The sequence below is a fragment of the Dama dama genome, chromosome 5, assembly GCF_033118175.1.
Source record: "Dama dama isolate Ldn47 chromosome 5, ASM3311817v1, whole genome shotgun sequence".
NCBI lineage: Eukaryota > Metazoa > Chordata > Mammalia > Artiodactyla > Cervidae > Dama > Dama dama.
The window spans coordinates 57,458,478-57,602,656 of record NC_083685.1 but is presented as its reverse complement, the minus strand read 5'-3'; the positions used below and the strand labels follow the sequence as shown (position 1 = coordinate 57,602,656).

Below are 144,179 nucleotides of genomic sequence, written 5' to 3'. Positions count from 1 at the left end.
AACTTAAATGCCTTTCGAATTTCGAGAATTTTGATGGTTATGTTACCACAATTCCTTTTTAGAATAGTAGTTCTTTATTTTGATGGCAGATTATGATCAGCTAGGGGGCTAGATTCTCAGAGGTGGGAATAAGGTATTAGTAATTTTGAAATTGACCCTTCCCCACCCTCTCCACCATCCACCTGTGTCCCAGCCCAGTGATCCTAATGTGCAAAGTTTAGAAAACCTGACCGATGTTTTCAGGTGCTTAAATATGCTCCAGTTTATAGAAAGCTCCATAAAATGGAAAACCAAATTTCCAAAATAATTACCATAATCTAATTTGATGTCTTTAAATACATTAACTGAAGAGTAATATATGTGATATGTCTGACATGGCCACATCATTCTCCAAGCAGCTTATTTTTCACTACATTTCTCTGGAAATTTCAAGCTTTTTTCCCCCTTTTATTCAGGAGAAAAACTGCTAAAGATGATGGTATGAAAGCAAGTAAAACCCTTCCCTAAGCTGAGAGGAAAAGCAATTCAATGTAATATTGTTAAAATTGTATTTGGTGATGGGCTTTGATTTTAAAGGAGAAGGAAAGAAATTCATAAAAAGCAGATTATATTAAAAGTATGAGCAGTTGCCTTATAGCATAATTCAATATTTATCAAATTCTTTGTGTTTTTCTGCTAAACTTGGAACGAACAGCTTTGATCTTATGACTAATATTCAGCTGTCTACGATAAATATTCTTAGTCCCATTTATGCCAAATTCAAATGTGCTTACTTTGGTTCTTTTCAGTTTCACAAAAAGGAGACAAGACTGAACTGCTGAATGCTTCCTTTTTGATCTTACGTACTATTTCAGCTTGTTGGGATAAATGAGAAACGTCTGCACTCCATTGACTGTGTTAGCCTGTCTTCCTACTGATAAGTGCAGGCAACTACACTGACAAAAGGATCAAAAGTTGTGGGTTCAATTGCTCCTTCCTTCCTTAGTCTATTCGACAGTTCTTGGGAATATCAGCCAATTTTGTTGAAAATGGTTTATTATAAACCTTGAAATAACCATTTCCTGCCTCACATCCCAAATCATTATTTTCCTCACTAGGGATAGTTGATGAGGTATCTTTCAAATATCTCATGATTATTGATTAATGCAAATTGCTGATCAGAAAGAGAACTTACCCTAAAGCCAGTGGTCTCAGGGAGAAAGCCTGGGGCCACCCTGATGGGCAGCTACTAGGCCTTGTAGACTGGATGTATGATCGCTCTTGTAAACACTCAGGTTAAACATACTTCTACAGATTGACCAGAATGCCAATGTATTGATCAGTTATAAAAATGTAACATAGACTTGTCAACAATTCTCTCTACAGACCAATTTCCATTTGAGTCCAAATTTCAATCACAAGAGGAAGATGATATTAATGGCTGGTGTCACTGATCTATACAACTTGATATAGCAGCTCCATTTGGGGGGGTTTATCTTCAACATTGCTATTTTCTAGTTTTGACTGATATATGCCTTTTTTAAAAATGTATGATTTAACATGCAGTCAGGTTACAGCCAGGTGTTGTCAGGCAAGGGCATATTTCTTATCCCCATGGTGATCTTGCATTATTGATGAAATGAGGCTTTATAAGCTTTTTTGTTTAAGATTTCATATGGACCATTTTTAAAGTCTTTATAGAATCTGTTACAATATTTCTGTCTTATGTTTTGGTTTTTTTCCTGCAAGGCATATGGGACCTTAGCTCTCTGACCAGGCATCGAACTCACACCCCCCGCATTAGAAAGCAAAGTCCCAATCACTGGGCCACCAGTGAAGTTCCATATTTTTTTAAAACAGATTACTCCAGAGTTCAGTTATATTTTTCTCCTTTCATATTCTGAGGAGCAACTCAACTTTAAGTTGCATGAGAACAGAAATCTTGTCTGTCCCATCCACAACTCTACACCAGAGCCCAAAACAGTGCCTAGAACATAGCAAACACTAAAAGCAACAATGACAATAATAATACTTGAAAGAACAAAGGATGTTGTCTCTTAGGTGTTCCTATACTACACAAATGTTATTAGAAAAAAGAATGTACATATATATAGTACCCATGGATTATTCTGCTTTTTGAGGATCTCAAAGAATAATTCACACAGCACTTGCCCTCGACCCGTCAATTTAAATTAGATCTCCCCTCCCCCACCTGCCACTTTATGATTCTCTCTTTCGTCCTTCTTTTCTTTCAGCGCTTACCATAATCAGTAGTTTGCAATTTATATGTTTTTATTTAAGGTCTGAATCATAAGCTCCAGAAGCAAGGGACTGTGTCTGTTTCATATATTGTTTGTATTTATAAACCACCTTTATGCTGTGGGCTTCATGATATTTAATAAAAGTCACCTTGAATTTTGTGAGCCAGATCTATCTTGCTCCTAGGAGGAATCACTAATGACTTGAGGACTTTGGCTATCAGGCTAGTTAGAGGATGAGCTATTTTGGAGGGCAGACAGCCATCCCAACACCCTGAAATCCCACCCCAGGGGGAATTCTTGGTCACAGGCATCATATGTGATGATCATTGTGGATCATCTGTGTTCCCAGGCTAGCTACAGAAGGAAAGAGCAAGGGAACACTTGAGTTCTTGCTCATTTTGCAGGTTTGAATGTTAAGATCAATTTATCGTTTGGATAGGAATCTAGTTGTGTACTTAATAATCACTATGTTCCGAAAATGTTTATCTCAACCAGTGTACCAGTTAATGGTTCACTTCTGCCCTATTAGATTTTATATATTTAAATGCTATTTACATCTAATTCTACATTTTTAATTGTGTGTTATGATAGGCAAGTCACAGAAAGAAATCACATGCTTAGAGGTAGTTAAGTAAAACATAGAGGTAGTGATGAAAATGGTAATATAAATAGAACCACAGTAGCATAAATGTAAACAGTGAACAGGAGTCCAATGCAAACAGCAAATGTGAGGCCATATATGTTAGAACAAGTGAATCTTGATGAATATGTGAAAATTGGATTTTATCAGACCAGCAATCAATTTGCCTCTGGTTTCTATTGCATTGTCTGTTACAAAACTTTGTTAAAGAATGGCAAGAAGCCACAGGGGCTTTTGCATTGCTTTCAAAGTATCGTGACCTTTCTGATAAACCAATTGAGTTTTTCCTGAACAAGCACAAAATAATGCTTTCTAATATGAAATTGATAAATTTTTGTCATTTAAAGGTGGAGAAGAGACCAAAGCTAAAGAAGCATTCATCAAAGTTGTACACCAAACAAAACAAAACATACGAACAAACCAAAAATATAGAAGCTACATACTGCTGAAAAGTTTACAAATCCAACTATAAGGCTAATGATAATTACCATGCTCAGGAAGAAACTTTAATTAGCCACTGGGAATTTCATAATCCAAGTGGACTGTTGTACATCATATAATATTAATGCCATTCAGCATAGAAGGGCCATGTCTGTCATGAGCGCTTTCTGGCAGACACTTGGCTTACATTTGGAAAGAATCAAAGATGTGCAGAGTATCAATCAGTGCTTGGCAGAAATGTGCAGAAATAAATGAAAGGGAAGTGCTCAGTGACCTACTGGTTAGTTCATTGCTCCACCCCCACACTAGAGATTTTTCATGTAGTTGGCAATTATTTTGTGAGCCATGATGTAAGCTGGAAAGATACTGACAAGGTTGGTTATGAATTCAAGGAGGAAGTGTTTACTTGTTTGGATAAAATGATTGTGTTCTTATCCCTTGCTTCATCTCCAGAACGTAGTTGATGAAAGTAGTTAATATATTTAAACTGTGGTCACTGAGTGTTTATCTTTTAAGCATGCTTTGTGAAGAAATTGGCAGTAAGTACAAGCCTTCTCTTCCACACAGAAGTAAACTGTTTACTGAGATGAAAGTGTTTAAACAAGCTCTTAAAATCAGGGATGAGATAAAAGCATTTCTCCATGACACTAGTAATGCCATTTTTTAAAAGTAGCTTTTTCAAGTAGCATATTTCAATGATATATTCTATTTTTTAACAGCCTTAGTCTATCACATCAGAGTATACATTTTTATCATATAAAATATTGTGACCTTCAGGATTTCTTAAAAGGATCAAATTATGGTATAAATATCTTAAGTTTGATTTTAACATGTGATTTTTTTCATTCACTGGAGAAATTTAAGACATTAAGGAATGTGCTTGTATTGCCCCTGAAAATAAGATAAATAAAAGAAACTAATGCAAATGCCGTCCTGAAATCTGGAGAAACACTTTCCAGAGCCAAACGAAATCAAAGTGGAGACCTACTCCATTTACTGTCATCTTGCCATTCCCTTCTCCAGAACACTGAATTTGTGACAGAGAACATTCTGGATATTATGTGTGGGAATTTTTTTAATCCTAAATTTTTTCTTATCCTAAAAATTAAAAAAAATTTTTTATCCTAACAACTGACTTACTGCTGAGAAAGAAACCAGGATATATACTTTCTGGGTATATGTTTGAGACAGATTTAGGAGTATCAGAGGTCATGAAAAATTTTACTAATTCTGATGACCAGTAATTATGGTTAGGATTTTCTATTTCAGTCAAAATAGAGTAAGAAAAAAATCTGGAGAGTTCCCTGGTGGGCTAGTGGTTAGGATTCTGAGCTTTCATTGCCATGGCCCAGGTTCAGTCCCTGGTGGGGGAACTGAGCCCGTACAATCCTCCTGGTGTGGCCAAAAAACAAAAAAGAATCTGACTGGATGTGTGCCTCTAGCGCTCCCTCTTTTAGTGGGTCAAAGAAATCTTGGTGAAAGATTATGAACAGTATTGCTCCTTTCACTGATATAAAATAATAATTATTATCATTCATAGAAAACTATTTTATTTCAGACGAACCTTGCAGATATTATGCAAAGTGAAATAAGGGCAGACACAGAAGGACAAATATTAATGATTCTATTTATACGAAGTATAAGAATAATTTGTAGAGACTGAAAGTAAACTAAAAGTTACCAGGGGTGTGGGGGTGGGAGGAGGGAAGTGGGGCATTAGTGTCTTATGGGTACAGATACAGGTACGGGTATCTGTTAGGGGTGATCAAAAATTTCTAGAAATGGATGGTGATGATAACTACATAACAATGTGAATATACCTAATGCCACTGAACTGTTACACTCAAAAATGGTTAAAATGGTAAATATTATGTTATATCTATTTTACCACAGTGAAAAATGATATTTTATTGCCATTTTAGAACTGTGACAAAAATTAATTTTAACATATATCTCACGTGGTTATTCTTATGTAAGCCAAACACCCAACAAGCACCTGAGTACACTGGAAGCCAGCTCTGGAAATTCTCATCACGTCCTGTTGAAACATCAGTTTCTACAGAACAAAGGAAATGAGAACAGATTGGCAAAAGCCAAGAGGAGGTCTTGAAGAATGATGGCCAGAGGTGAAAGTCAGAGCCCCTTGCGGTTGGCTGTGGAGAGTCCACTCTCCTCTAGAGTCTGGAAAGAAATTAAATGTTTGGTGTGTTTCTCACCAAGGAGAATACTGTTCAGTGTCAGCCAACAGAACACACTGGTGGCTCTTTGTTTGGCAGTTGTATTTATTTTGCACTTCATAATTTTTTTAATTTCTATTTTACTTTTGGTTGCACCTCGTAGCATATGGGCTGGACTGCCAGGGAAGTCCCTTACTTGCACTTTAACTCATTTAGGCATGTTCAACTGAAAACCTTTGGCTACGGAATTTCTTCTTTAGGCAATTGCAATAATTGAAACAAGAGGCCTTTGGGGCTTAAAACAAAGAGGAGCATCTCCTTGGCTTTAACTGGAAGACAGGCTCCTCAAGTAAGCCATGGAATGCTAATAAGGGTTTTATGAGGAAAGCTATCTTTGGTCCAATAAGTAGTAGTTGCTGCAGGTTTCTCCACTGCAGAACTTTCCAGAGTGTTTTTTGAATCAATAAAAGAGTGTGCGTGCAAGCTAAGTCGCTTTATTTGTGTCCGACTCTGTGCAACCCCATGGACTATAGCCCGCCAGGCTGCTCTGTCCATGGGATTCTCCAGGCAAGAATAATACTGGAGTGGGTTGCCATGCCATCCTTCAGAGGATCTTCCAGGCGCGGGGATCGAACCTGCATCTCCTGCATCGCAGGAGGATTCTTTACAGCTGAGCCACTGGGGAAGCCCCAATAAAAGTTAGCCCTTTCTTTTAATTTAAAACAATTTTAATACAAGTTTTAAAGGTTACTTTTCACTTACACTTATTGCAAAGTATTAGCTCTATTCTCCACATTGTGGAGAATAGAACTTGTCTTACACCCAATAGTGTAAGTTAGTCCTTTCTTAAATCTTGCTGATACTGTAGTAGGTCTTAAAGTTGACCTCCTTTGTACTTTTTACAGAGTGTTTTGTGGCATGTGTGTTCTGGGGAGCACATCCTGGGGAAGATTGGCCCTAAGGAAATGTGATGCTGTGATAAGAAATATTTATTCGGCTTTCCCCTCCATTTCTGACACAGAACACTTAAAACTCTTCATATTTTCTAACTGATAAGAATGATAAAGGTAGCTTTTTTAAAACTGAAATACAGTTGATTGACAATATTATGTTAGTTTCAGGTGGATAGCATAATGATTCAATATTTTTGCAAATTATATTCCATTATAGGTTATAAGACAATGGGTATAATTCCCTGTGCTATACAGTGTATACTTATCTATTTTGTATATAGTAGTTTGTTCCTTTTCAGTTCAGTTCAGTTCACTAAGCATGATATTCTGTGGGTCCATCCACATTGCTTCAAATAGCAGTATATCATTCTTTCAAGCTCACCCCTTGACTTCTGGGGAGGGGAGAGGGACTGGAAATTGAATCAATTGTCAATGGCCAATGATTTAATCAACCGTGCCTATGTGATGGGGCTTCCCTGGTGGCTCAGATGGTAAAAAATCTGCCTGCAATGTGGGAGACCCAGGTTCGATCCCTGGGTCAGGAAGATCCCCTGGAGAAGGAAATGGCTACCCATTCCAGTATTCTTGCCTGGAGAATCCCACGGACAGAGAAGCCTGGCAGGCTATGGTCCATGGGGTTGCAAAGAGTCAGACACGACTGGGCAATTAAGCACACACACATGCCTATGTAAAGAGGCCTCAAAGTGATGTTGTTCAGAGAGCTTCCTTGGTGAATATGCAGAGATTTGGGGATAGTGGTGCTCTCAGAGGGCATAGAAGCTGTGTTCTTTCCCTGTATCTTGCCCTGTGCATCTCTTCCCTCTGGTACTTCCTGAGTTACACCTGTTTATAATGAACTGGTAATGTGGCAAGTAATATGTTTCTCTGAGTGCTGTGACTTACTTAAGCAAATTAATTGAATCCAAAGAAGGAGTCACTGGAATCTCCACATAGCTGGTCAATAAGAGGCCCAGGGCACAAATCGACTTGCAGTTGTGTGTGGTATGTATGCGTCTGTGATGTGTTTGTGTATGTGTGTGTGCGTATGTTGGGGTGAGAGCGAGTCTTGAGGAACTGAGCCCTTAACCTGTGGGGTTCTTGGTAGGTAAGTGTCAGAAATGAGTTAAATTGCAATACACCCAGCTGGTGTCAGAGAAATTCTTGGTGATGAGGGCAAAACCCACATGTTGGAATTTGTCTCAGAATTAAGAAAATAATTTATACTGTTATTTCTTTGCTTCTCACTCATGTCTTATATGATCACTGCAGGTTATCTATCAGTGGCTCAGTTGCTCTCAAATGATCTTAACACTTTTTGTGATATAATATGTTTAAAGTAATATTCATTGTTTCTTTCTTATTAGGAAAAGCAATGCAATCTTACTGAAGAAAAATTGCAAAACACAGATCAGTAAAAAGAGTAAATAAAACACCTATCTACGAGTAATCAGACTTTATTTTCTTGGGCTCCAGAATCACTGCAGATGGTGACTGTAGTCATGAAATTAAAAGACGCTTCTTCTTGGAAGAAAAGCTATGACCAACCTAGACAGCATATTAAAAAGCAGAGACATTACTTTGCCAACAAAGGTCTATTTAGTCAATGTTATGGTTTTTCCAGTAGTCGTGTATGGATGTGAGAGTTGGACCATAAAGAAAGCTGAGCATCGAAGAATTAATGCTTTTGAACTGTGCTGTTGGAGAAGACTCTTCAGAGTCCCTTGGACTTCAGGGAGATCAAACTAGTTAGTCCCAAAGGAAATCAGTCCTGGGTGTTCATTGGAAGGACTGATGTTGAAACTGAAACTCCAATACTTTGGCCACCTGATGTGAAGACCTGACTCATTGGAAAAGACCCTGATGCTAGGAAAGATTGAAGGCAGGAGGAGAAAGGGATGACAGAGGATGAGATGGTTGGATGGCACCACCGACTCGATGGACATGAGTCTGAGTAAGCTCTGAGAGTTGGTGATGGACAGGGAAGCCTGGCATGCTGCAGTCCATGGGGCCACAAAGAGTTAGACATGACTGAGTGACTGAACTGAGGGGCAATCATTGTTAACAACTGTTAGTTATCAATTCAGCTCTCTTTTTATTACAAATATATACACATTTATTTACTACAAACAGACCATCCAGTACACAGTTTTAAGAATCTGATTTTTAAATTAACAGTCTACCACAAACTTGTCCCCATTGCAACAAATATTCATCCACAGTATAATTTTTGTTGTTCAGTCGCTAAGTCATGTCTGACTCTTTGAGACCCCAGGAACTGCAGCATGCCAGGCTTCCCTGTCATTCACTATCTTCCTGGAGTTTGCTCAAACTCATATCCATTGAGTCAGTGATGCCATCCAATCATCTCATCCTCTGACACCCTTTCTCTTGCCCTCAATCTTTCCCAGCATCAGGGTCTTTTCCAATTAGTCAGTTCTTCGCATCAGGTGGCCAAAGTATTGGAGCTTCAGCATCAGCATCAGTCCTTCCAATGAATAATCAGGGTACATTTCCTTTAGGAATGACTGGTATAATTTTTAGTGGCTAAAAAATTCCATATTTATAAATATATATGCATAGTAATAAAATGCATTTCTGAACTATTGGCACAGACTTTGTAGTTTTAGGAAATATGTAAATGCCTTCATTTATTTTATCTCTTCTGTCTTGCACTTTAATGCAGTTATAAAGAAAGGATTTAGTCTATGTGGCCTAATCCCCCCACAGCTGCATTTTGGCTATTTGGATATAACCACAGCTGATCAAGGTTATGTGTGTTACTATTTTTGCCTATACTATAGTTCTCAGATGAATCGTGGAAAGGGACCTTAGTTTCTAGAGACACCTGTTAGTAGTTCACATGTATTTATTTATGCATTAATAGTCATCTCATTGTGTGACCAGACTATAAATGGTAGTTAGCAACTGAAACACAAAGTTCTTTATGGAAAATGGGAAAAATCCAAAACTTTTTCCAGGAAAGGAATTCGGCTTTTGAACTGAGATCTGTGGAGGGACACCAGCATTTTTCCAAAGGTGATGCTACCTAAGTATTTCCACATGCCACCCAAAGCCTATTTGTAATTATGTGTGTATTTCAAAGGCCCTCTGAGATCAAAAGGGATTGAGGACTGCATTCCCCTGGCGAACCTCGGTTTCCCAGGAAGGAAAGAATGTGTCGGAGAAATGAGCCATTTCTCTCTTGACTGTTTTCAGTGATCCCAGTGAGGCTCCTCCCCTTGTGAGCTATGCTTCCTTTTTCCTCACTGACTCAACACTACCCAAAGAAATCATGGCAGACTCATGCTTCCTGTGAGTTCAGCTGAGTTCCCACGCTGTCCTTGGTGAGAAGGACTGCTTCAGTGGTGAAAGAACAAGTTCCCCGCAATCTGAAGCCCAAAGTAGAAATTAAAATTGTGAACAGGATATTTTGACATTAAATTAAATAAAAAATGGAAGAGTATGTCCTTATATTTAAAAAATATGGGCAATTGATTCACTTGGATTATATTACTATTTCTAAATCATAAGCATCTCTAATCACATACCAGAATAAGTACAAACTGATAAACAAAATATTAAAGATCACTCACTTCAAGAAACAGAGCTAGTCTAATTCTAAAATCTATTTTAGTTTTTTTATTACATATAACTTTCCCAAATCATGCAGCCATTTCTAAATATATTTCTATGAAATTAGAAAATAGATCTTGTATTTCCCCCAAAGAGGGCTTTTGTTACCAATAAATGAACTACACACACACACACACACACACACATGCATGCACTCTTCATCCAGTTTCCAATAATATTTTCAGAGCAGGTGTTAACATTGTTGCATGCAAACATCTGAGAAATTTTACAATTAAAAACAAAGTCAGGATTCATACAAAAAGTCCCAAAGAAATAATTAATGCTCCAAAAAGTAATTGTTGATTGAAACCCTGTTCTTCAGTCAATGCATCTCCCAGAAACAAACAAAAAATATGTATTTGTCAACAGAAATATATTTCTATTTTCACTTAAAATGACCCATCTTACTCACATGTTTTCCCCTTTCTCTACACACACACACACACACACACACACACACACACATACCTATCACCTATTCATGCACACACAATTAGACAACAAGTACCCCAAAATATTTCTTGAACAAATGATCTTTTCTTAGGAAATTCTACATGACCTGAGTAGAATTATTTCTTAAATCAAAACACTTAAGAGAGACAAGATGTTTAATGAAAATATACAAATTTTGACAGACATTTAGGTCTGGAAATGACCTAACAGATCATTTTATCCAACTCCTTCACTGTATAGCTGAGAGTCCTGCCCAGGGAAGACAAGTTGAGCTGCCCTAGGCTATACAGCCATCTGCTGGCAAAGCTGACACTGAGAGACTTCAGGCCTCCCAGGTCTCCCCACACCCTGTGCCAAACACGTCACACTTCTACTCTATCATCTCTCATGCTATATGTTTGGTGAAATCTATATATGCAATAGTGATAATATATATATGTTTACAAAATATAAAATGGCATTTACTGAAAATGATGCTACTCACGAGTCATTTCCTTAAAGAAACCGTCACTTACCTCTCAGACTTGGCCAGCAAGCCTGCATTCAGTCATTAGACTATTGTGCCACTCCTTCAAAGCACTCACCACAGATGTAATTTTACATTTGCTTGTGTGATCTCAAGACTGTAAACTCTATGAGAGCAGAAAATATATCTACTTTTGCTCACCTTTATATCCTAACCATCCAGCCCCAAATAGATCTTATTATATTATATTGCACAGAATTAATGCTTAATTATTTATCAAATGAATGGCGAACATTTCTGCTAATGATTGAACAAATTAATGCTGAGTTAACATATACACATGCAATTATATATCTGTATTTCTCTATCTCTTTATATATATATATGCATATATATATTCTTATTATATATAATAGGAGTGGGCTCATGCATTATGAGGTTCAAGAAATCCCTTGACCTGTTATCTGCAAGATGGAGAACCAGGAAAGTTGGTAGTATAATTGGTCCCAATCTGAAGATCTGAGAACCAGGAGCACCAGTGTCCAAAAGCAGGAGATGGTGGATTTCTCAGCTCAAACAAAAAAGAATATATACCCTTGTTCTGCCTTTTTAATGTATTCAGGCCCTCAACAGGTTGGATGGCGCCCCTCTCTGCTTCCATTGTCACATCTCCTTCTCTAATTCTGACTCTCTAGCCTCCCTCTTTCCCTCATAAGAACTTTCATGATTACATTGGGACCATCAAATAATCTCTCCATTTCAAGATATTTAACTTAGTCACATCTGCCAAGTCCCTTTTGCCTTGTAAGATAACATATTCACAGGTTCTAGGGTATGCCTAGCAAAATTTGTGGAATTATTTTAATAACAATGAGACCTGTTGTGAGTTTAGCATGACAAAGCTAAAAGCTTCCAGTGGTGAAAGATAACAGGTTATCTAAAAACAGATTGATAATCTGTTGCTACGGGTTTCTCACAGCAATCCTAGAAAGGAAAGAAAAATTCTTATCAGTGCTTTCAAAGATTTTAGGGGGGAGTCATTGTCAACCTGGAATTCTGTACCCAAACTGTCCATCAACAGGGAGAGCAAAATGTGAAACATTTTCTCAAAATTTACCTTCATTTTTTTTTATTTCAAAGGAAATAACTTTTTGTTGAACTCCAACAAAATGAGGAAGTAAACCAATAGACAGGATGATATGAATCCAGGAAACATAAGTTCAACTTGGGAGAGCAGTGAAGGTAAGTCCTGAGAAAGTGGCTGTCTGTTGGGGCTAGAGAATGATGTATGTGGATTGGAGGTGGGGGGAACAGCTCCAGAGAATGGGGGATTCAGTGGACTAAACAGTATGATAAAACACTGGTAAATCTTGAAATTGTGATAAAAGAACAGCAGGGTTCAAAGAGAAAAGAAGAAGCAGTTAGAGATGATAGAAGATTGATAGATGAAAGAATAGATAGATTACAAAGGGATTGACTTACTGGATTGAGGGGTTGGCTACACAATTCTCACATCCATAGGCCAGACTGTCAGGAAGAAAATATCATGGCAGGCTTGAAACCACGGGCACAGGCTGAAGCTGTTGTGCACAGGTCCAGAGAGATGTCTTCTTTTTCTCTGAGAGAAACTTCACCCCATCCACTTTAATCCCCCTTACTTAGAACCAACTGCCTGGGGCCTTTAATTACCAAAATCTCTTCACAGCAACACCTTGATTAGAGTTTGAATATCAGAACTCCAGACAAGACAAGCTGACATATCAAAAACCTCATCCCACGTAGGCAAAAGAAAAGAGAAGAAAAGGAATCAGAAACTACAAGGAAAAAATTCCCATCATCAGAAGGTTATAGTCCACTACTGTGTAGCACAGGGAACTATATTCAATTTTCTGTATTAACTTATATGGGAAAACAATCTGAAGAAGAAGAGAGATATGTGTATGGATAACTGTTTTGCTTTGCTATACACCTGAAATTAACATATCATTGTAAACCAACTATACTCCAATACAAATTTTTAAAAACATAAAATTTTGATAATCAAAAAAAAGTACATCTAAGTAAAAAGCAAACTAAAATTAAATGTTATTTTAGTTACATGATAGAACACAGAGGAGGAGAATCCATTTGAACTTAACCATAGACACATTTTCCGTTGAGTGGCATAGTTGTGATGTTGGAGCCATTGAGGAGGCTGGGCAATTTTACGACTAAGCTCGGGACTTGGCTCTAGGTGGATGCTATTTACCTAGTAATGATAGTAAACACTGTTTACTGGCCTGGAACATGTAGAATCAACCTGTGGGCAAATCACAGGACGCTTGACTTTGTTTAAGGAACACAGCATAAATGCTTCAACCTTGACATTGTACAAACAGAGGTTCAGGTTACAAGGCCGGGAGGAGAAGTTGACGGCAAAGTGAAAGAGACAAGAATTGTGAAACTGCTACACTGGGAGTGTAATGGGGAAGAACAAATCTGACTCCATATTGGATCCCTTTCTTTGACTTTAACCTTTGCATGCTATTGCTTTTTCTACAAGTTAATCACCAAAAACAGGGCTTCCCAGGTGGCTCAGTGGGCCTGCCAATGCAGGAGACGTGGGTTTGATCTCTGGGTTGGGAAGAGGCCCTAGAGAAGGAAATGGCAACCCACTCCAGTATTCTTGCCTGAGAAATCCCCTGGACAGAAGGAGCCTGGAGGGCTACAGTCCATGGGGTCGCAAAGAGTGGGACATGACTTAGCGACTAAGCATGCATGCAGTCCCTAAAGGGATGTTGCCTATAGCTTAGACAACATTAAGACACGACTTAGTGACTAAACAACATCACCTTGTCTAATTTACCTCCTCACTTCCCTCTCTTTGCTCTAGAAAAGATACTAGCATCCAAACCTGGGCAAGATGATGCTTTGGACACTAGTCCACCATCTGCTCTGTCTGCTGGATTTCTGAATAATGTCATTATTCTTGCCTCCAACAACTTGTCTCTCAATTTATTGGCTTGTAGTGCAGAGAGAGCACAAACTTGGAATCCATGATAGCAGGAGGCAGGAAGGGGATGTGGGAGCCATACAGATTAGCTAAATCTTCTATCACAGGAGGGAATCAATACACAAGGTCCAGAATTGATAAATCAAGACCTGGACATCAGTTCAGTTCAGTTCAGTTGCTCAGTCATGTCCGACTCTTTGCGACCGCATGAATCGCAGCACGCCAGGCCTCCCTGTCCATCACCAACTCCCGGAGTTCACTCAAACTCATGTGCATTGAGTCGGTGATGCCATCCAGCCATCTCATTCTCTGTCATCCCCTTCTCCTCCTGCCCCCAATCCCTCCCAGCATCAGGGTCTTTTCCAATGAGTCAACTCTTCGCATGAGGTGGCCAAAGTATTGGAGTTTCAGCCTCAGCATCAGTCCTTCCAATGAACACCCAGGACTGATCTCCTTTAGGATGGACTGGTTGGATCTCCTTGCAGTCCAAGGGACTCTCAAGAGTCTTCTCCAACACCACAGTTCAAAAGCATCAATTCTTTGGTGCTCAGCTTTCTTTATAGTCCAACTCTCACATCCATACATGACCACTGGAAAAACCATAGCCTTGACCAGATGGACCTTTGTTGGCAAAGTAATATCTCTGCTTTTTAATATGCTATCCAGGTTGGTCATAACTTTCCTTCCAAGGAGTAAGCGTCTTTTAATTTCATGGCTGCAATCACCATCTGCAGTGATTTTGGAGCCCCCCAAAAATAAACTCTAACACTGTTTCCACTGTTTCCCCATCTATTTGCTATGAAGTGATGGGACCAGATGCCATGATCTTAGTTTTCTGAATGTTGAGCTTTAAGCCAACTTTTTCACTCTCCTCTTTCACTTTCCTCAAGAGGCTTTTCAGTTCCTCTTCACTTTCTGCCATAAGGGTGGTGTCATCTGCATATCTGAGGTGATTGATATTTCTCCTGGCAATATTGATTCCAGCTTGTGCTTCTTCCAGCCCAGCATTTCTCATGATGTACTCTGCATATAAGTTAAATAAGCAGGGTGACAATATACAGCCTTGACATACTCCTTTTCCTATTTGGAACCAGTCTGTTGTTCCATGTCCAGTTTTAACTGTTGCTTCCTGACCTGCATACAGGTTTCTCAAGAGGCAGGTCAGGTGGTCTGGTATTTCCATCTCCTTCAGAATTTTCCACAGTTTATTGTGATCCACACAGTCAAAGGCTTTGGCATAGTCAATAAAGCAGAAATAGATGTTTTTCTGGAACTCTCTTGCTTTTTCGATGATCCAGCAGATGTTGGTCCCTCTGCCTTTTCTAAAACCAGCTTGAACATCTGGAAGTTTACTGTTCATGTATTGCTGAAGCCTGGCTTGGAGAATTTTGAGCATTACTTTACTAGTGTGTGAGATGAGTGCAATTGTGCAGTAGTTTGAGCATTCTTTGGCATTGCCTTTCTTTGGGATTGGAATGAAAACTGACCTTTTCTAGTCCTGTGGCCACTGCTGAGTTTTCCAAATTTGCTGGCATATTGAGTGCAGCACTTTCACAGCATCATCTTTCAGGATTTGAAATAGCTCCACTGGAATTCCATCATCTCCACTAGCTTTGTTCGTAGTGATTCTTTCTAAGGCCCACTTGACTTCACATTCCAGGATGTCTGGCTCTAGGTGAGTGATCACACCATCGTGATTATCTGGGTCATGAAGATCTTTCTTGTACAGTTCTTCTGTGTATTCTTGCCACCTCTTCTTAATATCTTCTGCTTCTGTTAGGTCCCTACCATTTCTGTCCTTTATTGAGCCCATCTTTGCATGAAATGTTCCCTTGGTATCTCTAATTTTCTTGAAGAGATCTCTAGTCTTTCCCATTCTGTTGTTTTCCTCTATTTCTTTGCATTGATCACTGAGGAAGGCTTTCTTATCTCTCCTTGCTATTCTTTGGAACTGTGCATTCAGATGGGAATATCTTTCCTTTTCTCCTTTGCTTTTCACTTCTCTTCTTTTCACAGCTATTTGTAAGGCCTCCTCAGACAGCCATTTTGCTTTTTTGCATTTCTTTATCATGGGGATGGTTTTGATCCCTATTTCCTGTACAATGTCACGAACCTCCATCCATAGTCCATCAGGCCCTCTGTCTATCAGATCGAGTCCCTTCAATCTGTTTCTCACTTCCACTGTATAATCATAAGGGATTTGATTTTGGTCATACCTGAATGGTCTAGTGGTTTTCGCTACTTTCTTCAATTTAAGTCTGAATTTGGCAATAAGGGGTTCTGGAAGCTTATTCCTCAGACCCTGGAGATGGCCACCAGCAGGGACCAACAGAGGGCACAGTGGCTGCATCTGGGCAGGACGGGGAAGACAGAGGTGAGCAGAGCCCAGACAGCTGCTCTGCAGTAATGAGTCCTTTTGTGCTCTTTGACGGGTAATCAACCATGTGCACATTATCTTTATGAAGAACTTAAATAATTGTATTTGTAAACAAAATCTCAAACCAAAGCAAATGGTCACATGAGGTTTGTAAGAGGTGAAAGGTAGGCACAAGAGAGAACTGTGGTGGTCACAGTATTTACAAGGGGAATCCAGGGTTTCCACCTAGTCTTCTGTTGCCTGTGTCCTCAATGAAGGCCCTGAAGATTCACCTTTGGGGGGTCAACGTTCAGTATGGTGGTGCACACAACCGGGCTGGAGACGGGGGAAGAACAGCAGAGAAGAAGTATAAAGTCGTAATAACTAAACGTGTGTGCGTGCTCAGCTGGCTGCTCTCTGCGACCCCATGGACTGTCGCCCACCAGGCTCCTCTGTCCATGGTATTCCTCCGGCAAGAATACTGGAGTGGGTTGCCATTTCCTTCCTCAGAGGATCTTCCCGACACAGGGATTGAACCCAAGTCTCCTGAATCTCCTGCACTGGTAGGTGGATTCTTTACCACTGAGACACCTGGGAAGTCCAATACCATAAGGAGCAAAGTCGCTTCAGTTGTGTCTCTTTGCAACCCCATGGACATCCTGTCAAGCTCCTCTGTCCATGGGATTCTCCAGGCAAGAACACTGGAGTGGGTTGCCATGCCCTCCTCCAGAGGATCTTCCCAACCCAGGGATAGAACCCAGGTCTCTTACGTTTTCTGCATTGGCAGGCAGGTTCTTTATCATTAACACCACCTGGCATCTGACCCCTAATCACTATCAGAGGGCATTTCTCCAATTGCCAGGCCTGATCAGGTCATCTGCCTGTTGGCTACTCACACTTACGGTCAGCTCAAACAACTACTTGACTACTGTGGGATGGAACCTGGGGAGGGGAGACCATTTTGCCAGTGACCCAAATTCTATCATAGCATTACCCCACACTGCAGTTGATTAAGGCTCTCCTTGGAACCATCCCAAGGAACCATCTCCTTGGAACCATCTCTTTGCAATTTCCTGGCAGCCCTGTTCCAAGGCTAGACGAAATCTTGACTTTTACCAGAAGCCACTCTCAGTAAACATTTGCTAGGTGGATGCTCGCATACATGAATGAATGAGAAAGAAGCTTGCACGTGGGGTTTGCAAACAAGCAGGGCAGCACGTGGGCACCTGAGGGTGTCTCTGTGAGGGTGGGGGTGTCTGGTGAGCACGCGAGGCAGGTATTGCGGGGCACAGGGAGTGGAGGGCAGACTACAGTCTTCTCCTTCTCCTCTTTTTGCTTCAGCTCTGGACTCTGCTCCTGTTTGTCTGCTGCCTTGGGCAGCTTTGCCCCTGGTCTAGGCTTCTGGGGGCCCCTCCTGCTCTACTCCGTTCTGTTCTGCATTTGCAATGTACCCCCAGCTGTTCCTCCTACAGAAGTGATGCTAATGCTTCATTTCTCCATGTTTACATAAGGTTCTTATCATTTCCTTTCCGGCCTTTCTTCTTCCACGCCATCTAGTCATTTTTCGGGATCTCAGAGAGAGGACAGGTGTTTCAGAATGATAGTGACATACCTCACAGAGCTCTCCTGCAACCAGGAGCTTTCTCTCCCCTCCCCTCTCTCCCACTCCTAATTGATTTGAGCCCTCTAAGTGAGACTTTTTCAGCAATAATTCCAAGATCTCAGAAGAATCACCACAGGCGCAGGCAGTTATGCAACCTGGGAAGAAATGCCTGTTCTTTAGCGTTATTTAAGAGCCAAGGGAATGGGGGTTGGGGAAGGATGGAGTGGGAGGTTGGGGTTAGCAGATATAAGTTATTATCTATATCTTGGATAAACAATAAGGTCCTTCTGTATAGCACAGGGAACTATATTCAATATTCTACAATAAATCATAATGGAAAAGAAATTTTAAAAAGAATGTATAATATATATGTATGTATAAATTCCCAGGCAGCTCAGTGGGTAAAGAATTGGCCTGCAATGGAGGAGACACAGGAGATGTGGGTTCGAGCCCTGGGATGTGGGTTGGGAAGAGGAAGGCATAGCAACCCACTCCAGTATTCTTGCCTTGAGAATCCCATGGACAGAGGAGCCTGGTGGGCTACAGTCCCAAAGAATCAGACAGGACTGAAGCAACGGAGCACGCACACACATCTGCACAACTGAATCACTTTGCTGGACAGCAGAAATTAAACAACACTGTAAATTAACTGTACTCCAACTTTTAAGAAAGCGAAGAAAATAGGCATGTGAAAATAGACTGTTTTGTTGCTTTTGACAGCAATTGCACCAAGCTAGTAATTCTAAAGAGGGTCCCATTCCACAAGGAACGGAAACACAGAACCTCTTTTTACCGTCCCCAGTCAAAGAGCAGTGATGTTCCTCTTTCTAAAAGCATAAAAATGGAGTCAAAATAAGAATTTTCCAGGGAACTTCCGATGGTCATTTCCAACAGAGAAAACAAAGTAATAAAATTCATAGTCCCTTTAAAAGAGTTATATAACTTGGTTCATGTACAAATAAAGCAAGTCATTTCAATTTTAGAAACCAAGAGCCTATGCAACTGCAATTTTAAAGCTCAAACACAGCTCAGTAACTTTATTACAAAATTTGCATTCTGACCTGTAAGACAAATTTAAGTGAAATTTCACAGTGTCTCCAAAACGCATGCAGGAAAAAAAAATGGAGTATTCAATAGCACTTAATTGTAGTACAGTTATGTAGTCTTGGTGTAAAACAGAGACCAATGTAATAGACATTTACCCCCAGTTTTAAAGTGGTACCTCTTCATATTATATTTAATTTAGGACAAGTGGGATCTTGACATCAGTTTAAGAATTTAAGTTCAAGAAACCTTGCTAGGAAAACTGTCAGAGCATCAGCCCTCTGATAGGATGGCAACACGGTTAAGGGGTGAGAAGATCCCTGGAGACTGGGTTCTAGATGTAGCTAAGACATCAAGGTGCTGCCGGGCCTTGGGCAAGCCACCCAGCTGCTTGGTCCTCAGTTTATTTCATAAAGGGACAGAGGTTGATAATAGGCTGTATCTTAACCCTTTACTGGTCACGTATGGTTTTGAGAATGTCATGAAATCTGCAAGTCCACCTGAGCTTCCTTGGTGGCTCAGTAGTAAGGAATTTGCCTGCCAATGAGGCAGATGTGAGTTTGACTCCTGGGTCGGGAAGAAGGAGAAGGAAATGGCAACCTACTCCAGTATTCTTGCCTGGGAAATCCTATGGACAGAAGAGCCTGTCAGGCTACAGTCCATGGGGTCACAAAGAGTCAGACATGACTCTTTCTCTCCTCACACACACACACACACACACACACACACACACACACACAACCATTTTCCAGGAGTTACCTAACCTCATGTTCATCCATTATGATGTTGTTTTCTGCCGGGAGCTGGCACACGAGATCCCACCCATGACAAGGTCATGAGGGAGAAAACCTGACAGGCAAGGCAGATCAGGTTTTCAGGGGTTTCGAAAAAGCCAGCTCATGAGATGCCACCCATGACGAGGTCACGAGAAGAAAGCCTGACAGGCAAGGCAGATCAGGTTTTCAGGGATTTCGAAAAGCTGCCCCCGGCGCTCACCTTAAAGATGATATCTGTCTTTCTGATGCCTGCCTCAATAGACTACTCCTTAATTTCTGTGACACAGGCAGAAGGCCTTCCCCGATCTCTTCCCAAGTAAGAATCAATTTAGAACTTTAATCAATAAGTTTCCCAGGTGGTGGTATTTTATGAGATTATCCAGGGTGAAAGGAATGTTTTAATTTAAACTCCTTTGCTGGTAGTTTGTTAGCCAAATGCATTTATGCCATTGGTACTAATATGCATGATTGCTTATAATATCCTAATCATAAAATAGCATAAAGAACCTGATTATATAAAAGCCCTAATAGACATAGAGCCTTTTTGGGGGGTGAAGAAGTCCTATTAGAAAACATAAGAAAAATTATTCTAAAGGTGGTTATTGGGTTAACATTTGCTTGCTGTGTTTTTACTCTTAATGTGCTAAGGTTGTGTTATGGAAACTATTGTTAATATAGTTAAAGATCTAGAAAAATAAGAGCTTAGCCCTAGTGTGGTAACAATGAGATGGTTGCTAATTGTCAGCTAGGAGTGCTAGGCAGAAGCTGCCTCACCAAAGTCGCAGAGTCAGTATGGGATAAACTTCTTAGATAAACTCAACTGACAACTTCTGCAGAAGGATTAATTTTTATGTTAACAAGGTTATACTTCTACTCCGTACTGTTGCCTTATGAGACTGCTACCTTTCAGTTAAGGTCACCATAGAAACAGAAAATAGGTTTACATTCACCTGACTTGCATAAAATGTTAATAGGCCCCAAGGCCAGAAGATAATGTACAAGACCCTCATAAACAAAGAAGTATGCAGAAAACACCCTGGTTTCGTGAAGGACAAGCTGACGTAATGTTAAACTATCTTCCCCTTAGAAATGTACTAACTCAGGGTATAAAAGCTATGGTAAAAAATAAAGGATTGCCAGACTCTGCCAGACTCTGCCAGACCCTGCAAACACCCCCGTCTGGTCATTCTTTCTCTCTCTCTCTCTCTCCCTCGCAGACTTGGCCCCATCCAGGCTGGTCTCACGTGTCTTCTCTTTCTCGCTGACGCCATTCATCCTGAGGGTACCCCCTGGATCCTACCGAGGCTGGACCCCGGCAGTTTTCCACCCCAGTTTGAACAGGATCTCACATATATGAGCTTTTATGTCCTCCACACGTGCCCACAAATATAATTTAACTAAGAAACACTGGGCTGTCCAGGTGGTGCTAGTGGTAAAGAACCCACTTGCCAATGCAGGAAGACATAAGAGACACAGGTTCAATCCCTGTGTCAGGAAGATCGCCTGGAGAAGGGCATGGCAACCCACTCCAGTAATCTTGCCTGGAGAATCCCATGGACAGAGGAGCCTGGGGCGGGGCGGGGCGGTGGTGGCTACAGTCCACGGGGTTGCAAAGAGTTGGACACAACTGAAGCAATTGATCACAAGAAACACCACACCTAATTGGAAAACAAAAGCTTGCAAAATACTGTGAACATCACTTTCAGTTAGCACTGATGTGCAGTCTTGAAATAGTGAGTCTGGGTACCACCTCTGTCACAATATGGGTTCAAGTGTCTTAACATTTTATTTCATAATGCAAAAATTTATAGTTTTAGACATGATCAAATGATGAATGCTCTTTATATTTCACAGTGGTTCTCAAACCTGAGACCTGATGCCTCCTTAAAAAATATACTTTGTAGTGGTCCTCCAGCTCAGTTCAGTTCAGCTGCTCAGTCGTGTCCGACTTTTTGCAACCCCGTGAACCTGCCCTAAAATGAAGTTCCCAGATAATATGGCTCCTTTTTCACCTTAACTTTTTTTTTGAATTTAAAAACATATTGAGAAGACAAATCTATCCAGTCCTCCAAGGAAACAAAAGTGATAGTAAAACTGAAATTCCAGCCCCAAGTTTGTGGTTGGTCCATAGATTAATGGACCTCATCTGCAATTTTTCTCCTGAGAAGAGTAAGGCCCCTCCTACGGGTCCCATGTCAGTTACTGTTTATTTTGTTATAAGGTTGTTATGACCACCATACTCCACACACTGGCAAACGAATTGTGCCTTACATCTAAGGGCCCTCATCTCGTCCCTCAAAGGGTGAACCTAGTTATTCCAAAAGTTTTACTCTTAAGCCTAGACTGGTATCATCAACCAATCTAATTTGTGCTAAAGGAATAATTTTAAAGGCAATTTATAATAAAGCATTTTGTATTTCAACATGTAAATGCTCAGGCACAGCTCTATTGGAAGATAAGAAGTAAATGAATGTTTGCCCATCTAAGTAGGATCAGTGTGCACGTGAAGGAAATTTGCTACAGTGACTCAGACACAGCCAGTGGCTTCCCCCGGAGACGGGTGATTTCTGAAATGGTTAACATCTTTTGATTAAGTTTAGAGCCAAACAAAGCACATCCTTTCTACTTTGTGTTTAATGTATAATAGTGAGTCAGGGACTTCCTTCATGGTGTGATGGATAAGAATCCGTCTGCCAATGCAGGGGACATGGGGTTCAATTCCTGGTTCCAGAAGATTCCACATGCCTCAGAGCAACTTCTGAAGTTGTACCACAACTTCTGAGCCTGAGGGCTGCAGCCACTGAAAGCCACATGCCTAGAGCCTGTGCTCCGCAACAAGAGAGACCACCACAGTGAGAAGCTCATGCACCGCAACGAAAATTAGCCTCTGCTAGCCACAACTAGAGAAAGTCCACAAGCAGCGACAAAGACCCATTACAACCAAAAATAAATAAATAAATAAAAATCATATTTAGTCCACATCCAGGCTTGGATACAGATCAGCAGGCAGAATAAAGAGAGTCCCACAATTATGGGACATCTGGTATACTTTAGGGATTCCCTGGTGGCTCAGAGGGTTATGAGTCTGCCTGCAATGTGGGAGACCTGAGTTCAATCCCTGGGACAGGAAGACCCCCTGGGGCAGAAAATGGCAACCCACTCCAGTCTTCTTGCCTGGAAAATCCCGTCCATGGGATTACTTTACCCTGCTCATTAAAGTCAGGAGCTGCCCGCCTCCTAATCAGTATGACAATCAAAAATGCTCCTATTCAATTCCAGTCACTCCCCAGAGACAAGAACCACTGAGGCAAGTGGGAGGAGTTTGAATTTGATTCTTTGTGCCCAGAGGGAGCTCACTGGAAGCACGAGGAAGAGAAAAAAACTATTAGCATTTTTAAAAGCTTGTTCTGGACACCATGTGGGGAATCGACTGTAGCAGGGGTGAGAAGGGAGGCGGGGAGACCAGTCAGGAAGGGATGGCTGTATTCTAGGCAAGAGATGATAGTGCCCGAGCCGAGGATGGAAGGAACAAAGGTGGCAAGAAATGGATAGCTTGAGGATGTGTTTTGAGAGGAGAGGTAACAGTATCTACTCATTGAGCTGCTGTGGAATGATAAAAAGGTTTTGGCTTTAGACAGCAGGAAATTAGTGATGCTATTTACAAAGGAGAAGAAGACTTAGGTGGTGGTGAAGTGGTCTGAGAATTGTGAGTTCGGTTTTGACCATGTTGTTTACGGGGACACCCGTGTGGAGATGTCAGGTGAACAGGTAGGTGTGTGGGTTCCGAGAGATGCCCTGGCTGGAGCCGAGTCTGCGGTACAGAAAGGACAACCAAAGCCGTGGGCTTGGAGAGTGAAGGAAGCCTCCCTGGAGGAAGGGGTGCTGGAGGAAGGCAGGGCGGCCAGGACAGAGCCTTGGGGTCCTCCAACACCGCTAAACGAGGCACTCTACTAATTATTCCATTAGCAGAAACACTGACGTTTTCCATTAATTTAAATGGGAATATTTAATGATTGCTGACTCCACTTTGGGCTCATGAACAAAAATTTTGGAAGCTAATTATACTCATTTATCAAAGCACGAGGATGTATTTTATCACGCATTTCAAATTATTTTCCAATGAGTAAAGCCTGATTATCAAAACAATCTTATGATAGAAAAATAGTCATTAATGCTTGGATTAAGGGCAGGCTATATAAGAGAGAACTTGGGCTTGTGTCCTTATGAAAAACTACAGTTGAAGTACATTAATCAATATTTACAGGTCACCTGCAGAATAGGTCCTGAGATTTTTCATTTTAAAAATCACCTGTATCTTTCCTAATGGAATTTGATAGACTGCCTTTTCTAAATTTTAACAATCTTTCTTTCTTGTAGCTTTATTGAGATGTGTATACAACTTCCATTGATTAGCAGTAAAACATTCGCCTGCCAGTGCAGGAGACACGAGTTCAATCTCTAGGTCGGGAAGATCTCCTGGAGGAGGAAATGGCAACCCATTCCAGTATTCTTACCTGGAGAATCCCATGGACAGAGAAGCCTGATGGACTATAGTCCATGGGGCTGCAAAGAGTCAGATATGACTGAGTATGCACGCACGCATATACAACTTCCTTACCCCATACCATACAATTTTAATAGTTTCGAATTTGAAGGCAGTTATGGTGAATTGTCAAATAAACATGTAAGTTAAAAGGTGCTGTATGCACAGGGAGCCTAGCCCTGTATGCTGGGATGACCTAGATGGGTGGGCTGGGAGGCGGGTGGTTGGAAGGGGGCCTGAGGGGAAAGGGATCTATGTGTACATATAGTACATACAGCTGATTCACTTTGTGGTACAGCAAAAACTAACACCATTTCGTAATGCAATTATACCTCAATTAAAAAAGATTACCCCTCTGGTTTAAGTAAACATAATCATGGCAACTACTGTTTATTGGGCTTCAACTCAGGTGACAGGCATGGCAAGCAGCATTTTACAGAATTGTTCCTGATCTTTACAACATTTCTGAGGAGTGTTTTCCACTTTACAGAGAAAATATGGCCTCTGAGGATCTGGAGAACTTTATAGAGGCCACCGTGAGGGGAGCTCAGAGGCAGGATGGGGACGCAATCTCTGACTCAAAGCCTTTCCCTCTCCCTTACTTCATCCCACTCCCAGTCTCCTAAAAGCCAGAAGCTAGATCCTGGAATATATGTAGAAACCATCCACCCATTTTAAAGATAGATCAATGTCACAACCCATTAGGATTGGCTTCTCAATGGCTCAAATTTTAAAGTGTTTTATTGTCCTACGGCTTTTAACTTCAGAAACATTTCTTAATGGTGTTACCTTTAATGCCTTATACTTAAGTAGAATTACGTATCCTATAAAGGTTAAATTGGTTTATCTTGTCACCTTCCTCTCCAAAGGACCTATGCTCATTGAAGTTTCTAAATATATTTAGGCAAGTGGCAGGGTGGAGTAGGAAAATTGGTAGGGCCCTGAGTTAATGGGTTTTATGAGATACAAATGAGCTATTAATATCTGATGACTGGTAAGGGGAGAATCTGCTGTGTACTTAGGCAGACACCCAGGGCAGAGTGGCCGCCAATTTACCCAGTTAGGAATCATATCTTCCAGAAGTAGGGAACAGCGGGTGTCCATGTCCTGACCGGTGGAGACAGAATTACACCACCAAAATAAAGCCTTGCCTACAAAGGGATAAACAAGAATGTGGAATGTGGCACTGTGCAGAAGAACAATGGCTGAGGTTGTGGCAAAGGGGTACCCTGCGTGAGAATTCCCAGTGGGGTGTTCTTTCAGCAGAGGAAGTAGAATCTGGGGGAGAGGGAGCACAGAAGAGCGGCTTGAACACTTTGGGGTTAGCAGCACCCTAAGACTGGTGGTGCAACTTACAGGTCTGAGATCCGCTGTGGTAAACATCCATGTCAAATAGCCCAGGAGGGAGCTAGGATTAAAGAAAGGATTGTAGAACTGGAAATCACCAGGGTAAGAGATGTCCTAACAAAGAGCTAGTCTCTAAATTAGGGGTAATGTAGGAAGCAATATAAATGAAAATCAATATTTTCATTTCATTTCACCAGTGACTTCCCTGGCGGGTCAGTGATTAAGACTCCAGGCTTCCACCACAAGGGGCGCAGGTTTGATCCCTGGTCAGGGAAATAAGACCCCACATGCCATGAAGGATAGCCAAAGGAAAAAAAGAAAAATCAGTATTTATAAGCACCTTGAAGGCAAAATTCTTTAGTAAATAGGATAAAACTTGCAGTATAGTCACCTTGAGATTCTTTAGTCAAGAATCCATAGATGGATGTCACTTATATGTGGAATCTAAAAAATATAACAAACGAGTGAATAAAACAAAAAAGAAGCAGATTCACAGATATGAAGAACAAACTAGCTATTACCAGTGAGGAGAGAGAAGCAGGGGCAGCACAGGGGTGGAGGAAAAGGGGGTTGTTACGGGATTATATGAAATCATAGGGCTTTCTCCATGGCTCAGTGGTAAAGAATCTGCCCACAGTGCAGGAGATGCCGGTTTGATCCCTGGGTTGGGAAGATCCCCTGGAGGAGGAAATGGCAACCCACTCCAGTATCTTGCCTGGGAAATACCATGGACAGAGGAACCTGGCAGGATACAGTCCATGGCGTCACAAAGAATCGGCCACGACTGAGCGACTAAGCACATATGAAATCATGGGTGTGAAACTTTGGAAAGTTGTAAAGCATTATAGAATTCAAAGAATCATTCAATTAAAAGAGGGAAAAATGCAGAAAAACAAAATAAAAAAGAATCCACAGATGGGACTCTTGTTGGAAGCATCAGAAGAAAAGGACAGGATTTGTTTCATTAACATTAGTTATGGCACACACTGGGCACTGCGTTTTTTTCCTTCATTTTTTTCTTTGCCAGAACTCACTGCATATTTATTTCTGTGTGCTTAGTCGCTCAGTTGTGTCCAACTCTTTGTGACTCCATGGACTGTAGCTCGCCAGGCTCCTTTCTCTATGGGGATTCTCCAGGCAAGAGTACTGGAGTGAGTTGCCATTTCCTTTCTAGAATGTTCTTTACTAGAACATTGTTTTCTAGAAAGTTGCCATTTCTTTACTAGAATGTTTATTATTTTGTGGGGATTTGAAAAATTCTGAGTTTTAAATCATCTCCCATCTCCCAGAGATACTTAGAACCCTACCACCCCCTTTATTGAGAGGCCTGCATTTAGGATGCTGGCTTGGTGAGCATCCCCAGGGCCACCAAGCCACTACCAGATGTTCATAGTGTGCCTGTGAATCAGAGTGCATCACACAACCTACAAGAACATGGAAGCCATCTTCCTCTTTTACAGATAATGAGACTAAAGCTTGGACGTTCATTCATCTGCCTGAAACACAGCTCAAGAGTGACGGAGCTGGCATTGAAAACTGGCCCCTAAAACTCAGGTGCCCTGATTCAATGGCCACATCCACATGGGATGGAAATAAGGTGGAAGTGACTCCACCTGACCCAAGATCAAGGGAAAGAAGAACGTTTTCTCTCTCAGGTTTTCAAAGGGGATCTGGTCCTAAAGGGTAACAGCAGCTCAGTTTCAATTTTTTTTTCCTTCTTTTTTCTTTTTAACACTTACTCTATGTTAAGGGCTAAAAAGACGTGTGTTACTCTGATTAACTGGTTTGCTGACCGAGGTGGAGAATTTATACATTGTCAGCTTTTCATAAAGTCAGTCCCAAGCTTTTAAATATAATACGGCCCTGCCTCTTAAATACCATGCTAGATTTCAGCTGGCATGGATTATGGCCTTTCAGTTGCCAGCACTGGGCTTCAGATCTGCTGAAAGGTTTCCAGTTTCAGCGCTTGGAAACTGCAGGCCCGAGGAGTCCTAGAGGCATCCTCTTTGGGGACCACTGCCTTGAAACCTCTTAAGAATGATAAAAATATAACTTATATAATCACCGGACTCAATATAAATAAGCTTTTCAGTAAACTGCCTACAGTTTTTACAATCCCAATTCTCCCAGAAAAAAAAAAAGTATATGTATTGAAGAATCAACTAATATTGAGGCTAACAGCTCATCTTTTAGGTTGGGTGAAACAGTAATGAAACCTAAATCTAGTACAATAATTTGCAAGGGATTGGGCAAATTGATCTTCTTTAATAAATTTTGCTAGTGTTAGAAAACACTGCAGATCAAATGCAGGCAATACATGAAACATATTCTTTTAAGAAATACCTATGGTTGTAAGTGATTCAGCTGATATTGTACCAGTCCAGAATTTACTTGAAGGTTCCACACCCATGCTCCCTAGAAATGGCAGTGGGCAAGCAGCTTTTCTACCTTCAGTTCAGTTCAGTCACTCAGTCATGTCTAACTCTTTGCGACCCCTTGGACTGTAGCACATCAGGCCTCCCTGTCCATTGCCAACTCAAACTCATGTCCATTGAGTCAGTGATGCCATCCAACCATCTCATCCTCGGTCATCCTTTCTACCATAGTCCTCCTTCAGCTGTTGGAAATGTGGGAAGGTGACCACGCTCATTTTCCCTAATCCCGCCCCCAATTCCAGAGCCTTTATGGAACCATGAAGATCGGATCTACTTCCAGTTCACATCCCCTGCCTTAGCCTTGCCACTGATGCGCTCCCTGGGGCTCAACTTACTGCTGATTGAATCCTCTCTTCAGAGCATCTGTTTCAACCTTTCCACGCCTCCTCAGTCCAGCCTTCGGGGCCGACCTCAGTGGGGGCAGACATCATCTTGCAGGCACCTAATAGCTCTCTGTTCTAACACGGCCTTCCTCACTTCCTCCTGTCCCCACTCACCATATTCACTTCTCCTTCTTTGTCTCCTACTCACCACTCAGCTTTTCTAGAATCAGAACTCTGTGCTTCCACTTTTTCAGTCCAGACTCTCTAACTCTTCTCTATTGGCTTTATGAACCCTCCCCACCAAAACTTCTAAGGTCACCAGGGACTTTCTGAGAAACAACGGTAAACCTTAAGTTCTCACCCTTTCTCTATCTGTTCTCTTCGTGTTGTTCATTAAACCCCCCTTGTTGGCAGTCACTGTTTGGCTTCAGTGATTCTTTCGTACTGTTAGTTCCTTTCTCATCCTCGTGTGTAGGTATGTGTTCAATCACTCAGTCGTGTCTGACTCTTTGGGACTCTGTGGACTGCAGTCTGCCAGGCTCTTCTGTCCATGGGATTTTCCAGGCAAGAATTCTGGAGTCGGTAGCCACTTGCTCCTCCAGGGGATCTTCCCAACCCAGGGATGGAACCAGTGTCTCTCACGTCTCCTGCATTCTTTACCACCGAACCACCAGAGAAGCCCTTCGGGTGTGTGCTTCACTGTAAATTCTCTCCTGGACCTTGGGCGGTTGAACCGCTTGTAGGTTGAGATCTCTAAGAGCTAAAATCCTAGGGGCAAAACATCTCACTTTTTCAGTGTAAAGTAAACAAGATCTTTAACGACTGGCCCCCTTTCTGCTTTCTTTTCTTCACCATTGCAAATTGCCCTACAGTCCAGCTACACTGCATCTTCTGCCCCAGACGTGACTAGTTCTCCTCCATCTGCCCCTTCTGCCAGTATACATCCTCCCCCACGCCCATCCCTGGCCAGTATCATCCCTAGTGAGCATCCTGCGACTGAGCCCAGAGGCACCAAGTCCTGGGTTGGGAAGATCCCCTGGAGGAGCAAATGGCTACCCGCTCCAGAATTCCTGTCCTTCACCATCTCTCAGAGCTTGCTCAAACTCATGTCCACTGAGTCGGTGATGCCATCCAACCATCTCCTTCTCTGTTGGCCCCTTCTCCTCCTGCCTTCAATCTTTCCCAGCATCAGGGTCTTTTCCAATGAATCAGTTCTTTGCATCAGGTGACCAAAGTATTGAAGCTTCAGCTTCAGCATCAGTCCTTCCAGTGAATATTCAGGACTGATTACCTTTGGGATTGACTGGTTTGATCTCCTTGTGTCCAAGGGATTCTCAAGAGTCTTCTCCAAAACTACAGTTCAAAAGCATCAATTCTTCGGCACTCAGCCTTCTTTATGGTCCAACTCTCACATCCATTCATGACTACTAGAAAAAAACCATAGCTTTGACTAGACAGACCCCTGTCGGCAAAGCAATGTCTCTGCTTTTTAATATGCTGTCTAGGTTGGTCATAGCTTTTCTTCCAAGGAGTAAGCCTCTGTAGTGATGACCAGTGATGACCAGTGATGCAGTCACCATGGCTGCAGTGATTTTGGAGCCCAAGAAATAAAGTCTCTCAATGTTTCCATTGTTTCCCCATCTATTTGCCATGAAGTGATGGGACTGAATGCCATGATCTCAGTTTTTTGAATCTTGAGTTTTAAGCCAGCTTTTTCACTCTCCTCTTTCATCAAGAGGCTCTTTAGTTCCTCTTCACTTTCTGCCATAAGGGTGGTGTCATCTGCATATCTGAGGTTATTGATATTTCTCCCGGCAATCTTGATTCCAGCTTGTGCTTCATCCAGTCCAGCATTGCATATGATGTACTCTACATTGAAATTAAATAAGCATGGTGACAATATACAGCCTTGACGTACTCCTTTCCCAATCTGGAGCCAGTCCAAAATTGAGGGCGGGGCTAAGGATATATTCACTTGTAACACCCAGTACAATGGCTGGTGTCAGTAACTGCTTAATAAATGCCAATTATCATCTCTGAAAGAAGACCAACCTTCAGACCTGAGTTTCTCATCACCTGCTGCATATCTCTCTGCCAAGTTATCATAATCGCCTAGGTCAAGGATAAACTTAATTTACTTATCAAGGGTTAGTACAGGTGACTTTCACTTTCTTCTTTTTGTTGGACTTTTAAAATCTTAAGTAAGTAAGAATTTAAAGTCACCTGTACTAACCCTTGCTTCCCTGATAGCTCAGCTGGTAAAGAATCTGCCTGCAATGCAGAAGACCTAGGTTTGATCCCTGGGTTGGGAAGATCCCCTGGAGAAGGGAAAGGCTACTCACTCCAGTATTTTTAGCCTGGAGTCCATGGGGTTGCAAAGAGTTGGACATGACTGAGCAACTTTCACTTTCAAAATTATTTATAAAAATTGTCTGGCTTTAAACAGTCAATTGCTTAAATCACATTCGTCTGCAGGTAACAAAAATCAAAGTACATGAAGCAGAAGAGGGGATTCTTCACAGGTTCTGGCGTGTCCCCAGAGAGCCAAGAACAGGACTGTGGCAGCACTTGGGACATCCTAGGCCTGGAAACCCAGATTCCCTGAGAACTCTGTCTCTCTCATTTTTCATCTCCAGCCCAGATAGTACAAGAGATGGCAGCAGGCAACTCCTCTAAGATTTACCGTAGCTTCAGCCAGGCACTTTCCTACTTCCAGTCCCTGAACAGGCCCCTCCCTGGACCATGTGATAGTAGCCAGAAGGAATATCACGTTATACTATACGGAAAACCCCACAATAAGCCTGTGGGTTGGAGGCGGGTCTTTAGAAATTGGTGGACAGATGCTGGTGTGTTTCAAATACCAAGTAGCTATCATACAGACTTTGACTGTTCTCTTGCTTCAGTTTCAAAATGCTTCCAGCTTTCCGGGTTCAACCTTAAACACAACTTTTTCTGTAAAACCTTCATTGATCTCCACTTAGCCAAGTCTGAACTCTTTTTTAAAAATTTTCTTTGTGCTTCTCTGTGCTTTTCATTTTGCCTTATTTTATAGTAAGTTTACATGTCTGCAAAATGACAAGAGTAAGAATATAATAAAACTAACTCTAGATATTAAAATCAGATCAAAATGAAACTAATTCTAGAATTTTAAAATCAGTCCTATGCTACCTAGCTAGGACTGATGAAGCTGAAGTTCCAATACTTTGATCACTTGATGCAAAGAATCAATTCATTGGAAAAGATCCTGACGTTGGAAAAGATTGAGGGCAGGAGGAGAAGGGGGTGAGAGAGGATAAGATGATTGTATGGCATCATCGACATCATGAGTTTGAGCAAACTCCAGGAGATAGTGAAGGATAGGGAAGCCTGGCATGCTGCATTGCATGGGGGCACAGAGTCAGACACAACTTAGCAATCGAACAACAACGATACCTAGCTAGGTGACTTTGGACAAATTATTTCACATCTAAACTAGTTTCTTCATTTAACAAAAAAAGAGTCAAAGACACAGTAACTCACATGTTCTTGCGAGGATGGAAGACATTGTGTGGGAACTCTAGGCACAGAGCCTGGCTCAGTAGATACTCATGAACTGCTAGTTTTTTCTCTTCCCATTTCCCATGCTGGGCTCAAAAGTCCTTAAATTCAGAATTTTCCATTGTGCTTATTAAATGCCTTAATGGTAAGTAGGTCTTCATCAAATGTTTGGTGAAGACAATCCTTTCAGATTGTCTTCTGAGCCAGATTTAACCAGTAGTACTAATACTCATGAGAGGTTGACTAAATCGCCACAATAACTCGTGAGATAGACTTTATTGTCTCTATTTTTACAGCTGAGAAAACAAGTGCAGCGAAGTTCGGAATTCGCTGGAAGTCCAGTCTGTGAAGTAGTGGGGTGAGGCGGTGGCTCCAGGGTCTTCCACCTCTAATCAGCCCAGCTAGTGGTTTCTTAGGGGCGGAAAACATGGCTACCATGAAACACTTCACATTAGTTACTTTTTGTTTGAACTAGTTTACATTTTTCCTAGTAAACCAAACAAATGGTTGCTTGGCTTTTTTATTCCTTTAATGAAAAACTTCCAGGAGACTTAAAAGCCTCCTGTGGCTGATGACATAGGGTTTCGCAGCTGGCACTAGTGGTAAAGATACATGGGTTCGATCCCTGGGTCAGGAGGACCCCTTGGAGGAAGAAATAGCAACCCACTCCAGGATTCTTGCCTGGAGAATCCCAGGGACAAAGAGAAGCCTGGTGGGCTACAGTCCCTAGGGTCACAAAGAATTGGACACTACTGAAATGACTTAGCACACACATGGCTGATGAAAATGGTCCCAGGATTTTTCCAAAACTACCAATAATTGCAGTTAAGCATGAAGGGCTGCTAGAGGCTCCATACTGCCAACTCCTAGGGCCCTGGAACATCTGGGAGTTTCACCTGGTAGATTTCCAAGCTGGCTGACTGCGTAGCAACACCACTTGCACAACTGTCCCAATAGGCAGCCCCAGAACATGGGAAAAGTGAAAAATAGCTGTCCACCAAGAACAAGGTGAGAAATCCTGACCTGAGCTCTTTATTCTTAGGTAACTTCCAGTTATACTTCATTGCTGAAGCCTGATAACTTTGTTAATTTTTCATTTTTTAATTATGTACTTGGCTTTGTTAGGTCTTAGTTGGATCATGCAGGATCTTTCCTTGCAGCATATAGAATCTCTAGTTGTGGTTTGCAGGCTTAGCTGCTCCACGGCATATAGGATCTTAGCTCCCCAACCAAGGAAGATCTTAACTCCCCAAAAAAGGATTGGACCCATGTCCCCTGCATTGCAGGGTGGATTCTTAGCCACTGGACCACCAGGGAAGTTTGTATTAATCTCTTTATTATAGCTCACTCATCACCATGGGCTTCCCAAGTGGCGCTAGTGCTAAAGAGCCGGCCTGCCAGTGCAGAAGATGTAAGAGATGCAGGTTGGATCCCTGGGTTGGGAAGATACCCTGAAGGAGGGCATGGCAACTCACTCCCATACTGTTGTCTGGAGAATCCACAGACAGAGGAGCCTGGCGGGTCGCAAAGAGTCAGACATTGCTGAAGGGACTTAGCACAAATGCATAGCAATCACCATCAAGTATCCAGATCACCTGTGCCAGGAATGACTTAGTAGGTGAGGGGGAAAACACAGTGCGGAGAAGATCCAAGCAGACACTGACCACGTACTTGCATGGCAGCTGTGTTTCCAAGGTATATTCACACGTATTTTTCTTCCAAAAGATCCTCTCCTCACCTTTGTGGCGAGGACATAACAACATTATCTCCATTTTACATATGAAGGTACAGAGGTTCACAGCAGTGAAACCAACCAGCAATGCACGTATGAATGTGTTATGACGGAGGTCTTCCATTTGACTCCCTACACTTATACCATGATGTGTTTGGAGACAAGATGAAGCGGAAATTTCTGCTTGGTCATAGTTTGGAGAATAAATGAGGCTGATAAATACCCCGGGGAAAGAGGTACAAAAATGTACAGGAGAAACAGTGGGATCTGTTTGGCCAGGGAAGAATCTGAGTCTCCCTAAATTTGTGTCCTTCATGGGCCAACTCAGTGTTGGGGCTGAGAGAGAGAATGGGATCAGCCAGTCCCCAGGAGAGGGCAGAGGCAATCATTCTGTCCTGTTGCAATTCTAGTTTTCCTTCCTCCCCCTGTGTCACACACATCCTTTCACAGTCACCCTTGCATCCTCATCCGAAATTCAGTAATTGGGACTTCTGGTTGACTGAGAGGTATCCACCAATAACAGCTGCTGCTGAAATTCCTCACATAAAAAAATCGTGTGCATTGAGATTCGGAATTCCAAGTTGAGCAAGTCTGTTTTTTCCTCACATTTAAAGTTCCTTTATATCCTTTCTTTTCTGATTTAAAGTGACTCTGCTCTTTTGGGGCTTCCAAAGTGGTGCAATGATTCTGCCTGCCAACGCAGGAGACCCGGGAGACTAGGGTTCCATCCCTGGGCTGGGAAGATACCCTGGAGGAGGAAATGGCAACCCACTCCAGTATTCTTGCCTGGAGAATTCCATGGACAGAGGAGCTCCTCTGTGGCCCATGGGGTCGCAAAGAGTCAGACATGATTTAGTGACTGAACAGACATGCACTGCTCTTTTCATGACTAAGTCTCCCTGCCTCTGCAATTTAGTTTTTTAGTCATTTAGTTATGTTTGGCAAAGAATATTTGAGAAAAATCTCTCAAGAGAGTAGTGAATTTTATGAACCCTAAAATCTTATGTGTGAAAAAAAGGAAGCAACAAATTTTTAATCAAAGTAAGCAATAATGACAGGTTTATTTAAAATTTCCAGTAGAGAAAACCCACTAGTTTTGGAATAAAAGTACTCAATGTATGAGAGCGTAAGTGAATATAAAAGATTAGCAGAAGAAAAACAAAACCAAACATAGTACAAAAAAATTTTTTTTTAAGTTTGAAATTGGTTTAAACAGGGATGTTCTTTAAATCCTCCAAATATTTAACAGAGTTACTAGGTTTGGCAAATAATTCACTTGAAAATTAAAGCCTATTTCTGTATTGTAAACTCCATAAAAGCTCCTTATTAAATTCAAGCAACTCCATTCAACTGGTATTGAAATACATAGGCAGTCAATTTCAGAATAGAAGGAATTATTCATTTGCTCTCACAGTTACATGAATTAACCAGCTGCATAACTTTTTTTTTTTTTTTTTTGGGAGAGGATAAGATAGAAGATGCAAAAAAAAAAAAAAAAAAAACCAGGATAAAATCTCTAAAAAATTGAAACACAGCAAAATTCAGACATTAGTTTGTTTCTTTAAAGCAACAAACTGAATTTTTACAGTATATTCTACATCTGTCGTTTCCCTCTCCCCCCGCCCCCTTCAATATTCCTAAACCCACTAGTCTAATCAATTCTTAACTTTCAAATATTCTGTACATATATATTTAGCAAAGAGCGTATGTCTAACATTATTCTGACAGCATTATGGTCAGCATACAATTTTAGAAAGATTACTATGTATATCACCAAGATTAACCTTTACTTAAAAAACAAACAAAAACCTTTACTAAACGAATAGTTTTAAAATATTATGAAAACCCACGAAGAGAAGACTCCACGCAGGCTCTAAACCTGATAAAAACACACGTCAGAAAGACTATTAATGCTTAACTTCTGCCAAACGATGACCTTAAAGTGCCAAACACAAAAGACTCTTAGGATCGTTTTTCCAATAGGTGATTTGTCCCTGGCTTGGCCTTCTCTCCTTTAACTATACACAAAGTCCTGCTAAAAAGTATGCGTTTTAGTTGATTTTACAATCCAATGTTACAATGTAAACTAAACAGGTTCTTGATATCAACAGTGTGTTACCCCGGTTTTTCAATTTCTGAATCCAACAGTTGGTCACAGAGGTCAAGTATTGTCAAGGCTCCTTTGTCAGTTCAGATGGTTGTCTGACTCATCCATCCTTCAAGTACATGCAAGGCTCAATAGTTTTCCAGAGGCAGAAGCCTGAGGCGTTTAAGACACAGATGAAATAGGGTTATGAGGTGAGCCCATCTGGGTAAGAACTTTATCCAGCCACTGGAGGGGGCCGTGCAGATGGATCTCGATCCAGCAGGGGGTGCTAGTAACATCCTGGCGGTGGTATTCTGCTCCCCAGCCCTAGAAACAACAGCAGAAGTCATTGAACTTGCTTGACTCAGTGGTTCAACGTTACGGAGCAAAAACAGCTCACACAACCAGACGCTCCGATTAAAGATATGGTTCTCTTCACAACACAGATGTGGACACGTGATTCGGCAGACAATGTCACAGCTCCCCAAAGGCCATATGTGGATTCCAGATTAAGGAGTAACGTCTTAGGGGACTTCCCTGGTGGTCCAGTGGTTAACACTCCACATTTCCACTGCAGGGGACTCGGGCTGGATGGATCCCTGGTTGGGGAACTTATGATCCCGCATGTTATGCAGGATGGCCAAAAAAAATATTAAAAAAAAAAAAAAAAGTACGAGGCTCAGGGAATGAAAGTTTTAAACTACATTTAGTGTTAATTGCTCAGTTGTGTCCAACTCTTTGTGACCCCAAGGACTTCAGCCCGCCAGGCTCTTCTGTCCAAGGAATTCTCCAGGTAAGAATACTGGAGTGGGTTGCCATTCCCTTCTCCAGGGAATCTTTCCAACCCAGGGATTGAACCCATGTCTCCTGCACTGCAGACAGATTCTCTACCATCTGAGCCACCACAGAAGCCCAAACTACATTATAAAGCTGTTGTAATAGCCACTTTGTAACTTTCATTTTCATTGCCCGTTATGTTATTGATACTATGATGACAGGTATTGTTAAATTCTTATCAAGAAAATAAGAAAAAAAAGGTATGTAAGACAAACTGACATTCTGTTTCTCCCTATTCAGCCTCTGACAGTTCCCTTGCAAAGAGAGAGCTCCTGACCTTTTGATCTCTAAGCAAATCTGGCAGAAGCACAGAAGTATCCAAAAATCTATTAGTAACACCTAACCAGTGACTCGGATCATTTGTACAAGAGGGTAGCTTGCCAGAGACCTTCAGGATTACATGAAAGTTGACAGAAGAAAAGTCTCTATGAAAAAGAGAAAAATAATTTTGCTATTGCAAACATCAAATCCTTACAGGTGTGGTGGACGATGGCAAATGAGATACTGATAAACCCTTGTTTCCTGAGAGATGTCAGAGAAGGCTGGGTTCTCTTTATCTATCTCAGGAATTTTAAGAAATGGATTTGAATATCAGAACTTTCAGAAGAAACTTGAAATATATGAACCACATAGGTATAAACATCCATGCATCTGTACATATATCAACATACTGCTAATTTTAATTAAAAGGTTTGTTTAAGTGCATGTTTCCTGAACTAGACAGTAAGTTCTTTGAAGGCAGAGACCGGATCTCACTTACTTTTTATCTCAAACATCTAGTGCAGTGATTGGCACAAAGCAGAAGCTTTAGAGATGCTTGTTGAGCTGAAATGACTTAGAATTGTCAGATATGGGGAGTTTACTGTGCAAATAACTTATAAAATACATGTTTAAAGTCCAAAATTGATCATCTTCACACAATAGTACAAAATCAGCTATTAATATTATTGAAATGTTTTATATCCTTTCTCTAAGATGCTGAGGGAAAAGTATGTTGTGCTTATGCTAATAAAGAACAAGGCTATACAGTGATCACATTTTTTGTTGCTAATGTAGTAAGTAGCTGCCCTTTATCATGTCAGCAAGAGGTTAAAATGTTTAACTCTCCAAATCTAGCTCCTCAGCCTTGTACTTTATAGCTTGTATAACTCTTCATTCCAGTCCTTATCAATTTATATTATAATTAAACACAGACTGACGCCATCAGCATCTTGGAGCTAGAGACTTTAGGTGTTTTATCATCTTTGTATTGCTATTTCGGAATGGTGCTAAAAAATGTTTGCAGAATGAATGAAATGCTAATCTATTTTTAATGCATATCTTTGATTATAAACACTTTTTATTAGTGTAAAGGTGGTTTTCACTTGTGTAAAAGTAAATAATTAAAAATCTGTAAAAGTAAAATCATTAAAATTGATTGGGTAATCAATAAGAAATAAGTTTGAGAAGAAAGCCAACTGGAGCATTATAGTCATAAATTCTCCTAGAGTGGTCCTTTGATAATAATAATGGACTCATCAAGGGACTCTAGTTATGACTGAAATTACCTAACTACAGCCACCCATTTTAAAGATAATGAACAGGAGGATCAGGAAGGAATCTCTGGGCCTTAATCACACGACAGAATCAGAACATGGATCTTCATGTTTTATTTATTATATTTCCTCCCTATCAATAAAAACAATAAACACAAACAATGCTGGCAAGTCACTGTCCTAATTTTAAAATTCACTTTAGTCAAAATGCTAAGTCAAAAATGAGGGACTTCCCTGGTGGTCCCTGATGCTGGGAAAGATTGAGGGCAGGAGGAGAAGGGGATGACAGAGGATGAGATGGTTGGATGGCATCACCAACTCAATGGACATGAGTTTGAGCAAACTCCGGGAGACAGAGGACAGGGAAGCCTGGCAAGATACAGTCCAAGGGGTTGAAAAGAGTTGGACACAACTTAGTGATTGAAGAACTATAACTGGTGGTCCAGTGGTTAAGACTTCGCCTTCCAATGCAGGGGCTATGGGTTCAATCCCTGGTCAGGAAGATAAGATTCCACATGCCTCGTGACCCAAAAAACCAAATGATAAAACAGAAGCAATACTGTAACAAATTCAATAAAGATGTTAAAAATGGTTCAATTAAAAAAAAAGAATAAAGTTTAAAAAAAATTAAACCGTGCACATTAATAATGGATGAGAAAGCTCTTGGTAGTCTCATAGGTATACAGTATATAGGAAAACCTTCTTCAATACTTGAAAGGTACCAGACTTGGCTATAAGAAACTGCTGAATTATGTTTCAAGAAAACAAACACTAAGAGAACACAGTGAAACTCTCCTAACATGACTCAGAGAAGTAGAGAAAAAACGATTTTCAGAGAAAGTTATCTTTGATGTAAAGGATGATTAACAAAGTAAAGTTCTGAAATTATCCTCTGTAATAAATTCATCACAGAACAGGTCTAACAACAAGTTCAGTGAGCTTCTGAGGCGAGGACATGAAAGGTGATTGCCTCGCCCAAATATATAATTAGTTTTGCTACTCAGGGTAACAGAGGAGGAAAATCTATGTTTGAGAATTCAGAGACAAGTCAGCCACAGTAAGTTGTTGTTGGTGGTGGTTTAGTCGCCAAGTCGTGTCTGACTCTCTTCTGACTCCACCGACTGAAGCCCGCCAGGTTCCTCCGTCTGTGCGATTTTCCAAGCAAGAACACTGGGGTGGGTTGCCATTTCCTCCTCCAGGGGATCTTCCTGACCCAGGGATTGAACCTGTGTCTCCTGAGTTGCCGGTGGATTCTTTACCACTGAGCTACCTACTGACTTATAAATTTAATCAGATATTTGAACTTTTTTAATACTTTGATGACATCTTAAAATTTTTAGTTCTCAGAGGCAGAAGAAGAGGCAGCAAAGAGGTCAATTCTAGTGAACAATGTCTGTAACCTTCACCCTCCTCAAACCTAACAGCACCATCTTAGCGCTGAGGCAAGGGCTTTATTAAACTCTTAAATTATAACAAAATCACAAGCTTTGCTGGAACCACTAAAAAAAATCCTCAACCAATCAAACATAAATCCCAGTGTGATGAACTTTTGCTTTGAAAAAAAACTTTGACTCTACAAAAAAAATCACTTGCTTATTGTTAAAACAAAAGCACCAAGTGTTTATCATCATAAAAATACTAACAAATATAGAATTAAAAAAAAGAGGGGTGTGTTTATAGGATTGATCTCATAAGACAACCATGCATTTAGAGTATATATGTTATATATATAAAACATATTCTAATAATATTTCAATAGATAAAATAGCGCTACTCAAATAAGGAAGTTTTTAAAAACCTGCTATTAACATTTAACACAAACACTCCTACATTCCAATGATATTTTCCCAATAGTTGACATCTTATTAAAGGTTAAAATGGCTAGATGATAAGTTGGTGTCTACAGACATGTATCAAAGGATACAGATTTACATATAATGCAGAAGTGCATTAAACCCTGACCAGAGGAACAAAACCACTTACCTTCACAAAGCTCATGCGAATAGTACACATTTTTGTGAGCTCATAGACCGTCTCAAAGCCGTGGTTCACAGACTGTGCCAGTAGCTGAGCAAACTCTTGATTATTAAAAATTTTCAAACTACACCCACTTGGGATCTTGCAAACAGTAGTGGGGTGAAATCCGTGATGGTAGTTGCAGTTCCGACTTTGCACAAAAATACTACTGTCACTGAGGCATTCGGCATATACCTCACCTCCAACATAATAAAGATGAACTCCTGCAGGAAGACAAGCATACGGGGTGGTTATTATTGCTTTTCACAGCTGACAAGCATCGCTGTAGCTTCAGAATGTAAATTTACACGGTTATTAGATAAACATTCTCTAAGTCTTGCACAATTGATAAAATCTTAGTTAACAATATCAGTTAATACAAAGTCCATATGTCAACATGCATGTCTAGACAATTTCTAGAAAATATTTAATAACACAGCAAAGTGTATTAACCTGTTAACAGAGGGTAGCAATTTCATTTTGAAAAGCATTTAATGCCCTATTTGGCCATGGATTGAGAGCACAGTCTCACTTAAAAAACAGAGCATAATAAAGCTGGACTTGATTATGGGATCCTACACATATTCATCACATAAGCTCTCTTGTATTTATTTTGCAGCTAAGCCGTTCAAAAAATTTCAGGGTAAGGAAAGGGAGGATCAAGAGGAGTAAAAGAACCAGAAAACCACAGGTGGAGGAAGTATTGCTGAGAGCTGAAAGAAGGAAAGGTCCAGGGAAAAAAGCCCAGAAAAAATCTTTCAGGGTAGAATATGATCTCGCTGAATTATCATCTGCTCCAAACTTCTTCCGGTGAGATCTTGAGTTACAGGAGTGTAGGAAATTGATCTTATTCAATCTTTAAAAAAAAAAAATGAAAGGGGGGAAAAAAAAAAAAACCACTCTGACAAAGCCCCCTATCATTACAGGCCACCAAGCAGAGTCACATCCCACGTGTTTCAAGAGCGGACCTTGCAGGTAACTCTGGCAAGGCTTAGTCAGTGCCAAAGCCATTGTCTCATCCAAAATACCGTGTGCTGTGTTTGTAAGTGTACACAATGGCTAAGATTCCTGTAACAATTACATCGCTGCTGGAGCAGAAGCCCATTTTTCTGTCTGATGTAGAGAAAACAATTTGAGGGGGTGTGTGTTTGTTTTTTTACTTTTTTCCTGATTATAAAAATGAGGAATTTTCATTTTAGAAAATTTAGAAAGTAAAGCAAAGTATAAAGAAGCAGAAAACATGATCACTCCTTTAGTGGCCCAGAGGTAATAACTATGAATACACATCATTTTGGGTCTTGGGTATCACCAAACTTTCTTTGCAAAACATTTCACACATTTCCATGACTGAATGAATACAACAATTTATTTAAAGGATTCTCCCGTTACTGGACCATTCTGTCAATGCTAATTTTCTGTTTTGATAACAATGCCATGATCAATGTCGCCGCATAATTCTTGGTAATATCCTTAAGAGAGACTCCTGGAAGTTAAGTCATTGGATCGAAGGCTTTTGATTCACTTTGCCAGAGTGCTCGTGTCAATTTACATGTCTCCAGCAGCAGATGTGTACCTTTCACATTTCACCCATGCAAGTACTGAGTTTAAAACACAACAAAATTCCCTTAATTTATAGCTGGAAAACAACATTGTTTTAATTTGCACGTGAGTCTGGATATGTGCTCCTCTGCTTACTCACCACCTGTGTTTCTCTTGTGGATTTACTGTTCATATTTCTTACCTATTTATCCACTGGAGTTCCAGTATTTTAATATTTTTTATGAGCTGCACATATAGGAAAGATATAAATAATTTATTTCCTATTTGTTTCCCTGCCAGTCCTTTGTCTTTTAATTTTGTTCATGCTGTTGTTTTTCTTTAACCCACAGAAGTCTGAAATCTCTAAACAGACAAATCTCTTGTAAACTTTTCTGTTGCTTTTTATGCTTAGAAAATCTCTGCCTCTCTGATCAGTATGTTTTCTTCAAACTTTTCAATAGCTTGAATTAAAATAATTCAACTCACTAACCCACCTGCATATGTGGAATGAGGTCAGGATTCTTACTCTTAGTCTCCCTGCAAAGCTAACTTTGTTATTACAGGACCGTTGAAACAGTCTACCAATTTGCTATGTTTTACCTAACACACATTAAACTTTTATATATAGTACAGTCTGAATTTATTTTATTCAGTTGCTTTGTCTACTAATTTAACTGTAGCTTCATAATCTTTTATTAACCCTCACCTCAAGATTCTTTTCTTTACTCCTCCATTGAAAAGTTTAGCTATTTTCACTAAATTATACCCAGGGATCCAACCCAAGTCTCTCAAATTGCAGGCAGATTCTTTACCATCTGAGTCACCAGGGAAGCCCCTTTAATACACACTCCCAGAAAATATGCATAATATACATCTTCCAACTTTCAGAAAACATCACACTGTGATTCTGACATGGATTGTTTTAAACCACGAATTAAATTAGGAAGAATTAGAATATCCTTATAATGCTCTCACAATATTAAGTCTTCTCTTTAAGGAACACTGACTGCCATTTATTTATTCAAATTTTCTTTCTCTCTCAGTTAAATTTGGTTTTCTTTATATAATTCTCATATATCGCTGGTTCAGGTTATTTATGCATTCTGTTGCTACTTAGAATGTGATTTTTTTTTTCTTCATTATATATTTCTAACTGGTTATTGCCAGATTAAAGAAAACTGACATACAATTTCCAAAAATAGATTCTTTAGCAGTTTCTAGATAAACAATCCTATCATTTTATTAGACACAATCACCGTAAGTAATTTTGAATGAGTAAAAATGGAAAGACACTCATAAGTTTCTGGTATGACTGAAAATTAATAAAAGCTTCCTGGAAAGTAATTTGGCAAAATACATCAAGAGTTTTTGGCCTTCTAATTTCACTTCAAAGCCGATCCCAAGAATATTATCAATCAATCATATCATCTACAAATAATGGTAATTTGGCTTATTTCCATTATTTATAAATCTTCATTTGAGTGCTTCTAGTCAAGGCATCTGGAACAATTTTAGCAGCATTCTCAGAATCCGTATTTTCTTCCTAATTGTTATTAGGAATGTTCCAGAGTACAATGGCTTTTTACTACTGTGCAGTAATGGTCAACTTTAGAACGTAATGAAAAATATGTTCCTCTGTCCCAAATGCATGCAAAACTGTGTTTATATACAGTTTCAGGGGTTTACAGACCACAGGAAGATATCTATATGCTATGAACCTAAGTTCTGGCATTCCATCATTAAATGTGTATTTTAGATTTTTTTTTTTTGCCTTAACCATACTAAGGAACTATCTATCAATTCCTGCTTTAAGAGGAGTTATTTTTGTTTCCAGGATTAAATGCTCAATTGCATCTCCAATGTCTTTTAAGGATCTATTAAATAACCTTTTAATTTGGTTTAAATTTCACAAGAGGTCATTTAAAAAGTTTTACTCTGGAAATAATTTCAAACTTATAGACACAGAACAAACAACAAAGAAAAACAGAACAAAGAACACCCATATAACCATTATCCAGATTCATCTGTTGTGACAATTTACTTCATATGTTCACCACGGGTACCACCCTCCATCTATTCTTCCACACACACCCTCATATACACACACGTGTGTATATATTCTGACAGAGGACTCTCAGATGGATAGATGTCTCTATTGATCTATAAATATAAAAGACATATATGATTTCTTCCTGAACCATTTCACGATGGCCCTTTACCCCTATGTATGTCCTAAGAACAGGAGTCTTCTTTTACAAGCCACAGTACAGTTAGCAATGCCAGTGCACTTAACATTGATATACTATGTTTATCCTTTCTACCACTCATATCCTAGCTTTGTCTGCTAACCCCAAGAATAACCTGTGTAGTATTTTTTCCCCGTCTGGTACAGGATTATGTCCAGGGTCAGATTACTACAGAACTGTGCTATCTCACTAGCGTCTTTTAATTTGGAATATTCTCACATCTCTGTCTTTTGACATTGAGATTTTGGAAGAATACAGTCCCTCCTCACCCTTTTTAATACAGTGTTCCTCATCTGTGGTTTGTCTGAAGGTACCCTATGATTAGATTCAGATTTGCATTCTCAACTGGAATTCTCTGTAGGTGATGTTACCTCCTCACCAGGGTACCACAGCTGCAGACATGACAGCCATCTGTCTCTCACTGGTGATGGTTATTTTGATCACCTAGTCAAGCTGTTCTCCAATTTCTCCAGGATACAGTAACTGATTTTTACTCTCCCTTGTACGTAATAGGCAGTCTGTGAGGAGATACTTAAAAATCATACAAATACCCTGATTCTCATAAAAAAATTCTCTCTATACTTAGCATCCATTGACAATTCTTGCCTGATGGGCTGCAAAATGGAGACTTTCCACCACCTCACACTATATTTAGCCATCAGCTTTCGCCATTCATTTACTTACCTATTATTGGTATGGACTTATGAATTACTATTGTTCTCCAGTGGTTTAAAACTCATCACTGTATTTAATTATTTCAGTGTTAGAATTATCCAAGTTGGCAGTGGAAATCACTCCAAGTTGGCTCCTGTGACATGTCTCCATCGTGCGTACATAGTTCTTTACTTTTGGACATAACAAAACATTCTACGCTCATTTTGTGCCCACCTGTTCCAGCCTTGAAATCAGCCCTATCTCCAAAGGCTGGATTCCTCTCTAGCAGCATGGTGTCAAGAAAAGATGATCTGATCACTGGATGTGCTTACTACTGCTGGGTATCTTTGCCTCTTGACCCTTTCAGCAATAAAACTTTCACAGGGTTTATTTTTTCCCCTCCTCCACACCTCTACGTCTCTTATACCACAGTGAAAACCCAGGGTCCCCACAACATCCACACATTGAGTCATTTGCTTAATTTTATAATATGAATACATCTTAAAGTTTCATAACTGTTTCTTTCATTCTGCCACTAAATAATCAAGACTACTCAAGCAAGCTCAGGATATGTTTGTTGGCACTCTACCTTACCTGGCCCAGGCCAAGGATATGCAAATACTATGTTGGTCGCCCAGTTGTGTCTGACTCTTTGCGACCCCATGGACTGCAACTCACCAGGCTCTTCTGTCCATGGGAATTCTCAGGCAAGAATACTGGAGTGGGTTGCCATTTCCTACTCCAGGGGATCTTCCCAATCCTGGGATTGAACTCAGGTCTCCTGCATTACTACTATATTCATGTTATTTTGAATTTTTTTTTCCCCAGTAAGTTAATGTATTCCACTTAAAATACATTAGAGTTTACTTGTTTGCATTTGCTTTTAGTTTTAGGTTGTAAAGAATTTTTAACAGCTATTTCGTTCTGCAGCAAAACATATGACAGAATAGTACCCCCAAATAGCACATCACAATTTCAACTAATTAAATAACAATTATGAGTCAGTAGATCACAAAAATCACTGATTGGGAAATGAACTTCCTGATGGCACAAATTGAAAAACTATTTATAAACTGGAGCAGGTGTATGTTATCTGGTGTTGGCTCCAAGAATGACTGTCGTTCAGTCCTGGGGGAAGGAGAACATGACAGACAGACGTTCAAGGGAAGCTCCAGTGAAGGCTCACCTTTCCCGATGTGCCGCCTGGTGTTTTCGATGGTGGAATTCCGGTTAACGTTGGAGAGCAGCCCGAGGCAGAAGCGGTTCTTGTTGTTGGAAGGATCGGTGAAACCATCCACCAGCACGCTGGTGGAGGAGGCGTGGAACGCTTCGCCCACACGATTGTTGAGCTCGTAGTAGACGATGGAGCACCAGTGTTTCGGTTCCTCATAAGCAACTGCCTGAACATCTGTAAGAAAGGAAAGCTTAGAGTCAGCCATGAGGAGTGCCCCGGGCATTCGAAAACTGAAACTGTGGCGTAAAGTTGGCTCAGGGTCATGGAATGAAGACGGGACACAGCCACCCCTATTATCAGGTACAGAGTTTATCTCTGATCTCGGAAGCAGGGACTCCTTGCTAAGTGGGGCATTCACCGTTCATTGGAAGATAATTTTCTCTGATGGCTATCGGATCAACAAGACGACAGCTAAGCACTCCAGCGGTATGTGCTGGACACTCCCGGGACACTGCTGGCTCTATAATTTGCCAAAATGGAAATGACCCCACCACTGACCCTGGCTCACCATCTAAAGAAAGGCAACAAGTGGCAAATGAAAAAAAAACAAGTGGAGAGAGAACAATAGAGGACAGGAAATATGCCAAAGGTGCTGGCACAAAAAAGGAATGACTCTGGACAACGCCTCAGTATGCCGATGCTTTTTCAAAGCAATGAAAAATCAGTTTCTAATTATTGATAAGAAGTTAACTTGACTTCACACCGCCAATAACTCTCACAGTTACAGCCGTGCTCCAGTCCTCAAACTCAGGAAGAAATCTTGCCAGCTGGCCATTCCTCCTGGATGAATCATATCTCTCTCACCCAGATTTCATGCTAACTTCCTTATATTTGCTTTAAGTCATGCAGAGCAGGTGTGTTTTGTCTCTCCATTCCCAGAATGGGCCAACAATGGAAATTACCCAACTTTACTGACAGGATGCAGCTTGTTAAGTCAAATCTCTTAAGACTAACAAATCTCCAAACAGAACATACTTCTAAACATTTGCAACTAAAAGGTTCTAAAGATAAGTTCCTTCTGCAGTAAAACCTCTTATATCACTGCTTTAGAGATTCCAGGAATACAAACCATATATTTCCACTATGCCAATATGTAATGATCTGAAGTTTTTTATGAAGCCTGGAATATACAATCATTAAAAAAAAAAAGAAAGAAAATCCATGTTGGAAGCATGAACTCTGTTAAAGGAGAATGACCTCTGTGTTCTGAACATCAACCTCCCATGAATATTAAAATGCCCTTTACTTTAGAATACGGTAAAGAAATTAAGAAAAATAATCATTAAAAAAATCCATCCATACATTAGCTGCTTTATACACTTAAGCAGGTGAGTTGAAAACAAACACCATCTTCCATGATTGCTAAGTGTCATCCCATGTCAATCAGCTGTTATGTCAATTAGCAAGGTTCCTTCAGATTGACAGGTGCCAAATCTTAAAGAAGGCTGCAACGTCATTAAAAGAAGGCTTTAATCAGCTACCAGGACTATTCACCTAGCTTGGAGAATGACAATTTTTTTCTGTAAAAGGCCAGTAAGGTCTTAGAGGCCATATGGCCTCTGAGGCCGCTGTTCAACTGTGCCCTATCTGTGCGAAAACGGTCACAGATAATACGTAATGAATAAACATGGCTGTGTCCCAATAAAGCTTTATTTATACAAATAGGCAGCAGGCTGACGTGGCCTGTGGGTTGCAGTGTGCTGACCTCCTGTTCCAGGAAAACCACCAAGGTTCAATAAAGCCAGCAGTCCTTAGAAAAACATTAACTGTAAACTTACTTTCTAATGGGGAAGCAATTTTAAGCCATTTAAAGGAAAAATCTGAAAGCCGATTAAAGGCCTGTGTTCCGAAATCAGACAGTATGGGCTTAACAACCATGGCCGCAAGTGCACATGCTCGTAACTGTTTCAGGCTGTGCCCATTCTCTTCTGTTCCCCAAATACACATTCCAAAGATGTGTGAGATAGGAGTGATTTTCCCCAACCAGAATCTTTGTCAGCTCATAATTGTATGTTTGAAAGGATGTTTCACAGATTATCAAAATCCGGAGTCAGTAAAAAAATGAAACACATAGCCAATAAAAAAGATGTAAGAAATGTTTACACCTTAAAAAGGTGTAACTTCCAATTTATTGCACTGCACATTGAAGGAAAGTTCTCTGAGTTCATTATCAACTTTGAAAAACTTAAAGAATATCAGCGACTTCTGACAAAGTCTCAGGTTATTTCCAGTCCTTTACTTAAAAAAGTGCTAACAATGAAATAAGACATACCTAATAATGAACTTCTATTTTAACTTCAATTTGCATTGTTGTTGTTTAGTCACTAAGTCGTGTCAGACTCTTTGTGACCCCACCGACTGTAGCCCGCCAGGCTCCTCTGTCCATGGAATTCTCCAGGCAAGAATACTGGAGTGGGTTGCCATTTCCTACTCCAGGGGATCTTCCCAACCCAGGTACTGAACCCGTGTCTCCTTCATTGTAGGCAGATTCTTTACCCCTGAGCCACCTGAGAAGTCCTTCAATTTGTATTAATTGAAACATGCATGCAGGGAACAAATGCTATTAGTTTGGTTCAGCTGCCACTATGCTAGATGAGGGCCAGAAAGAAGATGGGGCTTATGAATATTTATCCTGACAGCAAAAGAAGCTTTTGGAAAGCCTTGTTATATGAACTTTTCATTTTGGAAATCACCAGTGAAAACTCTACTTCAATTTTATACTGACTTTTTCTCCCCCTCAACATCCCTTTGTCTTTCACTTAAAAATATTGTTTTATCATCAATTTGGAAGTATTAAGTACTAAGGCTCTAAACAGATGGCTGCACAATTATATTTAGACTTTCATTAGCTAAATAGGTGTGTCTGTTCTTCATATAAAAGGCTTATTTGTAATCCAAGGAATCTTCCTACTAAAATTCTCTTACTGTAAGTGCTCTTTTTCAAACTAATCTTTTTCAAGACTAATAAAAATTTGTGAGAGAAAGCAACATTTGGACAAAGAACTTCAGACTCTAAAAAGAGAATAAGCAGCAGTTCATCTTACCTCCTCTGTTGATTTCTGAGGGCAGAGAAGGCGCCATCATATTTGTGTCCATGGGTTGAGAGCCATCCTGGGTCATAGGGTCTTCAGGGGGCAGGTAAGCAGGTGGGGGTGTATCTGCTACAAAATTTGGGGAAAAAAAAAAGATTTGTTTATCCTTAGTAAACACACAAGCACACAAGCTTAAAACATATATTTTCTTCCACGCCAAAATTCTTAAGAAATTAAGTGGCCACTTCACCCTCCCCATCTGAAGACTGGATGATACAAACATTGGGCTTGGTGTATGCTTTTTGAAAATGGCTACCATCTCATATTCTTATATGACTGTAGTGAAAATTCAGTGGGAGGAAAGCATCGTATACCAGTGCTAGAAGCTGTCTGCTTACCCAGGATCACTCCTCTTTAAAACAATCAGAAGAGCATTTAAACGTGCTTGCACACAACCCACTTTCAAAGGACCTCTGCATTTTGTCATTTCCCTGGTGGATGGAAAACTTTTGAAAGCTACACAGGACTTCTTCAGAAAAGGAGCTTCAGGGTCTCATGCATTAAATCTATGGGCTCTTAGGAATTTACCAACTGAGTTTCATGACAGCCAACTTACTGACTCAAACTGTGAATTTCCATGACTTCAAGAAGTCTGCTAGGACCACCTAACTTCCTATCCACTCCTATCACTAGCCTCTAGCAGCAGAATAAGAGGAAATAAATCAGTTTGTCAGACAATCATCTATTTCAGAATTTTTGCATACATTTCTTCTGGAAAGTTCACAATCAACTGGCAAATAAGATGCAAACAACGTGATTTTTGAAACAACACTAACACAAGTCTTGTGCTTTCACATTTTTCACTTTTAATTTTTTTTGATGTGGACCAATTTTTAAGTCTTTACTGAATTTGTTACGATACTGCTGCTGTTTCATGTTTTGGTTTTTTTGGCCATGAGGGGGATGTGGGATCTCACTCCCTATCAGGTATTGAACCTGCAGCCCCTGCACAGGAAGGCAGTTTTAACCAATGGACCCCCAAGGAAGTCCCAGCCTTGTACTTTCTTAAGCAAAATAAAGGGTATGGCTTTCCCACAAACAATCCTCTGTGATGGAAAAACAAGCTCCTCAAGGGCCATGGCGAGCCCATCTAGCACATATGACAGAGCAGGAGAGAGTTTTACCTTAACCCGTAGCCTGGATGAGTACTTGACACCACTCAGGGCAACCGTCAAAGAGAAAAAGCCAACACGGCTCTTGCAGTTTCTTAGTGATTTCCCAGAATGACTCTCCCGCTGAATCACACCCTGGCCACTTCCACCGTCTCCCCCAACCCCCACCCCCTCAGCCCCCAGCTGCTATGAGCTAGGCCCCAGAGCACAGAGACAGGACCCCGGGGACCTGATCCGGATGCCTTTTCTACCCTTTCTACAGCTTTTTAAAATTCAGCTTCTTCCCTGCAGCTGTAACACTGCCTCTGTTTTATTTCCAGCCAAAAATGAAGACAAAGAGCCTCCTCTGAGACCAAATCCAATAAATTTCTGCAAGCAGGCTGGTGAAAACTTCATCAACCCCCTGTGGCATCAGCTCCGGTGGGAAGGACCGGATACTAGGGGTGATGCTCTGCTCTCTCCATGAGGCCCTCCTCCCACCCCTTCAGCTTTCTCTGCTCCAAGTTTTCTCTACTCGGCCTGGGCCTTAATCCCTGACAGCCAGGGACAAGGTGTAAATTCAAGCAATAATCTTCAGTATTTTCCACTCTTGGGGCTACCCTGAGTCTGCCACTGCTTCAAAGCTGCCCCAAACAATCTCCTTGCCTCCAACCTGTTCCTCAAACTCAGCGGGTCCAGGAGGGGACAGGAAATCACCAGATGATATGAGTTGGATTTTGAAAGAAATCTATCTCCCATCCTCATCTTAAACAGTTTCTGATTGAAAAACAAGCAAGTTCAATATAAACAGGCTTAAAATGTAAAAAAGCACTAAGTACATAAATAAAAGATACGAATATCAAGTATGGGCCACTTTTCAATTTTTGAGAAGACACTAGCTCTGCTATCGGATTCAAATTTGCCCCCAAACATTTCAATATGTTAAACATGCTTGCCCACTCCTTTTCCCTTCTTGAAATGTTAATAGATGTCAAGTGTATCTTTGCTTAATGCACCCCCTGTGAGGCTGACTGGCTAGAAATCTGGCACTAATCATTTTTATTGTTCTGAGATGCTGGCTTATTAACCTATAACTTGAAAAATATAATGTCCTAATTAATCATTTAATTGACAGACATTACACCCTCAGAGAAGGCTACAAAAGGATAATGGTCTTTTGTCTTTGCTAAGTTAAACAAGCAGATGGTTTCCAGTACTTCTGTTGCAAGTCCTTTGTTGTTCAAGTGTATGTTTCTCAGGATTACATCACCACTTAAACGAATTTAATTAAGTGTGTGGGGGTGTGTGTGTGTGAGATCCCCCAGGAAATATCTTTTCTGAGGTTGCACTTATGACAGGGTTTTTTTTTCCCCTTGCATGAAAACAGCAAATGTGTGTGGCGTGCTATTTTTTTTCCGCTCGCTTTTATCAAGAGCAAAGGCTGGAACAACCATGCCACTCCCAGAAGGATGCAGCTGTTTCAAAACCTTCCAAAAATCAAACACGAAAACATATTCAAGCATCTGTGCTGGACAAATAAAACACCGCCTTGCTTGGCTACGAGGTGTCTCCTTTCATTCAAAGTTGTATCCTGCGTTTTAGAGCACGGTGCCATGGCCCAAGGCTTGTGAGCTCTCCCCGTTCCAGGAAACCCGGCTTCTCCACGGCACTGTGATGATGCGTCTCACTGACCACAGAACATCACCGAATGCGGCAACCTACCTGGCATCTGGAAGGGGCTTCCTGGGTCTGAGCTGGTTGGAGAGTGAGGGTACGTGCTGCTGCTGCTTCCAGGAGAGTTGGGGTAACTGCTGTTCGGAGAATGAGGAAACGGATGGCTGTTGGGCTGCTGGAAAGAGTCCGGGAAAGTGGCGTTGAGTGGCATGTGAGGCTCGTTCTGCCCTAAGTTGCGGAACTGCGCTAAGAGGCTGTGCTGAGGGTTGTATTCGCTGTGTCTTGGAACCAGTACTGGAGGAAGAACTGGAAAGGGGGAAAGGGCAAAAAAAAAAAAAAAAAGAGGGTACAAAATCAGAATGATGAAAAGCTTTTAATAAGGTCACACTAAAACACAACAAAGTTGAAACATTATCTGTAAGTCACAAGTTATCTGAACCTCCTTGTGTTGCCAACTCAAAAGCACCATTCAAATGAAAAGCCATTTCCCACTCGGGAACAAGTGTGGTAAAAACGATGGTCTGCTCAGAATCATTGATGGCCTAGCCAGAGAGCTGCAGCATCAACAGAGGGCCCAGGCAAAGTTCGCAAAATACATTCTTTTACGTGAAAAATGTTAAAAGTTCCCTGATTCTTAATTTTCTCACCCACTAAAAACCAAGGCACAACTAAGAACACTCATTGCCATCGACAATTCCAGTTTACCTCCCTGATGGAAAAGGGAGGTAACTCTTAACTCTTTCACACTTAGGAGTTAATAATATTTATTGAATGCTGTGAATTAGTCATCACAAACATTTTAAAATTAAGTCTTTATTGAATTTGTTACAATATTGCTTCTGTTTTGATTTTTTTGGCTGCGAGGCACGTGGGATCTTGATCCCTCACCAGGGACCGACCCCGTGCCCCCTGCATTTGAAGGCAAAATCCCAGCCACTGGACCAGCAGGGTGGTCCCTACTCACCACAGATGTTTTAAATGGACACGTCAGCTCACTTTAAACCACAGAAAGTGTGCTAATAGTAGCTAAAGTTGAGAGGATCCATACAATGAGCAGTATAAAATCCAAACACCAATGAAGAGAATTAATTAGATAAAATATGATGTTTTGTGGGAAAGACTTCATAGCGTGTCCTAGTAGTCACACTTCATGAACACCTTCCTCTGAGGATCTGAATGTATTTGCCACTTCTCAGCAATCCTTATCACTACCTGATAGGCAAAGGAAGCAATACAATCTGCATTTTCCCTACTGAATGCCCAAGGTACAAAGGTCCAAAAAATGTATGCACTAGTAGAGAAGGAAATAAGACAAGTCAAATCACTCCCCAAAGCTCCATGTGGTAGGAACCTAAGGAGTCAATAACTAGCATGGTGGTTCTCAATCTCCAGAAAACTCCAGAGGCAAAGCCACCACAAGGGCGATGAGAAGGGAAGGGATGGGCCAGCTACCAGAACCCTAACTGGGTTTTCCTAAGCTTCTTGCCAGGGTCACCAGATGGCTCCTTCCCAATAACACAGGTCCCCGGCATCCCTACTGCTCTTGTGGCCTTGGTTAAAGGAGAAGAACAGTCCATCTGGTAAGCTGCATGAGAGGGAAAGCGGGAGTTTTAAAATCTGTTAATGTTGTTGGGAGTTAGGACTCAGAATGCATTTCCCCCAAGAAACCGTATTTAGTGGCATTAGGAATTAAGCAGATTTTTGAGGACCTTCCAGTCAATCTACCCATGGCTTATACCATTTCTACAGGAAAAAGTGCTCTTAACACTTGGATTGTAACTGATTCATGAGCTGGAAATTGTTTAAGTAAAAATCGGTTTCTGAAGGTGTTAAAAGGTCTCATATGCTGCATCTTAAAGGTCTCCACAATTCTCCATAAGGTTCACTGATTTCCCTACAATTTTATCCCTTAGAAACAAATCTTTTTAGTGTAATAAATGTATTTCCTTTTTCACACAGTGACGGAGTTTGTCTGAATCAAAAGCATAATTGTTACTTATAATGGAAAAGAATCTGAAAAAGAATGTGTGTGTGTGTGTGTGTGTATGTATGTATGTATATAGCAGAGTCACTTTGCTGTATATCTGAAACGAGCACAACACTGAAATCAACTATACTCCAATTAAGAGGAAAAAACAACCCACGAAGAGAAAAAAGTAAGATGAAAAGACATAATTCTTCCTTTTACCTTTCAGTAATCACTTGAAATGTAAACTACTTTGGTTGAAGAAAAAGTTCCCAATAGTCATAAGCACTTTCCCAACACCAGTAGAAATCTATTGGGTTGGTTAGAAGGTTCAAGTTTTTCCATAAGATGAACATTTTGGTCAACCCAATATATTCTAAAATAAGACACATGCCCTGAACTAGTGCAATATCTTTAAACTACCCACACAATCACTTTCTCTTTTTCTTTCAGCTGTTACAACTTGAATTACCGCTTCCCAATTTGCCTTTATAGTCACCATTCTGATGCTTACCTTTAACAGCCAGAAAATACTGGCCTCTAAACCCTCCTACCAACAGGAGCACCAGACAGCAACAGAAAACTCAGCTCTCCATCTCTCTTCTCTCACCCTCCCCTCCCCACCTTACTTGGGCTCCTGTTTCAGCAACTCCTATTGCCTAAGGGTTTTAGAACTGGGCGTTTCCTTCGTCCCCTTTGCCTGCAGATGACAGCGGCAGGGGAAGGCCATGTATTTCTGCACCTCCAGTGGATGCTCTGCGCACGTGCCCCCGTGTACCTGTTGTCTGGCTCTAAAGCACAGGTCTGCCCTTGGTGTACACCACAGGGGAGATCAATCAGCTTTTGTGACCTCGGAAGTGAACCACCAGCATAACAAAGCAGCACTCTACAGATGAACTTGACAAGATCAATACCCTTTTCCTCACTTCTGATGATTAAAAGGTGAGATGATTGTGCCACTCCTGATGTAGGTACAGGTATATTTTAATGGACTTAAAAAAGGTACTGGGGTATCACACATCTATAGTAAAATGTAATCATATAGATGGAATCACATACACCCTTGTGTCTGGCTTTAGTTCAACATGCTGCTTGTATGATCCATCCAGTGCTGTGTGCAACACCTCATTATATGCATATATTACAATTCACTCAGCCTGCCCATCTAATCTCCTCAGAGCATAATCTATTTCATTTTTTTTTCTGGTTCCTGTGCATCTTCTTGAGGAAATCAGAAGATAAATGTTTGCTTTCTTATTTCATCTTTATTACTAAGAAGAAAGGCAGCCCCTGCACTTCGCTTTTTTCAGCTGTTTGCTGTTGTTTAGTCGCTAAGTCGTGTCCTACTCTTTGAGACCCCATGGACTTGCGCTTGGCTTCCCTGTCCTTCACTATCTCCTGGGGTTTGCTCAGATTCACATCCATTGAGTCTGTGATGCTATCTAACCATTTCATCCTCTTCTCCTTTGGCCTTCAATCTTTCCCAGCATCTTTACCAGTGACATGGCTCTTAGCATATTCTAGAATTAACTTCATACTACCTATAGAGATCTTCCTAATTTGTTTTTATAGCTAACAGCACCATAGTTTATTCAACCTGTCTCCTATATCTGGGCATTTAGGTAGTTTGCAATATTTTAACCATTATATACAATATTGCAATGAATAACTCCATGCATGTACTGTAGTACTGTTAAAGGTGTATCCTCAAAGTGGAAATACTGTGTGAAAGGGTAAATAGAGATATAATTTGGTTATCATCAAGTATCTATGCACAGGGGTTGTACCATTTTGCATAGCTACAAGCAACAAATGAAAATGATTTTTCCCCCAAAGTCTCCTGAACAGACTATTTTGTCAAGTTTTTTACGTTTTTGACAATTGGATGGGTGAAAAAATGGTAGGCATTTTGGTGCCCTTTTATATTTCTATATATATCTTTTCATGTTGATCATCTTTTCATGTACTTCAGAAGACCTATTTTAGTCTTCTTTTGTGAAATGTCTGCTTGTATCTTTTGCTCATTTTTGGTCTTTCCATTTTTCATTAAAGATAAATCATATAAACATATAGACAAATATATAATATCCATATTATAGATATTGTATCTCATCTATATAAGATATAATAATATCTTATATAAGATACATTATTATCTATATAATATCTTATCTATATATCTTATATATATTAGAGATATCAGCCCATGATATATTATGTTCCAAATAGCTTATCACAGTCTGTCAGTTTGCCTCTTGATTTTGCTTATGTGCAAGTTTATTTTTTGGTAATCAAAAAAAGTTTTTTTAATTGTATGTGGATTTTGAGTCATAGAAAGTCTTTTCCTACACCCAGGTTGTAAGGAGGAATTCATCCAAGCATTCTTCCAATGCATGTAAGGTATCATATTTATTTAAATCTCTGATTCATCTGGAGTTCAGTTTATTTATACCATAAGGAATATATCTAATTTTATCTTTCCAAATGGCTAGCCAGCTGCCCCAATACCATTTATTAAAAAGCCCACCTATGTCCTAGTGGTCAGAGGTACCACCTTTCTCATAAACTTCCACGTATATTAGGGTGTGTTTTTCAGACATTCCATCCCATTCCATTCTAGTCCATTGCCCTGTATCACACTGGTTTAATTATAGCGACTTTATGTGTGCATGTGTGCTCAGTCGAGTTTGATGCTATGCAACCCCACAGACTGTAGCCCGCAAGGCTCCTCTATCCATGGAATTTTACAGGCAGGAATACTGCAGTGGGTTGCCATTTCCTCTTTCAAGGGATCTTCCCGACCCAGGGATTGAACCCACATCTCTTGCATCACCTGCACTGCAGGCGGATTCTAACCACTGAGCCACCTGGGAAGCCCCGCAGAGACTACAGTATATGCTAGTATCTGTAGGGCTGGTCCCCTCTCACAGTCCACTTCACAGTTTTACTCATATGCTTACTTTTTCACATGAACTTTGATGGTCACCTTGTCAACCTCCAGAAAAAAAGATTATTGGTCCTTTTACTGGGATCACATTGTGTTTAAACATTAACTTAGTAAGAATTAATATCTTATAATGTCAAAATATTCTATTCAAGAACTGGGGAGGTCAAGTGTACTTTTGCATCTTTCAGGATTATTCCACAGCTACTATTTGTATTAGTTTGCTAGGCCTGTCCGTAACAAAATACCACAGACTGTGGGGCTTAAACCACAGAAATTTATTTACTCAAAGTCTGGCGGCTGGAAGTCCACCAGTAAGGTGTTGGCAAGTTGGATTCTTCTGAAACCTGTCTTCTTGGCTTGAAGATGGCCACTTGCCTGCCGTGCTTCTTCCATATTACTTCCCTGGTGTCTCTCTGTATGTATGTCCCTCTCTCCTCTTATAGGAATACCAGTCGGTTTTGAGTCCAGCCCAATGGCCTCATTTTAACTTTTTAAAGGCCCTATTTCCACATACAGTCACATTCTTAGGTACTTCTGATTGGGGCTTCAACAGATACATTTTGCAGGGGACAGAATTTAATCTATAACACTGTATTACATTTTAAACATTTCTTATTAAGTTTATTAAGTGTTTTATCTTTTCTGTTGCTATTTTAAATGGAGTTTTTACTTTTACCTTATACCTTTCACTTTCATTTACACCTTCTATCTGGTAATTATTTGTATATTGGTTATTGACGTTTCTATGTTATTTTATATGTAACTGGATGAATTCTTTTGTTGTCTCAGTTATTTTTATCATTGACTCACTGTAGAGTTAGTTCTCCAGCAAATGATCATGTCTCCCACAGCTAATTTTACTTCTTCCTTTCAAATTATTTTCTTGTGCCTAACAGAACTGATTGGTAGTGTCAATACAACGTTCAAAAGTAATGGAAATGGGGCTTCTTTGGTGGCCCAGGGGTAAAGAATCGCCTGCCAATGCAGAAGACACAGGTTCAGTCCCTGATCTAGAAGGATTCCCCATGCTGCAGAGCAACCATGCCCGTGTGCCACAACTACTGAAACCCGTGGGCCCTAGAGCCTGTGCCCGGCAACAGAAGAAGTCACTGCAGATCGCTTCTTGGCCTTTTGGCTAAGATCAAGTGTAGTATCTGTCCTTACGTGCACCCCAATGTTCATCACAGCACTGTTTATAATAGCCAGGACATGGAAGCAACCTAGATGCCCATCAGCAGACAAATGGATAAGAAAGCTGTGGTACATATACACCATGGAATATTACTCAGCCATTAAAAAGAACTCATTTGAATCAGTTCTAATGAGATGGATGAAACTGGAGCCCATTATACAGAGTGAAGTAAGCCAGAAAGATAAAGACCATTACAGTATACTAACACATATATATGGAATTTAGAAAGATGCTAATGATAACCCTATATGCAAAACAGAAAAAGAGACACAGATGTACAGAACAGACTTTTGGACTCCGTGGGAGAAGGCGAGGGTGGGATGTTTCAAGAGAACAGCATCGAAACATGTATATTATCTATAGTGAAACAGATCACCAACCCAGGTTGGATGCATGAGACAAGTGCTCGGGCCTGGTGCACTGGGAAGACCCAGAGGGATCGGGTGGAGAGGGAGGTGGGAGGGGGGATTGGGATGGGGAATACATGTAAATCCATGGCTGATTCATGTCAATGTATGACAAAAACCACTACAATATTGTAAAGTAATTAGCCTCCAACTAATATAAATAAATGAAAAAAAAAAAAGTCACTGCAGGGAAAAGTCTGGGCACCGCACCTGGAGAGCAGCTGGGTGTGGCTGCGTTAAAAAGCTCTACTTCTAAAAACAACTAACAGACTTGACGTGGCCTGTGGGCAGTTTTCCAACCTCTGGCTGCTATGATTACTTAGGTTTTTCCCACATAACCTGTCATATATTTAGACTGGTGTATTAAAGTTCCTATTATTGGGGTGTTTCTATTTGTTTTTCCTCCCATACTCTATACAGGAGGTTGCTGTGATATTTGGTGCATATATGTTCACTGTAACATATCATTGACCATACGTATCATGAAGTTTTAGAGCTTAAAACTGATTCAGCGTTCATTACACAACTCATGATTGTCATAATCATTCACATTTCACTCTGTTAGGTCTTTGTTCCAACCTGTGTAGATTGTAAATGCAACTTTACATCTTAAAAAATGACACATCATGAAATCTCTTATTTCTAAAAGAGCCCCTGAAGAAATCCACCTTCTCAACTATCAGGTAAAATAAATGAACATATTCCAGAGGAAATAATACCCGGAGGACTAAAAGAAAAATGCTGCCCAAAAGTGTAGTCTGCTCTTCTAAGGGAAAGTGCAGTGACACGTGGTGTATGTGTAACAGGCATTCTGTTCTCCTGCACATCTGTCAGCTATATCGCTATCACACTCCAATGAAACATGAGAATGCTTTAGTGAGACATCCGAAGTTTCAAATAAATACATTAAGTGCAAAAAAAGTTATTTACTCAAACGAGGGTATTTCGATATTCACTTACAAAACAATCACCCACCATGTCAGTTTCTGCAAAAACGCCCCAGTCAATAACGTGCTGAAGCGTCTGCGCCAGTGCCTTTTGGGCTTCTGAATTCTGTTTCGTGTGACGTCACAATCACAACCCTCCACTTGTTGTTTACAGGTGCCTGATATATCTTTACCAATTCCATGATTTTTAGCTTTTTAATCACTTTTCTTGGGTGGGGGGAGGGATGGGTCTCGAGAATACAGCATAAAGTTTTGCTTTATGAACCAACTTGAAAATCTCTTAATTTTAATAGGTGATTAAGCCTATTTATTGATATGACTCATGCTTGGTATCAACTCTGTCATGTTATTTTTTGTTAGTTATTGTATTATATTTACTATATTTCTCTGTGTGATATAATTATTTGTCTGTGTTTTTTTAAAAGGAAACTCTAAAGATGGTTTTATATTGCTGTTATATGATGATTTTTCTATTTGTATCTTTTAATGTCTTCCATTTTTTCCTTACTTAACCTTACACTGTCTAGTGGGTCAGTTTTAAACAGTACCTTTTAATTATCATCTGACTCTTTGTGACCCTATGGACTATGCAGTCCATAAAGCTGGAGTGGGTAGCCTTTCCCTTCTCCAGGGGATCTTCCCAATGCAGGGATCGAATCCAGGTCTCCCACATGGCAGGGGATTCTTCAGCAGCTGAGTCACCAGAGAAGCCCATATTGAGCACTACTCAATAATAAGGGACTTTCTCGGTGGCTCCCTGAAAACTCACTGGAAGGACTGATGCTGAAGCTCCAATACTCTGGCCACCCGATGTGAAGAGCCAACTCTGGAAAAGACCCTCAAGCTGGGAAAGATTGAAGACAAAAGGAGAAGAGGGCAGCAGAGAGTAAGATGGTTAGACAGCACCACCGACTCAATGGACACGAACCTGAGCAAACTCCGGGAGATGGTGAAGGACAGGGAAGCCTGGCATGCTGCAGTCCACGGGGTCGCAGAGAGTCAGACGTGACTCAGTGACTGAACAACTGATGGCTCAGTGGTAAAGAATCCACCTGCTAATGCAGGAGACCCAAGAGTCCCTGGGTCGGGAAGATCCCCTGGAGCAGGAAATGGCAACCCACTCCAGCATTCTTGCCTGGAGAATCCCACGGACAGAGGAGCCTGGCTGGCTACTGTCCATGGGGTCACAAAAAGAGCTGCACTTAGAAACGAAGCAACAACTCAGTAATAAAAAGGAATGAAATACTGATTCACACAGCAACATGGGTCAATCTCAAAATAATACGCTGAGCGAAGGGAGACAGAAAAAGTGTATGCTGTGTGATCCCACACATATAAAATCTAAACATGCAAAACAGTGTATGGTGATAGAAAACACAGCAGCGGTCTGTGGAGGAGGGTTGGGGCTGGGGGGAGAGATTGTAAAGGTGCAGGAGCAAACTGCTGCAGGTAATGAGTCAGTTCCTTGTCTCGACTGTGCTGATGCTTTCACAGACATGTTAAAACTAATCATACTGTATATTTGAAACATGTACAGTTTATTCTAAGCCAATTATTCCTCAATAAAGCTGTTCAAAAAATAAATGTAAAGAGGCAATTCAAAACCATCTTTTGCGAGTTAAAAAAATAAATGGTTAAGATGTTCCATTATCTATTCCTTTTCCAACCCTATGTTCAAGGTTTGGTAACCATTCCTTGGAGTTCTCGAATTTTACTACATTTCCAGATAAGACAGTTTTATCCTACCGTGTCTTCTTTTGGGGCTGTAAGATGTACATCTCCCAACTCAGAATCCCCATCCAGGAAAGGAACTTTAGTTTGCTACCACAGATACACTAGCTCCTACAGTGAAATCCAACTGAAGATACCAAAAGTAAAGAGCTGCAAGAAGTCTCATGCTAAAGTGGCGATTAACATTTAAAACATGCAACGTCTTCTGTGGGCTGTTCAAAGTTACTAAGCAGAACTTCAAGGTAAAAAAATAAATGGATATCCTCCTATACACTCTAGGAAGAGGACATTTTTGTCCAATTTACCAAAAGTTCAATTTAACCCTCCAATAACAGCAGCAACCAGTGCTTCAAACCCTCTTAAAATACCCTTAGGATGTTTCTGAGATCCATCTCCCCAGGATTTCTCAACATTTTCCACCAAAGTACGCCTCAGTGACAGAGGACAGTGGATCCAGCTGGGGTCCCAGCAACACCACTGGAATTGAAATTACACTGAAATTTTGATTGATCTGAATCAATCCATATACAGCTTACACTCTACTCTTCATTATTTATCAAACATGAAAGTGGTGTCTTAAACCACTTACAAGGCAGTATAACTGGCCTCTGGGAAGATGTTCCTGCCATGTTACCTGTGGCTCTGAGTACCTGGCAAGGCACGCTGTGCTGGGGTGCTGTGAATGTACGGGTTTCCTATTTACTCGTCGTCACAATACTAGCAAGTTTCTCAGAAAATTACAGTAAAAAGTAACAGCAAGGAGGGAGGTAGATATAAAGCTAGATTCTAGAACTAAGAGTATTTATGTAGAAGCAAGGAGACGTTCATCAAATTGGTTTTCAGGCGATCGCTAAAATCTACAAAGTTCAGATTACCACCACTGATATTTACTTTAAGCCTGGAACCACGCTGGGCACATTATCACACCCTGCAAATAAGAAAGCTGGAGGGGATAACTTACCTAAGGCCCCAGAGAAAGGGTGGAGAGTTGGGATTCAAACAAAGGCAACAGGCACTCTCAACCCCTGAGGTTCTGCTGTCTTGATGACTAACTTTCCAAGAATGTTAAATTCTGTCTGATGCAGTCTGTTTAAGGGATAAGTGAGTAGAAAAAATTCTAGCAGTGCTTCTGGACAAATTAAAGTTAAGCTCACACAACTCACAGGAGAAAACTCCAGTCTAGTTGAATAAGTTCAATTATGAAACATTTCTAACTCCTTGATGATGCTAATAGGTGAATCACTATCAAATCTGATTCGTGTAGCTTGAAAATTATAAATAAGGTATCTGTATATTCTGGCTTGCCTGGGACAGTCCCAGCCTGTAGCTGTTTTCTGATGGAATTATTAATAGGGGACCCAATGTCACTCTCAAAAGGGCTTCCCAGGTGGCGCTAGTGGTGAGGAACCCCTCTGTCAATACAGGAAACATGAGAGACATGGGTTCAATCCCTGGGTTGGGAGGACCCCCTGGAGAAGGAAGTGGCAACCCACTCCAGTATTCTTGCCTGGAGAATCCCATGGACAGAGAAGCCTGGTGGGCTACAGTCCACGGGGTCGCAAAGAGCTGGACACGACTGAAGCGACTTAGCACATCACTCTCCAAAGTGTTCTAGTTTGGACAGCAAATTTTATGGTCATCCAAATTATAAACAATAACTGACTAAATTTAGGAATGGTATGGGGGTCTGAAACAGCTGCTAGACCTGGAATGAAGTATTAATGTGAAAGAGAAGAGATGGGGGGAAGCAAGCTAGGCAGGGTTAGGTCTATACACACAAGCTGCTCTAAACCAAGGCCCAGGCGCCTCGCCTGCGCTGACTCCTGAAGGACAGGAGATGCATGCTCTCACCCAGAGTCTCCCTGACTTCCAGTTCCTCTTCCTTTCATTTCAGCAATATTTCAGTATGAAGCTATGTTTGCTACTGGGGGAAGAGCAAAGAAAAAATACTCAGACCAATTATCTACGTGTAAACAAACCTCTATGAAATTCTTATTTCTTGGGTGAGAGGCTGATGAGCCAGGTGAGAGGAGTGAGATGTGCAAAGTCTACATCTGACTCAGGTTAGAAATAGAAAGGGAAAGAGTGAGGAATATCTTCCTTAGTATTTCTTTACAGGTTTCAGTCTATTTCTATTTTAGGGAAAAGAGAAACAGGGGAGCACTGGCTCTTCCGGGAACCCTTTTCCTCGGCACACTGATAAAATTACTCCTACTTGGCAACTTGAGAGAACGACTCAAGTCTGCAGCTTCCCTTTAAGGACTCTTCCTGCTGGTTCATTTGAATTGCGAGAATCTCCTCTGAAAGAGGGGCCCAATGTTTAAACACTTTCTTTACGCACATACATTTCTTTTTGAATTAAATCATTTAAAAATCAGAATGTGTTGTAACATCCTTATATTTCAGAAGTCCTAACCCTGGGTAAAACAAACAAAAAACCTGAGCTGTTTTCACACCATCTCTTCAGGTGGATTCTAGTTTGAGGGATGAGGGGGAAGGCTCCTAGATAATTTCACTACACCTCCCTCCACCGACTCAAAAATTCCTAGTTAACTGCTGTATGTATCTTTTCCTAATCGCTCATGAGAAAAAAAAAGTCAAATTTCTGCCTTTCAAAGTATTTATGCATCTATTTCAGTTGGGGCTTCCCCAGTGGCAGGAGATGTGGGTTCAATCCCTGGGTCGGGAAGATCCCCTGGAGAAGGAAATGGAAACCCACTCCAGTATTCTTGCCTGGGAAATTCCCATGGACAGAGGAGCCTGGTGGGCTACAGTCCATGGGGTGCAAGAGCTGGACACAACTGAGCAACTAAAACCACCACCACCATTCAGTTAAAAAATGAAATAAAATCCCTTTTCTAGTCAATAGGGAAACCAAACTAAGAAAGTTTCAGGATGTACTTTTGTTTCAGGAACCAAGATGCAGGAGACATTTGTGATTCTGCCACTGGACTCAGCTTCTCTGAGTTACCAGGGCATAGGCAAAAGGAATGAAAAAGAAACAACAACAGTTAACACCGGAGACGGGGGCTGGGCTGTGGAAGGTATTCTTGTATACCCTCCAGATTTGTGAACGTTTTTAAGATTTTGAAGTATTTGAAATTCTATCACTAAGTCATCTGCATAAAGTAGTCTTGTAACCAGATGAAGGCAGATGAGGCTACGATAGGCCAAATGTTCATGGACAAAACTTTCTTTTTCACACACAAGAGAGTTCTGATAACCAAGCTGCCAGGCTGTCCACACAGACACAATGGCAAATAAGCTGACTGCAACCCAGCAGTACATAAACACCCTTTAGTTCTGAAGACTTGGAAACAGACTTCAGGTTATACTGGAGATGCCCAAGTTCTAGCCTGATGATGATAATTATTAGTTCTGTGACTGGAGAAAGTCACTTATTTCCCAGGGTCTCAATTTTCCTCACTCAGCAGAGCAAGGGGTCTGAAGGCCCAGGGCCCTTCTAGTCGTGAACTGGGCAAGTCTGCTGCTGCTGCTATTCCGGAGCATCATGGTGCCCAAGTGCCAGACCATACCTCGCTCAGGACAGTCAGCGAGGTCACCCGCGAGCAGGATGGTGGTCCAGGGCTAATGGGAGCTTAGGTCCCTAGGATCAGGTCCCACGGCCTCAATTCTCTTCTGAAAACAGGTCGGGGGGGGGGGGGGCGGTGAGGAGGGGGAGGGTGGTCAACCTGCCAGAGCAGCTGTGCCCAGGATCACAACTGTACCGAGCAGATGTCCCTCGATTCGGTGTGTGTTCGTGACCTCCTCAATAGAGACATTTCCAGGAAAGAGCGGTGGAGAGGGTAAAACTACTTAAAAGTTAATAGTATATGCAATTATGAAATAAAATTCCTGACCTCAGGATATGTCAGGGAAACTACACTGAAGAAAAGATTCTCAGGACACTTAATTGAGGTTAAATTTTAACGCAAATAGAGCCCCAAGTCCCTGAATGGGGGCACTTTATCTTGTGTGTGTATTGGTAGTGATGTGGCAGAAGGGAGGGTGTGAAGCTGGGCACTCCATATACGCTCACCGAACCCCGGGGCCAGACTCTGGGCGGGACGCGGTGGGTACAGTCACTGTCCCCGCCCACCCGGAGTTTATAACAGATCCCGAATCCTCATGGCAGATGCAGAAGCTGGCTCAGCCCAGCTCTGGGACATGTCCGAGGTCACACAGCTGCTAAGCGGAGGGCCAGGGTTTGAATCAATGTCTGCTTATAATAACCACCAGATGACTGTACTCAGTACTGTAAGACTGGAAAGAGATTGTGTATTTAACATTCTCTTTTCATTCTTCTGCTTAGTTTTTGGAGAGAACATCTTTTTAAAAGTTAAGATGATTTTTGTCTAAAGAGAGCAACTTTGTAGTATTTGCTTCCCTGGTGGCTCAGACGGTAAAACGTCTGCCTGCAACGTGGGAGACTGGGGTTCGATCCCTGGGTCGGGAAAATCCCCTGGAGAAGGAAATGGCAACCCCCTCCATTACCCTTGTCTGGAAAATCCCACGGACGGAAGAGCCTGGTAGGCTACAGTCCATGGGGTCGCACAGAGTCAGACACGACTGAGCAACTTTACTTCCTTTCACTCTGTACTATTTACTTTTGAGGAATGTATCAATTACTCTTTTTTTTATTAATTTATTTTAATTGGAGGCTAACTACTTTACAATATTATGGTGGGCTTTGCCATACATCGACATGAATCAGCCACAGGTGTACACGTGTCCCTCCATCCCCATCCCATCCCTCTGGGTCGTGCCAGTGCACTGACTCTGAGTGATCTGTTTCATACATCAAACTTGGACTGGCAGTCTATTTCACGTATGGTAATATACATGTTTCAATGCTATTCTCTCAAATCATCCCACCCTCGGCTTCTCCCAGAGTCCAAAAGTCTGTTCTTTACATCTGTGTCTCTTTTGCTGTCTTGCACATAGGGTTGTCATTACCATCTTTCTAAATTCCATATATATGCATTAATATACTGTATTGGTGTTTTTCTTTCTGACTTAGTTCACTCTGTATAATAGGCTCCAGTTTCATCTACGTCATTAGAACTGAGTCAGTCTTGAGGACACATACATGAACAGAAGATGAACATGTGAATAAAACTTAAATATAAACAAAGAAATGAACTGTATTCAATAAAAGTATCTGCAAAAAAAGGTTAAATTTACTTAACACCTTATTGATCAGACACATAACAGGCATTAAGTTTCTGCAAAAATTCTCCAGTCAATAATGTGTTTAAAAGGGCCTAAATTGAAATCAACTTCTGAGAACCCAATTTCCTAAGTAATAGGGGATTCCCTCTTTCCAAACACCAAAGGGGATCCCCTAGAAACATCTTATCTGCAAGATGTGCGCCCACAGGATGTCCTCTAAGACTCAGACACAGGCTCCAACCCACCCTCTGGGTCACTCTCTCCCCCTGCTCCTCACCCAGCCACCCCAGGCTGCCAGCAGTTTCCACCTGCTGGTTGTATGCTCCTGCACTTTTGCTCACTTGATATACTTCCAAATCTCAGGTTCGGTGTCATTTCCTTTAGGGTATCTTTCCTGTTCTTTCTACCCACCCCCAGAAGAAATGAATTTCTCTTTTCTTTGTGGCCCACTGCAGCTTAGGCTATCATGGCATCAGCAACATTTTACTGCTAATTTGACTTTACGTCACTCAGACAATCAGCCCCTTCGAGGGGAGAATTGAGTTTTTTTCTTCTGCATCATCCAGCGCCTGGTATATAACAGGTCACTAATAAATTTTTTTTCAATTAATTTATGTTTGTGAATTATATTACTATTTTTGGATTGGCTATTATAAGCTGACTAATATAGACCTTGCTCGAAGCATAGTCCTCAATTAGGAAGACACTTGTTTTGAGGCAGATTCCTCTACCTCACCGCCCACAACAGATGAGACCTTCTGGTGTCTGAGTGAACGCAGCCTGGGTGGGGAAGGTGAGCGGTTACCGTATTTATTGGCAATGCAGCCCCACGCTTCCTGTCCTGTCTCTAACTAGCTGTGGAACTTGGACTGCAATTTTCTCACCTTGTTAGATGTCTAAGCAGCATCCCTTCCACCTCTAAAACCCGACACAGCAAGTCTCAATCCTCAGGTATGAAGATTAAGTTAGAATGATACAGAGAAGACCAGCATAGCTGTATACTAAGCTGACAAGAAAATTCAGTGTCCAGGTTTTTTGGTCAGAAGGCTTAGAGCCACAGAAAAAGCAATGGCTTCAGATCAAGAAGCCCAGGGTCCTGGCAGGGTGAATTCAGATGCAGGAGCCTCCGTTTCCCCGCAGGGCTAGAGACCCTGTTCTGGGAGGCCAACTGTGGCCGGCTCCTCTCTCCAGTTCCTCTTCCATCCTTACCCCAGGTTCCTTTCCTCTGCCCAATATTTATTTGCTTAAGTCCCACAGAAGGAAGGTGCTATGTTATCAGAGACTTCATAGCTTGTTAGAGATAAAAAAAAAAAAGTCAGGGTGTCAGCTTAAAATATCGGGAGAGGAAAAGGTCCTTCATAAGGTTCACAGGAAGTTTAAAAGGAGTTAGAAGCAGGCTTTAGCTTTGGACTTCTGGATGGAAGTCTTGTTCAGTTACTTAGGAGCCAACTGATGGGGAATTTACTCTTTACACCTATTTCTTACTAGTAAAATGGGAACATGAGTACTTCTCACAAGTTTCTTTGTATTTCATCATTTATATTTTGCTGACTTATGTCAGGTGCTGTACCAAATGTTAACTAATCTATGCTGGGAAAGATTGAGGGCAAGAGGAGAAGGGGGAGGCAAAGGATGAGACGGCTGGATGGCATCACTGACTCAATGGACATGAGTTTGAGCAAACTCCAGGAGATGGTGAAGGACAGGGAAGCCTGGCGTGCTGCAGTCCATGGGGTCGCAGAGAGTCAGACACAATTTATCGACTGCAGAACAGTAACAATCCTCATGACAACTCTGATCGAGGGTGAATACTGAGGTAGAGACTACCTCACTTGCCCACGAATACAACCAGGCAGCAGTGGAGACAGGTGTCCCCTGATATTACACAGGTCAGTTTTAACAAGTTCCTGGGCTCTGGTCAGACCCAGCCTAGTGGGCCTAAGCATCTATTGGCTGCTACTGATATGGACGGAAATGGTCATTCCCCAGGTGTCACGCCAGGCAGTCATTTGTCATTGCAGCAGCCTGCAATTAGTTCTCATTCTGAGATCAAATTTGATTCTGTTAAATATATTCCAGGAAACAGACACTTGTTATCTAATGATGAAGACCGACTGATGCAAACTAAATACCAATAAAACCTTCAGAAACATCTGAAGCACAGGTGTAGACCCTCAATTTATCATTTTTTGTTTAGTCGCTCAGTTGTGTCCGACTCTTTTTGACCCCATGGACTACAGCACGCCAGGCTTCCCTGTCCTTCACCATCGCCTGGAGCTTGCTCAAACTCATGTCCACCGAGTCGGTGATGCCATCCAACCATCTCATCCTCTGTCATTCCCTTCTTCTCCTGCCCTCAATCTTTCCCAGCATCAGGGTCTTCTCCAATGAATCAACTCTTTCCAACAGGTGGCCAAAGTATCTGAGTTCAGCATGAGTTCTTCTAATGAATACTCAGGGTTGTTTCCTTTAGAATTGACTGATTTGATCTCCTATCAATCCCAAACTCAACCTGCTGGTGCACATATGTATTTTAGATTAAATCCTCTGCTACTGAAAATTTTGGATCCCTTTCTCCTTTGTCAAAGAAAGAAAACTAAGTGTGGGGAATGACTCCTTTGGGGAAGCAGTAGTGTGGTGAGTGGCAGCATGGATTTTGTGGTTAGACTTTAACTACGAAGTAGAAGTTTGAATGCCGCCTCTCCCCTTAAAGCCACGTGACACAAATAGCAGCTCAGAGGCCCAGCTGCTTAGCATCTCTCTGTACCTCTTATAGCTGAGGTCAGGAGGAAATGAGCATGCACATGAATCCATGAGCATGGTGTCTGGCACATAAAAAGTAGCTATTTTAATTTTTATTGCTACTGTTATTAATACCATAAATATTCCCTTGGAGTAACATAGATCTGAACTGCACAGATCCACAATCATGGATTTTTTTTTTTTTCACTAAATATGTACTACATGATCTTCAGGTGGTTGAAACCCAGGATGCAAAACCGTGGATACGGAGGGCTGACTTTAAATTCATACATGGATTTTCCACAGTTTGGAGGGCTCTAAACTCGAAGTTGTTCATTAATCAACTGTAGTATAGTTTTCTGAAGATGTGTTTGGTGAAAACTTAACATTACGAATTTTGTTCTTATTCTGAAGAAGATGGGCATAGAAGTTATGCTCTTTGTATCACTGTTTCAGCCACATTTAATGTTCCCAAGAGTGCAGAAAGCCTGTTCACGTGCATGATTCAATCCTCAGCATGACCTTGGAAGGTAGATATTATCACTCCTCATTTCACAGGTTAGCAAACACAAGCTCAAAGCAGAGAAGGAACCAGCCCACGGTCAAAAATACCAAGTGCCAAATTTTAGTCCAAGCCTTCTGACCCGAGCTTCTGCCCCACCACATTTTAACCCTACAACGACAGAGAAGCATCTCCTTTAATAGTTCCCATTTGTCCTGAATTTCCTAGAGAACTCCACATCTACCAGTCAGCATTCTACTGTCAGCAACAACCCTCCTCTCTCATTTACTGTTGTTTAGTGACTGAGTCATGTCCGACGCTTTGCGACCCCATGGACTATAGCCTGCCAGGCTCTGTCCATGAGATTTCCCAGGCAGGAATACTGGAGCAGGTTGCCACTTCCTCCCCGAGGAGATCTTCCTGACCCAGGGATCGAACCTGCATCTCCTGCATTGGCAGGCGGATTCTTTACCACAAGTCACCTGGGAAGCCCTCCCCCTCATTCATTATCAGCTTGGATCCCTGTTTTTATCCTCCAGTGGCTGATAATTCATTTCTGACCTTAATCATCTTGTTGGTCCTACTATCTGCTTTAGACAGGAACAGCCCCTTCAAGCTGACCTGAGTCCTTAGGACATGCTCCCATCAGTTTTCTCTCTGAAAAATAACTCATTTTAACATCAGCTGTTCTTTTTCCTATTGAAGAGCTGTAGTCAGATGTCTCAAAAGCACTCGCACACAGCTCTTTCCTAACTTAACCACTGTACCTAAATACCTGCCCGGAAACCAACACGACATTGTAAAGCAATTTCCCCACAATTTAAAAAATAAATTTTAAAAATGTTTTCTTTAAAACAAACAAACAAACAAAAAAAACCCGTCCAGTACAGCACCATACCCTGGAGACACTTTTTACATGCTTGAAGAAACAATACTATCACAGAAAACATTCCTGCTGAGTCTGCTACAGAGCTAGCTAGATGGAATTATAGGGAAACACACAGGAAAAAACATATAAGACAATTAATTTCACTCTGTTGTCCTATATATGTTTACCTTCAGTTTACAAGAAGCTGCCCAAATAATACTCAAAGAGGCACAGTCTCTCCTTTTGCCGTTTCCTGACTGAAGATCCCACCCAGGCAAGTGGGCAGGTGGGCAGGTGATGTATGACCATATGAGCCACACTCTTAACTCAGATAAGGAAGGCTGCTTGGTGAGAGAGCAGGGAGCGGAGAACAGCAGCATCTCTGAGAGCTGCTTTGGAAATGACGTCATGATGTAGTAGGATGGACACCTCATCTTTCATTGTAAGGTCTGCTAAATGGATTCCAGAGCATAAAAACAAGCATTTAAAGAATGGGGTGGGGGCAGAGGGCAGAATTTCCGTGGTGGGAAGACTGCGCTTCCAATGCAAGGAATGGGTTTGAGGGCTTCTCAGGTGGCGCTAGTGGTAAAAAACCCACCTGTCAATGCAGGAGACATAAGAGATGCGGGTTTGATCCCTGGAGGAAGGCATGGCAACCCACTCCAGTATTCTTGCCTGGAGAATCCCATGGACAGAGGAGCCTGGTGGACTACAGTCCATAGGGTTGCAAAGGGTTGGACATGACTAAAGCGACTTAGCATGCACATAGGGAACTAAGATCCCACATGCCCACTGGTGAGGTCAAAAATAAATAAATAATTTAAAAAAATTTTTTAATTAAAAAAAAAGTCTACTCCTCATATAGCTAATAAATCAAAGCTTACTAATTTTGGAAACTAGATTCTCTCAAAAAATAAAAGAAAAATAAAGAAATAACCAGGGGAGAAAAATGCCAAACAGTCCTTTGTGGATCTCAATCTCTATTTAAACAAAGTCTGTTTCCAGATTTCTTTCTTTCTCAGAGAGGTTAACATTACTTCTAGTGGTACAACCCATGTGGCCTATACCAGTATCACGAAGAGCAAACTGAATGCAATGAATGTTAAAGGGCAGGCTTCGGTGCTGAAGGTCACGACAATGGAGAATTCAGTTGAGGGCGCTGGTAATTCAGAAGGTGAAACGGGTTAAGGGGCCGTTTCAGGCCCTGAACACATCTTCACCCACAGGGAAGAACTGCTGTTGGCATCGTGAGTGCCTAGACCAGCCTAAACGCAGGGCAAACGAGACTGCAGCCTTTCAAACCAGTCCTGAGACCAGCATCTAACAATGCCAAGCTAGCAAATTAACAAAATTTGTTTTTTAGTTTTCCTATTCTCCAGGCCCTCTTGAGATTTTTAACACAATAGTCAGGGTAGCTTCCAGCTGCCAGAAGTCCCTCAGCCCTGCTCTGTAAACCTCCACTCTTTCCTTCCCTACCTCCTCCTCAAACAAATCTCGTTTTTACAAATATCAGGGCTGAGGTCTGATGATCTGGCTAACTCAGGGTTGTCAGGCATGAGGCTGGGTCATTTGAGAGAGTACTGCATTTCAAAGTAGAAAAAGACAAGGAGATGAGACAGTTCCGGGAGACAGACATGTCCAGTCTTTTCTTTAAGCTTTGAACAGCTAATACCAAGGAGGCTGAAAGTAAAACCAAGAGAATCAGACTGAGATCATTACAAAAGCCAACCTTCCTTCCTTCCCTTCTCTCTCTCCCCTTTCAAGTGTCCATCCAGAGCCTAAGGCACTACACCAACCCAGGGCAAGTCACCTGCAGCGTCCCCACCACAACCACACGAAACACTCCCAGACCCACAAGAAATTGCTGCTTCAAGAGGAGCCACATGTGGGAATCAAAAGCCCCAGCACACAACTCACAGGTCTCAATGTTAGTTCACCCCAAGCTAATCTTGGAAGTTATTAGCCAGGCTTTTCCTTTTGATTGAAAACATTACTACCTCACAATTGCAATCAGTGAACTGCTTCATTACAAGTGTTTCTCTGTGGTTTTCAAAACTGCTTTTCCATCAGCCATGGTTCTTTGCGTGTGTGCTTGCGTTTTAATAGCTGCTGGCTGGCCAGTTTTCCTACAGCCTTATGGACTGTAGGAACAGCCATGCAACGGCGATGAACCTTAAGTGAATCCAAAAGGTCTGAAAATATCTTCTCTAGTCCACCTAACTGTTGCAGAGACAGAAAAGGAATGAAGTAGAGGATAATGGTCAGGAAAACAAAAGTATGAGCAAGATCCTTCGTATAATCTGTGGATCACAGTCTTAAAATTTCAAGTTGGGAAAGATCTGGCAATAAAAAAAACTCTACCCAGAAACAAGTCACATAATAATTATCTAGATATCTGCTTCAACTTATGTAGTTTATGTACTTTTCTATGTACAAATAATACATAGTAACTGCGAAAACTTACCATGAGTTCATCCATTCATAAATAGCACAAAACCAGTGCCCCAAATCATGCACTAAGAACAGCTGCTCAAGGAAAGAAGAAAAGAGCAAAATAATAAGCTTCATATTTTGTCTTGGATTTAAGATAAAGGAATCCACTAAGAGATCTGGGTATAAAATCCCACGCACAATTACATTACTTCATCTGTTTCTAATAAAACTGCAGATGACAGTGATGAATTATCAGACACAAGCCAAATGCCAATGACAATATAGGGGGAAAAAGTTTACCATCTAAAGTCCATGTCCACTTGGCTGTGCCTTGAGCTTGGACGGAAGCAGAAGTAGTAGCGAAATGCTTTTGCAAAACAAAACTTCCACGTGGATGGGAGAATAGAGCCCTGAGTGGACGATGGAAAAGGAACTGCAGTCTGAGGACACCGTTCTTGCCCCAAGGACCCCCTCCAGCAGGAAATCTCTGCAGACTGCCTCAGTGGCTCTAACCCACCACCCACCCTCAGGCACAAATGCTCTACAACCTTCAGAGCATTTTTCCTTCATCTCAGGGTCAAACACACCTCTCTCCCACACCAAAGGCAGGAGCCAACCATCCAGCCCAGGACCACACACACACAGGAACTCTGCACGGCACTACATCTGTATCACTACATCTGTATCAAGTGATTCCTGGACACACATGTGCTGATCTTCCTTAGTCTTGACCTTCCTTGTGAAGTTTTTTTTCCCCTGGCCTACTTTATTAGTAATACTTTCTACTTTACTCTAAGTCTCCTTGTAAACTGATTTAAATCCTTTGTACAATGAAATATACAGATACACATTAAGACGTATATCTGAACCACCACACAGACTGGAACACAACGTCCAACGCATTAGAGTCAGGCGAGCTGAGTTCTGCGGCCACTCTCAGGCCTGTAAGCGTTGGTTGTGTCCCCCATACACACTTGTATCACTCAATTTAGCACACGGCTGTACTCACGTGCCTGTCTTTCCTGTGTGTGTGTTAGCCACTCATTCGTGTCTGACCCTTTGCGACCCACAGACTGTAGCCCTCCAGGCTCCTCTTCCCGTGGAATTCTCCAGGCAAGGATACTGAAGCGGGTTGCCATTCTCTTCTCCAGGGCCCGGGGGATTGAACCTGGCTCTCCTGCACTGCCGGCAGATTCCTTACTGTCTTTCTGGAGCAGACTCAGTTCCTGGGCAGTTGTACACGAATTGTAGATGTTTGAGTGAAAAGAAATTTTCTTCTTTTTTATATGGACCATCTTAAAGGTCTTTATTGAATTTGTTACAATATTGCTTCTATTTTATTTGGTTTTTTTTTTTCATGGGGTGTGATGGTTAATTTTGTGTGTTACCTTGACTGGGCTAAAGGATGATCAGAGAACTGGTGAAACAGTACTTCTTGCTGTGTCTTTGAGGGTGTCTCCAGAGGACAGAAGCATTTGAAATGACAGACTGAGTCAGGGAGATCACCCTTGCCAATGTGAGTGGACTGCACCGAAATGCTGATTGCCAACAAAAGCCTGGAGCATCTGTTTTCTCCTGCCCTTGGACACTAGTGTTCCTGGTTCCCAGGCCTTTGGACTAAGGCTGGGATTGCACTACCAGCCTGCCTGGTTGCTCAGCTTGCAGACAGCGGATTGTGGGACTTCTCGGCCTGCACGCTCATGTGAGCCAGCTTCCATAATAAATCTATAATAGATATTAAGACTTCTTTTTAAACTTATTAAAATCTATTTGGAGGGGGGCATGCCATTCAGCCTGTGGGATCTTAGGTTCCCCGACCAGGGACTGAACCCAGGCCCTCAGCACCAAGAACTGAATCCTAACCACTGGACCACCAGGGAAGCACCAACAGTAGACTTTTAGTAGGATAATTAATAAATTTTTAAATTTAATAGGGTCTTATAAATACATAGGATCCATATCTATCCTATTGGTTCTGATTCTCTGGAGAACACTGACTATAATACACAGGTCATAAAGTTTTAATTTTTATAGTTGATTTGTTGATGGTTAATCCCAAATCTTCACAACGCTTCTAACTGCTGTATCTTGGTATCTGGCTTACAGCCTCAGTTACCAGACTCCAAAATATCCACATTACTCAGATAAACTTGGAGGAAAAGGCAATACTTCCCTCCCACCCTTCCCCATCCTCCAAATGGATATACTAATACAAGACTGTAAAAAAAAGACACTTTAATTACATAGAGGTTTTTGTCATCATTGGCTCAAGAAAAACCACATTTACAACGTGAAGGAACACATTAAAATTTTTGATTCTATTTTTGAACATTAATGTTATTAAATCTTGAGCCTTCAGTATACTCTGTGTGACAAAATGAAAGTTCTCACAGTGCACCTCAGCTGCCTGCCAGACACAACGGTCTGTCTTGAGGAGGGGCACTCAGGTGACTGATTCGAGACTAGCTGCTGCTTTCAGGGATCACCATTTTTAGATTCAGATAATGGCAGGTTCACATGCAGCTGTGAGAAATAGCAGAGAAATCCTGCCTACCCTGTGCCCAGTATCCTCCAATGGTAACATCCTGCAAAACTAGAACAGGCAGTCATGCCACGGACACAGATACAGCCGAGACACAGAGCACTTCGGTCCACCCGAGGGTCCCTCCCCCACGCTGCCTTCTACAGCCACGCACACTCCCCTTCAGACCCCAGTAACCACCGACTTGTTGTCCATTTCTAAGATTTTAAGGCAAAATTTACGGAGCTAGGAACCACCCGCTGACTGAGGCAGCCAAAGGGGCAAAAGATGCATTCAGTCCACAGGTGAAGAAGATTTCAGGTGAATTCTGAAGAGGATTTCAGGTGAATTTTAAACAGCTGGGAGCTATGATGCTGAAAATGAAAGGAACACTAGGAAGTGAACACCAGGGTGTTACTTTAGAGATCAGAATCAAAATTGAAATGTCAGAATTTCAAGCTCAGATTCAATATGGCCTTTGAAGTTCAAAGTACGGAAGATAATTCTCAGGAACCATGTGAAAAACATTAAAAAAAAAGAAAAAAATGACAGGAAATCTCCACGAAGGCATTTTAATGGCAGCAGATAGCGACGGAATGGCTTCTCACCTCACAGCCAGACGACTGACTTCATCACATCAGCATTTTCTTTGGTCAAGAAAAAGAAGACCGCCATTTAACCCAACCACTAATAAGTAGCCTGGACTCTAAAGACTACCAAAAGTCCAAGTAAACAGTCACCTGTTACCTCATCAGCAGGGTCTTAGTCTTCAGAAGCTGCAAGAACTTCCTCTTTCCTATAACTGTCCACACACTTGCAGACAAGTCTTATTGCTTTCTATCAATACTTTTCCCAAAGATGCATGTTTCACTAATGGCCAAGTTACTCTGGACCTTGGTACTACCTCTGGTAAGTACTTACAAAAAAAGAACAAAAGAAATTAGTCGCTCAGTTGTGTTGGACTCTTTGTGACACCATGGACTACCAGCCCGCCAGACTCCTCTGTCCATGGGATTCTCCAAGGCAAGAATACTGCAGTGGGTTGCCATGCTCTCCTCCAGGGGATCTTCCTGACCCAGGGACTGAACCCGGGTCTCCTGCAATGCAGGTGGATTCTTTATTGTCTGAGCCACCAGGGAAGCCCAAAAGAAAGGTTCTTGCCTCTCACATTCTATCCCATTGTTTTTGGGGGTTTTTTAAATTTATTTATTTTTTATTGAAGGATAATTGCTTTCCAGAATTTTGCTATTTTTCTGTCAAGTGAAGTGAAGTGGCTCAGTCGTGTCCGACTCTCTGCGACTCCATGGACTCTGTAGGACTCTGTAGCCTACCAGGCTTCTCCATCCATGTGATTTTCCAGGCAAGAATACTGGAGTGGGTTGCCATTTCCTTCTCCAGGAGATCCTCCCGACCCAGGGATTGAACCCGGGTCTCTCGCATTGTAGGCAGACACTTTACCGTCTGAGCCACCAGGGAAGTCAAACCACAACATAAATCAGCCATAGGTAAATCCCATTGTTAACTGTGATGAGTACAAATGTTTCTATAACTTTTGGTTTCCTGCCCCCTGCACTACAATTTTTAGACTCTTTTGTGTCTAAAAAAATCAAAACAAATGGCATAGGTTAAAGAAAAACAGCAGTTACTTAAATCTATTAAAATTATTTTTGGTCAAAGAAACAGAGATAGTAAGATACCCAAAAGAACAACTAGAAAATGTCTACTGGATCAAATAACAAAGCATTCCCTTCTCCCCCTCTACTCTCCCACCCCCTTAGAGACACATTGCATCAGAATGCTAATCTCAATAAATATCAGCAGGAAGGGACATTCTGGAGAGAGCAAGTCAATTTTATACCCGTAACAAGATGCAACTTTCTAAATAAAGAGGGATTTCAAACTCTAACTCATTAGCATCTCTTTTCAATAAGAGACCTCATCTTGTCAACTGGACTTGATGACTTGCCTGGAAACCAGTGGTTCTCACACTCTGAGCCTGAATCAGGATCACCTGGAGAGCCTGTCCAAACACAGACTCCTGGCCCCATCCCCAGAGTCTGATTCAGTAGGTCTGTGCAAGGATCTAAAAATATGCATTTCAAGCAAGTTCCCAGGTGATGCCAACGCTGCTAGTCTGGGGACCACACACTTTGAAAACCCACTGCTGTAAACCTTCCAGACACTTGCAGTTTCTCCTGGATTTTCCTCCTGAGGTCTCAACAGGGGCTTTGGCAGAAAACAACAAATTTGGGAGACCTAACTTATGGTTCAACTGCTAAATTGCTCTTTGAAATACTGTATCTGAGGTAAACCAGTTCAAAGGTAAAAACAAAGTTCAAAGGAATGCAGTGATGAGCGGTGCCTCTGCAGCGTAGAACTCCCCCTTGTTTCCCAGTTCACACAACAGCCACGAGTGTGCCCTGCCGCATGCCTGTGTAACTGGGAGTGTGCGGGGCTGAGGCCCCCCAGGCACTTTATTTAGTGGAGCTTCCCCCCACTCAAAGTGCAGGCAGTGCTTCATGGTGGTCTCTGAGAAAGTCCATTTGTTCTCAATCCTCTTCACAGTATGAAAAACATAAGGAAAATCCTGACATGTTCAAATTCACCAAATCTTGGCCTCACAGTTTTTGAGAACTGGCCTACACATGGCTCCCCAGATTCTTGGCTAAAGGGGAGGATGAAGTGATATCCGTGGAGTCTCAAAATGCCTTATTTTGGCTGGTTTTCCAACTCCTACCTGTCAAGCCTTTTACACGTAAATTAGTGCTCACTTCGGCAGCACATATATTAAAATTACATGTAAATTATTCAGTTCAGTTCAGTCGCTCAGTTGTGTCCAACTCCTTGCAACCCCATGAACCGCAGCACGCCAGGCCTCCCTGTCTATCACCAACTCCCGGAGTCCACCCAAACCCATGTCCATTGAGTTGGTGATGCCATCCAACCATCTCATCCTCTGTTGTCCCCTTCTCCTCCTGCCCTCAATCTTTCCCAGCATCAGGGTCTTTAAATTATTAAGAGTAACAAAATCATTTCTGTATTAACTTTTAATGTTTTAATATTCATCTAACTCCGACAGTAATGGCAATGAAATGAAACAACAGGGAAGATAATGGTCAGAGGGTACAAACAAACCAAAAACTCATCTCTCAAGAAAAAAAAAAAATGGCCAAACAGAGAAATTAAAAGCAGTTTTTGCCTTTAACATCAGAAATGTATTGAATTGTGCTCACTATTAAAAGTAAAGATGTTAATTATACACATGATTCCTGCCATCTTGGAGCTTGATTTACTATCTTGCAAGGAAGACCAACAAAATGGTAAATAAAAGTGTGTCTTATGTAAGAGTGAATGAGGCAAAGAAGGAGAAGAAATGAGGTGCATAGGAGGAGTGCATCCAAGTGTTCCCATGTGACTCAACCACACGAAGCGTGTGTGTGCTCAGTCAGCTCAGCTCATTGTGACCCCATGGACTGTAGCCCATTAGGACCCTCTGTCCATGGGATTCTCTAGGCAAGAAGAATACTAGAGCCAGTTGCCATTTCCTTCTCTGTGGGGTCTTCCCAACACAGGGATCAAACCTGCATCTCTTGCATCTCCAGCACTGACAGGCGGGTTCTTTACCACTTGCATCACCAGGGAAGTACATCAAAGAAGCAAGGTGGGAAAAGAAGCTGGCAAGGTAGGTGGGGACCAGAACACAAAGCTGTGTGTAAGGGAATGGGAAGCAGGAAGGTTACATGGCTAGAGCGTGCATCCTGAAAGAACACTCTCTGCAGTGCACGCGTCCCCCTGCAGGGGGCGCCAGTCAGGAGGCAAGTGCCACTGCACAGGATGAGCTGTCAGGATGGAGGGAGAGGGCTGGAGAAAACCGATCCACAATGTTTCCTCAATACAGTTCTTAGCTGTCTGACACACAGGTCACTTAATTTATAGGGACCTCAGTTTCACCGTTTGTAAAGTGGGATTAGAATCTTCCCTCTCTGTACCTCTTAAAGTTACTATGGGAATCAAAAAGCCATGTACCTGAATGACCCTATTGTATATATTATACATTAAAATTTACATCACGGTGGGTATAACAAGCAGTAAAAGAATGTCTATATTAGAACAAGGAGAATTCATCAAGCTTGTTGGAAAAAATTAAGTACAGTTCTAGCCATGAACAACTGTAACAAAATGTAACTTTTAAAAGGATACAATAAAACCTGGTTATCTAGAAATACTGATAAATCTAAGAAAAGATGTGCAAGAACTTTCATGGAGAAAACTTAAAAACGTAGATAAATTTAGAAAAATATTGTGCTCAAGAGCAGAACTATGTCAATCCTTCCCCAAATGAAATCAATGAAATTCTAATAAACCTCCTAAGGATTTTTCACAGGCCTTGACAAGATAACCCTAAAGTGTGTAACACTGAAATCACAAAACCATGATGTTGAATGAATACAGCAAGTTGTAAAAGGATACTCTAATATCACTATACAATACCTTTAAATACACAACATACTGTCTGTTGAATGACATACATACTGTCAAGGATTCATACATATAAAACAAAAGTAAAAAGCATGCCTGGCAATGATGTTCATCAAATCTAACCAGCAAATTCAGAACAGTAGTTACTGAAGGCAACTGGGTGGTGGATACAAAGATGTTTATTATTCCCTTTTTAAATGTCATAAATATTAGTAACCATATTTAGAAACCATAAGAAATCAGAATGCCTTTTATTTTACAACCAGGTTATTATGGGATATAGCATAGTTTCCAAACACCAATCCAATAGCTCCCATCAACACTACCTGGAGTACATGTTAAACACGGAGCAGAAAAAAAAAAAACACGGATAACTGGGCTCTGCCAGAATCAGAATTTCTGGAAGGCAGCCACATGAATCTAACACACAGCCTCATTTGGGAACCCCTCATAACCATTAGCTATTAATAACTAATCCATCAACAAATTTGATTCCAATCTGACACTGAGATATTTAAGTGCCTGAGATTGCCTAATCACTTTCCAACTGATGCCACTGTCTAGAATGTGGACTCTAATTTAAGTCAAAACCAAGTAAATGTTAAAAGTATTTCCTTTATTATGCTTCCTCCACCCCCTCCAAGGTCACACATGTAAAAACTAGGAGTATCTCATATAAAGTAATAGTATCAAATGATTCCACAGCAGAACATAATTCCTTCATATCCTCCACAGGGAGTATGCCATAGCAAAAATCTACTGGAGATGATAAAAAGTGCTACTTTTAAGGATAAAGTGATATAAGTCACTGGCTACCACCCTCAAGTATGTAGACAGCAACACCATGCTTCTCTCCTGATTTTCCTTCCTTGCAATAAAATCATAGGTAACTCTGTCTCAAGAAATGCATAGAACCAAAGGGAAACATAAAGAATAAATTTAGCAAGAAAACAATTTATGAAAAGGTAGAGGTATCAACAATACCTCCATGACAGTTTTCACAGCCCTGCTCCTAAGAATCTTGCCTGGAGAATCCCAGGGACAGCGGAGCCTGGTGGGCTGCCGTCTGTGGGGTCGCACAGAGTCGGACACGACTGAAGCGACTTAGCAGCAGCAGCAGCTCCTAAGAAATAAAGTTAACTAGAGACTGTGCTGTTAGAACGTGTGACCCTTTCAAGGACTGACAGACATGACTTTTCCCCTAATACTTAAAAATTAAAACAACAACAAAAAAACATGGAAAGGGAAGATTTTGAGAAATAACACAAATCTGCTAAATGCATCTACAGGAAAGGACTCACTTACCAGGGCTTTCTACGCGCTTATAGTGGTAGGGGTTGATGCACACCTCCTTCTGCTTGGAGCCGAAAGGAAACTCGCAGCATTCCAGGGGTTTCAGTTCATGGTGGCTCTGCAGGTCGGGCCAGCGCCACACGCGGCAGTAGATGACATGCGGCAGCCCCTTCCGGTGGGAGACCTGCAGCCTGCCATCCAGGGAGCGGGGAATGGTGACGCAGTTACTGGGCTGGCCCGGGCAGCTCAAGGCCTTTTCCAGTTCCTCCATGGCACCCTTCTTTTTCTTCAGTTTTTTCACCAGGGCATCAACGGCTTTCTCTGCCCACTTTTCTTCCTCATCACCCTGTTTCCAGCCAAGAAGTCTCTTCACAGCTGGACTTGTGAAGGAAAATAAACTTGTCACGTTCATGATGGTGCTGCGCACAACTCCTTGTGGAGGGAGAAATACAGACGTCCCCAAATGTGAAAGGACAGAGAAAGAGGCTTCACTTTATCTACATAAGATTCTCCTTAGCTTCTTCGTGCCGAGGTCCTGAAAAGTAGAAATGACCATTCCTGGTGTTTCCAAAAGGAACCCAAAGTGAGCACCTAGAAAAGAAAAAAAGGGGGAAAAGATGGTTAAAATCGTCTCTACCACAAAATCACAATTTATTAAACAATTTCCATGGGCCAGGTACTATTTTAAGTGCTTTTATGTATTACAGTATGCTATGGACTGAATTATGCAAGCCCCCCCCCCCCCACCCCGCCCAAACTCATATTGAAGCCTCAGTGTGACTATATTTGGAGATGGAACCTGGAGCCTTCAAGGAAGTAATTCAGGTCAAATGTGGTCATGAGGGTGGGGTCCTAACCTGAGAGGATTAGTGGCCTCATAAGAAGAAGGGAGAGATTTCTCCCCTGCCCTACGTGTGCACCCACTGAGGAAAGGCCACCTGCAGACACAGAGAGAAGGCTGCTGCCTACAAGCCTGGAAGATGGCTCTCACCAGAAACCACCCTGGCTGGACCCTTCATCTTGGACTTCACAGACTCCAGAACTGTAAGAAATACATTTCCATTGTTTAAGCCACTCCGTCAGTGGTATTCTGTTATGGCAGCAGACTAGCACAGTATTTAATCCTTTAAATAATTATTTCCACTAGGTAATACAATCACTGCAATTTTATAGATGAATAAACTGAGATGCAATTTAAAAAGAAGTATGCTACTGTTTATATGAGTTATGAGGTAGAAGCAATATACCCCTTAGTGCAAAAAAAGTTCAAGTTCTCAACAGATACTGTGATATTTTATATTTAGGGTCACTCATGGGCTCCAAAATATTTATTTCGAAACACACCTCAATCAACAAAAATTAAAAGCAACAGGAAAAACTAAAAACACAACAGTCTTAGCATTTGTTTTTGGTTTGCTCAATTATCTCATGCTAAAAGAAAAGGTAGTTATATTTATACTAGATAAATGTAGCAACATTTTAGGGTCTTTATTCAGTAAATAAATCTATGCCTTTGGACTGTTAGGCAATTAAGGTAGGAAATTCACTCCCTGCTTCTTCAAATATGCTTTTTACTGACGTGAAATGAATGAAGCACATGAACACATACTGTACCAAATACTTTAGTCAAGTTGTTTCATTTAAACCTTCCAGTTACTCTTCACTAGATAAAAACGCAAATGGTTAAAAAGATTAAAGATGATAACTCTGCACCAACTCCAGCTAAGATTGACTAGCAGGTATCAAAACAATCTCCTCCCCAAAACAACTATAAAAGTTGAATAAAACACAAATAAATAAATCGAGGTGGGGGGGAAGCCCAACTTTTTAAAGGTATCAATAAGCAATCAAAGTACTAAGGACATCAGGGGCCACATCTGGAAAGACGTGAAAAATGATGAAGTGATAAGCTGAACAATCTTCACTGCTTTTCTTCTCAAGGCATTTGCCAAAGCTATGTTGTAAGAAGCCAAGACGAAAGAAGCTAAAGGACCAAGCAGAGATTTCAGGAGTCTCATGGTGTTGAGGAGAACCACCCCCCACCAAAAAAAAAAAAACAGCATTGAGGGCCCGCCAAGGAGAAACTCTGGTGAACATACCAGGTTTTCCGTTGAGACCCTTGAAAAAGTATGCCCTAGTGCACGGGCTAAACTGAAATGGACAGTGTTTAGAAACACAGCCTAGAATCTTAATGCTAGACTAGATCAAGATGAAAGGAAAGGAGGAGAGAAAAACTGTGAGAGAGGATGTATGTATATTGAAAGTTACTGGCCAAAGACTTTCCAAAACTGCCAACAGACATCTAAGCCACAGATTCATGAAGCCCTACAAATCCCAAGAAGGAGAAATAGAAAGAAATACACAAGTTTTAATGTGTCATATCATGGTATAATTGCTGAAAACCTACAACAAAAATCTTTAAAAAGACACAATACTTTCAAATGAGTTCAATAAGAATAACAGCTGACATTTCAACAGGAACAATGAAAACAAAACGATAGTAAAATAATATCTTTAGCATGCCAAATGCAATAAATAGCTGGTAACTCAGAACACTACACTTGGTGGGAAAAAATCATTCAAAAATGACTGTGAAATAAAAATGCTTTATAACAAACAAAATCTGAAATAACTGGCTTCCAGGAGGAATTCTCAAGCACAAGGGAAAGGCAAGAAACTGCAGGAAAGAATGAAGAGTTCCATAAGGGTACTGACTTTACAAAACAATTACAGGAATATCTCGTGGTGTTTAAAATACAGAGTTAAAATGCATAACAAAAAAGCAGAAGGGATAAATGAATTCAGAGTTCTAAGGTCCTTATACTACCCAGGCCATGCTAAAGCATTAAATTATTATTGATATAAATTATGAATTCATGTCATAATAAAGCAACCACTGAAAGAATAATTTAAAAGTGATAAAAAGGTAATAGAGGAGTTAAAAATGAAATTCTATTTAAAAATATGATTAACCAAAAAAACTTCAGAACAAAAAGGAGTACATAATAGGTGAGTCAAATAGAAAACAGTAAGATTCAGATAGAATCCTCAAAGTCTCGAGAATTACTTACAAATCAAGAGACTAAATAAGCCAAATGAAAACATAGAGTGTACTTACAAGAGACACACATCAAATATAAGGACAGAGAAAAGTTGAAAGAAAAAGAATGGAAAGAACTGTACTGTGCATATTCTAACCAAAAAAGTTCACATAGCTATAAATCAGACAAAAGAGACTTCAAAGAAGTATCACCAAGGATAAAAGAGGGACATTTCATAATGTTAAAAGAGGTGCTCTACCATGAACATATCACAATCCTAATTTTTTATCCAAGCAGTAACGGTTTCAAAATACATAAAGTAGAAACTGACATAATTAAAATGACAAACAGTCTTAGCGGGAGATCAACATAGTAAATGACAAAACAAGCAAATAAAAATTGACAGATATAGGAGACTGTATGTTTAAAAACTTGACTCAATTCATGTATGCACCCAGCAACTGCAGCATACATAGTACTTTAAAAAACACATGAACACTTATCCAAATTGACCATATAATGGGCCGTTAAGCAAATCTCGACAAATGTCAAAGGAACCAAACTACATAGAATTCACCCTTTGATCATAGTACAACTAAGAATAAATATTGTTATTGAAAATAATTACACTTTTAAATAACCTGTGAGTCAAAGAAGAAAATATAGGGGAAATTAGAAAGTATTTTAAATGGCATGGTTATAAAAATCTGACACATCAAACTTATAGGATGTGGCTCAATCCATGCTCATCCAGGGAAATTTATAATCTTAAGTGCATATATTAGAAAAGAAAAGCAGCTGAAAACTAATTTTCTATGTATCTACCAAAAGAAAAAAAAAGAACAGCAAATTAAACCCAAAGATAGTAAAAGGAAATGAGAGCAAAAATTAAATATATATATATATATAAAAAATAGGAAAACAAAATCAAAGTTGGCTTTTTGAAAATACTAATAAAACCAGATATTCCTCTAGCAAAACTAATCAATAAAAGAAAAGGCACAGATTACCAGTAACAGGAATAAAAGGGGGAAATCATTACTGATTCTGAGAACTGAAAGGGATAATAATGATGGACTGCTGTCACAGCAAATTGTACATGCCGATAGTTACTTCCTCACTAGAGGAGAAAGGAGTTCTATCTGACTGTCTTCCTGTCTTTGGAGCGGAGCCCTGTACCTGGCACATATCAGAGTCTCAATAAATGTCTGATGACTGATTTAGCTCCCTGAAGGAATCAGAAGGCCCAGGTGGAGCTTTACTTACTCAATAGGCTATAGGGGCTCAGTTGTTCCCTTCTGTGAAGAGTTTTACTCAGATTTACCAATCCTTTGAAAGTGGCATTATTTATGCCTAACAATAAGAGAAAATAAACGACTAAGCTACCATTAAGACTCACACTTGGTCAGGGTGTACCTCCTGAAATGATTATTTACTGTTGCTAAAGGTTAATTGTACAAAAGAACAAGAAAGACAACTTTTTTTCCTTGTCCTCTAGTAACAATTTATCAACGGAATACATTTCTTCTTATCCTGTATGTCCTTTTCTTCAACTCCAAAAACTGTGTTTTTATATTTCAGTCGATGGTTTTCAAATTGAGGGGGTGAGTTTCTATCAAAATCACTTGGGGCTATTTTAAACTCCAGAACTGATGGATTTATCACAGAAGGTGTGTGGGGGGGTGGGGGGGGGGGAGTTGGGGAGATTGAGGACCACAATTTCAGACCTTTGCTTTAACTATTCAAATGGACATTCATTCACCGAAGTTGCTTGCACTGAGCTACCCCTCTGAGGCCGGAGATGAAGACGGCTCCACCTGAAGAGCCAGGGTGTCCGAGCTCACCGGAGGCAGACGGGCCCCCCGCACGCCAAGTTCAAGGACTGTGCGGAGCAGGTCTCAGTGGGAATGGAGTTCCCCGAGTGGACCAAGGTGAGCTCTGAGCACAGGAACGGGAGAGGCGGCCCTGGATGGCGCGTGTGCCAACCGTGAACCAACCACAACACTGAGTCACAAAAGCTCTACCGCGGGGAAAAACGCCGCCGACAATGTGTAGAAGCAGAAAAGGAGAGAAGAAAAGGAAGGAACAATTAATTCCAGGGATTTCAGGAAGCTTTCCCAAAGAGGAAATATCATTACAGGATGAGCAGAATTTTGCAAAACAATACAACTAATATTTGGAGTGATCGTTACAGGAGAGACACTGCTCCCTTTATTACCGAGTTTAAACTTGGTGACAACCCCTCTTTAGTGAGCATTTTGTTTTCCTTACTATACAGGTAAGGACAGTGAAATACAGAAAAGTTAATTAGCTTGTCCAAGGTTTATGCACAAGGTTGTAAGTGGTGCGGCTAGAGTGGGAACCCATGTTTCTGGCTCTAGAGGCTCAATTTTTTAAACCACTTTTCTAAATAGCTAGTTCTAACAGACATCAGGGAAATGCTAGGGTTCAAGGTTGATGTAGATGATACAAGGCTGATAAGGGCAGGGCAAGACCGTGAAGGGCCTGTGATACCTATTATCCTGTGGACAAATGGAAGGTTTTTAAATCAGAGCATCACTGTGATTAGATTCATCTTTTAGAAAGACAGCTAAGGTGATATCCTCAATAAGAAGGCTTCTCCACCCAGGGAACAAAAACAACAACATCAAAAAACTGAATCACAACATTCTTAATCAGTTCAGTTCAGTTGACTCTCTCAGTCGTGTCTGACTGTTTGCGACCCCATGAACCACAGCACGCCAGGCCTCCCTGTAAAGTAAAAACAACAACAACAAAATAATAATACTGTCTCCAAACACTGTTAGGGCCAATTGGCGGGGGGCGGGGGGGGGTTGATGCCACTAAAAATATTAAAATGAGAAGATGATCACAAACTCTTGCATATAAATGTGCATATGGAACAAAACACAGGTTGATGACTGATTTTTGCCTCCTTGGGTTAAGCAGTTTTTTTATATTCAAGTCGAACAAGTAACCTACCTCCCATCAGGAACTCAAGAGTCTATGACACGATGGCCTTGGCAAGACAACTCATTTTTTTCTGCCCCTTTTGGTACTTCCTGCTTTAGTTTATGTCAAGAGCTAAGTGGCCTTATCAGTTTAAAGCGCAAAATAAAAACATGAGTCAGCAAACAGAGATTTCCTTCCCTCTTCTCCAAATACACACATTTCACACTGACAAAGAAGAAAAAGCACTCAACTCGTAAAGAACCCCCAAGAAGTCTTTAAAAAAGGGCGAGATTTGTTCCAGTAGCTTCACTTCTAGAAATTTACACTAAGGAAATATTCTGCACTGAAAACGTAAAACTGTTTTTGCACAATGATTTTCATCAGAGTATTCTTTACGGTAAGGAAAAAACTAAATATCTAAAAATTGGAAAATAGTTAAGGAAGCTGTAGTATAGCCCACTCAAAAGAATATTATGTAGTCCTTAAAAATTATTTTCATAAAAATGATAACTTGGAAAAAACCTTAAGCAGAATATGAAACTGTGTATATAGCTTGAACAACTATGTAAATATATCAAAGTATTAACAGTGTCTGGGTCTGGAAGGTTAAGGCCCTCTCGTTCCTACTTGTTAAAACTTCTGAAACATTCTTTAATGAAAATCTATAACTTTAAAAAATTTTAAAAGCCTTTATACACAAATATTTCCAAATGACAAAAAAAAACAAACCTCAATTCATTAATTCAAGCCACATACAAAGTCTGCTTATAAATCAGATTAGACTTACAGTGTGACCCAATTTGGGATGTAATAAAAATGCAGTTTAAGACAGGGTTCTAAAGTCAGTACCTTTCCCTATGGAGTCTCACTGATGGAAAGGATTTCTGTTAGCACTATCAGAACCAAATGCGAAAAATACTCTTATAATGCTCCTTTTGACATGGCTATTGAATACTGCAACTTATGTGGTATTTCTAAACGTTAAAAGAAAAAAAGAAAAAAGCTGTAAAATAACTTTAACTGCTGTGTGAACTTGCTCTATATTGAAAGGAACCCTCATTAGCCAATTGCACAAGGGGCATTTTCTTCATCTCTGCCTCATCTAGTAAAGAAACATGTAATTATCCAACTGTGTGAATATCAACAAAATACACTCTCTGCCAGGCAATACCTCAGATCCCAGATTCCCACTGAAAGTTTCAAAGGAAAATTATTCTAGTTTGTATCAGAAGATACGATAAAAAGACATGGGGGTGGGGTGGGGTGGGGGGTTCCAAGCACTACAAATCAAGGAAAGCACGAGAAGGGGGGACAGATGACGGCCAGTCACCCTCTGCAGCTTCAGACTAGCGCTGTTACAATTCGTGCACTGGCTGGAATTCAGTGAACTAGACAAAATAAATGATCCCTTTAAATACTGGAGAATAACTAAATTATTCAACAAAATCAGCATAAAATGTAGGTTCCAAAAGCTACTGGGGGAGAAGTATCAAAGACTCCTTCCAGGTACCTTAAAAAAAGCAGATAAATGGTCTATTGTCAGTGAAGCAAGCGACTCACCCCAGCCCCCAACTTCTTGTTCTTTGGTTCATTACTGTCTTAACTCTAATGGTAAAACATCAAGGCATAAAGATCAAAAGAATCAAGGAACTAAAAGTATGGGATATTGATTAACTTCGCTTTCGAACTGTTTAACCGTTGGATAAGTTACTTGAGAAAGAAGACAACTTTGTAAAGACTGTCTTTCTATGAAAAAGTCTGATCCATTTTGCTGGAGAAAGTATTTCCAAGTAACTAAATAAACTGCATGAGTATTTCCTGACATATAGCACCAGCTCTTCTCAAACTGATGAGCTTGTGCTGCTGCTGAGTCGCTTCAGTCGTGTCCGACTCTGTGCGACCACATAGACGGCAGCCCACCAGGCCCCCGTGTCCCTGGGATTCTCCAGGTAAGAACACTGGAGAGGGTTGCCATTGCCTTTTCCAGATGACCTTGTGAAGAAACAGAAAAAGACTCCAGTTCTCAAAGAGCTACCGTGGGGCTTTTGAGAAATCATAAGCAAACTATATGATTCCTGTAGTCTAGTAGTTGTCAAGTCTAAATTATTTCACCACACACCTCACTAGAATGCCATGGAAACGGGAAGTCCCTCAGAGGCATACTGCATAAAGTGACTGGCAGCTATATTAATTAGTACTGTGGAAAGGTGTCTCTACCCTAACATCCAATTTTAGATAGGATTCAAGGCCTGATGAGAACTCTTAGCTCCCCCGAGATGCTTGAATTAAAACATCAAAAAGGGTCAAAAAGTGAACATACCAGGAAATCTGTAATATAACTTTTCATTACTCCAAAATGGACTATTTTTTCTTTCTTAACCTGCTTTATTTCATTTACTAACGTCAGCCACATACTCCTGCTCAGCTGCGTCTGGCTCTTCGTGACCCCATAGTACTCCATGGGATTTTCCATGAGTAAATGGAAGAGCAAATGGCTCAAAACAAATCATGATTCCCAAGAAGGATAAAACAGATACCCAAACATTCCTGACACTCATAGAAACCACAGAATCACAGACGAGACACTACAGATTTGGGTTGAAAATGCCTAAAAAGATGAAGACCCACAAAGAAAAATATTCCAGAGACTCAATGCTAGAATATATTTTAAATCAGAAAGAGCAACCCATTTAAGCCAAGAATCCAAGAACTGCCATGAGCTTTCCTGGGAAGAGTACAATGGCGAATTCACAGAAAGAAGGGGAGAACCATACCAAACAGGCCTAAATAAAATTAGGCTACAGAATTAATGAAAAGTTATGAAGAACTGGGAAACTACCAAGCTTTGGATAAAGCTAAAATACCTATTACTGAAAAGCAGAACCAAGGACACCCCACAGACTGCCTGAATAGGAAGGCTGAAGCCACACATGCTCACATTTCCAGCTGGAAAACCAACCCTAGGAAGGGTACCAAGGAAAACCAGTAGTGAAGACAGGCAGAGAGTACCCTGGAAACACAGAGGACACAATAGGAATGGTACCAACTCCAAACAGCTCTGCATGAAAGCACCATAGATTATTGATCACACAGTTCCTTAAGGAAAATGCTACACCATTATCCACCATCAAGGCAAACAGGGGAGGGAAAAAAAACTTAAAATTGCTACATAAGTACAATGCCATCCCAATGAGGAAAAAAAAAGAGAGAGAGAGACGGGTTTTCTCTAGCCATCTCAGTCTCAGAAAAGACCCCAAAGTAAAAATCGTCTATGATTTGATTTCAACAAATCATCTGTTCAAATGTTTCCTTTTCCCGGTTACTCCAACTAGGAACTCACTTTTGAGATACTTGTCCTGTAGGAGAAAATAGGTGAAGTCCCTCTGCATTTCTTTTTCTTATATCAAACAAGCAGCAGTTAGCCCTCAACTTCCATTCAACATTTCCCAATTCCAAACAGGTCAAACGCAGCTAAATAAAGCTTGCCACTAATCAAAATGAAGGGGAAAAAAATCCTAGAACAAGAAGAAAGTGCAGATGACTAAAATCTCTATCTTTTTGGCAGACTTGAAGGCACTTTTTAAACCGCCTATTTCTTTGCTCGCAAGTTGGGCTAAAAGGAACTCTACTTTGACTGAGTCCTTAGGGGGGAAATATATATACGTGTGTGTATATATATACATGTATATATATATATAAGCTATAAATATACATATTTATAGCTCCTATACAAGAAAGTAATATGAACATCCACTGTAGACCATAGAGGAATTCCGCTGGTCTTGGAACAGCAGCAATGTCCTGTTGTCACAAACACCCAGAAAAGTGAAAGTTGCTCAGTCGTGTCCAACTCTTTGCAACCCCATGGACTATACAGTCCATGGAATTCTCCAGGCCAGAATACCAGAGTGGGTAGCCTTTCCCTTCTCCAGGGGATCTTTCAAACCCAGGGATCAAACCCAGGTCTCCTGCATTGCAGGCAGATTCTTTACCAGCTGAGCCACCAGGGAAGCCCAAACACCCAGAGGATAGATTTAACTTTCCTGAGTTTCTTACTATTAAGCCTGTTTTAGTTACTTCCAAACCTTTCCCCACTTTCTAAATGTGAGATTGATGACAAAGAATAGCTAGTCTGCCTCTTTTTCATTAAAATTTTTTTTTCAGAGATTAATTTCCAAATCTGGAGAAACTAGGGGGCGAAGGTGGAAGACAGGACCAGCTCTTGAAAGCTGATTTTCATCATGCAATCATGCAGGTACCAGTGCCTTTAAAACACAGGCACCAACAGCCTCTCTTCCAGTCTCTTAGGTGTGATCTGAGGGACAAGCTAGCCAGAGCTGCCGAGATGTGGTCTCTCTCAAAGGAGTGTGAAGTGAGCTGGAATAGTAGGAATCAAAAAAGAAAAGGACGAGCTTACCACCTGCCACTTGGAAGTTCACTGCAAGCTGTAATATATCAGCCAAATGATTTCAAAAGCACCATCCTCTCAATGAAAAGGAATCAAGGATTTATGGATGTCACACTTAGATGTGTCTCTAACGATAGTGCTATAGTTTACATATTCAATTACACTAAGTACGCTCTTCAATATATGTTCATTGTGTTGGAAAATTCTTCAAGACAAGAACTCTTCCTGGTTCTGCTCTGCATACACAAGTCCTTCCATCCTGACAAATTCAGGCTGCTGACAGGGCACCTGATCAATTTTTCTTAGTCACAGATATTCCCTGCAGAATAGTGTCAGTTTGGTTTTGTTTCACCAGATGATACTTGTTTATTAGTTAGGTAGATGCTTAAAGTAGAGTTTCCTCACTGTCCTCAACTTCAAGAAACTTGGCTTATTTCTCTTTGCCAAGTTTCTCTTTATTTCTCTTCTCTTACATCTCCTTGCCACTTCCCTTCTCCAGAGGATCTTCCTGACCCAGGGATCGAACCCGGCTCTCCAACATTGCAAGCAGGTTCCTTACCGTATGAGTTACAGGGAAGTTCCTAAAAGTTGTATAGCACTCTTTATTCCCCCTGAATGTCCCTCCTCTTTTATGCTTATAATGGAAAACTGTCCTTCTGTACGTGGTAAGCCTTCCAAGATATCCAGGTCGTAACAACCTCACTCTGATAAATCTCTCTGTAGTCACCTCAACTCAAGAACTGTAAAGTTACTGGCTTGCAACTGCTTACTCAAACACTGGAAGAGCAGAGGCATTTTCAAACTTTACTGTCTGTCTACAAGAGGAAAAGGTCTGCAGTAGTTGTCTCTCAGAAAAAAATTTCTTTTGAGTCTTAAGTTATCATAAAAGAGCAATTTTATAGCTTGCAAAGAATGCTAAATGTGGTAAATTTCCATTAAGTGACCAGTTATGAATGATTCAATCATTAACAAATGGAAGAAACTATTTTAGTTGGGCTATTACCTTATTGGAAGGATTGTATTGGTAGTTTTCACACTCATACTGACTTTTTATACCAACTTTTCAAGATGCATATCATTATCTCCATTTTACTAATAAACCTGAGGATCAGAGGTTGAGTTACTTTTTCCAGATCATTTTCTAGTAAGCGGTAGTTCTACAGTTTAAACCAGAACAGATACTGAAGTCTATTCATCAGGTTAAAACAGTAAGTAATTCAAATACTAAATTCACAGATGAAAACAGAATAGGCCAGAGGAGGAAAAAACTATCCTTTGTACTTAAAAAAAACAACAACCCACCAATCCTGCTGTATTTCAGTGTTTGGAACATTGCTGCTCCTGCACCGATCTCACAGGTGCTGTTTATGACCACAAACACGCACATCTGCAGGGGTGAGTGACATACGCAGGGCAGGCCGCCTGCGCCCTCTCCCTATATTTAGATCCTCCAGCTCTGCTCTTAATTGAGTTATTTAATCAGAACCCTCTAAAAGGGAAACACATCCATATTCATCACAGGCATCAAAGGAAACATCTTTACAAGTTATATCCTTTTACAAACCAACATGCGGTCTCACGCCACTCTCCCAATTGTTAACTCCTCCTCTGGGAAGAACGTGGAATTTTATTTCTTTTTATCACTTGAAAAAATCACTTCCCTCCTAATTCAGTAAAACTGGGTGGAGGCCACTTCCTCCACAGGTGAGAGAAATAAAACTTGTTGCTCTGTCATTGTCAGGAATTTTAAAGCGAACCATTTATTTTATGCGCTTGCGAAATGGACACAAAAGGCAGGCGAAAACCCAGAGTGAGAAATCAGGACCCCGTCTCCAGACTTTCAGATCAGATCCCCACCATGTTTCTGTCATTTTAAGATGTTTCTAAGTGAGAAAACAGGAGCTTCACTTGGAATGAAAAAAGGCAGGTCTAAAGGGAAGCTTTCCACTTAGCAGCTATTCTTTGAATAAAACACCTCTGAGCCTCAATTTGCTTTTCCATGAAATTTTGATTTCACCACCTACCCCACTGGGTTGTTACCAGCCTTAAATAGGAATACGTAAAATTGATTTGAAAATTCTAACATGCTGAGAAATGTAACATATTTACAGAGCGGTTCACAGTAAGCTAATTTTAATATTCTGTTTACACACAAAGAAAGTTTGTGTCCTAGTTTTTGTCTGTCCAGTGAAGTTTGAACTTTGAACAAAGAAAATGATAAAAAGAAAAGCTGATAACCACTGCAGTCATTCAGCTCATTTGACAAACCCCCAGAATATATGAGATACTATTCTTTATTTTTAAATATTTATTTATTTGGTTGCTCCGGGTCTTAGTTGCGGCATATGGGATCTAGTTCCCTGGCCAGGAATCAAACCTAGGCCCCCTATATTAGACACTATTCTAAGCACTGGGTCACTGCACTGAACAAGAGGAAAAAAAAACAGTTAAAAAAAAAAAAAATTTCATGCTTTCATGAGACCTACATTCTAGTGGTCAGGTCATCTCACTGAGAAGGTGATCTTCCCACAGAAGCCTAAAAAGGTGAGGGATGGAGCCAATCTGAGGATGCACATGTCAAGCAGAGTGGGAGCAAGGAAGGGCAGAGGCCAAGAGGCAAGAATGTGCCTGAAATGTTCCAGGGGCAGCACGGAGTCCAACACAGCCCGGATGGAGAGAGGAAAGAGGGAGGAGCAGACAGGAGAGCCACAGGGACTCTGCAGCTCTCCCTCTGAACTGAGCTGGGGGCAGAGCTGCCAATGTGGTCCCACCGCCAGCTTCACGGGGTGACTATGGTGTGGGTGGGCTGAGAACAGGCTGAAGGTGGGGGAGCAGGAGGAAGAGGACTGATATAGCGTAGGAAGGAGTAAGGAGACCAGTGAGGAAGCTACAGCAGTTGTTGTGGTGCAAGATGATAAAGGCTGGCATCAGTCCAGCAGAAACGGTCAGGCCTTAGCTACTGTGGTGGCTCAAATGGTAAAGAATCTGCCTGAGATGCAAAAGGTCAATCCCTGGGTCATGAAGACCCCCTGGAAGAGGAAATGGCAACCGATTCCAGTATTCTTGCCTGGAAAATCCCATGGACCGGAGAGCCTGGAGAGCTATACAGTCCATGGGGTCACATGACTGAATGATTAACACATTCTCAAGTTATGGCTATGAACAAATACATTTTATGAAGAAAATACCTAACCATAAAGTTGGTGATGTCTGTTTAATTTTTAATTCTGGGGTCTTAAAATCCCATATCACAGCCCTATGAGATGGGGTACCTGAGGTGGGGGGTCAAAGGTCACCAGAGAAGTAGCTCAAGAATGATCATGGGAGGCAGAAAGGAAGTGGGTGTGTGTGAGTCAGTCATGTCTGACTCTGTGCGACCCCATGAACTGGAGCCCACCAGGCTTCTCTCAAGAATGATCATGGGAGGCAGAAAGGGAGCGGGGGAGAGAGAGAGTGTGTGTGTGTTAGTCACTCAGTCATGTCTGATTCTGTGTGACTCCATGGACTGTAGCCCACCAGGCTTCTATCCATGGGATTCTCCAGGCAACAATACTGGAGTGGGTTGCCACTTCCTTCTCCAGGGGATCTTCCCGACCCAGGGATTGAACCCATGTCTCTTGTGTCTCCCACACTGCAGGCAGATTCTTTACTGTCTGTGCCACCAAGGTAGCCCCAATGAAGGGAATAAGGACAGTAAATCGTGTAGTAATGAGGGAGGAGGGTGGGGAGTGTGGCACAGTCTGCCATGACAGTCACAGCTAGGTGTTTTTATGGAGGATGCTGGAAGAATGGTCTGAAGCGGGCAGTGGGGAGACCCCCACTCCTGTAGACTCTGTGGTATGAGGGTTATGAGAGAAAACAGCCGGAGAAACAGCTCCCAGGGAAGCAACATCCTCAGATGAGCCTGATCTATGTTCAAGACCATTCACGTAACAAACAACCCAGAGGTCTAACAATAATGGAATGATTAACTTATAGTACATCTGACAAAGATGTTAACTGTTAAAAAAGCGGGAGGAGGACAGCCTTTCATGTCTAACATGGAAAAAAAAAACATATGATAATTGTTCAGTTAAAAAAAAGCTGCAGAACACTACACACAGTACAATCTCATTTTAAAAACTCGAACAGAAACAAAACCTGTACATGTAAAATATATGTGTACCTTGAAAAGCCAGGAAGGAAACAAATCTGAACAAGCAGTTACTTTAGGGAGTGAGCTGGTGGAGAGGAGAGCAGGAGAGCAGACCATTTTTACTTACAACCAATAACTGTTTCCAATTTTAAAGCCCAATAATAAAAACAAATAAAAACTCAAAGTAGGTTAACAGATTTGTTCTACATGGCCCCAGAAGACAATATTATGACTAACAGGTGGCAAGATTTATCTTTTTATAAAGAAAAAAAAATCATTGAAAGTGTTTCTGTATAGAAGAGAATTATCACTGAACTAGGATTTTCACAGAAATGTATTCCTATTTATGGATTTGGGATATATGACCTAATTCTGGGTGAACAGGATATTTGATGGGAATGTACTTTTTTATTAAGCAATTTAACCACATGATCAAAAAACTCAATTTTACAAAATGGCATATTATAACAAAAAATAAGTTTCCTCCCCGTTCTAGTCCCCTTCCCATTAATAATTCAAATCTCCTTCACATTTTTCAATGCATGAACTTTTTTACCAAAGAAATGTTCTGCATTCATCAGATACCTCAAAAGCAATTCGGTCCTGTCCTTTCCCAGTGTGTCAGTCTGTTGTTTGGAAGAATAAAATAACTCCTTAAAATCTAAGTTTACATAACCGCTGAGACAAACATTGAGATCGGCCAGATTTCACTCCCCTTCACAATCAATGACATCTTGTTTTCAATCTGCCAAAAACCCAAGCTGGACTTCATAGGCCTTCACAGAGGAGAAACTGAGCAAAGAGCGGCTGCCCGCTTTACCCCACAGCAAGAGCTCCCTCCAGCTAAGAGCAAAACAGCAGCAGAGGCGCTTGTCTTTCATCGGGTTAGGGAAATAAAGCTGTGGGTACGAGCAGGTGTCACCTACAGATTAGGTGAGACCTGCACCATAAACCTAGGCCTCTTTCGCCTCAGATCAGTTATTTAGTCCAGTTCTACCTAGTAGCCTCCCCAGAGTCAGTTATTTACCAATGGGGATGGAAAAACCCAATAAACAGAGTGCACTTAGAAGGCTTCCGAATGCAAGTTCTCCTCCTCTGTATGCTCAACTTTCTAAGAAACTTTTACTCTCCACTAATTCACTATTTAACTGAACAATTCTGTAAGTGCTTACATAAAGGTACAGCAGGAAAAACTGGGGAGGCTGCAGTTCGCAGCATCACCAGGCTCAGAGCTGTTAAGCGGAGGGGAGGCGTGAAGGGTGGAAGAACCACATCGTCAGGCTGACTGTGATAAGAGTCGCAGGACGTGTTCAGGCTCTGTAATTATCTAAGGGAGGGTGGACAAAAACCTAGGCCAATTCTTCACCACAACTCCATCTCCTGTGCACCCCGGGCTTTCTGTTACTTACCCTGATGCAGAAATCCAAACGAGCTTCAGCTATCAACCATGTGCATCAGTGGGGATGAATTACAGAATGGATAATCCAAAGCAGCCTTAATAAAAATTAACCATTGCTTCTCAAATAGGTATTATGCTTTTACCAAAGAAGCTTTTCATTCCTTAGCACACGTTGCTTAATTACACTAATCATAAAACTATTCTATACTCTGAGAATACAGCAAATTCTAAAGAAATGCCTGTTCAAGATTCTAATATTGCTGTGGAAAATACGTAGACGACAGAGTTAACTATAGTGATTTTATTATATTATAAAAACTTAAAAACCTATTTTGTCACAGGAATCACTCTAATCCTCCTCTCGAATTCATCCTATTGGCAGCAGTCTTTACAGAATATCTGAAATATCCCAGTTCGAAGACTCCATAAACTCTCACCATCCACTTCAAAGGACTGTCATGCCGGTGGTTCTATGGGGAACACCACGCAAGAGCGTATCCATGGTTGCCGTCAATTTCCAAAACAGCTCAAGCATGCAGAGAGAGCAAGAAAATCATTCTGCTATCACCACCACCGCCGCCGCCACAATGAAGCCCCAAGCACTTATACCTATTAACTCTCTTAATCCTTACAGGAATCTCATGACGTAAAGACTGTTTTAGAGATGATGAAACCAAAGTGCAGCAAGGTTAAGGGCTTGCCAAGGCAACCCGTCTACCATCCTGCTTCTCCTGAATAACCTCCTCCTTTGTCTCATGCATAAAGAAGAGGGACTGACAAGCAAGGATTTGCTTAGTTTTATTTTAATCCCTCTAGCTCCTTCCCGCCCCAACTTACTTTTGTTTTTGGTGGTGTTTCCTTCTTGGTACCTTGCCACTTTCCTAGAATATGGAAAAACCAAGAGTTCTACCAGGGCAGCAAGTATGAGATTAAGTCCATTTTCATCTAAAGAGCCTAAAACAGGGATAAAAAGTTATAACTCAACAAAGACACAAGGCAATGAGCACCATTACTTCACACTAACAGCCCACATATGTGTTTGAGTACTAATATTCTTTTCTTGTGATGAGTCTGTGGAACATTACAATTATACTCCTCTAAAGAAATTCATTTTCTTTACATTCTCACTGATTATTCTTTTCTGTTTGAAATCTAGTTTATTTTTACCAATTACTGTGTAGTGGTTTTTTTTCTCTTTCATATGGCACTTTTTATTGTGTGAAAATATACAAAACATAAATTTTCATTTTAACCATTTTAAGTGTGCACTTTAGTAGCATTAAGTATGTTCACCCCATTAAGCAACCATCACAATCATCATCTCCAGAATTTTTCAAGGTTTTTTCTTTTTTAAAAAAGTAGAAGCACAGGCTGTATTTTCTTATCCACTCCTAAAAGGGAAACACTTGGGCTATCTCAAACCTTTCCTTTATAAATGATGCTCTAAGAAACAACTTGGGCTTCCCCAGTAGCTCAGCTGGTAAAGAATCTACCTACAATGCAGGAGACCCCACTTCGATTCCTGGATCAGGAAGATCTGCTAAAGAACAGACAGGCTACCCACTCCAGTAATCCTGGGCTTCCCTGGTGGCTCAGCTGGTTAAGGATTCGCATGCAATGCAGGGGACCTGGGTTCAATCCTTGGGTTGGGAAAATCGCCTGGAGAAGGGAAAGGCTACCCATTCCACTATTTTGGCCTGGTGAATTCCAGGAACCCCCAGGAATTCCAGTCCATGGGGTCACAAAGAGTCGGACATGACTGAGCAACTTTTAACTCACTAAGAAATAATATTTTAAAAAATAAGTTTTTAGTAGCCAGCCTCTGTTAAGATTGTAAAGTTTCCTTTCATTCTGATTTCCTCAGAGATTGACTGACTAGATTTTTTTTTTTAATGTTTTCTTCCAGTTTTACTTCAGGTCCTTTACTGAAAATATACACAAAACAGGACAAAAATTACTGGCTCTTTTTTTTCCCACGAGGTTAACACTGTTCCATTCAAGTAAATGGAGAGATGGAAAATAACTAAAGGACTCTGCCAACTATCACATTTTATTCTAGAAAATATTAAGACATGCATTTTAATGGCTCCTACATAGCTGGCAGTCACAATGCTATGGAGAGACGGGGCAAAACGCAGTGCTCTCAACTCGGAGGATCTGGGGGAAGGACAACGACACAGCCAAAGGCAGACAGGTGTGGCGGCGGCAGCGGCCAGGGACACAGCCACGTCTGGGTCCTATCTGCCTCCTGGTCCCCTTAGTTCTCCCCTGGCCCAGGGCTTCTCACCCTCGGCATCACAGGACATCTGGCCACATCCCTAGCCTCTCCCCATGAGATGCTGGTGGTAACAGCGCTGCCCTCCCCACAGCTGTGAAGCCCAAGCGCTACTCCAGACTCTGCGGAGGACCTCCGCTCTCCTTCAGGCTCTGCCGACGACCCCTCCAGGCTACTCTGCCGACGACCCCCGCTCTCCTCCAGGCTCTGCCGACGACCCCCGCTCTCCTCCTCCAGACTCTGCGGACGACCTCCGCTCTCCTCTAACACTTTGCTCCTCTTCGTGAGCTCCTGGTGCCTGCGGTCCCAACCACTGTCTTTATGAGCCCCTACCTCTAGACTCCAGCACACAAGGAATTGCTGATTCCTTCGAGGGAAAAGGGGATGCTTTCAAAGACACATATTCTCTTTTCTCCTCAGAGAACAAAAGGGGGTGGAAAACAGTAACCCTCAGAACTACCTGGGGAGCATGGAGCACCTAGCCTAGGTATCACCTGGCACCTAGTACTGGGTATCAAGACATCGTTCGTGCTCGCTCACAAAGGACCTACCCACACGCCACAGGTCCTGTTTCCTGACATGTTTTTAAAGACATTGAAATGAAAAAATTCACTCAAAACTACCACGTGTCAAGCCGACAATTCTTATTGCTGCTGTACATGAAACTCATCTGTGATGCTTTTTTAAATGCTCCCCACCATAACCCCAAAATCAGGCCCCCAGGGATGGGCCCCAGTGTCTGTGTAGTGGCTATCCTTCACAGGATTCTGATGTGCAAAGTGAGAATCACTGGGCTAACACAAAAATCATAAAGATACTGCCCACATACCCTCAAGGAACGCAGTCTAAAAACCGAATGAAAGTGAAGTGAAAGCGTTAGTCCCTCAGTCATGTCCAACTCTTTGCAACCCACATGAACTGTAGCCTGCCAGCCTCCTCTGTCCATGGAATTCTCCAGGCAAGAATACTGGAGTGGGTAGCCATTATCTTCTAAGTCTTCTAAGATAACTCTAATAAAAGCTATTAAAACAGAAGCCAACTAGACAAAGTTCATGTTTTTCCCCAAAGTCACAAGCTCTCAGAGCAAATCCTACATTTATGACCCCTTATGTCAACTTTATCAAGCTAAGAGAGACACTACCAGCAGAAGTATAAATAAAGACTCTCAAAAACTTGCTGAAAGACTCCATCCACTAAGCTGGAAGTGGGCAGGACACAGGAGTTCTATCAACTGCATCCAATTTCTTTCAATCCCTTGATTCTAAAAGGCCATCCCAGTTACTGGAGTTACATCCTCAAAGATGCTATAACATGAATAATGATGCCTTGTTATTTAACTTTTCGTATGATCATGATAGTGAAAGTGAAGTCGCTTAGTCGTGTCCGACTCTTTGCAACCCTATGGACTGTAGTCCGCCAGGTTCCTCCATCCATGGGATTTCCCAGGCAAGAATATTGGAGTGGATTGCCATTTTCTTCTCCAGGGGATCTTCCCAACCCAGGGATCGAACCTGGGTCTCCTGCATTGCAAGCAGACTCTTTACCCTCTGAGCCACCAAAGAATCATAGTCTCCTCTTATCGGTAGTAAGACTGCTTCTGCAGGGCAAAAACTGACTGAGACGCTTCTCTCTCCCTCCCCGAGATAGAAATCGGTGCTGGACGTGTCAAACACTTGCAGAACTGATTAACACCGGCTCAACAAAAAGCAGACCCACTCAGTGAGGGTGCACCTATTTTTAAAGTAGGCTTTCCTGGACTAAAGATCAACAGCTCAGCCTGCACAGTGTGACAAGAAGTCTTCAGCGTTTCCATGCAAACAAATGCTATCAAGACGGTTTGAATGCCGATCATTTCGATGATAATCAAGTTAATTTTGTTCACAGTTTAACAGACGACCATTTGAAACTAATCAAACGTTCTCTGGAGCCTGAACAAACTGAATAGAAGTCCTGAGCACACAACACGAACACTGGGGGAAGAAAGAGGTTGTTATTAATTACACTGGACTGCAAAGCCAGCAACGGACACAGCACAACAGGAAGCTGTAACAGATGGGATGGCAGAGGGCTGAGGGTGTAATTCCTACAGAGACACTCACTGCAGCCTTACCACTCCCTTTGCAAAGCTACCCATAAAATTAAAGACACACTTTGATAAAACCAAAAGACTCTTGGTGCCTCATTGCTCCTCCCTCCCCAACTTTGTTTAAAGAGTCTGAGCGATGTGTCTGACTAATGCTTACAGGTTCAGGCCCCCTGCTCCTACTCACCGCCCCCTAAAAGGACTCAGGAATGAAGAGGAGAGGTAACAGGCCCAGGGGTAAGCCTGTGGGTGAGATTCAAAAGCTTCCCCGAGTCCCACCCCCCCCAGCCCCCACCCCCAAATGTTGAAATACCTGTAGATCATTTTGAAAGAAAGGAGATGGTGGGGCAGAAGATGCTGACAAATCCTCTTCTGTCTAGCGACCGGGTAAAAAACTCAATGCTGAGATAAGACTGAGTGTACCTCAGTTAGGTAAGGACCCCACCAACAACTGGTGTCACATGAAAAGCCTTTCTGACACCCACAGTCTTAACTACAGTAAGTCCCCTACATACGAACCATCAAGCCGCGGACATTCAAGATGCAAGTGTACCCTGCGTGCCAGGTGTTGTACCTTACTACTGTACTTTTCGAGGTACTCTACTGTAAGATCAAAAATGGCTCCTTTATTGCTTTTAATCTATTGTTTAGGTGAACGGTATTATAAATCTATACAGTACAATACTACCATATAGCCGACTGTGTTAGTTAAGTCTACCTAGGCTAACTTTGTCGGACTTACCAACAAGCTGCACTTAGGAATGGGCTCTCAGAACTTGTTTGTACGCAGGAGACTTACAGTATTACCCTTAAGAGACAATTAAATGCTGATGCCTAACTTGAAATTTTTTTTACTTTATACGAGGCTTTACTATGTGAGGAAACTTGTTATTTTTAATACCTTATGAGCCAGTCTAGCTCAATAATCAAAACCATGTTTCAAGACCATCGCTGTGTCTCGTATGAAAAAGGAAACACTGCAATGAATCAAATCTAATCCCATGACTCAGGCAGGAGAGAAAGGGGCCCATCTCGATATGCTCTATGAAGCACTGGTGTCCTTAAGGTGCACTGATCGTGCCAGCTGGGAAACTGCCTGGATCTGGCAGCCCCGAAGTGCTGGGAACACCTCACGTGCTAACAAGGAGACTCCGAGCCCAAAGTCATGAGGGGCGTGGGGCAACATCAAGGAAATGGGATGGAGCTGGCTTGTCTCTCAAAACTCCAACTTAAGATTTATCGGGTACCTCTTTGTACTCCAGCTTCTCTCAGGAGGCAGGGAAATTGTGGCTTCCTTTCCTTCAGTGAGAAAAGCGCAGTTTCCCCAGACTGATCCTTCCTGGTCCACAAGAATGATACAATCAAGTAAAAGAGAAGACACTGTCCCCATTGCAATGAAGAGTCTCATCCAGGACACAGCAGAACATCTCACTTCTATTAGTTTGCATTTGTTTGTGAATTGCTTGCTCATGCCTTTTACCAATTTTAAGAGATCAGAATTTATTTATTTTTTCATTGAGGCATAGTTGGTTAATAGTGTTTCAGGTGTATAGCAAAATGATTCGGTTATACATATACTCTTTTTAGATTCTTTTCCATTACAAACTGGGCTTCCCCGGTGGCTCAGATGGTAATGAATCCACCTGCAATGCAGGAGACCTGGGTTCAATCCCTGGATCGGGACGATCCCCTGGAGAAGGGAATGGCTACCCACTCTAGTACTCTTACCTGGAGAATTCCATGGACAGAGAAGCCTGGCAGACTATAGCCTGCAAAGAGCCAACTCACTGGAAAGATCGAAGGCAAAAGGTAAAGAAGACAGCAGAGGTTGAGATGGTTAGATAGCATCACCAACTCAATGGACTCGAATCTGAGCAAACTCTGGGAGATAGTGAAGGACTGGGAGGCCTGGTGTGCTGCTGTCCATGGAGGTCACAAGTGTCAGACATGATTTAGAGACTGAACAACAACAAACCAGCACAAGCTATACCAAGATATTAAATACAGCTCCCTGTGCTATGCAGTGGGCCCTTGCTGATTACCTGTTTCATATACAGTAGTGTGTATCTGTTAACCCAACTGCTCATTTATCCCTCCCTCACTCTCATCTTTGGAAACTGTAAGTTTATTTTCTGTGAGTTTGTTTCTGTTCTGCAATTAAGGTCACTGTATTATGTTCTTAGATTCCACATATAAATAACATCCTGTGATATTTGTCTTTGTCTGTCTGACTTCACTTGGTATGATACTCTCTAGGTCCATGTACCAATTTTCTGCAGGGGTGTATTTCCTATTGATTTAAAAAGTTTCTTACAAAGAAAGTTTAACTTGCTGCAGATTTGAAAGGTTGTGTTTTTTAATGTGATCATTCATAAATGTGTGCTTGGTCACACAGATGTTCAATGTATAAATTTTTCCTTATGCTTTCTGCCTTTGGAGCCATGATAAGAAGAGCTCTATAGGTAGCTATTAATACTACCCTTCTACTATCTTTTGAAAATGACAATCAATTCACTCAATCAATGATTATCAAAAATCAATCTCCCCCTTCCATTCTGACATTATGACAAGAATCCATGCCAGAATTTTTCTGCACTGAGAATGTATTCTCTAATTAAAAAAAATTTTTTTTAACACTGATGAACACTGTAAGAAAAGCACAAAGATAAATTCAGAATCCTTTTAAAAGCTCTGGGCCAACTTAAACAACTTTTAAAAATCATCAAAGGAGATTCTTTTCTTAATTCAACTACTATACTTTTCTTAAAAAGATTTATCTGGAATTGTCAGGGAAACACTTGCTTTACAAATTCCCAAACCTGATATTTTACAATTTCATTTATCAGGATTCTCATTGCTTAACCCTTTTCAATTCATTTAATGCATTAGACGCCTTAGAACCTGTGACCCCTTATCTAGATTGGATTTGATATTGCTCTCATTAACATTCTAGACTCCAAAATCACATTGCCTCTTACAAATGAACATTAATATCTTCTGAAGGCTCACCATGTGCCAGGTCCCAGGCTAAGCCCTTTATGTATTCTTTGCGTCGCTGACAGCAAGATGCACCCGCTCCAAACCAGGAAATTTACAATCAAGGGCATGTGGTCCCCACATGATGGTTTTTTCCTCAGCAGTATATGAAATAACATCTTATGATTAGTAGCATCTTGGATAAAATATGGAAGGATAACTCATCTTACTATATCAATTCTGAGGCTGAGACTACTATCTCTATTTTTCAGATGAGGAAACTTGACATTCAAAAGTTAATGGTAGCTTTCCCAAAGTTAAAAAAAAAAAAGAAAAACCAAAAAGGTAAGTAAATGTTAGGAGCATGGACTTAAACCCAAGCAACCTGACTTTAATGCCTCATTTCTTAACCTGTTTGCTATCCCTAGGCCAGAATCATCTCTGCCAGCACTCTTCTCCAATCTTACTTTCAGGCCACCAAATTATATCAACACTAAAAAGCAACAATTACTAGTCTGCTCTACAGCCACATCAAACTTTACCCCAGGCTTCCTTGGGCTGTTCAAACTTTAAATTCTCCATAGATTTCCTAGCATGCCACCTGTGACAGTTATTCCCAAACGTCTCCATTATTCTTATACCTTCAGTACCATTTTCTGATCCTCCACTCCCGCTCACTATCCCAATGGAGGGACTGACCTGTCTCCTCCTCTACTGGGGAAACCAGCCAACCTGGCATGAGCGCGGCCAGCCGCTTCCCTCTCTTCTATGGACCCCAATCTGCCTCTTTCGCAGTCTCCCTCCTTACCATGACTGTGGTTTCGTCACCGTCTCCAGATCACTAACTCCATCATCTGTGATGGTTCTTTGTCCATTAACTTCTTTCCCTCAACCTTCAAATATGAAGAAACATCAACAATTTTGAAATGTAAGTCACTTGAGGGCGTATAAGACTATTTCTCTTAATTTACGCAGCCTCTTCATCTCAGCTGCATTCACCTCATGAACCCTGACCTTCTCTCCTTCACCCGGAACCACACAACACGCTCCCCAGAGATTCCTCTGGGCTGTCTCTCCTTTTGGCTTCCTGGTTTAAGTCCCCTGACCCCACATCTTCCAGTCCCTTCTTTGGTCTACTCCAAACATGCCTCTCCTTTCTACTAGTTCCTAATTGTGGGCTACAGTGGAAGAGGCAACCCACCAGCTCTCAGCTTCTCCATCCATGACCCTCTCCAAATGCCCGTCCATTCCTAGATGTTCCACTGTCCTTCCCGGCAGCTGACTATGTGGAGTCTACAGAAAGCTCCGAGCCCCTCCGTAGACTTTAGCTTAGCTATGCGTCTCTAACTTGCCTATAGAATACTTAGGTACACCGCCTTACATTCAACCTGTCATTCACACAACCTTCCTTCCACAGCCAGTTCTTCTCTATTCTTAAAGTAAAGGCTTTATTAATTTTCTACCCACTCAGGTTGGAAGGGCTTCCCAGGTGACCCAATGGTAAAGAATCCACCTGCTAATGCAGGAAACACAGGAGACACAGGTTCAATCCCCGAGTCAGGAAGAGCCCCTGGCCAAGGAAATGGAAACCCACTCCAGTATTCTTGCCTGAAGAATCCCATGGACAAAGGAGCCCAAAGGGCCACAGTCCGTGAAGTCAAAGAGCTGGACATGACTAAACAACTATGCACGCACAGACTGGAGACCTAAGCGTAATCTCTGACATCTCTCTTTCCCATTACTCATTCGTCAAATAACTACCAAGTGGGTTTTTTTCACTCACAAAACCCACTCCATCAGAAAGATAACAAAGTGCTTTCTTATCAATCTGCTGGCATATGGGCTTTACCCTCTCCAGTGCAAACTGCACGTTCTAACACCTTCAGTGACTTCCCAATGCTTCCTTATTCAGGCACGCTGAGGTCCTCAAATCCCCATCCGACTTCACCGTGGGGAACACCTCTCCCACCTCACTCTACAGCAGGGGGCCCCAACCCCAAGCAGAGCAACCCACAGTGAAATACTGGGCCACACAGCAGGACGTGCATGGCGAGCAGCAGGTGAACGAGGGAAGCGTCATCCGTATTTACAGCTGCTCCCCATCCCTCCAGTTACAGCCTGAGCGCTGCCTCCCGTCAGATTAGCAGGTGGCACTAGATTCTCAATGGAGCACAAACCCTACTGAGAACTGGGCATGTGAGTGACCTAGGATGCACGTTCCCTGTGAGAAGCTAATGCCTGATAATCTGGTTCTGCACTATGGTGAGTTGTGTAACTACTTCATTATATATCACAATGTAATAATAACAGAAAGTGCACATTACACTGATAGGGCATAATAAATGCAATGTGCTTGAATCATCCCCAAACCATCCCCCACACCCACCCCCGTCTAGGGAGAAACTGTCTTGGATGAAACCGGTCCCTGGTGCCAAAATGGTTGGGGACCACTGCCCTATAGGACCCCGTCAGGGATACCCCCTGTGGAAATACCCTCTGGAGCTGCATGCTGGCCTCCAGATCTGTGCTGTCCAAAAAAAAAAAGAGCACACTGTTAATTAGGTAGCTATTTAAACATAAATTAACGAAAATTAAAAATGCAGTCCCCAGCTGCACTAGCCGTATTTTAAATGCTCAACAGCCACTTGTCATGAGTGGCTATAGTACTGAAGGGCGTTCATTACAGAACATTTCTATCACAGCAGAAAGTTCTCTTAAGGCTTATGTTCCCTCCAGTCTTCCAAGCCACTCTTCTGCCCCCATGTCTCATCCTTTCTTTGGCCCATGCAAACCTACAGGTCCTTCCACACCACAGAAAACCTCACCTGTGCTCTCTGTAAAACTTACCCTCATATTATTAATACTATGTAACAACTCTCGAAATGTTGCATCTAATTTTTCACTTTTTTCTGTCTTCTCACTAACTACTGAGCCACTCTGAACTAATAAAGATTTGCTGACTAAGTGAAGCATATGCTCATTACTACATCAAAATTATCAAGTAAGGAGATATTTCATACCCTTCTCCCCCATTAAAAAGACATGTTCTCTTTCAATTGAAAAAACCCAAAAGATCTTGCATTTAGTTAACTAAATAATGACTTAATTTAATGCCTAATTATAATACTTGAAAGATAATTAGTTCCCTTTTTTCTCTTGTGGTATTTGAAACTAAAAGAAAAAAAAAAAAACTATAGAGGTCTGAAATACTTCCACTTTGCAAAAGCATACCGCAAAGAAACCACAAAAGATAGAGAGGTAAAATGAATGAATACTTTGAGTAACTATACGCTATTTGAGATTGTAGGAAAAAATACAATATAGCTGCCCTAAAATTAAAAGGAAATTACAAATAAAGCATTAAATAATTATGCATATATTTTTGAAACAAAAGCTAGACTCCTCTATCCTTTTCGCAAACATGACATAGTGAATTTTTATTTTCATTATGAGGTTAAAAGCATAAAATGCATAATTAACTGTTGTGTATGTTCTATGCGTTCCTTGAAACGCAAGCTTGTCTGTCTCAAGAAAATTAGTTAAGAAATCAATCCACACACCACAGACCTGGGTTCTAAATAAGGCTCCTATCTGAGCACAGGAACCAAGCAGAGATTTGGGAGAATTGCCAGGTATGAACTCCCTCAAACCGTAGAGTCTGAAGCTTTATCTTCAAGAGGGAATCTTCCCTAAAGTTCTCATTTTAGCTTATTAAAAAATCACACAGATGTTAAGTTAAACTACTCAAATACTACACTTCCTAGTATCTGCCTAAAAACCTGATGCAGTTACTGGAATTGAACTGTTTATTAAAGATTGGTTTTTCCCATCTGAAAGACAGTTTTCATTATGCAAATGAATGTTCTACAGGGCCTGCTACTTCTGCAAGTCAGCCAGCAATAGCTGTAAATGTTACTTTTTAGCCTAGGATTAGCAGTATGTCTTTAAAACTGACACTATCTTAATAATGAACACTTTGCTTAAAAAAAAAACAAAAACATAAAGGTAAGTATTTTCTGTATGTTGCAGCCAACAAGGTAGAACATTAATTTATCTCTTTAAACACTGTGTCTTTTTTTGATCTTTAAAAAAAAGTTTGTGAAATAATTTATCTTCCTCCTACCTTATTCCTTCCAAACTTTACACACTTCACAGAATCAAACTGTTTGCCTAATCTGAAACCTAAATCCTAATTAAACTTTGTTGGCACATTAGACTTTAAAAGGATTTGTATTATTTTGTAATTTAGTTTCTAAACATACCACATGAATTTATAATTTAAGGTCTTCATTGTAATGCTCTAATTAAAAACTAGCAAAATTAGTGTGAATTATAACATGAAGGGATTTTCCTCTTGTTCTTTTGTTGTTACGAAGGATGACTGCTATATCACATTTTAGGGATAATAACAGCTTTTTGCACTATGTAAATACTAGGGAGATTCTTCTGTTACTAATAAAATGATTATTAAAATGTAAAAAAAAATAATGAACACCAAAGTGAAGATTTAGACTTAGATTTAAGTAAATACATTCATGCAACTTAGCTTAGCTTTTTTTTTTCTTTTTAAAGGTAGTAACTCCAGAAGAAGTATTAAAAATACTTCAGGTATTTTTGCAGCAAATCAGATGACAGATCACCAGATTAGCTGGAATAGCTGCACCAAGAGGTAATAGCAGAAAACGGATATAAACAGTCAAGAGATTTCAGCTCAAGGCAAAACAGAGATGCCTCTATTTGCTATCAAAGCACGTCCTGCTCATCTTGGTACCAAAATGTTAAGACCAGAGCCTCCAGGCTGGTGAATACACATTAAGATGCTCTTAGAAGGAATTTCCCCCAGGTCCAGTGGTTAAGAAGCCATCTTGCAATGCTGGGGACGCGGGTTCAATTCCTGGTTGAAGAACTAAGATCCCACATGTCACGGAGCAACTAAGCCCGCAAGCCACAGCTAGCGAGTCCATGTGCCCAACAAAGATCCCACGTGTGGCAACTAAGATCTGATACAGCCAAATAAATAAGCAAGCCGTGGTTTTAAAAAAAAAAAAAAAAGATGCTATGAGGGTGGGGTTCCTGCAGAAGGCATGGGTGGGGTTCCTGCAGAAGGCATGGAGCACTTTTTCTGGTACCGTGTCCTGCGCATCTCTTCCATCTGGCTGTTGATGACTTGCATGCCCTTTAACGACAAACCGGTAACAGTGATTCAAAAAGAAAAACCACCAACAGAAGTACAATGGCAGAGAACACTTCATTAACCTCAATGTCATCTAATAATTAAAGTCACATTTCTCTACCTTTTAATATTTAAATTATCCCTTTTCTCCTAAGACCTTCCAATTCTTTCCCGAGTACCCCCTAGCTCCTTCCCTAAATACCTCAATCTCTAGCTTTTGGTGAGAAATGTGATTTTCTTTTTTCTTCTTGAGAGCTGAAAGAGGAGATTTGTATAGTAGAATTGCCTGATTTCATTTGCGCTTTGTACAATCTTGGATCTCCCATTTTCTAGAAAGGGTTCATTGATTAAATGAGGCATTTTCTTTTCCTTCTCTAAAAAAGAAAAAGATCCATTTTACTGTGTAAAAAAGTCTCTGTGAGGCTATCAGACTTTATCCCGTATCATCTCAAACAATGTTGGGCACACAAAGGCAGTATCATGCCAGAAAATTCTTCTTTCCTCCCCTCCCCAAGTAACGCTGGGTATGATCAGACCCAAAGCCCCAGGAGCACTGTGAAGTGTCAGCTGCTCAGCTGTGTCCGACTCTTTGCGACACTGTAGCCCACCAGGTTCCCTGTCCTTGGGATTCTCCAGGCAAGAATACTGGAGTGGGTAGCCATTCCCTTCTCCAGGGGATCTTCCCAACCCAGGAATAACACATCTCCTGCCTTGCAGGCGGATTCTTTACCATCTGAGGCACCAGGGAAGCCCAGGAACACTGCAGGCATGGTGGAAAAAAACCAAACACCTGGGAACCTGACAGTGAGAGAGATCCAAGCGTGGGCTTCTCTCCTCCAGTCACTGGCTGGTGACTTCAGCCAAGTCCGCCGTCCCTCCCTGATCCCCGATCACTCAACTCGATAGGAACCAACTGGAGCAGAAAGTCATCCGAGCAGTTTTTAACACTCAGTATCTCTATGCTTGTAAAGGAAATTACAAATCCTATGTTTATCAGCACACTTGGCAAGGCAGGCCCATGGATGTCCTTCACCTGAAATATCACGCAATTGGGGTACTTTTGTGTACACACAAGCTTACCAGAGCAAATAAGCATGTTTGGATTAGAGGATGTAAGCGAGACAGAGGATCCAGGGTTTCATCAGATTTCTTAAACAGCCCTGATGGCCCTGCCCCCCACCCAAATTTAACAATGGCTGAACTACAAGACTACACTAAAGTAGACATTAAACGTAAAGAAAAAAGTTTTCCAAGGAATTTGCAGTGAACTATTTGCATCTCAAGATGCAGTGTTTACCAACCAAAGGAAGATTAATTTTAATGAGACAAACAGGACTATTGGAACTTTTTTTTAGCACCATCAGTTTGTGATTTTATATAAGAAAAAAGCAAGGGAAAAGAAAGTGATAGGTTTCTAGACAAGCAGAGATAAAACTAATTTGGCTTTGAAATACATTACTTTTATGCCAGAATTATTCCTCCAATTATGTTCTGCTTAGATACGCAGAATCACTGTTTCCTTTCTTAAGCACTTAAAAGACAACAGAAAATGACCCAGTAGAGCACAGTAAGAAAAGGCAAATATGCCTAAAAGCGTAAAAATAAAATTAAAGCTGTGTCTACACCACAATAATAAAGCCCAGCAGAACAATGATGAGTTGGGTACTCTAGATATATTAATATATTTGAAAGGGAGGCTCTATGGGTGGGTGCGGGGAGACTCAAGAGAGAAGGATAGATCTATGGTGGTGGTTTAGTTGCTAAGTCGTGTCTGACTCTTGCAACTCCATGGATTGTAGCCTGCCAGGGTCCTCTGTCCATGGGATTCTCCAGGAAGGAATACTGGATTGCCATTTCCTTCTCCAGGGGATCTTCCTAACTCAGGAATCGAACCCGTCTCCTTTCAGGCAGATTCTTTACCCACTGAGCTATGAGAAAAGATCCCATATATACTTAAAGCTGATCGACATTGTACAGCAAACTAACACAACACTAAACAATTACCCTCCAATTAAAAAAAGTCAGTTAAAAGGGGGAGAACAGTTAAAAGAGAGAGACTCTAGAGTGAGGCGGCCTAGTTCACATCACTGCTAAGAATATAATCACTAGTTATGTAGCCTGAGGCAAGACAATGAATTGCTCTGAACTCAGTTTCCTTACCTGTAAAATGTTGACAACAGTACTTGGGGAAGTTTTGAGGCTTAAATGAGATATGAGTATTAAAGACAAGGATGTGGTAAAATACCAGGGAAAAAAAAACCAGCTACTAGTAATTCTCCTACCCAAAGCTCCAAATCAAATTAGTGTCCATGACACCAATGATAAATAGGATCCACAAAAAAGTCAACCTCATTTTATGCAGCAGCTTCAATGGTCACTTCCAAGCTTTTTTAACAAAAGCAACTAGTAAACAGCAAAATTAAGTGATGTAGCTCTTTCTGTCTCTGACCCCACAAACTCATCCATAGAGGTAACAGGCAGAGTAGCAGCTGAAAGAAGAGTAGAAAGCAAGGATGAAGAGAGGCAAAGGTTCTAGAGGAGCAGTGTCCAACACTGTCCATCTGTGACGATGGGAACGTTCTGTGTATACCTTCTCCAATGTGGTAGCCACTAGCCACATGTGGCTAGTGCTGCTGGGAAGGTGAATTTTTATTTCATTTTAATTAATTCCAATTTAAATACCCACATGTGGTTATGGCTACCAGATTGGATAGCACAACCCCAGATGACAGATACACTGAACAAGGAGTGCCAGAAATTTAAGCAGAAAATAAGGATCTTCTTTTCCTGAACTGTTCATATGTTCAATTCAAATATTAGTGTCTCTGTTTTCAGTAGAGAGCAGGTAACTCTGATTAAAGAAATAACATATCAGCAGATACATTAATACAGTGTGACTCCATGTTAAGGATCAGAGATGCAAAGTATGTGGTCCTCTGATATTTTAGAAGGTCTCTAAGGCCAAGTTAAATTCAAGCTCACATGAAGCATGATTCAGTGCAGGGATCAGAGCTGCAAAGGTCCTTATCAGCACCCCCAAAGCATCTGCTTGTCCACTACCAAATGGAAAGCTACTTAACGCAGACTTAACATCCCTTAATTTATCTACAATTTTTTTCAGAAACTCAGAGTTCTGAAAGCCTTTCTTCTTTTTCAGAAATACGAGTGTTCCTCACCAGTTCCGCATTTCCGCTATAAACAGAATCCATGTACCACCCATATCTGAAGGATAACGCCAGACTCCTGCTCAGCTGCCCCTGTAATATGGTTTAATTATGATGACTGAACTAATAGGCTGACATCATAGACTTTTACAGGCTGACCCCATGTCATCCTGATGTATCATTTTGCACCAGTTCAGTGCTGTAAATCAATTTAAGATCTCAAGCAGGTTGAAAAGGCTGGTAATGATGCTTTCTGTGCCGTCTCTGGAGACTCTACATTATACACAACTTACATTATTTATAAAGCCTCAATGATGCCTCCATTAGCCTTGTAAGACTACACAAATGAGATCTTTTATACACACACAACTTGGCCTTGATTATGGCGGCGACTGCAGCTTAAATACACTCATCTAATTACACTCAAGTTTATTCTTTTTCCAATCTAACCAAGTTATTAAACCCAGAATTACTAGAAATCAAAATTACAAACTGCAATTTAGTTTTCAACTAATAAATGTATTTGGAAAAATGAGACACTTCCTTTGAATGCTTCACTGAGCTTAGTAGAAAACTGAATTCCAAGAGGTATAATAAGTCAACATGTTAAATGGCCTAAAAATTGTCACTTCTCTAAAATGCAAAGGTCATCAGCTCCTTCGGGGTATTAACACCGAAGGACACTAAAAACAGGAAAAATGTATTTTGTTACATACCTATGGCTGGAGCGGTCAAAACTACATCAAGGACAAATCCCTACCCTCAGAGGAAACCCGATCCTGCCGGAATCCTCCAGAGGCTTTGGCATCACCCACCTCTAGAAAACCATCTCCCAAGACCCTGGTTACAGTTTCCTAAAGAATTGCAATAGTGCACAAATGTACACCACCTGCACAGAAATATCAAGTAACTGCAAAAGAGAAAGACGGAGGGAGAGGGGAGCACAAACACTGAAATCAGTTACAGCATATTCAGGCCTGGCCCCTCCAACAGAATAACACTGATGCAAAATATTTACACCACTGAAAAACCCCGGGCCATGAACACTGATTCGGGCCTGATTCCTTTTCAATCGTGGCTCCAGTACAGCTCACCTACCTCCAATAAAGCATCAGGCGGTAATTACAAACAAGATGAAAAATCAACCCAGCGCAGAGAACAGTTTTCTCATTGTGTTCCTGAAGGTAAGCACGCTATCCACGGCAGGCCACGAGAACGAGAACTGTTCTGAAATCAAGGCACTCTGCGATTGAGCGGCGTGCTCAAAGTTTCAGCAGCAGGAACCACAGACCGAGAAATCAGGCAACTTCTGTGTCATTCCACCTACTCAAGAAACTTCAGCTACAACGGCAAGAGAACCTCAGGGGAAAGAAAACAGGCGGCCGGTTGTCACAGCCCTTAGACAACGATGCTTTCTCGGGAGATGGTTGGGAGACGCGCCCGGATTTTCAGAAAGGGAAGTGCTTTACCGGCGATCTTGCAAGTGCATGGAAACAACGTCCGCGCCGCAAAATAAACAAAAGCCGCAGCTACTGTTGTTACAAGAACCTGCAGGCATCGGTTCCCCAGCCCTTCCCAAAGTACATCAAGAAAACGCTCTCCCTGGAAGCCTATATGTATATATATATAAATCAACTAGATAAACAAGCCCACGTCTCTTTCACCCCCACCACCCCCACCTTCCGGCAGCAACAACCCGGAGAAACACTTAACAAAGACCGGGCTCAGAGTAAATGAACAGTTGTTGCACCGCGAACTCACAAACACACATGCAGTGAGGCAATCGAATCCGGGAAAGGGAAAGGAATGAGACGACACTCGGAGACTCGGCGGGGGGGAGGGGGGATAGGCGGAAGAGGAAAAAAAAAAAAATTACACGCCGCCGCCGCTGCCAGACCTTTGAATAAATTAGAGGGAATTTCGGTGCGAACTTTCCTTGACCTCGACCCCCAAGAGGCTGGTGGGGGGCAGAGGAGCGAGCCCGCCCCGCACGCGGAGGGACCCAGGGCAGCGGGTGTCCCCCTGGCGCGAGCCCGGCTCCTTGGAGAGAGCAGCGCCGGCGGCCGCCCTCCGACTCCCGCAGGGGTCGCCCGGGCCGGCGCGGGACACAATGGGCCCGCGGGCCGCGCCGACCGCCCAAGCCCGGCTGCAGGAAGGGAAAGGGAAACTGGCGGAGGGGGAGGGTGGCCGCGGAGGGCCGGGCGCAGGCAGGGCCGGGAGCCCCGGAGCCCAGGAGCTCGGCTTCCCCACCTCAGACCCAACAAAGACGCGGGGGGCACCGCGGCCCGAGCCCTGCCCGGCTGGCCCGGCGCCGAGGGCAAAAGGTGGCAGGTTTGCTCCTTTAGAGCGGCCGGGAGGCGCCATCATGGGCGGGGGTGGGGGTCCCCCGATCCGCCCCACGCGGGGAAGAGACCCCCCTCCCCGCCGCAGCCCGCGCCACCGGCCCCGCGCTCCGTCGCGGCCACCCGGCCCGCCCGCGCCCGCCCCAGCCCGAGGCGGCGGCGGCGGCGGCGCTGGAAAGCCCGGGGCGCCGAGGGGAGGGCGGGGACGCGGCGGAGGGGAAAGTTGGGTTCGGGTCTGTTTCATTTTACCGGGTTGGCTGCGCGCCCATCCGCGCGGGCGCACGAGTTGGCCGGGCGAGCCGGGTCCCCCGCGGCCCCGGTCCGGGCGGCCGGGCGCTGCGCCGCGCTGCGCTCGCAGGGTGCCTCCCCGAGCGTCGGCCCGGGCTCAGCGGCTCGGCCTCTCCTTCCTCCTCCCGCCCGCCCGCTCGCTCGCTCCTGGAGCCTGGATTGATCTGGTCGCGCTGGCGTCAGGGAGTCGGAGCCGCCCAGCCTCCACTCCTCGGCTGCCAATATTCGGCGCACTCGCCCGCCCGCCCGCTCGCTCGCTCACACGCGCACCCGCGCGCCGCCGCCGCCCGACCAGGGATCCTCTCCAAATTCCCGGCCCTGCCGGCGCGAGCGCTGGGCCCGCGCCGCCTCCCCCGCCGCCAGCCCCCCGCCCCGCTTGTTCCGAGGAGAAAACATTACTGCCCCTGCCTCCTTCCGTCCAGGGGGAACCGACTTGTGCCTTACCTGCCGCTGAAGTTTCGCTGTCAGTGTTGATTTCCGAAATGTTCATCCACACTCCCACCGTGCCCACCGAACCGCACTGGAAACGCGAAGTGCATTTTGACAATTACCTTTCGAGGCTCGCCTTTTTAATGTCTAGTTTTCCTTGCCCCTCAGTGATTTGCAAGCCCCAGAAGTTGCACGTACCCAGAACTGGATAACCTAATGACTATTGCCTGTGCTTATACCAAACCTTGAATCAATCAATACGTGTGTTTTATGCCAGTTCGGGATCTAATGATTCCAGTTGGTTACCTGTTGCTCCAGATGACAAATGCCACAATAGAACTTTGCAATTTTTCCAACCAGTTTCTAAGTCTTTCAAATGACACCAACTTCTCCAAATAAAAACGAACTAGCTCCCAGCAACCTGATCTGCATAGACATTGACAGTATCTTTTTGTAAGATTTAATTTTTCTCTTGGCCAGCTCTCTGTAAGCTGGCACGAAATCTTGGATAATTACCATAATGCTGAGTTATGTTTAGAGGCGAATAATTATTCTGAGGAATAAATTTCACATTACGAAAACAACTATTACCTCCAGTATTTTTAGAGAATTAATGGTACTCTCCAATTGTTTATGTACTTTTATATGTGCACATTCATTTAAAATTCTTATTTATTAGCTATTTTATTATTTCTGCATTCCATGTTTAATTATTCAGAGGAAATGCAACAAGTCCCCCAAAATATGTAAAACCTGTTTATACACAGATCAGAATATTTCTGCTAATTTCTTCATTAAATGATTTGACAGTTACAGATCAATTCTTGGGGCTCATCTTATTTTCCCTAAAATCAACATTTGACACAATTCTTCATTCTCTACTCCTTGAAACAATAGTTGGAGTGAGCCTTGTTAAATGCCACTCTGATCAGGTCATTCCTCTGCGCAAACCCTCCTTTGATAAATAGAGTATGCTATATCCATACAATGGAACCTTATTCAGTCATAAAAAGGAATGAAGCACTGACACAAGCTACATGGATGAAACCTGAAAACACTATGCTAAGTGAAAGAAGCCAGACACAAAAGACCACAGATTGTAAGCTTCCATTTATACAAAATATCCAGAACCGGCAAACCTATAGAGATGGAAGGTAGAATTATAGTTGCCTATGTTTGGAGGAATGGAAGGGCTGAGGCTGGGGTGTGATAGCTAAAGGTTATGGAGTTTCTTTAAGGGGTGACAAAAATGTTCTAAAATTAGTCTGGGGCTTCCCTGGTGGGCCAATGGCTAAGATTCCATGCTCACAAAGCAGGGGACAGGGTTCAAGCCCTGGTCAGGGAACTAGATCCGACATGCCTCAAATGAAGATCCTGCATACTGCAACCGCTTCCCAGGTGGCGCTAGAGGTAAAGAATCCGCCTCTCAAGGCAGGAGACAGGTTCCATCACTGGGTTGGGATGATCCCCTGGAGGAAGGTATGACACCCCACTCCAGTATTCTTGCCTGGAGAATCCCAGGGACACAGGAGCCTGGCAGGCTACAGTCCATAGGGTCACAGAGTCGAACACAACTGAAGCAACTTAGCACACATATTGCAACTAAGTGCAACCAAAATAAATGAATAAATAAAATGAAATTATACTGTGATCATGATTGCTCAACTCTATATAGATATACTAAAGCTCATTGAACAGTACCTTTTAAGTGGGCAACTTATATGACGTGTCCATTTTATTTCAATAAAGCTGTTTTTAAAAAAGACATGAGGATTAATCCATGTTTGGATCCTGGATTCTGGGGGGAAGCTATAAAAAAACAAAGAGCTGTTAATTTTTTTAACCTATAGATAACCTTTCCCAGCAAAGCCTAGTAGCCCCAAATGATAATTACTAATACCACAGCTCAGTTCAGTTCAGTCGCTCAGTTGCGTCCAACTCTTTGAGACTCCATGGACTGCAGCACGCCAGGCCTCCCTGTCCATCACCAACTCCCAGAGTTTAACCACACTCATGTCTACACATGCTATGAAATTTGATTTTGCCCCAGGTGCCAGGTATTTCTTTCAATAGCAATAGAAAATTGAACTGTTTTTAAAAGGACCTAATTGAGACAGTTGTGAAAACTTCAATGTGGGTTACCTTGATATCATTGCATGCTCCCAAATCCTCCCTTGACTCCCCATTTCACTCAAAAGTTCTCACAATGTGGAGAAGGCCCTTCATGAACTTTCCTTCTTGCCTCCCTTGACTGCTCCAGACCTGTTCTCCTGCTCTATCCCTTGCTCCTTCCTCGAGTCACCGTGGTCTCCTCACAAGTCTTGGAATCACCCAGGCCACACTCACACCTCAGGACATTTGCACCAGCTGCTATCTCCCTGGAAAGCCCTTCCCTCAGATGCCCCCAGGACTCTCCCTCACCTCTCTCCAGTCTTCACTTAGACATTCCTCTTTCAATGAGGCCTACCCTGGTCCCTCTAAAATCTCACCCCACCCCCACCATATCTCCACCAAATACATACACTTCGTATCTTCGTTCCCTGCTTGGCGTGGGCACTTCACTTATCACTACCTAAGAACTTCCCTCACCAAAACTGCAGGATTTTGTGTCTGTTTATTGCTATACCCGCTGTGCCGAGCGCAGAGCCTGACACCGTTGAACCACCAGCCCAGGCTGGATGCATGAGACAAGTGCTCGGGCCTGGTGCACTGGAAAGACCCAGAGGAATCAGGTGGAGAGGGAGATGGGAGGGGGGATCGGGATGGGGAATACATGTAACTCCATGGCTGATTCATGTCAATGTATGACAAAACCCACTACAATATTGTAAAGTAATTAGCCTCCAACTAATAAAAATAAATGAAAAAAAAAAAGACAGGACTAAAGGAACAGCATTATCTAATGGTATGTTTAGACATCCTATGATTATTAGAGTGGTAAATAATAAAATCTTATTTTTACTTCCTTTCAAACAAACAAACAAAAAAAGAAGACCTAAAGGAAGAGGGAGCCTACCACAGGATTTGCAGCGAGAGTTTCTAAGTGCAAAGGACCCTGAAGCTGAGTCTTCTTTCCCCCTTTCACAGAAGAGCCAGGAGCCTCCATGCTGAGGAGGGGAGAAGCTAGCAGGGGAGGGAAGGCAGTGTGTGAAGCCAGCTACACACGGGCTGGTGACTGCAGAGCTGGAAACACAGGGATGTTCTCTTGTCTCTGCGTCTCTTATCTTGGTGAAATAGCCACAGACCCTACTTCCTGACAATGGCGAGAGGGGAAGAGATGCTGGAGGTTTAAGAGAGAGGAGCAGACGTGAGACAGTTATCTTCTGGGGAAGAGTTTGAGAGCAAATTTACCAGGCAGCGCGATTAAGTGCCTGTTTGAGGTTAGTGGTCATGAATTTAAAGCGAGGCCAGTCAGCAGGGCTGTGGCTTTTCCTCTAGCTTTGGTCGGCCTAAGCAGGCAGAGCTGGAATTTTGCAGGTAGATGTGATGGGGGGAACCAGGGTCAGAAAGCAGAGGATATAGGCAAGGGAGAGACTCTGAAAAGCGGTGATAAGGAAGGAGGTGAGGACACAGGAGAGTGTGATGATGATGGAAAGGTGAGAAGATCAAAGGAATGATGGTCTGGGGTGGGGGAGGGCTCTGACAATTGCTGGAGCTGGGAGCCACTCCCCAAAGCTGAGAAACAGTCTGAGAATGGGATGCTGGAGATTAAAATCCTGGAGCTGGGACAGCCTGGGATAATGGCAAGATTCAGCAGTATGATCAGAGAAAGTGGATGGGCTGAGCTAGGGAGGTGGACCAGATTCTCGCAGAAAAGGAAGTATCACGGGACAGAAGACAATTTTATTTTGCTATGTAAGCAGTTTGTCCATCAATCATTAATCATTTACCAAAAGGTGGGCCCTTAAAATTGGCTGCAAATTTTATACACGCAAACTATGAACCCAAAAGCTTATGTTAAGAGATGGTTCTACAGAAAAAATAAATGCAATGTAGAGTTTGTGTATCAGCTTTTTAAGTGAATTGAAGTGAATGTTTCCCAGGAAGGAGCCTGCCAAGGATCACTGGTGCGGTGTTCTTCACGTTAATAAAGGAAGTTCCCTTCATTTTGTGTCTAGGCGAGATGATGGATGTTCACTAAACTTACTGTGGTCATCATTTCATAATGTATGTAATTCAAGTCATTATGCTATACACTTGAAACTTAGATAGTGCTGGATATCAATCACATCTCAATAAAACTAGAAGGAAAAAGAAGCAGGAGGCAAAAATAAAGCGGGGGGGGGGGGGAATGTTCCAGGGATAATGGGGTGGCGAGAATCATACATTTTGGATGTTGGTATCCCTTTCTTCTCTCATCCTACCCTTCCCTCCAGAGAACTTTGAACTGCTTGTAGTTATGGACGTATTTAGGCATGTTGCTGAATATTCATGGGAAGACTACAGCCTTCTAAGTAATATGAAGGTGGGAGCTCTATTTAGTTTGGTTTTCATTACATCCCCAAAGTTTGCACAGACCTATCACGGTAGACACTCAAATATTTGCTGAAGAAATAAATCTGTAATAGAATGACTGTGAAAATTCCAATGGGTATCTTTCTTAAAGTAGAGCATGTGCGTGCATGCATGCATGCTAAGTTGCTTCAGTCGTGTCTGGCTCTGTGCAACCTTCTGGACCGTAGCCTCCAGCTCCTCTGTCCATGGGATTATCCAGGCAAGAATACTAGAGTGGGTTGCCATGCCCTCCTCCAGGGGATCTTCCCAACCCAGGGATCGAACAAGTCTCTTACGTCTGTCTGCATTGGCAGTCAGTTTCTTTACTACTAGCACCACCTGGGAAGCCCAGAGTAGAACATACTTCACAGTAATGCTTTTTTTCTCATGATGGTCCTCACTCTCCACTCTAAATTTCAGATCCAATGATATTTCTAAGAATTTGCCAAAAGCTATTAGCCTTAAGAGTTTCAAAACAGTCTGTGCACTGTGGACATTTGATGATAAATATCCCGGGGACAGTAGAATTTTGGAAGAATTTCAACAGTTTCTGAAGTGTGTGGGGCCTTCTAGAATCCTTGCTTAGGATTATTCTCTGAGACCACGTTTCCATTTGGGTCAGGTAGTACTTGCAGCATCTAGTCATCGACCTTTGAGGACCTTCCTCCCTTCTTCTACCACAAGGAATTTCAATATTGCTATCCCCCCAAACTCACAGTGAATATTAAAGCTACCGAATTCCTAAACTATAATAAATCGATAGGGTTCTCTTTGCTTATCTAACCTGTTGATTCAGCCATTATTAACAAAGGCTGATCCCTGAGTTTATGAGTTTACCACCTACCGTTCAAACTGTTGTTTTCAAATTCACCTAACAAATGTTCAGACCCCTAGGTTGTGCCAAGAATGAATGAATCTGCACTAAACTGCTGAACTGTCACATCAGTGCCTTGCCAATTAAATCATATGGGAGAATTTCCACGGGTTCATCCCTTCCATGTGATACTCACATCCTTCTTGACACTCTCTCATATCCTTCCTTTCCCATGCCCCCAGTTGCTTTGATCTCATGCCTAGGCCTCTAGAGTGGTTTCCCCCCCGCCTCCCCCATACCTCAGATGATCCTTAAAAAGTTCTCCTTGCTGAAATAATCTCCCAAGGGGAGTGATTTGGGCATGTCATTCTCCTGCTCAGAAAAGTTCAGTGAGGACGTCCCTGATGGTCCAGTGGCTAAGACTCTGCACTCCCAGTGCAGGGGGCTCAGGTTCAATCCCTGGTCTGGGAACTGCTGCAACCAGAGTTCTAATGCCATATCTAGAAAAAAACAAAATAAAGATCCCAAATGCTGCGACAAAGATCAAAGATTCCCCATGGAGCAACTAAGACCTGGTATAGCCAAATAAATAATTCAGCTCATTTCAGTTCAGTTCAGTTGCTCAGTCGTGTCCGACTCTTTACCACCCCATGAATCGCAGCACGCCAGGCCTCCCTGTCCATCACCAGCTCCCGGAGTTTACTCAAACTCATGCCCATCGAGTTGGTGATGCCATCCAGCCATCTCATCCTCTGTCGTCCCCTTCTCCTCCTGCCCCCAATCCCTCCCAGCATTATTAGATAAATATTAAAAAATAGAAAAGTTTAGTAGTTTAGCAGTGCTTCCAATACGCTTCTAACTTCAAGGCCTGGTACCCAAGGTTCTCAAAGCATGACCCTGACTCACACTTCCTTCCTGGTCTCACTCATACTCTCAAGCAAAATGCTGGCAAATTTGCAATGGTGTTACCCCAATGCATCTAAATATTATGTCCTGCATTCATACTTGGTGTATGAACCCGCAGCTCCAGTTTCCAAAATTTGGCCTATTCTTTATGGTCCAACATCACCTCCTAGATACAAACAAACAAAATTCCTACTTAAAGTTGAAATGGGGTCTCCCTGGCAGCCCGGTGGCTGAGACTCTGTGCTCCCAAGGCAGGGGGCCTGGTTTCAGTCCCTGGTCAGGGAACTAGATCCCACATGACACAACTAAGAGTTCGAATGCCACAACTAAACATCCTGCATGCCACAACCGAAGCCTGGTGCAGCCAAATACATGAATAAATTAATTAATAGACAACAAAAAGTTGGGATGGGTGAGTGCACTGAGTTCAGAATTCTCATTTTAACAAATGAGGGAAGTGAAAAGTTAAATAATTTGCCCAAAGTCAAAACCCATTAAATGGCAGAATCAGGGCCAACTCCAGGTTCCCTGAGCATGAGTTCTCTCTTTGCTATGCCAAAGCCTCCAAGCCGAAGTCTTCTCGCTCCTTTTCATTCTTGCCATGTCCATATTTGCCATATTTGTTTCATATCTATTGCATGTCAAATATCTCTCATCCTCTGACAGCTTAATTATATATCACAAGGCACCATAAGTACATTATAGGGATAGGTGAATAACACTAACCTTCTCTCGCACCCCCTACCCACGCCCATCCCCACAAAACTACCTTTTTCCTTCACACTATTTTGCACACATCTCACTGAAGAGTCTCATCTGAGTGCTGTTCTGTACTGAACTCATCATAGCTAGAGTTTATTGAGCATCTGCCTGACACAAAGCTAAACACTTGAGAGGGATCCTCTCCTGATAGTCTCACAACCTCCCTATGAAACATGCGCCCTTACCCTCATCTGCTGGTAATAACACTGCCTATCCAGTAGCGTTTGTGGGGAATAATAATCATGCTAATAATAGCTAGCATTTATTTAGTGTTTGCTGTTTGTCAGGCATTGCTTTGAACACCTTACATATATATTATTAACTCCTTTATCTTTCAAAACAACCCCATGATATAGCTATTACATTATCTCCATTTTATAGAAAAACATGAAGCATCCGAATGTTAAGTGAGTTGCCCAAGGTCACACAACAAGTATGCTGCTGCTTCTACAGTGCTTATCATGGTATCTGGTACACTGGAGGTGTTCAATAAAGGTAGCCAATATTCTTTTCACTCAACGTTCATGGTGCTGTGTTGAGAATACAATTTCTGCATCCAAAGCCTTTTAAAGACTGACCAGTCCACTAAATATCATGTTGGAATGAATCTACCTAAAATACTTGACTGTGGATGCAGAAATTGTATTCTCAACACAGCACCCCTCTGAAGCTCTTCTGAGGGTCACACCACCAGCACCATTGCTGCCATGACCTGTGCATACTTCTTATTGGCACATGGTGTCTTATGGTCTGTTTTCAAGAATGACTGGGGGAAAAAAATGATTGGGGAAAAAATGACTGGGAAATGCCTTTCTTTTGTTTTTAATCTTAGAAAATTGTCAGTGCAACAAAATGGAATTTCTGTTAGTGATGAAGAAGAGGAGGATGAATGCAGTGATGTGCTCCAAATAGCTCATTCTGGCTTGTGAGAGCTAATGGTTAGATTTTCAGGTGTTTGTTTGTCTGTTTGTTTTTAACAAGGTGGTTGTTAAACACATCGGTAGCCTGAAGTATGTCACAATGGGAGCATTTACACCACAAAAACAGAAAAACACCAAAAAATTAAGACTTTCTTTCTTTTTTGTTGTTGTTAGACATATATACCAGCATCCTGCTGAATACTGGATAGGTAGCTAGAAGTCCCTGCTACAGAAGTCTTCTCATCTTCCACGCTCTGCGTGCATGCTAAGTCACCTCAGTCGTGTCTGGCTCTTCGTGACCCTGTGGACTGTAGTCCGCCAAGCTCCTCTGTCCTTGGGATTCCAGGTAAGAATACTGGAGTGGGTTGCCATGCCCTCCTCCAGGGGATCGTCCCAACCCGGGGATTCAACCCACATCTCTTTTTCTACCTGCACTGGTACTTCTAGCGCCACCTGGGAAGCCCTTCCGTGTTTGTCATTTATCTCTGACCATAATGGTTGAGGCTTGTGAGCACTTCACCAGATAATCTTTTGAAGTACTTGGTATATTAACAACACCCCTCTTTTTGTTGTGTAAAGATGTTAGGTGTATCCGTTTAGATTAGGTTTTATTATTTTCTTAGAGATTGTAAACGTTTTTCTTTGGTATTAAGCTAAGGATACATAAAACACTTGTAAGTTTCTGTCCTGGAACTTGAAAAGTTTTATGTAAAAATATTCTGCTCTGGTAAGACTCACGCATGTGCAGAAACAGCCCCTGCATGTTGTGTTTAGACAACTGTCATATCAAGCTGTCGCGAAGACAGACCAGATTTTCTGAGTTAAGGTATAACTCTACTGAGGTGTAAAAATTTCTTAAAATAGTTTCTTCTTTCAAAATGTATTCCTGGAAAAAGAGTATGTGGGAACATTTTCTTCTCCTGATTATAAGGAGGAACTGATGGGGTTTCACTCTTAAAAGAGGAGACTCCTTAGGTAAGTCTTGTTTTTGCTTTCCTTTTGAACACAACCAGGCCCTTGAGAACACAGCATTGATAGACACAAAGAATGCCTTCCCTTTGGTTTGGAGAGAGAACATAAGAAGAATGATTTCAGGAGCTGAGCCAGAAATTGAAAAGTAAATCTCAAGGGCTGGTGAACATGACCTCACCCACGGGATTTTACCTCAAAAATACAATTTAGGGCATTTCAAAATGAGCAACAGAAACAAAGTCACATAGAAATTAGAGTTGCCAGTTTTAGATTTTTCTTTATCTTCTCTCTTATGATAAACTAATAAGACTGACAGAGAAGCCTTTGAAATTTTCCATTAAACTTGTCTTTAACTTTTTATTTCTTTGGCTGATATCTTTTAAAACTTGGTTTTCATTTATTTAAAAAAATTTTAGTTTATTTTTTTTAAACTTTTTATTTTGTATTGGGGTAGAGCCAATTAATGATGTTGTGATAGTTTTAGCTGAACGGTGAAGGGACTCAAGGACTGGAATTTTTAGTATTATTTTGTCACTTTTAAGGGCTTTCCCAGTGGCTCAGCGGTAAAGAATTTTCCTGCAAATAGTGAGAGTTTTACTTCTTCCTTTCCAATGTGATTTCCTTTTACTTCTTTTTCTTGTTTGGTTGCCATACTAGGACTTCCAAAGCTATATTGAATAACAGTGATGAGGGTGGGCACCCTTGTCTTATTCGTGATCTTGGAGTGCCTTCAGTTTCTCACCATTGAGAATAATTTTGCTATGGGTTTGTTGTATATGGCCTTTATTATGTTAAGGTAGATTCTCTCTATGCCTATTTTTTGAAAAGTTTTTATCATAAATGGGTGCTGAATTTTGTTGAAAGCTTCTTCTGCATTTATTGAGATTACCATAAAGTTTTTATCTTTCAATTTGTTAATATGGTGTGTCACACTGATTGATTTGCATATATTGAAGAATCCTTGCATCCCTGGGATAAACCCAACTTCATCTTTTTAATGTGCTGTTGAATTCTGTTTGCTAGAATTTAGTTGAGGATTTTTGCATTTATGTTCATCAGTGATCTTGGCTTGTAGTTTCCTTTTTGTGTGTGATGTTTTTGTCTGGTTTTGGTATCAGGGTCATGGTGGCCTCGTACAATGAGTTTGGAAGTATTCCTTCTGTTGCAAGTTTGGAAGAATTTCAGAAGGATAGGCGTTAGCTCGCCTCTAAATGTTTGATAGAATTCACTTGTGAAGCCATCTGGCCTACCCTGGGAATCAAAAGTGGGCAAAAGACCTAAACAGACATTTCTCCAAAGAAGACATACAGATGACTAATCAACACATGAAAAGATGCTCAGCTAATCAACACATGAAAGGATGCTCAGCATCACTCATTATTAGAGAAATGCAAATCAAAACTACAAGGAGAGACCACCTCACACAGATCAAATGGCCATCATCAAAAACTCCACAAACAACAAGTGCCAGAGAGGGTGTGGAGAAAAGGGAACAATTTCCCACAGCTGGTGAACATGTAAATTGATACAGCCACTATGGAAGACAGTATGGAGCTTCCTTTAAAAACTAGGAATAAAACTACCATACAACCCAGCAATACCACTTCTAGGCATATTAACAAAATAGAAAAAGATGCATGTACCCAGTGTTCATTGCAGCACCATTTACAATGGCTAGGACATGGAAGCAACCTAGATGTCCATCGACAGATGAACGGATAAAGAAGTTGTGGTGCATATATACAATGGAATATTACTCAGCCGTAAAAAGTCTGTTCTACTGAGATGGATGAAACTAGAGCCTATTATACAGAGTGAAGTAAGTTAGAAAGAGAAAAACAGGTATATGATACCATATATATTAACGCATATATATGGAATCTAGAAAGATGGTACTGATGAACCCGTTTGCAGGGCAGCAATGGAGACACAGACATAGAGAACAGACTTGTGGACACGATGGAGGAGAGGAAGGAGAGGGTGAGACAAATGGAAAGAGTAGCAAGGAAGTGTATACACTACCATATGTAAAATAGAAAGCCAATGGAAATTTGCTGTATCTCAGGGAAGTCAAACTGGGGCTCTGTAACAAGCTAGAGGGGTGGGAAAGGATGGGAGGTGGGAGGGAGGTTCAAGAGGGAGGGGACATATGTATACCTCTGGCTGATTCATGTTGATACATGGCAGCAATCTAACCAATATTGTAGAGTAATTCAGTTTAGTTCAGTCGCTCACTCGTGTCCAACTCTTTGTGACCCCATGGACTGCAGCACACCAGGCCTCCCTGTCCATCACCAACTCCTGGAGTCTACTCAAACTCATGTCCATTGAGTGGGTGATACCATCCAACCATCTCATCCTCTGTCATCCCCTTCTCCTCCTGCGTTCAATCTTTCCCAGCATCAGTGTATCATCAAATGAGTCAGTTCTTTGCATCAGGTGGCCAAAGTATTGGAGTGTCAGCTTCAGCATCAGTCCTTCCAATGAATATTCAGGACTGATTTCCTTTAGGATGGACTGGTTGGACCTTGTTGCAGCCCAAGGGACTCTCAAGAGTCTTCTCCAACACCACAGTTCAAAAGCATCAATTCTTCGGTGCTCAGCTTTCTTCATAGTCCAACTCTCACATCCATACATGACTATCCTTCAATTAAGAATAATTTAAAAAAAGAGAGAGAGAATATAAACTTCTTGCAATGCAGAAGACACAGGAAATGTGTCTTTGAGTTCCACGTCCCTGACTTTTGGGTTTGGTTATTATTTGTCCCCATACTCAGGAGACAAAGGAAGTGTTGTTTATCAACTATCCTCCAAAAATTCTTGAGAAGACAGTGGCTTAAATGTGATTGATTCAGTTGGATATCCAAGCCTTATAGATCAATTATTGCTGATCATTGTTTTCATTTTCAAATAAGTTTCCTCATCACGATGGCTATAGTCATCGTGGGTTGGGGAAGTTCCCTTGGAGAAGGGCTTGGCAACCTGCTCCAGTATTCTTGCCTGAAGAATCCCATGGACAGAGCAGCCTGGTGGGCTACAGTCCATGGAGTCACAGAGTCGAACATGACTGAAACAACTGAGCGCGGCATGGCATAGGGCATCACCTTTAAAGTCTGTTGTGTAAATATAGTCAAGCTTTTTCTTTTATAAGAGATTTTTCTTTTAAAAAATCTTGCTTTTTACAATTTATTCTAGCTAATGTTTTCTGACTATAGCCATCGTGATGAGGAAACTTATTTGAAAATGAAAACAATGATCAGCAATAATTGATCTATAAGGCTTGGATATCCAACTGAATCAATCACATTTAAGCCACTGTCTTCTCAAGAATTTTTGGAGGATAGTTGATAAACAACACTTCCTTTGTCTCCTGAGTATGGGGACAAATAATAACCAAACCCAAAAGTCAGGGAGGTGGAACTCAAAACACAATCTTCATTATCTATAAAGTAGCTTGGAATATTTAGTCATAGATCTGTAGTCAAATTGGCTTGCTAATACTTTGCCCCCAAACTAGGCAGTCTCAGGCATTAGCGTTGTGGGTTGCAATTTATCTGTACAGCTGGATCAAAAGGGTTACTCTGTCACCAAGAATACCCTTCTTCTGGTTCCCTAAAGGATTCTTCCACTCTGCATCAGCACATATCCCGAGTTATCTCATCTTTCAAAAGAAAGGCTAATGTTGCACTTTTCCACTTGAGACAGGTGATCAGGATTTTTTTTTCCAGTTAACTCAGGGATACTCCACTCTGCCTATATAAAGCTCCCTAAAGTTTGCATTTTGTTGTTAAAGAACTCAAACTCCATTTTGTCCATTTCAAAATTTGAGTCCCCGAAGTCATAATTGTTCAATTGAAATGCTTTGTGTAAAAGCAAAGGAGAGAAAATAAGTGGTACAAAGATAGCAGGGTCTTGCAAGAGTCAAAGAACAGTATTGATAGAGTCAGCGAATGTCTATTGAGTGGCTACTGTGTTCTAGGCATTGTTTAAGGCCTCGGGGTTACTACAATGAACTAAAAGCTTTTCCTTTCGGTTGGTATGTATTTTAATTGGGGAGACCGACAATGAACACAAGGTGAGTGAAGATGTGATCATTTCAGGCAGGGGGACAAACAGGATGTGGTGATAAATAGTGACTTTAGGGAATGGGCAGGTTCTGTTTTAGGTAGGGCAGCCAGAGATGGCCCCTCTAAGGGAAGAGCTTTGAGCTAAGATGTGGATAATGAGAGGAGACTGAAAAAGTTACAGATCATCATCTGCACACTCTTCCAAAGACTCTGGAGTCTTTTTCAACTGCAATATTGAGTCACTGAATCGCTTAAAGCAGGGGAGAGGCAGGATTTTGAGTTACATTTTCCTGGCTTCTCTGGAGAAAATGGGAACCACATAAGAACAAAGAGTGAAAGCAGGCTGGCCGGACAGAGGCTGCTATGGTGGCTGCAAGAAAAGATGGTGGTTTTGGCTAGGTGGTAGTGACAGAAATGTAGCAGAGATCATAGAATGCTGTTGTAAGGACAAATGCCTCTGTTATAGCAAGCTTCAAGGGGACAAGGGTCAGGCCAGTGAAAGTTGCCTTTTCATGGCAACTTGAGTTCCTAAACATTTCAGGAAAAGTATTTTTTTTTTTTAAAGATGCTTGTTACATGTTTAGATTTTCCAACCATACTTTCAACAACTGCAAGTCTTCTCTTCAAAAATGAAGGATTACAGCATTTCTCTGCCATCAACATTTCTTTTCATTTCAACTCTCTTTATATCTCCATATACACTGTATATCTTCTAATACATTCATAAATATATAAAACAGAGCCCCCCCAATAAAACCCCTTATTTCCAAATACTTATCCAGTTACAGTTCTGTGTCCTTTCCTGTTCAACTTGTTCAAAGAGTAGTTTATACATCCTGACATCTCCATTTTCTTACAGTCACTCAGTGACCCACTATATTCTGATTTCAGTTTGTACCATGACGTCAAAACCATCCTTGCCAAGCTAGGTACTGCATACTGCTGGGTAGTTTATGTATATACACCTTAGCCCTGGTTAAGGTCAGTGACCTTCGTATTGAAAAATCAGATGAATTCTTTAATGTCTTCTCTTAGATGGCTCAGATTCCCTGGGCACTATGAGTCGTTCCTTCATTCTCAAAAAGTTTGACTTTGTAAAAGACCGGAAACAACCCAAATAGCCATTCAACCAGAGGACTAGTTGAATTAACATAATGGCGCTGTTTTTGTAAAGAAATCTTACCTTTTAGAGACATATACTGAAATATTTGCTAATGAACCAATATGATGTATATTTTTCATTTAAAAAATAATATGATTTAGTTGGCAGGAGGAAGTGGGTAGAAATATAAGTAAAATAAGATTGGTTGTGAGTTGACCATTGTTGAGGGCTCTATGGGAAATCGTATTACTCTTTCCACTCTTTTTTATGTGTGAAATTTTATATAATTAAAAGTAAAGCAAATAATTAAAACCCCTGCCTCCCACGACTGCACTCCCCTAGCTCTCTCCTGCCTCCCTGACCATATTCTTTGTCTTCCTTCTTTTTACTTGTTCCATAAATTGTGGTGCTTCATTCTTAACTCTTGGCTCTTCTCACTCCAACTGCTCCACTTGAGCAAGTTCATTGACCAATCTCCTGCCTCTAACTACCAGCTATCCACTTGCCAGTGGGGTCCAAATGGGTATCTCTGGCCCAGAGCTCTTACACTCTGGGCTTTAGATTCTCATACCTAGCTACCATATGATTTTATTCCCCTGGAACTCACACATTTCTCAGATGCAACATATCTAAAACATATCACAATCTCCATCCCAAAGCTGTCCTTCATCCTTTAGTATCTAGCACTATTCATGGCACTACTCATAGTCATCCAGGTTAGAAACCTGGAACTCCCATCTTTTTTTCTGTGAATGCCTATTGAGCACTTACTAGGTGCTAGACAGTAATCGAGGCTTCTGTGTTGGCTCAGATGGTTAAGAATCTGCCTGCAATGCAGGAGACCCAGTTTTGATCCTTGGGTCAGAAAGATCCCCTAGGAAAGGCAATGGCAACCCCTTCCAGTATCCTTGCCTGGAGAATCCCATGGACAGAGGAGCCTGGTGGGTTACAGTACCTGGGATCACAAAGAGTCGAACACGCCTGAGCGACTAACATGTTCACTTTCAGACAGTAATCAAGATGGTGGAAATACAGAATTAAATAAGAGAGACAAAATTCCTGTTCTTATAAAGCTTATACTCTAGTTCTAGATTTGACTTTAGATGTTCCTTTTCTCTTTCCTAAATTATTGATATTAGCCTCCTGAATGGTCTCCAGCCTCACCCCCTTCAGATACATCCTGCACAACAACAGTGGAGGTCTCCAAGTGTGGCGCCTGCAGCCACAGCAGCATCACTTGTTAGGAATGCAAATTCTCAGGTCTCACACCAAGGCGACTGGATGAGAAACTCAGGAAATGGGGCCCAGCCCTCTGTTTTAAAAGCCTTCCGGGAAAGTGAAAGTCACTCCGTCAAGTCTCTTTGGGACCCCATGGACTACACAGTCCATGGAATTCTCCAGGCCAGAATACTGGAGTGGGCAGCCATTCCCTTCTCCAGGGAATCTTCCCAACCCAGGGATGGAACCCAGGTCTCTCGCATTACAGGTGGATTCTTTATCAGCTGAGCCACCAGGGAAACGCAAAAGCCCTCAGGAAAATGCTTAACTCTGAGATCCACCGCTCTGAAACGCCATCAGAGAAGGTGGATCTAAAACATAAGTCTGGCCATGTTGTTTCCCAGCTTAAAACCTTTCGGTAGAATCTCCCTGAATACAGGGAGAAGTCCAAGCTCCATGGGAAGGTTCACAGGACTCCCCATCACCAGTTCCTGCCTACGTTCCCTCAACCATCACCTTCATGAGACAAGCTGGGACCTGGGACCCTGTGCTGCAGTGCTGCGATGCTTGCACCTGGACACACCGCTCCTTGAGCAACAAAATGCAAAGAAACTGTATGAGAGGAAAAACAATTGCATATAGGCACAGTTGGAGCAAATTCTTGACCTAAAAGATACAAAGAGACCAAAAATCCCAGCTGCCACTTTTGAGGAGCCAGGAGTGAGAGCAGGGTACTGCGCGTTGTCGCCTGCACACACCACCACCAGAGGGGTGGGCAAAACAGCTTAAACTCCCCTCCAGCCCAATGCCCAGACACACGCCCACCCTCACCCCATGTAAGGAACAAGTTCAAGCCCCTTAGGGAGCAAGCAAGCAAGGGACCCTGTTGTCGGAGTTCACACTCGCTGCAGCAGGGGCTCCAATAAAGCCTTGCCTGAATTTCTGGTCTGGCCTCTTGTCAATTTCTACTGACTGGGGAAGGCTGAGAACTCTGGCTGGTAACATTAATACTCATACATCTTTTAGGATTTCCTTCTGGCCTGGCTTCCTCTAGGAAGATTTCCCTCATTTTTCCCACCACCCCAGTCAAAAGTGCTAGTTCCGTGTTTCTATAATACTGTGCGTGTGTCCATCACTTACAGGCCCATCATTGTACGTATTATGCACAAGCAGAGGAAAGTTTCAAGAGCTCTGAAGCCAGATTAGCTCTGTGAAATTGGGCAAGGAACTGACGCTCTTTGTTTTATCTATACAATGGGTTAATAGGCCTTCTGTGGTGAGATTGTGAGAATTACATATAGTGCTGGCTGGCACTTGGCATGACCTCAGTGACCCTATTTTGTGGATTATCTTTGTGTGAGCAGCTCCTGCCTGGATTATACGAGCTGCTCACAAGGCAAGTGCCTGGGCGTTATTCAGCCACGTGTTCAAGAGACCTGCTACAGGATCGGCCACATCAAAGGTGCTCAGTACACGTTTGTAAGGAAGTAACTTCCCAAGTGTTTATTTAAATTCAGATATTTGGGCTCTGAGTTTCTGTTGTTAAGTGATCAATATACTATTTATGCTGAAATATATATTTAATAAGGGAATACACTGAATCAAAATGGAAGAACATGATGAATACCTGTTATAATTTTATTGACTTTATTCTACTTAGGTTTCCTAAATGTCCATAATGCTAATTGTGTAAAACAGTCTCACTATGGGTTTATTCTTTTGCCAAAATTGCTTTTCTTAAATGGTCCTTTCACTAATATAAATTGTAAAAATGTTGTGTCCTGCTAAGTCTTACCTCTACTTTTACAGTAGTGAGAACCCAGCCTGAACGAGTAAATTTTCTAAAAGTGTTTATTTTTCTACTCAAGATTTTTAGAGCCCATAGCTCTTTCAGTCTTTCAGACTCCCATGCTTTGCAATTCTCATTTTTGCAGAAAGCCTCCCCACTTTGCCTGAATTAGGTATAAACCTTTCAGGTCAGATAAACCCTGTGCCTTTTCAAAATTCTACATTTTTCAAAAATCTTCCCCTGCTGCAAGTAGCAAGAGTTAGTATTAATCACTCAGTCATGTCTGACTCTGAGCCACCAGAGAGAGCTGAACAAGTAGCAAGATACAGGTGATTTACTAGATCATTCTCTATATTAGCCTAAAGAGAAAAACATGGTACAAAGTCCCAGAAAACCTGCAACAATAGAGTTCCCTAACACGGCAACAACTAAAAAAAAAAAAAAAAAGATAAAATATTCCTCTTTCCCAGTAAGTAGAGGCTACCTTGCGGCTTCCCTGGTGGCTCAGACGGTAAAGAATCCGCCTGCAATGCAGGAGACCTGAGTTCCGATCCCTGGGTTGGGAAGATCCCCTGGAGGAGGGCATGGGAACCCACTCCAGTATTCTTGCCTGGAGAATCCCATGGACAGAGGGGCCTGGCAGGCTGCAGTCCATGGAGTTGCAAAGAGTCGGACACAACTGAGTGACTGAGTAGAGCACAGAGGCTGCCTTGACCCTTCAGTCACTCTGGGGGGGAGGGGGAATCAAACTATGAATACACGTTCAGCCACGAGCATCCTTGGATAAGCTACATCTTACCGTCATCCTGTTTCTTCTCACATAGTCTAGACATCACCACATGACTTAGACCTCGAGCCTTCCTGACAGTGTGGCTCCTAGAATTACAGAGAGAGCAGCAGAAAACATCTTTCCTCACATTCTCTATTACTTCCTGGACACACATTACTCAACAGCGGCTGACCCACAAAGGGAGGAAAATATACAGTCTGGAATAGGTCTCGAGGTGCTGTCTCCTTTGTCTGTCATCTTTCATGTGCTGGAATATCTGGCATCAGGCCCAGAATACTGAGGTTTACTTCCCTTTCTTTGAAGCTCTCTATTTCCTCTTGGTATGGATACTTGTCAGTAAGCAAATGTTCTTTGGCTCATTTTAACTCCCAGAGACCTAGACTGAAGCCCTCCATCACACAGGCTTTCTCCCCAGGGTATCTGTATTAATGTGTTCCTTCCTTGCACCAAATCTTCTCCGAGGAAACTGGTCCCTCCCTATAGGGTTTTCAATGGGCAGAAATGAACCGTCATCCATCTTCAATCCTACAGGGTAGTGTTTAGATACTTTCATGTCCCTTAGCTCTCTAGATTCTTCTTTTTTAATAAATATTTACTGAGCTTCTAACTGGCCCTCCTGTAGGTCAGTAAGGAACACAGAACTCTTGCTTTCATGGAATGGCTGACCTAGAGGATCCTGCAAGTGTCCTTAGAGATGGCGTCAGACAGGCCGCCTGCTGGGAGGTGAGCAAGAAGAAGCATAAAGAACCAGACCAGCACATGCAGATTTCCTGTTCTCAAAGCCCTCGTTATTACCCTGTGGTCCGTTTTTCTCAGAGATGTGTTTTGCTTCTTACATTCCCAGAAACACTGAGCTTAACTGCAGGTGCTGTGGGAATACATTTAAGAAACTTAGAGAAAGACCGTAAGGGGAATGACTCACTGGGGTAGAAATCTGTGTCAGTGGTGTATCTGGAATGATCCACACACTAGCTTGAAGTACAAACACCTCACCTTTTCTTTATTCAGTGTATTGCTTGAGCACCCACCTGCCCTCAGTAACAGGAAGTCTCCTTATTTCCCAAAGCCTCCCCCAACCACTCTGCTTGGGTAGGGACACTAGAACTTAGTTCAAAGCAGATCGGCTCTGCAACAAGAAGCCAGGAAGAGAGAGAAAACCCGGAAGCATGATCAGTCCACGAACACCAGGCCTTGGGTCTGTGCCATGTGAGGTTACAGGTGGTCCTGCACACTCTGATGGCAGGAAATCTGTTCATGTTTGCTAAGAGACTCCTATTGATTCAGCTCTGTTCTTTCTATCACCCCAGTAGCGTCCCCCTGAACTCTGAGGACACTTCTCTTTAAGATCATAGTCACACGCCCAGCCATTTCCCCTTAAAGCTTAGCACAGTGCCAGGTGGGCCATGTTGGAAAAAACCCAACCCCAGCCTCCTGAGGTGTTGAAATGAATCTTCCCCATAGTGCCGGCTTGGCTCCTTCTGGATGGGACCACCTTGACTCCTCACAACAAGGGATCTTCCCCTTGCGCCTAAAGGAGAAAGTCAAATGTTGCTAAGCAACAAACACAGTCATTTTACACACCTACACCTACACACAAACTTCCACTGGCAGGATTGCCTGTTTGCCTCACATTTTCATAACTTAGGGCTTTGTTTTTTAATCCTTCTCTACAAGGACGCAGTATCCTCCAAGGGATTGTTCTTGGCTATACAGCAGAAGTGGCACCTCATTCCAATACTAATTTTTCATAAAGAAAAAGTCCACTCCAAGACTATGGCTATTGAGGGAGGTTAAGTAATGGAGGCTTGAATGATCAGGGTTGGGGGGTAGGGCAGGGGAGGAGTCAATCAGTTACTTTCATCTCCCCAGCATCTGGTAGTTTACCCCAGGATCAGAATTGTTATCTGTGTATAACACATGTAACTGCTAAAGATTAGTATCCAAAATATATAAAAGATGTCAACTGTCAAGAAAGAAACCCTGTAGTAGAAATATGGGTGTTTCACACAAAGGAAATCTAAACGGCTAGAAGCCTTAGTAACTAATCTTGGGAATTCACGTGACAACGATGAGATCCACTTCACACCCACCAAAGCGGTAAACATAGAAATTGTGTTGATGGGAGGCAGAGGGATGGAGATGCTAGTGGGAGAGCCAGCCACCTAGGCTCCTTGGGAAGAGAGTGATGCTCACAAGCCACCACGTGGGGTTCAATTAGCCCTGCATGTCTGCACGTCCGTGAGTCTCGATGCCTTCATCCTTCTGGCGTCTGCAGCAAGGGCTGGGAGAGGCTTTTCCAGACTGGACAGTGCGAGCAGCCCCTTGCCCTGAAGGAGGCCCCACATCCTGCCAACGCCAGGGAATCTCAAAAACCTTCCCAACTCGCACGCATCAGGGCTGTCAGCGCCGGGTGAAGGTGGTGCTCCCCCCGACTGTACTGGGCAGGGTCGGCAGCCTCAGGTCGGCCGCAGTGAGCCTGCTGGTTGGCAGTCACGGCCCTGGGTGTCCCTCCCAGGCTGAGTGAGGCAGGTAGTGTCATTACACATGACCTATGTAATGACGCAGGCGACTCTGGAGGCGCTGGGACGTCCTCCTGGCTCTCTCGGACCATTGGCATGGGGCACCAGCTGCCACGTTGTCAGGACACTCAAGTTGTCCTGTGGCGTGGAGAGGCCCCGTGATGAAGAGCTGTCTTCTCTGGTCACACTAGTATTAACTGGCCAGGCAGCGAGCGGACTTTCCGCCGCCATCAAGGAAAACCCTGGCCATGTCCTACTGGCGGGGCTTCCCTCCTACTTCAGCTGGTAAAGAATCCGCCTGCAATGCAAGAGACCCAGGTTGGATCCCTGGGTCGAGAAGATCCCCTGGAGAAGGAAATGGCAACCCACTCCAGTACTTTTGCCTGGAAAATTCCAGGGACACAGTAGCCTGGCGGGCTACCGTCCATGGGGCCGCAAGAGGCAGGCATGACTGAGCAACTAAACCACCACCACTGCAGCCTTAGGAAGCACTCTGCAGGAGCCCTCCAATAAAGGTGCTCCCTGACCCTCGGCAAAGGTGTGAGATCGTAAATGTTTACTGGTTTAGCATCTCCGTTTTGGAGTGGTTTGTTATGCGGCTACAGATAATTGAGAAACCTGGTCAAATGCAGATCCTCTAACCATCTGCTGCCGAAGGCCTAGGATGCAGGACTTTAACAGGATCCAGGTGATGCCAATGGGTGGGCTCGTGGTCCATAAGGAGGAGGAGCATTCAGCCCCCAACCCCACTTCAATGAGAGGCAGCAACGCAAAGCAGTGCGGTGTCTGCTGTCTGCGGGGCCGTAGAAGTCAAAGCAGCCGGGCTGCCGGGACAGGCGAGCGCAGCGCAGCGCAGGGCGGGTGCGGAGGGATGTCTGGCCGACTGCCGAAGGTTCTGCGAGCCGGAGCTTCCGGGTGAGTTCTGCTTGCTTAATTTAAAGTTTGCTTGGTGGGTTCTGGACGGTTCTGTGTGTTCTGGTGCGGTTGAATTCTGAGCTTGCTCAGTGGGCTTCCGAACGTTGTGTGAGCTTTGGTTCCATTTAATTCTGAGCGGGCTCAGTGGATTCTGGAAGATTCTGTGAGTTGTGATTGAATTTAGTTTGCTCAGTGGGCCCAGGAAAGTTCTGTGAATTCCGGTTCCATTTAATCAGAGTTTGTTCAGTTGATTGCCGGAAGGCTCTGTACGTCTTGGTTCCATTTTTTTCAAAGTTTGTTCCACGGACCCCAGAAGGATCTGTATGTCCTGGTTCCGTTTGATTCAGAGTTTGTTCTATGAACTCTGAAAGGTTTTGTGAGTTCTGATTCCATTTAACCCAGCATTAGGATTTTCATAACTGGGGAAAATATGAAAGCGAAAATGTGTTACTTGTTTTTCAGGGAGTGTGGGATTGAACAAGTATAAACTAACGATGATGACATTCAAGCCTCTATGGGGACAGAGCACCCATTTCAAGGCGGGCTCTGCTCCCTTCTCCTTCAAACACGTGACCATCCTTCTACATTCAGTGACCTTACAAGGACTGCAGAAGTCCAAAATCTCTAGCCAGGCTTGCAAAGTCATTTACTATTTGGTCCCTTATTCCGCCGATTCATTTTAATTCACCAGTATTTTCCTAACCAAATTCTGAGCTTCGGTTATATTTGTTTACTTTTCCACAAACACATTTTTAAAGATAAACTTTAATTTCAAGTAATTTTAGATTTATAGAGAAGCTGCAGAGATGGTAGAGAGAGTTTCTACATATGGTTCACCCATTGAATCTGGGGGTTTTGTAACTGTACATTCAACCACTATGAATGGAAATACTTTTTAAAACAATTCCAAAAAATTCCCCAAAGTAAAACTTGAACTTCTCACAAGCCATCAACTGTAATTGCATAGTATTTCCATTAGATTAGGTATTACAAATAACCTAGAGGTGATTTAAAGTATACAGGAGGCTGTACCTATGTTCTAGGCAAATATTACGTTATTTTATGTAGGAGACTTGAGCATCCCCAGATTTTGGTATCCACAGGAATACTGTTCTGGAACTGGTCTCCCTGGGATACTGATGAATGACTGTACTCCTCACCTAGTTTCTCTAAATGTTGACATCTTACATTATCATGTGCCATTTTCCCAAATTAACAAAACAACATCACTGTATTACTCTTAACTAACCACCAGTTTCCTGCTGATGTCCTTTGGCTGTCTTAGGATACAGTCCAGGACGCCATGTTCATTTAGATGAGGTGCATTTTTTTTTGTTTCAAGCTCTGTTTATCACATTTTCCCTCCCCAGGATGCCCTTTTCCTTTCCTGACTTTCCTAAGTCCTACCTATTCTTCAGATCAATTCAAATCTTATCCCTGAAACATCTTTCCAAATTCTTTCTGTGCTCAGTGATTTCTTTAACCCTCAAACTCCAGAACCTCTTTGATCCAAATCACATATTTGAAACATGGCATTAACTGACCTGTATTGTTACGTATCTTTTAAAATCTTGTTTGCCGGAGAAGGCAGTGGCACCCCACTCCAGTACTCTTGCCTGGAGAATCCCATGGACGGAGGAGCCTGGTAGGCTGCAGTCCATGGGGTCGCTAAGAGTCAGACACGACTGAGCGACTTCCCTTTCACTTTTCACTTTCATGCATTGGAGAAGGAAATGGCAACCCACTCCAGTGTTCTTGCCTGGAGAATCCCAGGCATGGGGGAGCCTGGTGGAAAAATAAAATAAAATAAAGTAAAATCTTGTTTGCAAATTAGTGTTTAAGGCAGGGATAATATCTCATACATTCTGTGGCATATCTGCAGGCATGGTGTTCTCAAAGCATTTATTGTAATGAATTTTTATTTTCATACTATGTTATTTTATATTAGCATAAATAACTAGGAGTAGACTGTAAATATTAATTGAATTTATGGAGGCCCATGTTTGCTACATTTATGTTTTATAATAGACATAAATGCAACTTGACAAGTAAAAATAACAAGTATTTATTGAATACTGACCATATGCCAGACAGCCAACTAAATGTTTTACATGCAGCATCATAGTTGAGTCTCATGAAACTTTATGTAGCAAATATTACAGTTACCCCCTTTTAAAATTAAGTGATTTGCCCAAGACTACACAATGTGAAGAGCCAGAGCCAGGATTCATACCCACGTGTTAATGACTTTAGAGCATGGACTCCTAAGCACTTTACTATAAAGTGCTTTTTGTCCCAGCCGTGATTTCAGGTGAGTGGTTTGGTTTACATTTGATGCCTTCTTTTTACCATCATTCAATCTTTCCTTAATTTCTAAAACCTGGTGTCCCCAGAAGCCCACTGACACTGCTCTAGAAAGTATCAAATTACTTTGTTTCTTATCAGTCCCAATGGCCTTATAACTTGTGCCATGACATTTTTACTTTGTACACTGGGTTAGAACTTAGAAGCTACTTTGCGTTATGTCCCATCTCTTTACACTCCAAGGGCAAGGACTTTATATCCTTGTGTCTGGCACTGAATGCTAAGCATCAGAGATTGCAACATCAACTATTTGTTTCTCCTTTGTGACCGTGTTTTGAAAGTCTTAACATTTTTTTAATTTCATGCACATTTGAAATTCTAAAGTATAAATATATAGAGTAATAAGTGAGAATATATATAGAGAGTAATAAGTAATGTATAGAGTAATAAGTAATAATATTTCCTTTCTATTCCTCAGGGATAGATTGTTTAAAATCTGTGGCCCTGGGGCTTCCCTGGCAGTCCAGTGACTAAGACTTCGTGCTCCTAATATGGGGGGCACAGGTTTGATTCTTGGTTGTGGAACTAAGATTGTGAATGATCGTGAAGTCACTCAGTCATGTCCTACTCTTTGTGACCGCATGGACTGTAGCCTACCATGCTCCTCCGTCCATGGGATTTTCCAGGCAAGAGTACTGGGGTGGGTTGCCATTTCCTTCTCCAGAGGATCTTCCCAACTCAGGGATCAAACCTGGGTCTCCCGCATTGTAGGCAGACGCTTTACCATCTGAGCCACCAGGGAAGTTGAATACTGAGCAGTTCAGCCTTAAAAAAGATTAAAAATAAAGAAAACTGTGGCCTTGACATAGTGTTAAAAACTATGAATGTTTTTAATTATAAAAGAAATACAAACTCCTGATTGAAAAAGTGATAACTTTCCAGTTATAAAGAAGAATATGCAAAAATAAAATCTCCCTGAGTTCTACTTTTCAGAGGAAACTGAGTTGAATGTTTACTGTTGTCAAAGCTCCAGGAGTTTGCTGAAACTAGAACCTTCTTGTGTTTTGTTTTGTTGGCAGAAGTAGAATCCTGGCATGCACTGAGCTCTCCCAGTTCAGGTGTCCCTGCATTTCTGCTACCTTTAACACTGTCATACATTCTTTTTTTTTTTTTTCTTTCACATTCTATCCACTCATTTTCTACAATACTAATCAGTCTTTTTCCTTTTTTTCAGACTTCCTCTTACTGATTCCAAAGAGAGAATTTATTTGGTACCTCTGCTTTTTTCTCTGGGTATCTCCATCCTCAGAGAGTTTCTCCATTCTCCGAGCAGGCTACCACCTTCTCTCTTTTTTCTTGCTGCCATACTTCTTAGGCTTTCTCAACCTATACTCATTCCTCTGCCCCTTGTGGTCTGACTCACAGTCACCTCTCCAATAAAATTACATATCAAATTCCCTGTGCGTGTATGCTAAGTCACTTCAGTCATGTTCGACTCTCTACGACTGCAAGGACTATAGCCCGCCAGGCTCCTCTGTTCTTGGGGATTCTCCAGGCAAGAATACTGGAGTGGGTTGCCATGCCCTCCTCCAGGGGGTCTTCCAGTTCTCTTAGCCCCTCAACCCTATCGACTTCTGGGTTCCATTTACTCTCTTTTAGAAGTGTTCCTTCCTATCTTCTGGGACATTGCAAAGTCCAATTTCTTCTTTGCCTTTAGGATCCGAGCTTCCCTCACCACTCCATTGCTGCCCCTCTGGGTTTTTTGCTCCCCATCTTTATCTCTCCCCATGTCTCATTGGGAAGTGTCTTCATCATCTCAAACCCACTCGACTCCACATGTCCAATGTGAATGAACCTCTCTCAAATTCCTCTTCACGTTTCCAGCTGTCTGTTCATCAGAGTCACAATTTTGCCTGGAGGCGAACGTGTCGGAGCATAAACTCAACACTGAGAAACACATCTACTTCCCCTACTCCCCGTAAGGGTGCCACCACAGCCTTGGTCAACTCGGGAACACACTCATCAGTTTCCCTGCAGTACCCCTTGAGCCCCGTCAGTTGCCTCACTTGTGAATCCTACTACTGTATCCTTTTGCCTACTTCTGTCTAGTCCCACCATGTCACTGCTTTTCAACTGCATTTTTATGGCCTCTTAATAGTTTTATCTTTATCCCCACTTCATTGTCCATCTACCCACATGTAAGTCAGATAAGTCTTCCCAAAAGCCTGCCTCTGACCTTGCACTTCCCTGATCAAAACCCTCCAGTGACGAGCCACTCTCTGTGAGTGAAAGACAAATTCTTCAACATAGTTTTAGAAATCTAGGACAGTGATTCTCAAACATTTTTGTTTTAGGATCCCTTTTCCCTCATAAAAATCCTTGAGAACCTCAAAGAGCCTTCGTTTAGACGGGCAATATTTGTCACCATTTACTGTATTGGAAGTTAAGACTGAAGAAATTTCAAAAATATTTACTTATATATTTAAAAATAACAATAACAAATTATGTTGATATAATGTTAACACATTTTATGAAAAGATTACTATTTTTCAAAAAAATTAATGAGAAGATGGGCATCGTTTCACATTTTTAAAAATCTCTCCCATGTCTGATTTAGTAGAAAACAGCTATATTCTCCTGTCTGCTTCTGCACTGAATCTGTTGTGATATCACAGGTCATGTAGCCCCTGGAAAATTCCATTGTATGCTTAAGAGAGAAGGAGAGTGAAAAGGGAAACCACATCTCAGTGTAAATGGGAAATGGCTTGACCTCACAGACTCTATGAAAAGTGTCCCAGGTCCCCAGACCATGATTTGGGAACCATGCTATGCCTTCTCCCTCATGTCTCTTCAACGAATCCTCACACTCCAGTTAAACTCTTCTTTACCCCCAAACCATATTCACATTTTCTTGGCTCTTCCCTGAAAGAAGTTTTTGGGTCAATTCTGTTTGTTTATTGGGAGTACCCTATGATTTACCAGGGTACAGGGAATTAGTGGAAAAAAAAAAAAGTTTTTCCTCTGACTTATGGGAAAGTCCTCAAGACTGGGCATTAAGGAGTTGCCAGTGGCAATTCTGTAACACTTTACATTACCTTGGACAAGTCATTTTACTTGGCTAACAGCTTGGTTCTCAGTTCTTGTATGTATATGTGTAACCAGAGGAAATAGGTAAGACAATGTCTGGAAGTTGTTCCCAGGCTAAAACCATCAGTGATTTGGAATTAAATCACCTGCAGTCTGTTTTGAAGAAGTAGGAAACACCTGCCATTTTTGTGTATCCCCGCCCTTGGTTAACTATGAACTGCTCTCTTCTTATGAATGCATAAAAGTCAGGTTCTCTGTGTTGGCAGTTTCTAGTGATTGTCTTGAAGGCCTTCAAGAAAGAACCCACTGGAACTTCCGTTGAATTTCTTTCTTTATATTGAGATATAATTGACAGATAAAATTACAGTAGTTTCATGTCTAAAACATGCTTCAATATTTGCATGTATTGCAAAATGACCATCATAGTTTAGTTACCACTAACCAGTTTAGTTACCACAGTTTAGTAAGTTACCACTTACTTACCATTTTGCATGTATTGCAAAATGACCATTACAGTAAGTTACCACTTACCAGTTTAGTTACCACAGTTTATTCCATCACCATGCGTGATTACAATTTTTTTCTTATGATGAGAACGTTTAAGATTTACTCTCAGCAACTTTCAGATATACAATACACTATTAACTATGGTCACTGTACTGTACATTATATTCCCAGGACCTAAATTTTGAAATATAGCCTATTTTTGTCCTTTAAAAGCAAGTGAGGCTGTGTACCTTTTGACCAGCTTCACCCATTTTGCCCACGCCCCACCTCCACCAATCTCTTCTCTGTATTTGTGAGTTTGTTTTTTGGATTTCTTTCAGATTCCACGTACAAGTGATTCCATGCAGTATTTGTCTTTGTCTTATTTCGCCTAGCATAATATCCTAAAGGTTTGTCCATGTTGTCATAAATGGCAAGATTTCCTTTTTCTTCATGGCTGAATAAAATTCCATTGTATAAATACACCACACTTTCTTTATCCATTCATTCATTCCTGGACACCAAGTGAGTTTCTTGAATTGCAGGTATTTTGATTAAATTTGGAATAATTTTTGGATACATTTAATGAAATTTGGGCCACTTGAAATCAGCCATCGTTGCCATTTTCAATGGGTATTTAGAGTCCATTTACTCTTTGTGGACTGGTATATATAAATGCAATTGATTTTTGTGTATTGATCTTTGCCAGCTACCTCATCAAACTCATAGTTCCAATAAGTTATCCATAGGTTTTTTTGGGTTTTCTATGTCTGTATATACAGCATTTGTGAAAAATGACTGTTTTCTTCCTTTCTACTCCTTGTATCTCATTTCTTTATCTCTATTTCACTGGCTTGGATATCTATCACAGTGTTTACTATCAGTGAAACTTTTTTGTTGTTCCTACTTTTAAAGGGAATGTTTTCAATGTTCCACACTTAAAATGATAGTTTATGTAAATTTTTGGTAGCTATCCTTTATTAGGGTGAGAAAATTCTCTTCCGTTTCTAATTTGTTAGGGATTTTTATCAAAAGTAAGATATACAATTTTTATTCTATATCTGTTGAGATGACCACACTGTTTTTCTCCTTTAATGTATTTTATGCGGTAACCGACATATATAGATTTTCTAATATTAAAGCAGTCTTTCAATCTTGGGATAAACATGCAACTTGGTCATGGTATATCTTGCTTTTCTGTACATGTGAGATTCAGTTTGCTAATGTTTTATTTAAAATTTTTGCATCATGTTCCCAAAATAATTTTCTTGTACCAATCTTTCAGAGTTTTAGTATCAAAGTTAAAAATGCCTCAGAGAATATATTCCTGAATTTCCCCCTTTTTACATTTCTAAGCTTGTATGAGATTAGAATTACTCATTTCATAAAATTTGGTAGAATTTGCCTATTGTATATATAATAGATATTTATTTTGAGTTATTTTGGGGATATATTTTTCTAAGAATTTCTGCAT

The 144,179-nt window shown here is 41.7% G+C and overlaps 1 protein-coding gene and 1 pseudogene across 4 annotated transcripts; one reads left to right on the top strand and one right to left on the bottom strand.

Moving 5' to 3' along the window:
• Positions 1–34,733: 34,733 nt before the first annotated feature.
• On the bottom strand, positions 34,734–115,696 carry SMAD1 (SMAD family member 1). Of its 4 annotated transcripts, none has more exons than XM_061142427.1 (7): positions 115,576–115,696; positions 80,908–81,486; positions 51,744–52,001; positions 48,883–48,999; positions 45,791–46,012; positions 40,133–40,389; positions 34,734–36,104 (listed from the first exon to the last, which is right to left on the bottom strand). In XM_061142427.1, the coding sequence occupies exons 2-7, from the start codon at positions 81,305–81,307 to the stop codon at positions 35,961–35,963; spliced, it is 1,398 nt and encodes a 465-aa protein (XP_060998410.1). In that variant the 5' UTR covers positions 81,308–81,486; positions 115,576–115,696; the 3' UTR covers positions 34,734–35,960. The 4 variants fall into 4 exon arrangements, with proteins under 4 accessions (XP_060998410.1, XP_060998412.1, XP_060998409.1 ...); XM_061142429.1 differs by lacking the exon at positions 115,576–115,696 and adding an exon at positions 115,093–115,187 and having other exon boundaries at positions 48,883–48,996; XM_061142426.1 differs by lacking the exon at positions 115,576–115,696 and adding an exon at positions 115,093–115,185.
• Positions 57,724–57,803, top strand: LOC133058242 (U2 spliceosomal RNA; annotated as a pseudogene).
• Positions 115,697–144,179: the final 28,483 nt, after the last annotated feature.

Coding starts and splice junctions, on each gene's coding strand:
- SMAD1 (XM_061142427.1), bottom strand. CDS start 81,307: ATGAACGTGACAAGTTTATTTTCCTTCACAAGTCCAGCTGTGAAGAGA. Junction 52,002..80,907: donor TAAGCGCGTAGAAAGCCCTG/GTAAGTGAGTCC, acceptor CCCCCTTTCCAG/TTCTTCCTCCAGTACTGGTT. Junction 40,390..45,790: donor CAGGCGGCACATCGGGAAAG/GTGAGCCTTCAC, acceptor GTCTTCCTGCAG/GAGTTCATCTTTATTATGTT.